General features: G+C 34.7%; 1 long non-coding RNA gene across 1 annotated transcript; it reads right to left on the reverse strand.

Annotated features, from left to right (window-relative positions):
• Nucleotides 1-66,339: 66,339 nt before the first annotated feature.
• LOC123382819 lies at nt 66,340-116,789 on the reverse strand. Its single transcript, XR_006591839.1, has 4 exons — nt 116,490-116,789; nt 114,390-114,516; nt 76,684-76,768; nt 66,340-67,436 (listed from the first exon to the last, which is right to left on the reverse strand). It is a non-coding gene; the product is annotated as an uncharacterized LOC123382819 (long non-coding RNA).
• Nucleotides 116,790-144,179: the final 27,390 nt, after the last annotated feature.

Here is a 144,179-nt window from a genome sequence, read left to right on the forward strand (position 1 = left end):
AGTAAAAGAGATGACAATGGAACAGCTACCCGTTATCCCTGGTCTAGCTACCTATTTCCTCATTATCATGTGAGATAAAAATAGAAATCTTGTATAAGTTATTGCAAATTTTAGTCTCTTTGCTAGAGCACTTGGTCAGATGCCAAGTGTCCCATACATACATTTTCAAAAGGCCATCTTGTAAATTTGCCTTTATTTTATTTCAATACCCATATAGTTGAATGTTTACTATCATTATGTTTACTTTCTTGAGATGTAAATTAAAACTGAATAGGTAGACTCGTAGAAAGTTATTTATTTAAGTGATCCTAAACTCTTTTAATATGGTTGATCATATGTTCATTGTACCCTGCTATATAAAAACATGTTTCTTTGATATTTGATTTCATTTAATGAATCATTAATTTTATTAATTAATGTTGATGCCAGTTATGTCAAACTGTTGATACATATAAAATTACATACTGTCTCCACTTCAACTGACTTTATTACTCTCATTATCATTAATATCAGAAGTCATACTGAATACATAGTTTACTCTAGGCCGTTGTGAATAAACTGGATGGGTTGGGGTGATATAAGTTTTTTTTTTAAAGAAAATATAACATTTTTTTAAGACTGATAAACATAGTGGTTTACTCAGTTGTTCAGTGAGATTGAAAAATTAATGCCATTTTCCACTGGCAAGACTTTCTGTGCACAGTTAGATATATTTTGGCATTTGCAGTAACACAGCCACAGTTAAATTTGCCAATACAGCAATTGCTAAAACCATAATTGTACCATAATGACTGGTGGAATCAAAAGAATATACAAAGAATGATTCATCAGATTAACTCACTTTGTACAATAAACCAAATTGTTGAAAATTTATTTTAGTTATGTTCGTTACAGGGATTACCAAAAAGTATATATAAAATTTAGAGATATCTTTCAAAAAGATGAACCTTTAAAATCAACACATAACAGATTCACTAGTGTATTCTAATTTTTTTTTTTTTTACAAAACAAAGGTCCTCAAAATAGATTAATGTAGTGGTGCCTAGGTGGCTCAGTTGGTTAAGCAATCAACTCTTGATTTCAACTCAGGTTATGATATCACTGTCATGAGATCCAGCCCTGTTTTGGGCTCCATGCAGGGCATAGAGCCTGCTTATGATTCTCTTTCTCCCACTCTCTCTGTCCCCCACTCATGCTCTCTCTCTCTCTCAAAAACCAAAAAATAAATAGGTCAATGTAAAAGAAGGCTGTAAGCTTTTCAATTGCATTGCCATTTACAAAGGTAGAATGTCTCAATAAAAGTAAAGTTACCTATATGGGTTCTAAAGAAAGGGGAGCTCCAGAATCATGATTCATCCATAGTTCTCCAAACTGTCCTGAAGCACACCTGCCCTGATCAGTCTATTTCCTCTTTTATTTTTTTAAAGATTTTATTTTTAAGTAATCTCTACACCCAATGTAGGGCTCAAACTAACAACCCTGAAATCAAGAGTCACATGCTATACCAACTGAGCCAGCCAGGTGACCCTATTTCCTCTTTTAAATGTTTGTTTTCCGTGTTAACATTTCTGAAACATGTTACTCCTAATAAGAAGCATTAACATGGTAGTACCTATTTTTAGTTCTGGTTTTCCAAAATTAGCAATTTTTTATTGCTATAGATTGAAAGTTTGTGTCCTTCAAAATTTATATGTTGAAACCTAATTGCCAATGTGATGGTATTTGGAGGTGTGGCCTTTGGGGTGATTGGGTCATAATGGTGGAGCTCTCATGAATGGGATTAGTGTTTTTATAAAAGAGACCTTAGAGAGCTCCCTCATCCCTTCTACTATGTGAGGACACAGGTAGAACACAGTCATTGATGCACCAGCACATGGACTCTCCTAAGACACTAATGTTCTGGCACCTTGGTCTTGACTTTCCAGCTTCCACATCTGTGAAATATAAATGTTGTTGTTTAAGCCACGACTCTATGGTATTTTTGTTATAACAATCTGAATGGATTGACAATTATAACGTTGGCAAGATTTCTTAAAATCACTTGTGCCTTATTAAAGATCATAAACTTAGCTCATGCCCAGAGTGATAAGTACCTCAAGTCTACCTTGTTTATTTATTTATTTATTTATTTATTTAACATTTATTTATTTCTAAGACAGAGAGAGACAGAGCATGAACAGGGAGGGGCAGAGAGAGAGGGAGACACAGAATCCAAAACAGGCTCCAGGCTCTGAGAGGTCAGCACAGAGCCTGACACGGGGCTCGAACCCACAGACCGTGAGATCATGACCTGAGCCGAAGTCGGATGCTTAACCGACCAAGCCACTCAGGCACCCCTACCTTGTTTATTTTATTAAAAAACATTTTTAAAGTACCAAATACCTGGTATAGTTCTAAGTATTATATAAATATCAATCCATTTAGTTCATAGATTAACCCAATGAAGTCTATTTAAATCACTAGTTTACAGCTCGAATAAACTAAGACACAGAAAAGTAAAATAGTATACTCAAGGTCAATCAACTGGCAAATAATAAAATCAGACTTAAACAGTGGCATTGTTAGTCCCAAACTCTATGCTCTTAAGTGTCATACTTTTAATCTCTTTTTAAAAAAATTGCAATATGATATATGCATTTAAACTTAGCAACTTCATTCATACTCTCAATTTCTTCATAAATAAATAAATAACCTTTAGGGACCATAAATGACTCATGTTGTTAGGTACAGAACAATAATTTTAGCTAATTTTTAAAATGCATTAATTATCCATTCACTTCAATTACTTCATTTGTTGCACTTGTGTTTACTTAAAATAATTGAGTGCTTACACATGATAGTATAAAAACTCTGGAAATTAATTTTCCTTCAGCCATATGTAAATTACTGTATACTTAAAACTATAACCAAATTACTTTCTCAGATGCTAACCATATCCCTTGGGTCCTTAATTCTTAACTTTTTTCTTTCCCACCTACATTTTTTTTAACTCAGTCAACATCAATCATTCATTCCATTATTTGTGTGTTTGCATTCAAAGCACAACTCATATCCATGTGAAGTTAGTAACTGTATTATTTTCCTGTGGCTGCTGAAACAAATTACCACATACAGAGTGGCTTAAAATAATTTAAATTTATTTTCTTACATTTCTGAAGCTCAGAAGTAAGAAATTGTTATTCCTGGGCTGAAATCAATGTGCTAGCAAGACCATACTCTCTGAGGACATTCTTGAGGACAATCCATTCTTTGTCTCTTGCTGCTTCTGGTGGCTGCTTGCAATTTTAGCTCCCACAACCATCACTCCAATTTCTGCCTCTGACTTCACATTGTCTTCCGTGTGTAGTCACCAGTCAGCCTGGCTAGAAATCCTGGAGACTTCTCAAGCCCATTCTGGTAATGCATCCTCTCTGGCCTTGTGCATATAACCCCCTAGTTGAAGAGGTGTGTTTCTTTCTACTCAGGTGTGAGTCTACTATACTGAAGGGTCGCTGGTGTTGTAACAAGCCATGGTCCTGGAGCTTCCCCTAGTGTCTATGTGTGGTAATTCTCTGCAAACACTGGTGCTAGACCAAGCCATAGTGATGTCCTCTTTACTCAGTGGCCACCGAGCCGGTGCCCATTCGTGTCAGCATTTAGATTGAGGCAAATCAGAAACCAATCTTCAGGCAGCCTCCCCCTGAACACAGAACATGAGACATGTGTCCCATTCTTCTTTTTCTATCCTCAGAAAGAAGTCAGGAATTGGGAGTTTTCTCCTGATTGTGTACCAGGGTGTCAGAGGAAGAGGCATGGCACGTCAATGCCACCGATTTTCCTACTAGATTCAGTGCAGATCTTCTTGGCTATCCCTTGCTTGAAAGGTGGGAAACTCTTAATTGCTCTCTGGGTTTCTAACAAGTCAATTGGTCCATGTGTTGTTGTTAAGTCACTGTCTCCATGGGGAAGGAAGGTGTGGGGTTACCTATTCTACCATGCTGTCACTACCCAAGATGTTTTTAAAGTCTATATATGTCAGTCCCTGTGATTCAAGTTGGTGACACAAGGCTGAAATAACATAGTTCTATCCCTCAAATAGCCCAAAAACTAATAAAAATTGAATATAAACTGAAACTATAACACTGATACAAAGAATTGATGAACAGTGGTATTATAGGTAAAAAAAATGGAGGTTTAATAACAAGGGTCTCAGAAAAGAAAACATCCAACCTGTGACCTGTGACCTGAATGCTCAACAGAAATTTTCTAGTTGTGTGAGTGATAAATAATATGGGAAATACCACATGAAAATAACCATAGTTGTACATATATACATATATAGCAATCCATGTGGGCAGGTGGAGTGAAATTAGTTTGGACATAGAAATGTGATTCAGTTTTAAGCAGAGAAATAAAATAATTAGAATTGTCTTTTCAGTCAAGAAGAATAGGTAGTAGGGTAGACCAGATTTAGAAAGGTAAAGAAAGAAGAGGAGGAAAGGTTAAAAACATAAGAGTTGATGGGATTGGGAAATTTATTTTAAATTAGTCATGAGGAATTGGGAGTTTAGATTTAATGCCAACAGTCTATCTCGGACTGTCTGATCAAAAGGGGTATTATCATCAATAGGATAGGCAACGTGGCAGGAAGAGAAGGTTGGCAAAAAGGATAAGGGGTTTAGTTTGGCCACACTGAAATTCACACTCCTAGAAAACTTTTAGTTGAAATTATCCAAGGGACACAAACTATTGCACAATGAATATGCATTATCATAAATGTATCTCAAATAAAACTCTGAACAAATACATACAAGAAAAGAAACTGGCAGAGGGAACAAAAACAAAACAAGTGGCAACAAATAATGTAAACAATGGGAAAACTTGGTTTCTTCCTACAAATCAACAAATAAAAGAAGAGGGTGTTCAGGAAAGTCATAGGCCATGGATAGCTGCTGGAACAAAGATTGTCATGCTTATGACCTTAGGAAGAGAATTTCCAAGGCATAACCCGATGGAACGATGCTCTTACTTATTTTAAAAGGGGATGGGAAATAAGGTAAAAATTAGAAAACATAGTTTCTTCTTAAAGAAGTCTGGCTATGTGATGTAGGCTAACGATTCATCTGCACTGGCCTCCTGATATCTTCACATGGGTTGTCAAAGGTGTCAAATGCAGTCGGCAGATGCTTTGTAAATGCATTCCTGGTAAATGAAGAACTGGAGAAGGACACAGAATAAAACATATATGACTGTCTGCACATCTTCCAGCATAAGTTAACTCATGTTACTATTACTTTGCCTTTGCACCAAAGTTAATGTTTTTCCTGGTCTTTGGCTTCCCTGGCACAGCCTCCCTATTTTTCAACCTATTGGGAAAATACTGAAACCAGAGTATGAGGAGGAAGGTCTACTCCTTAAGTACTCCTTAGGAAGGAATGCAATGGTTCCTGTATATAAGAGAGGGGTCATAGTAAAATTGCTATCGTGCAGTTGTAAACGGGAAAGGCCATGGTCATGTACATAGGCTAAGATAAGGAACCAATGGAAAGAATGAAGGTAAACTCTGAATAAAAAAGAAACTAATAATTTGGTAGAGGTGAAACTGTAAACATAAACATTTCCGGTTTAATTACAGACAACAAGATTCTGAAATGAAAAAAATAATGAAATTAGGAGTGTGGAGGAAATAATTTAAAAGCAAATGGACACATAGAGATATATCCTGAATGATCCTGAGAACAAAAGTGCTGATCCATAATTGGTATTGTTAAAAGGCAGGGTTGCATTTGGGAGGATTGTTTTCTTATGATTAAAGTGTATTTTAGGTGAGTCTTAATTTAGTTGTGGATGCAAAGCTTCAGACCTTCTGAAGGAAATCCTTCCTCATTGAAATGAACAGACTGAGTATAACAGAAAAATTACAAGGAAACAAAAAGAATTAATGACGGGCTTGAATCATATTTTGAGCTAGTCAAACTTTGATATGATTGATATATATCAATAATTTGGTAAAAGATGGGAATGTGCAAGAATTTCTTAATGAATAAAAGTTCATAATAGTATATTTCCAAAAGGATTCCATTTGGGACAAAATGATTGAATATGTTTTCCCAGAGGCATGATATGAATTTTGTCTTCACAAAATCAACATCAAATTCCCAACTAGGGTTGTGTATCATATTCACATAAAATGTGGAAATGAAAAATATTTTAGTTACTTGCTTCAGAAGTTTTCTGTTTCCTACATTTACTTTTTTTTTTAATTCCTATTAAATAACTTGACTGTAAAAAGGAACCACAGAAAGTAGATTGCTCATTTTTATTTGATACACATTGCTTTCTATTATTTTTTAAAAATTTGTTTAATGTTTATTTATTTTTGAGAGAGACAGAGACAGAGCATGAGTGGGAGAGAGGCAAAGAGAGAGGGAGACACAGAATTGGAAGCAGGCTCCAGGCTCTGAGCTGTCAGCACAGAGCCCAACGTGGGGCTCAAACTCATGAACCACAAGATCATGACCTGGGCCGAAGTCAGTCGCTCAACTGACTGAGCCACTCAGGCACCCCCATTGCTTATTATTTTTAAGCCAGGCAAAATGTTGTAACATCAAGTAGATGGACATCTGTTGAAAACTTTAAATTGATTTTTACATAAACCCATAGGATCAAAACATATTTCTTGTTTTTTTGTTTTTTAAAAAAGTCATCTTCTAATAGCCAATACTTCCTGTAAAAGCATGAAATATGGTGTGAAAAGCTACTTTTTAACCCTGTTGAGTTAAAAAAAAATATTTCAAGGGTCATTGTGGAGAAGCATGCTATTTTATTTGCAGATTTTCAACATATACTGAATGTTCAACATTGCTAGAAAGGAGCTAAATAAATTACCTTTTTCAAGCTAATGAAACTGATCTTTCAAACCTGTAGTATTGACATCTGAATTACTATTGGCTGCAGAAACCTGGGGCTGTATTTCAATGGCCAGGAAATTTCAAAGAGGATTCTAATAGGAATAAGAGGAAAACAGAGCTAAGGTAGATTAAATGGCAATTGATACAGGTTGAAATAGTGAAACAATTAAGTGGGGCTAAATTCTAAAACTAATTTTAGATAGATGTTTTGGTTTCTTTAAATAAATTTCAAAATATTATGTTCCTTTAAAGTAAATTGTAGAGGATGTAGAAGTAGTAACTTTTGCTCATTCATATTATAATGTGGAAGCATATTTATAATAAAAAAATAAGTTATAAGATGGGTATACTTTTTAGTTGAATGGGAATAGTCATTACTGGTAAAATAATTTTGCATTCAAAATACTCCTAATAGCATCTACCAGAACTGCAAACATAAAGAGTCCAGAAAATATGGATTCAAAATTCAACATATTATAGTGACAAACACTATTTGATATATTTGCAATAAGCTTGTTTACTTTTTGTTTAAACTTACAAGTCATTTTTTCAAAGAAAATGCCTCACAAAGAAAGATTAAAAACTTGATGAGAAATATATTAGTTCTGGCAACACTATGATAATATTGGCGATAATATCAATTACTTAAATAACAGCAGTTTACCTTTTGCTCATGAAACGATGCCATGTGGATGTCACCGGTTAGTGCACAGAATTTCTACAAGTTACCCACAAGCTTGGTTTGTGGACCAGACTCCTTTTGCTCTGAGAGCATATTAGCTGCCAAGGCCTCAAAATACTTTGGGTCAAGTTTGCAAACATTCTCTAAACTTAGAGAAGGTGAATGCACTTCTTAAATTCCAAAGTCAGAAGTTGGTGTTGAAATTAGAGAATAGTCCACTCTCATCTCTGAGAATACCTAAAGAATTTGGTGGCCCCCAGATCAGCCTCAACTTCAATAATTCACTACAGAAAAAAATATATGACTAATTGAAAGCTTTGATATTCACAGTTACAATTATTACAGGAAAATGGCACAGATTAAATACAGTTAAGGGAAGAGAATGTGAGGAGGAGTCCAAGCATGTTCTATGTGTGTAGCTTCCTCTTGTCTTCTTCCAGTGGAGTCATGGACAATGCTGTTTCCCAGAAAGAAAGTGTGACAATATGCATGAGGTATCTTGTCACCGGGGTAGTCACCCAAGCCTTAGTGTCTAGAATTTTTATTAGGGCTTATCACAGAGACTTGGTTCGCTGCCTACATGACTGATCTTTACCCATTTCCCAACTCCAGAGATCAAGCTCATACAATGTAACCCAGAGAACCCACCCTAAATCACATTGTTAGACTACCTACTATGGCCCAAAGCACCCAGGAATACTAAGGAACCTTTATAAGGCAAAGCATTCTGAGAGTTTAGAGATCATCTCCCCGGAGGCAAGTACAAAGCCTAGACCATTCTTCCAGCAAGGTTAAATTCTTTACTACACTGTAACATCACTTCTACTAATGTGTTTGTTGTTGGTGGTGGTGGTGCTGTGTGTGCTTTTTTCTTTTTCTTTTTCTTTTTTTTTTTTTTGTGATAAATAGTCATGTAATACCATTTAAACTTTAGGGCAATTGGAATTTGGAGTCCTTGTCTGAATAGCCTCTTCCCAAAAATGACTATACACAATAGAAAAGGGAGCACAACTGCTAGACAGCTATTTCTGGACTAAGGTAACTTTCTATAAATTAGTATTTTCTCAGATTTGTAAAGATTTGTGGTGGGTTTGTGGATATATGCTTGAAGATACATAATTTCTTATAATTATTGTTCATGATAATCTTAAAATTAGCATACTCTCATCTTAATAAAGATAAAAATAGGTAATATTTAGTGAGTCCATACTACATGACAGCCAATATTCTAACTACTTTACAAATATTATCATATTTAATTCTTAGAATACTCATAAAAGAACAAAATCAATAGGAAAAAAAAAAATAAATAACCCAGGCACTTGTCCCATAAAAAGTTCATGCTGCTAAGCATAAATCTTTTGGGTTGAAAGATTTTATTTTATTTTTTTAATTTTTTTTTCAACGTTTTTATTTATTTTTGGGACAGAGAGAGACAGAGCATGAACGGGGGAGGGCAGAGAGAGAGGGAGACACAGAATCGGAAGCAGGCTCCAGGCTCTGAGCCATCAGCCCAGAGCCCGACGCGGGGCTCGAACTCACGGACCGCGAGATGGTGACCTGGCTGAAGTCGGACGCTTAACCGACTGTGCCACCCAGGTGCCCCGAAAGATTTTATTTTGACAAAGAACTGATAGATCATTTTAGTGCCCAGGATTATTTGTGTTTTCTCTCATATAGAATCTTACAACAGGAATAATATTTTTGAAATATTAAAGTTGTTTTTAATTTCTGGAAATCATATTGCCCTGCTGCACCTGTTAGGTTATCCTGGGTACTAGTGACTGAGTGTTAAATAAGTCAATTTTCTGACTCATTGAGAAATTGGAGTGCTAGAGTGGACTTTAGGTACTGTTTTTTTTTTTTTATCCAGATTTATTGAGGCATAATTGACACGGAGACCTTGCATGTATTTAAGGAGGTAACATGAAGTTTGATCTATGTATACATTGTGAAATGATTACCACAATTAAGGTAATTAACATATCCATCAGTTCACATAATTATTTTTTTTCTTCATGGTTAGAACACTGAAGATCTACTCTCAGAAAATTTGAAATATCAATACAGTATTATAAACAATAATTACCATGCAGTACATTGTATCTCCAGATTTGATTCATTGTGTATGACTAAGATGTTTTACACTTTGACCGACATCTCTCATTTTACCCCAAGTCCCATTCCCTGGCAACCACCATTCCACTCTGCTTTTATGAGTTCTACTTTTTTAGATTTCACAGGAAGTGAAATGCAATATTCACACTTCCGTGTCAGGCTTATTTACTCAGCATAATGACATCTATGTTGTTGCAAATGGCAGGATCTCTCTCTCTCTCTTTTTTAAGGCTGAATAATAGTCCACTGTATGTATATACCACTTTTTCTTTATTCCTTCATCCATTGATAAACATTTAGGTTGTCTTCATACTTCAGATATTGTGAATAATGCTGCAATGAACATGGGAGTGTAGATACCTTTTCAAGATAATAATTTCATTTCTTTTTGATTATCTGCCCAGAAGTGGGATAGCTAGATCATATGGTAGTTCTAATTTTAGTCTTTGAGGAATTCCCATGCCATTTTCCATAATGGCTATGCCAATTTATTTCTCGCCAAACAGTGTTACCAAGGTTTCCTTTTCCACCAACACTTTTTTTCTACCAACACTTTAACTTTGTCTTCTTGATAGTAACCATTCCAACAGGTTTGAAGTGATATCTCATTATGGTCTTGATGTATGTTTTCTGATAATTAGTGATATTGAGCATATTTTCATATACTTGTTGGTGATTTGTACGTCTTTTGAGAAACATCTATTCATTTCCCATATTTTTTAATTGGGTTGTTTTTGTTTTTGTTTTGTGTTTTTTGTGTTTTTTGATACTTTATTATTTGAGTTCCTTGTATATTTTGGATATTAGCTCTGTAGGTTTGCAAATATTTTTCCATGTTCCATAAGTTGTGTCTTCACTGTGTTCATTTTGCATAAGTTTTTTTAGTTTGACATAGTCCCACTTGCTTGTTTTCACTTTTGCGTCTTCTGCTTTTGCTACCTGATCCAAAAACTCCTTGCCAAGATCAATGTCAAGACTTTTCCCTTTGTTTTCTTCTAGCAGTTTTACAGTTTCAGGTGTGACGTTTGTCTTTTATCCATTTCGAGTTGATTTTTGCACATGATGTGACATAAGAGTTGAATTTAATTCTTCTGGATGTAGATATCCAGCTTTTGCAACATCATTTATTGAAGAAACTGTCTTTCCCCATTGAGTATTCTTAGCACACGTGTCAAAGATCAGTTGAATGTAGATTAGTTTAGTCTCTCCATTCTGGTCCATTAGTTTCTGCGTCTATTTTCATGGCAGTTCCACACTGTTTTGGTGTACAATTGTTCATGGTAGTCTCTAGTGATCCATTGTATTTCTGTGGCATGAGTTGTAATTTCTTTCTTATTTAAAACTTTATTTTATTTGAGTCCTTTCTTCTTTTTTTTCTGGTTAGTCAATTTTGTTCATTCTTTCTAGACTTCTGTTTATTTGTCTTTTAATTTCTTCTCTAATCTTTATTATTTCCTTCTGCCAATTTTGGGCTTCGCTCGTCCTTTCTTTGAGGTGTAAAGTTAGCTTGTTTACTAGACATGCTTCTTTTTTCTTAATATGTGTTTATTATTATAAACTTCCCTCTAAGAATAGCTTTTGCAGCATCTTACAAGTTTCAGTACTCTGTGCTCCCATTTTCATTTGTCTCAAGGCTTTTTTTTAAATTTTCATTTGATTTCCTCTTTGATTCATTGGTTGTTTAGCAATGTGTTATTTAGTTTTCATGTATTGGTGAATTCTCTAATTTTCCTCCTGTTATTCACTTCTGGTTTCTTCCTGTTATGATCAGAAATCATATCATACCTGATATGATTTCACCTTTTTTTTAAAAAAAATTTTAATGTTTTATTTATTTTTGAGACAGAGAGAGACAGAGCGTGAGCAGGGGAGGGGCAGAGAGAGAGGGAGACACAGAATCCGAAGCAGGCTCCAGGCTCTGAGCCGTCAGCACAGAGCCCGACACGGGGCTTGAACTCACAGACCAGGAGGTCATGACCTGAGCCAAAGTCGGACGCTCAACCGACTGAGACACCCAGGCGCCCCAGATTTCAATCTTTTAAAATTTGTTACAACTTGTTTTGTGACCTAACATCTGATCTATTCTGGAGAATATTCTGTGTGCACTTGAGAAGAATGTATAGTCTGTTGCAGTTGGATGGAATCTTCTGCACATGTCCAAGAAGTCCATCTGGGCAAAGTGTTATTCAAGTCTTCTGTTTCTTGATTGATTTTCTGTTCGGATGATCCAGCCATTGTTGAGAATAGAATATTGAAGTTCCTACTATTATTGTATTGCTGTCTACTTTTCCCTTCAGTTCTGTTAATATTTGCTTTATATATTTAAGTGTTTCAATGTTGGGTGCTTATTTATTTATAACTGTTATTGATTCCTCTTGATTAATTGTCTCATTTCTCATTATCTAACAGCCTTCTCTGGTCTCTGTGACATTCTTGCACTTAAAATCTATTTTGTCTGATATTAGTATAACCACCCTGTTTCCTTTGGTTACTATATGGAATACCTTGATTACTGTACTTTCAACCTGAATTGTTTCCTAAAGAGAGAGTGAGTCTCTGGTAAGCATCAGATAGATTTTGTTTGTAATGCATTCAACCACCTTATGTATTCTTGGTTTGTTAATTAACTACTTAATCAATTCTGGGTTTTACTTTCCGTCTTTGCTTAAACAGGCAGTTGGAATAGCACTAAGCATTGGTTATCACCTACCCTATTTTATACTTATTCTATTGATGTTTTAATTCCTCTAAACATTTTGTCATCTGAGGTAGTATACATATCATCTAAACCTCTTGTTAAAATCCTTTTTTTCAGAGAAGAAGGACAATATGATCAATCTTAATCAACCAGGCTTAATGTTCATCATAGAACTGGAATAGGGTCAAGGAGGCCCTAAGCAGTCAGGATCAAAAGTTTATTTACTGAAGCATGGAGTGGCGAGAAGATTCTGGAGAAAGAATTTGGCACCTGGAGATTTGGAATTTTCAGAGGACTTACAGAAGTGACTGCCCATTGACGAATGTGTAAGACAGGTCACTGGCTGCATCACTGGAGTTTTAAAATATCTAAATAACTGAGTAATTGAGGACATTGGGATTCATTATAGATTCCCCCCTCTAAATACCACTCTTCAATTTCACACATGTAAGCCATAATTTCCAATATGACTGTATTTGACAATAGGGTCTTTAAATATGTAAATAAAATTAAATAAGATCATAAAGACGTGGCAATAATCTAATATAATAGTGTTTTTGTAAGAAGACGAAGAGACACCCGTAATACATAGTCACAGAAAAAAGACCATACAAGAACACAGTGACAGGGTGGCCACTTAGAATCTAAGAACAGAGATCTCAAAAAAAAACTAAACCTATTAACACTTTGATTTTGGACTTCCAGCCTCTAGAACCGTAAAAACTAAATTTCAATTTTTTAAGCCATCCAGTTGATAGTACCATTCTGCGGCAATCCTAGCAAACTAATATAGCACCTATCCCTTCACATCTTGACATAGACTTTGGAGGTTACGTTTTTCTCAGAGAAGCTCTAGGTCAATATGGGACTAATCATATTAAATCAGAGAGAACTAAGTAATGTATGAGGCAGAGATAAAACATTCCAACACCCTTCTTGTTCTCCATGGTATGTATCAGTTTGAAATGATACATTTACTTTCAAAAAACCCTTAGGGAAAGAACAGTGTTAGCTGAGGAGCAAATTTTATGTGCCTGCCTGCTTCTCGGAAGCATGAGACTGAAGAACTCAGATAAGTATTTAAAGTTTAGCAGCACCAGCTAGAACGGAGGTGGAAAGCCTCATCAGCAAAGCAAGACAGTTGAGCAATTACCATCAATGTCTTGTCCGAAGATAACAGACCACCAGCTGGCACTCAAATCCTGTGAAGATAATCTATACTATACAAGATGGCAAAGTATTTAGAGCACTGACACAGCCGTGGAATAAATATAAAATACAGTGGAGAATAACCAGGGACTCCACATGGTGTTTTCCACAAGTCAGAATAATCCAATGTAGTCTTATTCCTGCACACTTAGACAAAGACTTAAACTATAATTCAAAACTAATTAATTATTTAAACATGCCAGAAATGCTCCTTGCTTAAATGGACGTTTTACACACACACACACACACACACACACACACACACACACAAATAAGGCAGAATAAATATTTTGTAAAATGTACCTTGATGTCAAGTATTCAGTCTTCTCAGGTTGTACTTTGCATTTGACGGTATCTGAACGAGTTGTGCATCATGAGAGTTTGTAAAGAACACTAAATGATTTTATAAGAATTAATGAAATCATATTATCAAACAGTAATGATATTGGTTTCAGAACAGGGAAGCAGAGTTACAGATGTACAAGCACATTCGCACACGCCTCCCCAAACTCAGTTACTATGCCATGTACTTCTATTAATCACTTTAAATCCTATCTTCCCAGTGACTTGTGTCCAGATGTTCTGTAGGCAGGTACAGGTTTTGCAGATCCTCTGCTTTGCTCCTCGTGCCGGTGTGTCAGGAATGACTTCTGTCTGGCCAGTTTGCTTCACTTATGAAGAATTCTATCCCTACAGCTACACACATTTAATCAAAACTGAAATGTTTTCTGAGGAAATTTGTGTCAACAAACTGTTCACTTTCGTCATGATGATTGTTTATGCAGGATTTGTGAGGATCCCATAAGTTTAGCAACTAGAGAATATTCTCTCCCTCATTCTCCAGTTTGTAAATTTTATCTCTAGTATTCTGTAATTCCATACCTATCTTTCTACATTGGTGTGCTGCACACTTGAGAAAATTTTACAATATTCAGATGCTTGACATCCAAGAATAGGAATTTACTTCTTTTTATGTTGATAATATCTCCCCATCTGATTTTCCTCTTCTTTCTCTGTCTCACTGAGTCTCATACACATATATATATATTTTTTTTCACCAGTTTGCATTCATCAGTTGCTTCAGCTGGTAACTGGGTGGAATTAGTTTGAGGCAGAAATTGGCAGGGATTGATTACTGACAATAAATAACACACTTACATGTATCTAATATAATGATGGTAGACATTGGTGAAACAGAAGAGGTGTGTAGTTTGGGGATAAAGTCACTTTTCAGAAGTTAAAATCGCTGTCTCTATGCTTTTTTTTTTAAGTTCACATTAAAATAACAAGAATTACACATAACAGCTTTTGAGTGGATTGCAGAAGCTGTGTGCCTAATTTGCAAAGTTACAGAATTTCCTAGCATAAAAGCACTTAAAGAAGCTTGTTGTGTTGAGAGGTTGGCACTGTAAAGGCCAAATTAGTGCAGATGGAAGGTAGAAATACTTGCAGCATATGATCTGGGAAGCAGGTAATGGAAATAAATAGTGGCATAATGGAGAAGGTATTATTGAAAAACTCAATTTGATGAAACAATTGCTAAATGTTTAATGGGGTAACTCTTTTAAAATTATCCCTCCCAGATAGCATACTTCAAATTTTACTCCACTTCTCCCATGTTTCCTTATTTTTAGATAGCTATTGATTTATTGTACTTCTTTCAAATTACCAATTAGATTCATTGCTTTGAATTTAGGGATATTTGAACTGAAAAATTTTAAAAAAAAGCATGTTATTTGGTTTTAACTAACTTTTGTTTTTTAATTTTAATTTTTGAGAGAGAGAGAGAGCACAAGTAGGGGAAAGGGTCAGAGGAAGAGAGAATCTCAAGCAGTCTCCATGTGGGGCTCAATCCCATGACCATGAGATTATGACCTGAGCCAAAACCAAGAGTTGGACACTCAACTAACTGGACCACTCAGGCACTCCTTCCTCTTTTTTTGAAGTAGGCTCCACACCTAAATGTGGAGCCCAATGAAGGCTTGAACATATGACCCTGAGATCAAGACCTGAGCTAATACCAAGAGTTGGACACTTAATCGACTGAGCCACCCAGGCACCCCTTAACTAGCATAGTTTTTGAACAAAAGTTTATTCTATATTTCCACACCTAAGAACATCCTATAAAATGGCTACATGAAATACTCAATTAAATGCATTGTATTAATTTCTCCTTTTGTATTATAGTATATAACGTGTTTTAAAAATTCTTGTTGGCAAACTTCCTTCGTATTTCTAATTATTTCCTTAGAACACATTTCTAGAAATGGAAAAACTTGAAAACAAGTCATGAATATATTAATCACATAAGATACATGGAAAAATTGGCTTCAAGAAATACAATAAAAATTTATTTTTCAGACTCAGTGAAATTTACACAAAACTTTTACAATATTAATTATTTTGTAATTGAAAAAATGAATTCAATAAAAGCATAAATGTTAAAGTAAGCATAACTGTATAGAGCTAGAAGCTACTTAATAATTTAATGTGATGACATCATTTAGTTAATGACTCAGTTCAAAACCAGTTCATTGCAATCAGTAGTTATATGTTAGAATACAGGCATATCTGATCTAGATTTTTTCCTTGATATGCATTGCATTTCAAATATCAAGTGATATCTTGTAGATATCTTAGAATTACAAATGAAGCGAGTGATATCCTAGACCACTGCCAAGATAAAACTGTATTTTCACAGCTAAAATTGATTTCTTATTGTATCTATCTTAGCTGACAACTTGAATGAACATCTTTATCAGGATGAAAAAACAATAGAATATTTTTCCCAAAGTGACTAATTGTTGGAATTGGGCTGACCTTGAAAGGCTAATAAACTCTGTTAGATAACTTTTCTGACTATATTTAATAGATATAATTATTTAACAAGATGTTTGAGTATGGGCTGTATGAATGAGAAATTATGTGACTCTTTTTTAAGTGAAAATAATAGGTTACTTGTAAACACTGCAGTAAGATGATGAAAGTCCAAGACTACACTCACAGGACTGCATCAGATGTTTCTGGTTATCTCAGCAAACATTTTTATCAATTTCAACTTGTAATTCTTGCCAATGTGTATATTCAATGTTTATGTATTTCCTAAAAATATTTTGATATTATCCTCAGTTAGAATTAATCTAGTTTTGTTCTCACATTTGCTGCAATCTGTTTTTTGTTTTCCTTGCCAACTTCCTTCCTTTCTGTCTTCTATCACTGCAAGTAGTGATGCCCTTCACACACACACACACACACGTACACACACATGCATGCACACACAAATAAAGGATTGTTTCCTTTTGTACTTTACAAATATTGAATCATCCCATATAGAACTTAATTTCTTCCTCAATACACAATGTCACATGAAAATATTTACCATTTACTGGACAAAAACCTGTCCCATTCACGTTAATGAGGTAATTGAACTTTGCCTAAATCTAATATGTATCATCCTTGAATTATGGTAATGGTGTAATTCATTTTTTGATATACAGCTCCAGAATTAAAATTGTTTGGCTTTTGTGTATGTAAACTCCTAATTTTAATATACATTGAAAGTTTCTGACAACCGGAGATGTTGAGAGCATCTTTAAATGTGTTTTTGCCATGTTTGTTTTGTGAATTTCCTTGTCAAATCTCATTAGTTCACTTTTCTTTTGGCATTATTGTCTTTTCTTAACAACTGATAGTAGTTTCTATATATTGTAGAAAAACTCTTTAATATATGTTTTATAGTTTTCAATCATTTTAATTTATTTATTTCATTTCTATGTAATGCTTAAAAATAGATTCTCTATTCTCCTTTAACTGAATTATCTTGTTTCCTTATACTACCAATCATAGGTTTCTGAGTATGTTTGTAAGTTTAGTGTATAACAAAAGTTTTTTATATAATTCAGTAAGAAAATTATATTTGTTTTATTTTATTATTTTGGGGGGAAGGTGAAGGAGAAGAGAGAGTGGGAGAGAGAGAGTTTTAAGCAGACTTCACACTCAGCGAAGGGCTAAGTCTTATGACCGTAAGATCATGACCTGAGCCCAATCTTTACTGACTGAGCCACCTAGTAGCTCCCCCAAAATTATGCTTGCTTTAAAAAATAATTAGCTGTCCACCTGAAATAAAGTTGAATATTTCCTTACATTATATAAAAATATATCATTTATATTGTTAATATATTTAAACATAAGAAAAAAAGAGTTTTGGAAAAAATATTAAAATATATGCATATTATATATTGTATTTTACACCATAATTTTAAAGGTTTTACATTTAAATCAGAAGAAACACATATTTTATTAATGCTAGCCACAGCTATTAATAACTGTATATATTGTATGTATAGAAGAATAAACCAAATAATGAATTAATACATGAATGAATATAAATTAAATAATAGTTTAAATAAAGCTAAAGATTTTAATGTTTATACAAATTTTTACTCCTTCAGTTACCTACCTTTCCTAAAGTTTTCACCATATTTTTCAAATTTCAAAATATTTTATTTTCTATTTTAAGTTGATCATTCAAATATTCACCAATTCTATATTGCCAATTCTATATTTTGATTTTCTTACTTTTTTATCAATTTATATTTTAAACTTGATGGAACATTTTAAATATAAGCATTGCTTGCATCTTTTATTTTACTTCATTATCTCTTTTTTTTTCCTTGATTGCCATTTTTCTTTTGTCCTTCTGTACCTTGTGATGATATTAATTTTCTCGTGTCCCTCAACTCTTTGAGACACAGTTTGGGGTTGTAATCTCTCACAGAGAAATCCTTTTCTACCCACAGACTAACATCCAGCAATAATGTTAGGAGTATGGAAAGCTATTTCAAGTTCCCTTTTACAGGTATAATAGATCTTTTCTGGCTCTTACTCAAATGCTTGGCCTCAGCTCAACTCCTGTGGCCTAGGCTGCAGTTTGCATGATGGCCATCATAGCCATCAAAGAGTATATCTGATCTTTGTTGCTACCGGATAAAATGTGGTAACTTCTGATAACAATGCTGTGGTACAGCTATTAATTTTTGATATCCAGAAATTTTCTTTCTTGCCTTAGATCTTCCAAAAGTATATTTATTGATTGTATCTTGCATTTCTAAATATGTGGAGAGTGAGGTGGAGCTTCCTGTGTTTGTTCAGCCAACTTGCCCAGAAATTCTTTATTAACAATCTGTAGATAGATATGACATATCACCATATGTATCCAGTGCATAAGCCACAGTTTAGAGTCTTTTAAATATTATTTAGGTACGACCATTAAATTGTTGTTATACTTTATTGCTATTCAAATAATTTATTTATATGAGATACATAACAAAAATATTTTTGGTTATGTTTTAACATTTATTCACCAATTAAAAATTTTCTGGGGCTGCTGGGTGCCTCAGTCAAACATCTGACTCTTGATTTCAGCTCAGGTCATGACCTCGCGGTTCGTGAAATCGAGCTTTATGTCAGGCTCTGTGTTGACAGCTCGAAGCCTGCTTTGTGTTGTCTCTCTCCCTTCCTCTTTGCCCTCCCCCACTCATTCTCTCTTTCTCTTTCTCTCAAAATAAATAACACTAAAAGAAAAAAAGTTTTCTACATAATATTCCTTTAAAAACGTAGGTGATGTAAACAATAAAAGGAAATTAATCTTTTTTTTTTTATTATTATTTTGAGAGAGAGGGTGGGGGGGAGGACAGAAAGGGAGAGAAAGAATCCCAAGCAGGCTCCACCAGCACTGAGCCCTACCCATGGAGCTCAGTCTCAGGAACCATGAGATCATGACCTGAGCTGAAATCAAGAGTGGAGGTTTATGTGGAGGTTCCACAAAAAATTAAAAATAGACCTACCCTATGACCCAGCAATAGCACTGCTAGGAATTTACCCAAGGGATACAGGAATATTGATGCATAGGGGCACTTGTACCCCAATGTTTATAGCAGCACTCTCAACAATAGCCAAATTGTGGAAAAAGCCTAAATGTCCATCAACTGATGAATGGATGAAGAAATTGTGGTTTATATACACAATGGAGTACTACGTAGCAATGAGAAAGAATGAAATATGGCCCTTTGTAGCAACGTGGATGGAACTGGAGAGTGTTATGCTAACTGAAATAAGTCATACGGAGAAAGACAGATACCATATGTTTTCACTCTTATGTGGATCCTAAGAAACTTAACAGAAAACCATTGGGGAGGGGAAGGGAAAAAAAAGAGGTTAGAGTGGAAGAGAGCCAAAGCATACGAGACTCTTAAAAACTGAGAACTGAGGGTTGATGGGGGGGTGGGAGGGAGGGGAGGGTGGATGATGGGTATTGAGGAGGGCACCTTTTGGGATGAGCACTGGGTGTTGTATGGAAACCAATTTGACAATAAATTTCATATATTAAAAAAAAGAGTGGAGGTTTAACTGACTGTGCTGCCCAGGCATCCCAATCTTTTTTTTTTTTTTTTTCATGAGTTCAGGTCTTTGAAAACATATGGATATGGAGTGGGTAATAAGTTGTATCCTACTTTTTTGAAACAGTTAATATAAGCTTCAAAAGTTTTGAGAATTTAAAGGTAAGATAAATTACAGTAATTTAGGTGGAAGCTGCATTCTAAATTTATGTATTCTAAAACTTATTAAACATTTAAGTTAAGATAAATATATGTCACATTGTGACAATGTTTTAAAAGATTTATAACTAGTAAAGCAATGTCATTCTGCTTCTGGTTTTGATATCAGCTAGCTCCTGAGTGTTTTGTAATAACCATTTTGAAGACAAAAGTTTAAGACTCAACTTTGTTTAAGGTTTTCCAATTACAGTGTGTGTGTGTGTGTGTGTGTGTGTGCATGTGTATTCCCCCTGCCACCCCCCGCCCCCGACACACACAAAGGAGTGCTCTTGCCAGAAACAATTGTATTTTCCCAGACTCTGCTGTTATGTCAAATCTGTTTGAGCTCAGATTTAGGGCATTATCCCAGAGGCACTTCAAAGTCTGATGATCCAGAAACAAAAGAGAACATCCAGAATTCTCTAGCTCATAATAAAATGGGTCCTCCGGATCTAAATTAGCCAAGCAATCCATCCATGTCATGTTATTGGAATAAGATGGTCATTAAAATATTTAATCTGGTCTTTTTCTGACCTCTTGTATACTTTTATCTCCCCCGAAATTAAAGCATAAGCTGTACAGATGATTTGTAAATACCACTGTTTGAAATAAAAAGATTTGAGACATGCAAAAGGAGGCTAGCTTTTACAGGAAAATGAAATTCCAGAAATAAGTAAGGAGTTAGTTAGTACTGATCATAATTCGTAGAAATATGTCATAATATTAATTAGAAAAAATAGGAAATGCAACCTTCCTGAATTCAGAGGCAATATTGAAAAAAGTGGACACCATAAGGAGAACACATGGTATTTATGAGCTTCAATGGATGAGTGAAACGAGCTACGAGTCAGAATTCCATTCAAATGGCACAAAGTGTCCAAACGACACTGAACTGTGCAAACACCACTCCTGGTTGTCCATGTTCAAGTTACCTATCTGGTACTAACAAGATATAATTTTTAAAAAGAATAACAGGGGCACCTGAGTGCCTCCATGGGTTAATTCTTGATTCTTGACTTCAGCTCAGGTCGCGATCTTGCAGCTCATGAGTTTGAGCCCCGCATTAGGCTCCGTGCTGACAGCATAGAGCCTGCTTCGGATTCTCTGCCTCCCTCTCTCTGCCCCTTCCTCCCTACCCCTCAAAAATAAATAAATAAACATTAAAACATAAACTAAGAAAGAATATACAAAAGAAGCAAGTAATACGCTTCGCCAATTTGATCAAATAAAACATTCTGAAAAATTATGTAGTCAAATAGGTAAATTATTTAGTCTCTTCATGTGTGATTTTAATTTGTTTCACTATAGAAAAACCTAGAATCATTGCATGGACAGTAATGATAGTAAGTTTTTTAGTCTCTTGGTGAAATATTTCTGTGTAGCTTGTTCTTTTTGCGTGTGTCAACTGCCACTTACTCTCTCCGCTTAATGAGCTTAATAAAACTTAATGAAAGAAACTTCAAACTGAATGAAGCACTTTAAAATGCAAAACAAAGGGCAAGAAAGATTGGACAACAGCTGCAGACCAAAAGAAAAAAAAAATTCTGGGGACCAGGATGTGGACAGGGCATAAATCTATCACAATGAATATTTAGATAAGAGTAAAGTTTACTTGACAAAGTATGTTGTGTTTCTCCCGTTAGTTGGGAAAAGGCTATTTTGTAATATAATCTGAATTATATATACACAGATAAATAGATATACATTTCTGTTGTATTTCATAATTCTGAATACATTAAAAGCTTTACTGCAGGGGCGCCTGGTTGGCTTAATCGGTTAAGCATCCGACTTCGGCTCAGTTCATGATCTCATGGTTCATGAGTTCGAGCCCTGCCTCAGGATCTGTGCTGACAGCTCAGAGCCTGGAGCCTGCTTTGGATCTGTGTCTCCTTTTCTCTCTCTCTCTGCCCCTCATCTCCTTACTCTCTGTCTCTGTCTCAAAAATAAATATTAAATTTTTTAAAAAAACTTTATTGCACAAAACTACACAGAATAAATTACTGATTTGTGATGTGGTAGGACCAAAATGAGGGTTGAGGTCTAAAATGTTTGTGCATGGTGGGTTTTAGGGATTCCAAGATATTTGTAGAAGGTAAGGTAAGCAAAAGGCAACTGACATCGTCACAGAGTTTAAAATTCAATTGCACGGGCTTTTCTGAAGTTCAGATTTTCATGCACTCTCTCTTTGTGAAAGCATCTTTGTTAGACTTAATTTACAAAGAGATTTAATGCCACATTAAAAATAAATAAATAAATATAAGGAAGAGTGACAGTGAAAACTAAGTTAAGGTTAAAAAACACCCTAAAGGGGCGCCTGGGTGGCGCAGTCGGTTAAGCGTCCGACTTCAGCCAGGTCACCATCTCACGGTCCGGGAGTTCGAGCCCCGCGTCAGGCTCTGGGCTGATGGCTCGGAGCCTGGAGCCTGTTTCCGATTCTGTGTCTCCCTCTCTCTCTGCCCCTCCCCCGTTCATGCTCTGTCTCTCTCTGTCCCAAAAATAAATAAACGTTGAAAAAAAAATTAAAAAAAAAACACCCTAAAGTCATTGGACATATTTGAAACATTTAATAAATCAGTTTAAGGTCAATAAAAACCTATGATGTATTCTGAATTACAGATTTTTTGTGAAAGAATACTAATTCTACACTTAACAAATCCGATTAACAAAATGTCTTCTAACTGAACATATTGTTTTAATATAAGAAAAAATTTAATTAATGACATGCTGCTAAATTTTTTAAGGTGAATTACTCAGCGTGGTTCTCAAGATGAGAACTTGAGCCCAAGTTTGTATGGTATGGCCATAGTAAATTACCTCTCAAACCTTAATACCCTAGTTAGAAAAATGAGGACTAACAATTTCATTTCTTCCATCTCCATTGTTCTTTGAGGCAGTCCAAGAAATTTCATGCTTAGAAAAACTGTAAAATCATGTACACTGTTAGTTTCTGTTCTTATTATTTGTCTTCTGTTCTGGATAGTGATAACATATATATTATGCCCTTCAAGATATTGTGGAGTAATTATAAACATGTTATTTGTACTGGCTTTTGGAACATATTACTTCTTTATAAACACAGAGACACTGAAATATTATTGGCCAGTCTTTTTATAAACATGACTGGCTCTTAACTCAAGCTGTCAACAAGTGTTATAAAACTTTGAATATTTCTTTCTATTTTTGACATAATTAGCAGATGAAAAGTCAACCCATATTCATTGAGAATGAGAAACAACTTTAAATAATGTTGGGGTTAATTGGAATATTCAACAAATAGCCTCTCAACTTTCCCTCTGTTTTGGAGAAAGACATGTTTTCTGTCCAAAGGACTCTGGGGTTGGTCATGTGAGCTACTTTGGATGACAGTATGAGGGAGAAATAATGTGAACAAAAGATCAAAGTGCCTTCCAATGATTTGGCCAGTTTTTGGTTTCTAAAACATCCTCCAGGCAATTGCTGTTACTCAGTCCGTGACTCAGACAGAGGCACGTGCTTAACCCAACAAAAAGAGCCTGAAACCAATCCAGCCTAGATCGGCCAAAGTGCAGCAGTTGCCTTGTAAACACAGAACCAAGTAGTAAACACTTGATATTTTAAGATATTAAGTTTAAAATGATTGCTACTCTATATGACTGCAGCAATAAATGATTGATACAAATAACTAGTCCAAATGTTCTAAATTCAAAAATGGATTAAACGTTAGTGTGTGAAGATAAAAGTTCTGTGTTGGGAGATAATCCTCCATGGGTCTAGTATTTTCGCACATCTTATAAGCAGAGGCACCAACAGCTTTTATTACAGACTAGATTTCCAAGGATGTTTATAGAGCAATCAACCTTAGAAGATAAGTTGACTTCTTATCTTACACTGAGAGTAAAATCCTAGACACTTCATGAGAACATAGCCAAGATTTAATATTTGGGGATAAAGGTCTGTTCTACACATTCGATCATAAAAATGTACCTAATTCACAAAAAAGGCATAATTATTATAGTTCTGTGCAATTAATTATCAAAAATAAAAGACCAATATAATACAGCAGATTAAACTTGAGATGTAAGTGGGATTCTATATATAATTACTATATACATATATATATGTATATATGGTAATGTATAAAGAGTTTAAGTCTTAGAAGTTTAAAATGTATAAAGAGTTTAAGTCTTAGAAGTAGTTTGAAATTTTGTTAAATCTGAAAATTTTCTTGTCAAGTATTCATTGTCTAAGGAGAATCCCAAAGTAAACTTGCTTAATCACCGAAAATTACATATTCGTAAATAATACAAGAGTAAGGATTTACTGTAGTTTCAAAGTCAGATACAACAGATTTTCCAATTTGTATATATTGCTGAGATGTGGAAAAGGGAAGGACGGTATTTAAATATAGAATACCAATTTCAATATCACTTCATAAATTATATAGTATATTATTACATGCATATTCCATTACAGACTTCAAATAATTTAGGTACTGAAAGGAAACAAACGAAAATGTTGTGTGCCGGTATATGTTTACTGACACAAGTATGTATGTTGTATAGTTGGTATTCCCTGCTAAAGATTTCCTCTTGTATCTAATTTTCATTCTGTATTTTAAGTTTTTTTTTCCTGTCTGCTTTGTGTTGGAATATAGCTTTTCTTTTTTTTTTTAATGTTTTATTTATATTTGAGAGAGAGAGACAGAGCATGAGTGGGGAAGGGACAGAGAGAGACAGAGACAGAATCTGAAGTAGGCTCCAGGCTCTGAACTGTCAGCACAGAGCCTGATGTGGGGCTTGAACTCATGAACCATGAGATCATGATCTGAGCTGAAGTCAGACGCTTAACTGACTGAGCCACCCAGGCGCCCCGGAATATAGCTTTTCTACATACGGACTGTCATATTTGACAACTAATATGTCTGTTGAAGCAGCTTCTCCATATTTTGTTACACACAATGCAAGTGTTGTTTCTCTGCAAGATAAATGACTATTACAGCTCATGCCGCTGTGTAAAACACATGAATGCTGTGTGCATGCTCAAAGGCCCAAAGTTTGGAGATTAAAAAAAATAATGGTGTTTTTGATGCTTTGCTTATAAAAATAACGAAATCTCTCACTGAATATGGCTATACCGAGATTTATTGATTTGACTATTTTATCATTTCCATGTTTAAATCTCAGAGCCAAACCCCAACCCGTAAGTTACTAATCAGAATTTAAGCACATGTTTTGTTAAAAGACCAGGAATATGAATTCAAAATACTTTAGTACTTAAGATTTAGTAGTATTATTGACCACTTTAATTTTTTTGAAAAAGCTCATGTCAAGAAGAAAGGTTATGACATATAACTTTTTCATGTTTTTTTCTTCCTTCATTCCATGTATTCCTATACTTATTCATATATTTGTAAATTCATTCATCAAAATTATCATTTGTTGGGTTCTAGAAGTTAAAAAAAAACTTCTATGTAGGTAGATACTGAAAAACAGTTTTGATTTAGTTCCATGTAGGTAAATATCTTCTGTGGGCATTGATGCTGATAGTCTTAACATCCCAAACTGTCCCTATTTGAAAATCAGGCAGATGTGGGCAGTGTTCCTCATATCTCACAGCCTGAAAACTCACAGACACTCAGTATTTGTTTTTGTAAAGATTGAATGAATACATCATGGAACAAATAAGAAAATGTATAGGTTAAAAAATTGCTAACTTAAGGGGCGCCTGGGTGGTTCAGTTGGTTAAGTGTCTGACTGGAGCTCAGGTTATGACCTTGCAGTTTGTGGGTTTGAGCCCCACATCGGGCTCTATGCTGACAGCTCAGAGCCTGGAACCTGCTTCGGGGACTGTGTCTCTCTCTCTCCCCCTCCGTTGCATGTGCTCTCTCTCAAAATAAATAAATAAACATTTGAAAAACATAACTAACTTTAGAATATTGCTTTACTGTGAACAGAACACCATCTTATATGTTTTTTACATAAGCATTAAATGCATATTCATTTATGAATACACTAATGACTAAATATGTATTCGTAAATACTTATTAACTACTCATTTTCTATTCTTTATTTGCATATTAATCTGAAGTCAGCAAAGACTAGAATAAATAGACTCCAAAGAAAAGTAAAATTTATCCATGAACAGATAGACCCCCCTTGTGACCTACTTATTCATATTCTTCAGGAGGCCATAAAGATTTGTCTGCTCAATGCTAAAAAAATAGATTATATTCCTCTTATTCTCCTGTATTACTATCCTCCAAAATCAATACATTATTTCAGAATTATATACAAAGTGAAAGGAAGCTCAATAAATGTGTTCATTGGTAAATATAATCATTACAAAATTGAGTAGTCTTTATAATCTCTCAGATTACTCTGATATCCATTAATATCATTAGCTGAACAACAGTGGTGTGTAGGGAGGCCAACCATTAACACTCTTCACTTGCACAAGAGAAAAACTGAACTCAGAGAATTACATTGCTTCCCCATGGTCCTCCATGGTTAGTAAATCATAATCTTGGAAGGGAAGCCTCATTTTATTATTTGAAGATCAGTATTATTCCAATTCATCTGCTGTAGCAATGTTGTTTGTTGTCTGTACTAATATATCCTTAGTTTTTAATTAATTTATTTATTTTTTACTTATTACCCAGTCCAACCCAACTAGGAAGCCAGACTGGAGAATCCAGGCAAATGCAGAGCCCATCCAGGCACTGTGATTAGGCAGGAAACTGAGGCAGCAGTCCTATCCAATTGTTCCCAGCCAGCAGCTCACCCCCTTGTCTCACCCCAAAATAGACCCAAATGGCAAGCCCCATCTGCCCAAGGAATCTACTCACTGATTAATCCAGAACCACAAATAGGTTGAACCTCAAAATGGCAATATCAACGTTCATTATAATTAAATTAAGGACAGAAAAAAGTTTGAAAGTAGCAAAGAAAAAGTGACACATTACGTCCAGTGTAGCCCCATCAGACTATAGGAAGATTTGTCAACAGACTCTTGACAAACCAGGAGAAAAGGGGATGATAGACTAAAAATATTGAAAGAAAAAAAAACTATCTACCAAGATTATTATACTTGGTAAAGCTGCCCTTCAGAAATAAAGGAAAGATGAAGGTTTCTTTAAATAAACAAAAGCTGAAGGAGTTCATCATCTCTAGACCTGTCTTAGAAGAAATGCTAAAGATGAGCTTTCAACAATAGCCAAATTATGGAAAGAGCCTAAATGCCCATCAACTGATGAATGGATAAAGAAGATGCGGTTTATATATACAATGGAATACTACTTGGCAATGAGAAAGAATGAAATCCTGCCATTTACAGCAATGTGGATGGAACTGGAAGGCATTATGATGAGTGAAATAAGTCAGTCAAAGACAGATATCATATGTTTTCACTCATTTGTGGATCTTGAGAAACTTAATGGAAGACCATGAGGGACAGGAAGGGGAAAAAAATAGTCACAAACAGGAAGGGAGGGAGGCAAACCACAAGAGACTCTTAAATACAGAGAACAAACTGAGGGGGGATGGGGGAGAGAGGAAAATGGGTGATGGGCATTGAGGAGGGCACTTGTTGGGATGATCACTGGGTGTTGTATGTAAGCCAGTTTGACAAAGCTGAGTTCATTCTTTGAAGAGAAATGAAAATTTGGCAATCCTTTAGCTAAACTAACCAAGAAAAAAAAAGGAGAAAGAACACAAATAACAGCACAGAAACACAAAGCCTCATAAGAGACTCCTGTGAACAACTATACATCAATAACGTAGACAAATGAAAAGAAATTTTAGAAGAAATGAAAAAAAAAATTGTATAAACATACTGCCTACCAAAACCAAGTCAGAAAGAAATAGAAAATTTGAACAGAACAGATTGAATCAGCAACCAAAAACCTCCCAAGGGAGAAGAGTCCTAGGAAGAGATAGCTTCACTAGTAAATTCTACCAAACATTTAGAGAAGACTTAATGCCAATCCTCAAACTCTTCCAAAGCACTTCATTTTTCCTGTAAGTTTCCATTGTTTTTTATCTTCTGATCTGTATACTATTCTCTCTCTCTTTTACTATCATTGATTTCTGGTAAACATTTGTCTACTGAATGCTAACCAGTAAATGCCAAAAAAGATTAAAATAATGGAAAGTAAAATACATATCATTACAAAAGAAAGTTTTAATTTGATGTGTTGCATATGTTTAAAGGAGAATTCTACAATGAAGTTTTTTATATTATTTGACCAAATTCTATTAATGACACTGCAACCCCATGAGATATAGGTAGTTTGGTAAATACTTATTTCGATCACCAACAATTGCTAATGATAATTTTGGAAATTTCTCAATGAAACTATTGGCTTTCAGTGATGTACTAGTTTCTTATCTAACTTTAGAATAAACATAATTATGTAATAGAATTACATAATAATTGTAATAATGATCTTTTACATTGACCCTTAATGTACAATCACAGGATTGTCTCTGTCTTCAGAGTTTTCTTTGTGCTTTCTGGCTCAGAGTCATTTGTTTCTTTCCACAGTGTCCAATCTTTTCATTTTTTAATTTAAATTTTAGTTAGTTAACATACAGTGCAATTTTGGTTTCAGAAGTAGAATTCAATGATTGATCACTTACATACAATGCCCAGGGCTCATCACAAATATGCTCCTTGATACCCATCAGACATCCAGCCCATACTCTACTCACTTCTCTCCATCAACCCTCAGTTTGTTCTCTATCTTTAAGAGTCACTTATGGTTTGCTTCCCTCTCTTTCCCCTCACTCCCATACGTTCATCTGTTTTGCTTCTTAAATTCCACATAAAAGTGAAATTATGTGGTATTTGCCTTTCTCTGATTGACTAATTTTGCTTAGCATAATACATTCTATCTCTATGCATGTCACTGCAAATGGCAAGCATTCATTCCTTTTGATGGCTGGATACACCAGTGTCCAATCTTAAAGGACATTTGAATCATGAATCTAAAATTCTGCTACTTTTCCAGTTTACTGTACTCCATAACCATGGCATGGTTTTGTACCGTTTTACTTTTGAGATATGAACTGATTCCTTTTTTTCTCCAATGTATTTGGAACAAATACATGTTCTACCAGTTCCACGACAAAACTCTTCTTAGATAGGAGCCTGACATCATTAAACATTTTATTAAATTAACTTGGAGGTTTGAAAAGGTGCAAGAAAGAAATTTTGCAGCCATGCGTACATCCTTCCTAACTAACATGCGATCCTCAAAGTAAGGCCTTTTGGGTTGTTCCACATGGAACAGTTTTTCATTTTAGAGTAAATCTGATACTTGTTGCTTAGGTAATGCTATCATCAAAATGAAAAAATGTCATTTAGTTGTGTGTGTATGTGTATGTATCAGGCTATTGATTTTTTCTGGTGGACAACAGAGTGTTTAAATCATGCAATATGATATTTCTTTAGCTCAGAGCTATTTTCCTGTTGTATGTAAACTTCTTCAATTCCATTTTCCTTTGTCTTCTAAAATCAATATACGTAATGGCTTATTATATCTCCATTTCTGACATATGTTTCTGTCATCTTCTCACTGGTTGTTTTAATCTATTTATTTTTTTTCTAAATTCTGGGTAAGTATATCTTTTACATCACATTTTTTTCTGTATGTTGTTTCTGATATAAACTTCTAATAATACTAATATTTATGCTAAAACTATATTTTTTTAAACTAAGTCTTTACCATTTTTTGTTTTTACTTTTTTCCTAATTCTCAATCATCTTCTCTTTTAATTCAGCAGTATTCTTATTACCTTTTTTCCTCTTATCATATATAATCTATTCTTCTAAAATTTAATAATGTGCCAAGCAGATACTTTTTAATTTGTTTTTTACTTTGTTAATTTGTTTAACTTTTTTATTTTTTCTGTGTTCAATACTAAATCTATTTCAAAATACAACAGCTATGTATTAATAATGTCAAAGGTGTATTTTCCTTTATGTTGTAGGATCATACCATAATACCCATTCTGATTTTATTTTTCACTAGCCCTGTTTATCCATCTGTGAATGAGAGAACTAGTCAGGCCTGATGTTTTCCATAAATAGGTGTATGGATTATCTTATCTTCACTTCCTAAATATGTGTTTGCTTTATGAATCCTCCTTCCTGACAATTTCTGGTAGGCTGATAAGTATACACAGCAAACTCTCAGGTATTTTTCCAGATGTCTATTTAGTATATGAATTGACTCCTCTAAAAAGGAATCTATTTCTAATCCCATTAGAAGTGTTCAGGATTGGATTTCATTTCTGAATAATATGAATGAGTCTGCAGTTTAGTGTTCGGTCTCTTGATTTAAAAAAAGTAAATGAGAACTATAAATCCCAGGGTATACTGTCGCAACAATTTATTCAGTTCCACTCTCTTTTCATTGTGACCTTCCACATAGGAAGTGACTTGTCTTCCTACATAAACTGCAGTTTTATTACCAAGAGTTGATTTTTCAGGAAGTTACTGACTGGCGAGTGAAAGAATGTAATGTTCCTGGCTACCCTAAAAAAAGCAACTGAGTATATACCAATGGGGAAAGACAGGCATAGGAGTTGATGAGGCTGACTGTAAGATATAAAGATATAAAGGAATCGAGGTAAAGGGAATGAGATAATCTACTACATTCTAGTTCATCCTACTTGGTCCAAGTATTTTCCCCAGGATGCCTATAAATAAACTTGTGCCTTCAAACTGAACCAGACAGCCTGAGTTTGCATAAAAACCTTGCCACTTTTCTAATGGAATGATCTTGGATAAATTATATTACCTCTCTTTACTATAATTTACTTATTTGTAAAATCCACTTAATAATTATACCTCTCTCATGAAGGTTATAATGGTATCTATGAAGGTTAAATGAGCTAATACTTGTAAATGTTTAGATTAGTAATAAATTCTGAGTTATTTAATGGTTGTGTAATATATAAATACATATCTATCAGACATATCTCTCAACTTTTTTAGTGAAAGGTGAAGTGTTTAAAACATATTTTTCTAGTGATATTTAAAATCAAGTATCTCCTAAGCGTTTATTGACACATATATTTAATAATACTTTAGTCCTCAATATATAACATTTGTATTAGATCTAGATTTAGATAATTCAGATATTTATCTAAGTGTCTCCCAAGAGAAATTCCTGAAATACAACCCTTTGAGTTTTTGTATTCCTTTTTGAATTATAGCTCATATAAAGCAACTATTGTAGCACTTAGGTAGTGATGTTTTTTTCCCTGCTACTTTCTGCAGGATATTTTTTCTTTTTTTTTTTTTTTTTCAACATTTATTTATTTTTGGGACAGAGAGAGACAGAGCATGAGCAGGGGAGGGGCAGAGAGAGAGGGAGACACAGAATCAGAAACAGGCTCCAGGCTCTGAGCCATCAGCCCAGAGCCTGACGCGGGGCTCGAACTCACGGACCGCGAGATCGTGACCTGGCTGAAGTCGGACGCTTAACCGACTGCGCCACCCAGGCGCCCCTGCAGGATATTTTTTCAAGCGGAAAATTATTTCAAATGAAGCCAACTCAGGATAGGGCTGCCTATAGAGAATTGTAAATAGCATGTATGGCATGTAAAAATGTTGTACTTAGATATTCATATAAATATTTAAAATGAAGAAGTTCTCCGGGGAGGTCATAATCAAACTCAGACATAATCAATCAAAAATCACTTGATATAGTGCAGTCATATTTGGCACTCTATTTTTCAGAAATTAAGGATGCGATATATTCGTCAGGGTTCAAAATTCCTCGTATGTCCAATGCTCTTTATTATGTCATATAAAATTCATGTGTGTGTAACATTTTTTTTCTTAATTAGTTTCGATAATAGTCATTTAAGTAGTATTTAGTGAACCTGATATGGGACAATTAAGCTCTCTGATCAAATTATCCTGGTCTCTCTTAAGGTCTTCTTTTAGGCAAACTTTTCAAATTTTTTTTGTTTTCTTTGTTTCTTAATAAAACTGCTAATGAGAGTTTTCTGCTAATAGTCGTGTAAATCCCGTTGAACACGTATAACTTCAACTATGTTTATTCAGATGAGTCCTGTTCAGTTCATTTAAAAAATCTAAAGATGTTCAATTATTGATGGTGTCTATATACACACATCAATTTAACTGTTTTGATGGAATTTTCTAGTCATTAACCTGTTACTAAATGTGTGATAGACTAAATTGCTCAGTGAATCTATTTTATGGAGAGCAAAATCAGGAGAGAGCTTTCATCTGTTTTGTATAGATGACCAACTTTTTCATAAGTCCTAGTATCATTTTAATTTTCTATTTCATATTTTTCCCCTAAGAATAGATTAAATCTTTTAATAAATAAACTGATTGACTGAATTGTTTTACTAATCAAAGTCACTACTCAATCCAGGAGCTGGTGGCAGAAATAGCTTATAAAATGATTTCCGACACTTGTCAAACACATAATTATCCCTTCTTAAAATTGGGTTTTTTAACATTGTGTGTCAAGATATATCAATTTTAAAAAATGGATTTTAAAAACCAGAAACTGTTTGAAAGAAGAGTTTTAGGAAAAGAAACAAGTTACTGTGGGAAGTGAAGATGGACATTAGGAGGCATCCCAGAATAGAACCAATGATTTGAGCATTGTCTAGAGACGACAGTCAACCTTGTGGGTTCACAAAATTGATCTTGTTAGAACTTTGAATTGATCAGACTCAGAAAAATTGACTTAGAACTAAACTGATTGAATTATAGATAAACCAGAGGACCAATTTAAAAGGAAAAATGTAATTTTCAAGAGATTTGTGTCATTTGGCAAGTACTTTATTTACTGAAAAAAAATTACCAACCAATGTTTGTTAGGTCCCTCCTATATGTCATGCAGTGGGCATGTGATATTTAAAAAAGATACACACGTTCTGTACTTTCAAAGACATTTCACATTAAAAGGGATAATGGCTATTATGCCACAGAATTTTAGGAAAAGCATAGTGTAACTTTGGAAAAATTAAGTTATATACTTTAAGCTTTATGAACTATGAGAGCACAGTACACATGCCTCTACCACATAGAAATGCTTCTAAACCCAGTTGAGTCCTTGAGACAGGATTTTGTCGAGTACTACGTTACAATGCTGTCAATGTGTTTCTCTCTCTCTTTTTTTTTTTTTAACGTTTTACTTATTTTTGAGACAGGGGGAGACAGAGCATGAACAGGGGAGAGTCAGAGAGAGGGAGGCACAGAATCTGAAACAGGTTCCAGGCTCTGAGCTGTCAGCACAGAGCCCGACGTGGGGCTCGAACTCACGGACTGTGAGATCATGACCTGAGCTGAAGTCAGATGCTTAACCGACTGAGCCACCCAGGTGCCCCTCTCTCTCTTTTTTTTTTTTTAAGACATAAAACTCCTTTCAAAGATCTCACAAATATCACCAAAAAAAAAACAAAAAAAACAAAAAAAAACCAAAAAAAACAAAAAAAAACAAAATAAAACAAAAAAACAAAACAAAACAAAACAAAAAAACCCCAACCAAACCCATAGCTATAAAACACTGTTTCTCCAGCACTGCATGCTGACCCCCAATTTCCTCAAGTTTATTTTTAGAGAACCTAGTGGTATTTCCCCGTTTGCTCCTCAAATTGGTCCCCTTGGCTGTATCATGGGATCTATCATTTTTCTCCTTTGTTACTCAGCCCCTTATACATGTACATGGTATGTTTCTATTGCCCCCAGTGCCCCCAAAAATAGCGTTATTGAGTAAACCACAAAGATATTACCGTGAGGTATTATATAATGTTCAAAATGTCAATGTTTACATTGAACACATCAATTCCCAATGTCCCACTAAACTACTGTATGCCATTGACCTGCCCCTGCCGTATCTATGTTGGGCTTGCGATGCCTGAATACAAAGGCTGTTAACAGTTGCAGATACCAATATTATTAATGGCTTGTTTTTAATGTTTCATAGTTTTTAATTCAACATATGTTGAACTACGTGTGTGTGCGCGCGCACGCATCTGTGTATATGTGTACAACTTGTTTTTGTTGCAATTGTTCTACCTATGAGTAAAACACAAACTCTACACGCTGAGGAGCACCATTTGGAGAACACTACTCTGTCCTTTTAATGCCCCAAGCTCTTAACAATTGTGCGCCTTAAATCTCTCTGCCTTGAATCCTTCCCCTGAGGTTACTCTGTTCTACATGTAGTGATAGTGGGCTTGTGCTAGGAGCTCTGGATATTTCTGAAGTTTAGGGTAACCATAAATAATTCTTAAAATTAAAACCCAGCTATATGACAATTAAATTAATTTGGAATATTTTTATACAAATGTATTTCAATGCTTGGAACCATTTATCACTTATAAATTGATTTTTCTGTATTTGATATGATTCGTTATATTGATTCATTATATTGTCATTCATTTCTCTTGTTTCTGAGATTTTGGAAGTCACTTCACTATCTTCTTTGTGCTGCCAGCCACAAATGTTTGCAATTTAGCAATTTTTTACAGTAATTATGTTTAATTTGAAAGCTTATTATCACTTGATATCATATTCTTAAAAGCATATACATTATTGCGTGACTTTATCACATAAATTTATTTTTTTCTTTAAAAACTATTTTACTTTAAAAAACTTTTGCTCTAAAAGGTTTTTTTTTTTAGTTATGTTCTCTTTCTTTTTTTTTTTAGTTTATTTTTTCCAATTTCATTGGGATATAACTAACACATAACATTGCATAAATTTAAGGTTTACAACATGATCTGATATATGTATTTATTGTGGAATGGTCACCACAAGAAGTATAGTTAACATCCATCACATCACATAGTTACAAATTGTTTCATGATAAGAACTTTTAAGATCTACTATCTTATCATCCTTCAAATGTACAATACAGCATTGTTAACTATAGTCGTCATATCGTATGTTTCATCCTCAGAACTTATTTAATCTACAGCTAGAAGCTTTTGCCTTTTGACCACATTCTCCCAATTTTCCCAGCCCACACCTCCCTACCTCTGGCAACCACCAACCTGATCTCTGTTTCTATGAGTTTACTTTTTAAATTCCACATACAGGTGAAATTATATGGTATTTGTCTTTCTCTGTCTCATTTGTTTCACTTACCATAATGCCCTCGATGTCATTTCTTGATGTTACAAGTGCCAGACTTTTCTTATTTTTATGGCTGAATAATGTTATATTATATACGTAATATAATATATAATTACATAAAATATTATATATAATATATAGTGTATATATGTGTATACAATATACATTATAATATATAATACATAGTTGTATAAACACATCTTTTCACATTTGTCTGAACTTAGATTGTTTCCATGTTCACTATTGTACATAGTGCTGCAAGGAACATGGTGTGCAAATATCACTTTGGATGATTTCGCGTCTTTTTGATGTACATACAGAAGTGGAATTGCTGATTGATGGTTCTATTTTTAATTTCTTGAAAAACATCCATACTATTTTCCATAATGACTGTATCAATATACATTCGTACCAACAGTTTACAGGGGTCCCCTTTCTCTATTTCCTTGCCGCCACTTCTTATCTTTTATCCTTCTGATGATAGCCATGCTAATAGATGAGAGGTGATATCTCATTGTGGTTTTGTGGTTTTAACTGGTATTTTCCTGATGTTACTGATGTTGAGTGCCTTTTCATGTACCTGCTGGTCATTTGAATATCTTTGGATAAATGCATGTCTCTTTGGGTACTTTGACAATTTTTAATTGGATTATTTGGTGTTTGTTTTCTTTCTTTCTTCTTTCTTTCTTTCTTTCTTTCTTTCTTTCTTTCTTTCTTTCTTTCTTTCTTTCTTTCTTTCTCTTCTTTCATCTTTCTTTCTTCCTCTATTGAGTTATATGAGTATCTTCTACATTTTGGATATTACCTCCTTATTAGACATGTGGTTTAAAAATATTTTCTCTCATTCCATAGGTTTTCTTCTTGTTTTGTTTATTATTTTGCTGTGCAGAAACTTTTTAGTTTGGTATAATCCAATCAACAGAATGAAAAGCAACACACAGAATGGAAAAGAGAAATATTATATGATCTCTCATGTGGAGTGTAAAACATCAAACCCATAGAAACAGAGTAACATAGAAACATACAAACAGAATTATCATTGCTGGGGGCTGAGAAGTAGGGGAAATAGGAAGACATTGGTCAAAGTGTATAAACGTTTAGTCATAAGATGAATAGTTTCCAGGGATCTAATGTACAACACAGAGACCTAGTTAGCAATACTGTATTTTATATTTGCAAGAGTAGATTTTATATTTGCTGAAAGAGTAGTTCTTCAGTGTTCTTACCGTAACAGCAACGATAAGATGGCAGTTATGCGAGCTGAAGGATGTGTTAACTAACCTTATTATGGTAATCCTTTCACAATATATGCATGTATCAAATCATTACATTGTACACCTTACACTTCTTAACACTTAATATCATTTGTCAATTATATGACAATAAACCTGAAAAAATGTTTAAATCTTTCAAAACATTGACCTTAGATGAAATGTACCTCGACATAATAAAGGCCACATATGACAAGCACACAGCTAACATAGTCAGCAGTGAAAAGCTGAAAGCTTTTTCTCTATGATCAGGAACAAGACAACAACATCCACTCTAGCCACTCTTGTTCACTGGAAGTCCCAGCCAGAACAAATAGACAAGACAAAGAAATAAAAAAGCACCTACTCTGGAAATACAGAAATAAAATTGTCTCTGTTTGCAGATGAAATTAGATTGTATACACAAAACCCTACAGACTCCACCAGAAAACCTGTTAGAACTAATAAATGAGTTAAGTAAAGTTGGAGGATACAGAATCAGTATACAAAACTGGACAAATTAATATTATGAAAAAGGCCATATGACCCAAAGAGGTTGACAGATCCAATGAAGTCCCTATCAAGATACCAATGACACTTCCCAAAAAAGGGGGAAAAAAAAGAAAAATAGAAAAAAATTCTAAAATATTGCTTTGCACATTACTGGACCTCAACAATATTTGTTTACTAAATAACATGTAAGAAAAATAACCAGCATCAACAGAAGAAAAAAATTAATCAAATGATATTAACAGACAATTCGGGGAAAATATCAAAAATAGCAAATACATATGAAAAAATTATCTGCATATCTTTGTGCACGTGCACACACACACACACAGGTGTGTGTTCATGAACACAAAAGAGATCTTGGGAAAATGGCTGTCAGATAAGATAAGGCAATTATTTTAAAGGTTTTATGGTTCAGCTTTCTGTTTTAGACTTGCAATGACCCAAAAGGGATTCTGCCAAGGCTAGATCAGTGGAAGAGAATTTATTGTATTCAGAGTACTCAGAGAGAATTGTCTCAGTCATTTCCAGAAGAGGTTGTGAGTTGACCCGTGACATTGGCATCTTTGTACTAACTTGGATGCCTCATCCCTTTTTCCTTTCTCTTACCTGCAGAGCAACTCTTTTTTTCCTTCCAGTTTGGAAATGCCTGTCTTACCAAAGGATTATACAGACTAATTAGTTTACAAATGAGAAACCAAAAATCAAGTGGTTCTTCTAAAATAACCACTGTCTGTCTTTAGAGAAGAATTAAACTAAGAAAATAAAAAAGGTTAAGCTTGAAATGGTAAGTTACATGAATTCCACTGGTGAAAACCAGAACTTGGAAAACTGTGTTTACATTTCCAGAAAAGAACTGCCTGATGATGATGTCTGGTGGTTGCCTCAATGCTGAAAAGGACTTTTCATCATAAATGCATTTTTCTGACATAACATTTCCAGCCCCTAAAAAGATGATTGCTGAGAATTCCTTGCAGGTATGTTATGGATTACAATAAAGGTACACAGATTGCTGCTCTTGAGTTGACAGAACATGGCTGGAAAAGTAATACTGGAAAATGCTACCCTGCTTTGTGTGTGATGCCTGACATGCTAAATGTATCACACACACCTGTATGGTAGTGATTAATGGCGAATATGCAGTAATCCAAGACCTAAATCTAAGCCTGGGGAGGATAATTTATGGAAGTTGTTTTTTTACCAAAGAATGATCTGCTGAAGAAATTTAATGCCTGATAACGTCGCAAGTATCATGCTAGAGTTCATCTCTAGCCTCTGGCGTAAGACGATGTGGTTATAAAAATATTTATGAAATCTCATTTACACCAACATGGCAATATTAACCATTATTTTTAATGTACAATTTTTCTTCAGATTTTTATTGAAATAATTTAGTGTAAGGTTGAAAAAAACACTTTTGCAGGATAGAAAAGTTTATAGAGTATAAAAAGAACAAGAAAGTATTAATTTTTCAAAATTGTCTATTGCTTTATGGTCAATAAGTGTTTGTCCTACAATTTATGAATAAGATGAATAGTGAACAAGTAAATAAATATCAGCAGAGAAATCATATATATTAAAGGTTGTATTTGTTATATACTGGTTCTGGAACTGAATAATATTCAAGAGCTAAAAAAAGGCAAGAGGTCAGACATGATACACAGCTCTAATAGTCTTCCTTACCATTAAAGACACAAACAAACAAATAAACAAGCAAACAGTGTTTCCTCTGGTTTCTTCACTCTTGGATTCTTTATCCTGCCTCCCCATCTCTAAGTGAGTGGGCATAAGCTTAGACCTCTGGGCTTTGCTTAAAAGAATCCACATTAATTACTGCTCATCAGCATTCATCATGGTGACAGATCCTGTTAGTGGTGCTGTTTATTTTGTTCTCACCTTTTCTGCTTGGCTGTCAAATGGAAGAATTTTATGGTTCTTGAGGGAACAATCCTTCCCTATGACCAGCTGCTTTGAAGGGAAAAAAAATGTCTTCTCTTCAGTGTTGTACTGGCTTTGGTAATTCTTTGTAAATGAAATGGCACAAATGCAGCAATTAATAGTCTCCTTTAATTGAGTTCATTTATAACAGAGTGGAGTTAAACCAACCAAGAAACCACTGAACAAAATCCTGAACTCTAATATCTCAAGTGCTTTTCAAAGATAATAACTAAACTCACATTGTCCTGTGAAGATTATGTTTGTATATTGCTTGACTTAAAGTATAAGAAAACACTATTACTTTATAAATATTATTATAAATATTATTTGTGTTGCTTTTGTTTTCCATTCCAGCAAAGGATGTTAGGGTTGTTTTGGACTAGTCAGTATTTAATGCTACAGTCTTCTTTAATTGTATCCGTGCGTCCCTTGCCAGCTTTTTGGCTAATCAACACCTTTGCTTCTGAAAAGAATGAGTTTATACTAAAAAGTGAAGACTGACCTTCAAATAAGCAGATGCATTAAAAAAAAATACTGGAAGGTTACCAGGAGAGAGTATGACTTATAGTAAGGATGGATGAATTTAGCAATTTTAGAAAAGTGCTCTACTAAAAACAACTGAAAAAAATAGATGGATGAAAATATTTTTTTTTTAATATTTGAAGTATCACTTAGCTAAGAAATAGGTGAAAATTACTGGCCACAATACTGAGAAATAATTTTCAAGAGGTAGACCCAGTAATGGGACCATCTTTTAACAAGAGGAGGGAAGAAGGTGGAATCCCAGAGATGGCTAAGATAAAGAGGGCTCTTGGCAGTCTTAGAGGGCTGAAAAAATAAATGCAAGCTACCTTAAAATCAGCAAGTGCAAATCAGACATAAATTTTCCCTCATAAGGATTTCAGTCCTGCTTAGAATCATTGTCCCTGCCTAGAAAATTTCAAGATTCGAAACTGGATTGAGGTGAGTAATTCAAAATAAAAATCAAGTACTCTATGGAAAAAATCGCATAAATTTACCCTCTAATTAATTCTGTAATTGTTTTAATTTTCAGACTTAATGTCTATCATACAATCAAAGATACTCAAGCACACTAGGATAAAGGACAAGATGATTAACACGCAGTACAAGACATGTTGTACTAGATTAATGTACAAAGATTGTAAAACAAGCATGGTCAGTGTGATCATAGCGTTAAAAGCTAAATTTTAAAACTCCAACAAGGACCTGGAGACTGCAGAAAGTGGAAGTAGATTGTTTACAGATCCGTAGTAAAAATTTTAATCTTAATATCTCAATGAGCAAAATTAGAATTTAGTGGTTTAACAGGAGTGTGGCTATAACTTAATAAAGAATTATTATATTGGAAGCTATATATCCAGAATGAAGCATCAGATACAAAAGGGTTGAAAATATTTAAAAAATATTTAATAAGCTTAATAGATACAGGAAAGATCTAATATACATTGAGTTGGGATCCAAGGAAAGGAGATACATAACATAGCAGAGATAATGTATGAAAAAATAAGAACTAAAATTTTCCCAAACTGATAGAAGATAGCAATCCAAAAATGTAAAGAATTTAACAAGTCCCAACCAACAAAAATAGAATAACCGCCCCCCTAGGTATATGCAGTTTCTATGGAGAAGTTATAACATATTAAAAACAATAAAGAAAATGTTATAAATAGCCACTAAAGAGAGTAGAAGTGGTTATACCTATCCTGCACATTTCTTCCTAGTTTTATTTTAAAGACCCTATAATTTTATTGCTATAGTAAATGTGGTATTATCTCCAATTGCAATTTGATGTAGTTATTTTTAATGCTGTTTATAATAGGCACAGAATGTACATGGCTAACTGGCTCATAATTAGTCTTCAAGGACCATCTCCATCCTTTCTTGTAACCACGAATCCAAGCAGGATTCACGTGACCCACGCTGAGTGAATCATAATGTTTTATTCCTTTGATTGCAGCATGAGATCCTACTGGATAATTTGACATATGTCAAACCAAAAATCTTTAGAATATTTTTAATCACACTTCTGAAAGAAGTAGATCTAAGGATATGAACATGCATGTTACTGCCAAATCTGCGTCTCCCACCATGTGAGAAAAGAAAGAAAATATATAAATAAAAGAGAATAATATGTGAGAGATATAAATTTCTTTTTTTAAATTTTTTTTCAATGTTTTTTATTTATTTTGGGACAGAGAGAGACAGAGCGTGAACGGGGGGGGGGGGGGCAGAGAGAGAGGGAGACACAGAATCCGAAACAGGCTCCAGGCTCTGAGCCATCAGCCCAGAGCCTGATGCGGGACTCGAACTCATGGACCGCAAGATCGTGACCTGGCTGAAGTCGGACGCTTAACCGACTGCACCACCCAGGCGCCCCCAAATTTCTTTTTTTAAGTTTATTTATTTATTTTGAGAGAGAGAGAGAGAGAGAGAGAGAGAGAGAGAGAGAGAGAGGGAATGGGGGAGGGGGCAGAAAAGGAGGAAGGGAGAGAATCCCAAGCAGACTCTGAGTTCATCTCAGAGCCCAGCACAGCTCTTGATCTCACAACCAGGGGATCAGGACCTCAACTGATATCAAGAGTCAGACGCTTAACTTACTGAACCACCCAGGCACCCTGAGAGATATGGATTTCTACAATAATCATCTTTTTGACAACTTCCACCGTTATTCTTCCTGAAATTTAGTTATGTGAGTTCACAAAATATTTATGTATGTATTATCTCATTTTGCTATATATAAATTGTATTTTGCTAATTGTATTTTCTTAATATAAATTGTAGTTTCTATTGCTTAAAGATAGGTGCATTGGAAATATTTGTGCCTTTTTAGAAAATTATCAATTTTGTCACAATAATAAAATAAATTTCAACCCCAAGTCTATGTACCTAGATTCAATGTTCTTCTCAAAAATGCCTGTAGAGTTCAGCATCATTTACTCTGCCAGTTATCAGTGTATCACTTCTTGACCCAAATTTACCTTGTTTTGCCCTGCTTTGCAACGCTTGAAGTAGACCTTGTAACCATTTCTTTTGCAAGCTGGCATAGTGTTTGGCTGTGCCAATAGAAGGCACGCAAAGGACACTAAAAGCTGAGAAAGGGCCTCTTTCTGGTTATATTGTTTACCATTTTCTATCTTTTTGGGAAAAAAATGATCATTTAGAGGTATTTTAAAGTCTTTGCTAACTCAAAAATCTGAATTCTCAATGGGCCTGCCTTTATTATTTATTTTTTGTCTTGATATTGGCCATATTTTCCTGACTTTCCTATATTTAATAATTTTTTTACTGTTAGCTTGACAGTTGCATCATAGTATCATAGAGACTTCTTCAAATGATGCCTTTTCCCCATGGGGGAATGACTGCTTCAGGCCTGTCAGGAATGGAGTCAAGGCAGGTCTGGGCTTCAACTTTGGTTGAGACTTATTCCCCATTTGATTTGTTTCCTTTTGTTGAATATGACCCTCTCGGGTTTTGGTTGAGAACAGGATGGATTTCTGTCTCCAGAGCCCAGAAAGACTGTGAAGTTCAGGTTTGCCCATGAGCAATTTCTAAATTAATTTTTCACCCTGTATTCCTGTGGCTGAAAAATTTGGCAGATGTCTTGCGGGGCTGCCTGGTAACCTGTCTGAGGCAGCTACCTCCTCTGAGTACATTTGTCTCCTGAGCACAGTAAGAGATTTCATGCTGATTTACCAGACCCGTCTGCTCCAGAAATCAGTCAGAATAGTAGGAAATGCGTTGTCCCCTTTGAAGTTCCTTCAGTTTTCATGCTACCATAACAGTCCTGTGTGACCATAACGCACCGCTGGTGTGGCTCTCTCACAGTGTCTGTCCCTCTGCTGGGGGGGCAAATTGGAATCTCAGCTTATGCTCAGAATCAAATACTTCCTAGGGGAAAACAGGCCACTTGGGAAGGACTCGTCTCCACAGGTTTGATGTGGAGTGAAAGATATAATTTTTATAATTTATCTGACTTTCCTTATTCATTTTTGTAGGTGTGAAAATCTTGAAATCTACCACAAACCACCGAAAGTGCAAGTTTTTACTTTTCTTTATTGAAACCTGTGTTCATGTGATAAAATGCACTCAATCTAGATAAACACTTTGAAATATTTTGCCGATTGTATATAATCCTGTGACCATAAGAGCAACGGAGACTCACATTACTCAACATACATCCCTACACTTCACTAAATATGATCCTTTGGTATGTTTTGATTTAGTTTTTTCTCTTGGAGATTATTTTTTTTTCTTATTTAATTTTTTTTTCTTGACTGCTATCAACTCTGATTTCACAGATCTTTTTTTTTTTTTTGGTATATTCTCTCTTTTTTTAAGTTTATTTATTTATTTTGAGAGAGAGAGAAAATCTCAAGCAGGCTCCACACTTCCAGCACAGGCCCGACATGGGACCAGATCCCACGAACCACGAGACCATGTCCTGAGCCAAAATCAAGAGTCAGCTGCTTAACTGACTGAACCATCCAAGCACCCCATACTTCTATTCTAAGTTTTTAAATTTCTGACTTGTGGTATCCTGTTATATCTTTCATTGCTTATTTAATTATAATTAATTAATTTTGAAATATTGTGTTATATATAAGGGAGAACCCTTTGTGGTTGGATTTTTGGGAAGTATTTTTATTACTAATTAATATTGATTATTTCCTGTTTTACAATCATTGTTTCTTTTTATGGATGATGCCTGCCTTTTCCCATTCATTTTAATTTGTGTGTGTGTGTGTGTGTGTGTGTGTGTGTGTGTTTTCTGCACCAACAATTACAAGTATTTCTAAAGAGAGGTCAACCTCTAGGGGCCCTTTCCTGTTGGTAGGTAAATGCAGTTTCTTAAATACATGGCATCTTTTTTTGATAGAGAAGTTTTGGTAAATCTGATTTTGTAATGAGACCCTTACTTTTCGCCCTCCAATTTGTTTTTTTTTTCTAAACACTATTGTGACTGTGAACGCACTTACCAACCATGCCTTTAGGACCCCTGGTAGTCAGTGATCTGATCCACTGGTTCTTGGACCATTTCAAAACCTCTTGCAATGTCAAAACTTTTGCCTCTGCAGGTGATATTATTCATGTATCCATTCTTGGGACTCTGCTATATTTTCCTTATTTTCACTTAATTTTTACTTGTCTCTATGAAACAATAAGAAATCCAGAGTAGGCACTGCTGTTTTCTAATATGATTTACATATTTTGCAATAGGGTTCTGCAGAGAAACATAGACAATAGGATATGTCTCCTAAAGAACTGAGAACCAGGAGAGCTGCTGGTGTAAGTCTTAGAACCGAAGGCCTGAGAACCAGGGACTCCAATGTCAGAGGGCAGGAGTAGAATATCCTAACTCAAGGAGAAAGAGAGAGAGAGAGAGAGAGAGAGAGAGAGAGAGAGAGAGGTTGGCGGGGGAGGAATTCACCCTTTCTCTGCCTTTTTGTTCTATTCAGACCCTCACAGATTGGAAGATCCTCATGTCACTTTGGTGAGGGAAGATCTTCTTTATTCAGTATACTGATTGAAATGTTAACCTTTTCTGGAAACATCTTCACAGATATATTATTTTACAAGTTCTCTGGGCATCCCTTAGCCCAGTTGACACATAAAATTAACCATCACATATAGGTAAACAAAAAAATTTAAGAAGTCTCCTAGTTTTGATTAGGTATGCATTTTGGAGGAGGTGGGAGATTTTTTTTAACCAAATTCCACATTTCCCCCGATTTCCCTAATTTTATCTGGATGTTTGGCAATTTAGATGGTTACCCAAGAAAGCCAATTCTTCCCTCATTTCTACTTTTCCCTTTGTCAGTATCAATATTCACGATGTTCAGGCCATCCTGGATGTTTTCCATCTCCAAAAGATGTAAACTCATTGTAGTCTCAAAACCTTTGGGTATCTTATTTCCTTGCACTGGATTCTGGTGCTTTAGATATTTAAATCCTTCTTATTATCTGAATGTCTGCTCAAATTTTACCCATTCTCAGAATTTTCTGGGCATCCTAGTCAAAGTAGCTCCCACTCCTCAATTAAATGAACATTCTTTCCCTATAACTACCATACCTCCTTTTCTTCATAATACTTATTACTCTTTGAATATGTATTATGTATACAGTTGTTCATATATTTATAGCTGTCTTCTCCAATAGAATGTAACTTAAGATGAACAGATGCTTGTTATTATTGTATTTTCAGCACCTAGAACCATTCCGACACACAGTAGGTATGTAATACATATCTGTTGAACAAATGGTTTTTGTCAGTTTCAGTTTCATATTTTTTTTTGCCTATTTGTAAACAGTAGTACTCTGAGAAAAATCCAATATTTTGCCGGAAAACAGTGTCAACTCTGTACTCCATTTTGATTTATCACATCAGGAGCGTTCTCTGTTCTGGAAGTAGGATTACTGGATCAAATTGAAACTTTGAATTATGATTCAATTTATAGGTTTTGTATAGACATCATCTGAAAGTTATTTAAACTTCTGTCATTATCAATAAAGAAGCATTTTCTGTCATTCTGACCTATGTGTAAGTTCAGAGGGAGACTTCCTCGCTGAAAAGCATTTCTTACGATGTAGGCTTTCTAAGTTTCTCTGCATGATTTCTCTCTATGCACAACTTTCACTCTGCAGGGAATATTATTTACCCAATATTCTTTACTCTACCTCAAAGCTATAAGCGCTTTCAAGAAACTCACTAACAAGATATAAACATAACATTTATCATTTCACAAATGTTTTGCTTTTCTTTGAAATGCTTTTTCCTTAAACTTAAAGCCTACAACAAATCTTAGTCTTTAAAGATCCATAACAAAGGAAAAGGAAACTATAATGAGAAAATTGCACAACGCTCTGGGTACTCTTCCTTTGAGCTCTGTGGGATTCTCAATTTTTCCAAGACATTTGAGCCAAAAGAAGAAGAGGCAATTTTGGCTGCTCCTTCTCTGAGCAATATCCCCAGGGCAGAGTACATTAAATAATGAGAGAGAGAGAAAGAGAAAGGGAAAAAGAAAGAAAAAGAAAAATCTCACCATTGCTTAAGTCTACTCTTGTCACTGTGTATTTTCACTTAATCATTTCTGAGAGCAGCATTTCATGAACATCTTGGTGCCACACTGTAGAGTCACTATACATTACAGATGTTACAGGGTTAGGAAAATTCAGAAATATAGGTTACTAAAGGACAATAACATAGAAAATAATTATTACTCAAGAAATGTAATAAGAAAAAATGAAGATGATATACATTATTCAAAGAACATTGAAATAATTAGCCATTTGTACATGATTCCCCTAACCAAATATTGTCAGAAATATTGGATAAGGCATTTCACATATTAATTCAATATATACCTGTTTCATTGTAATGCTACAGCTAACAGAAAATCTGAGAAGACAAAAACACACACAGTATATCAGCTCCTTGAGAAATTAATTTAATTTCAGTATTTTTCCATATAAAGGAAGGGTATAATTAAACTTACTCACCATTTGTGTTATTCAGATACAAATATAATGGCACTTTTTAAGACAAAATATTGAGTACGACTGGGAAACATGATCACATCTTTCTCCTCAAAACATATCCTTGGATTTTTTTCACAGTTCGCCTTCTGGTTCTCCGAGGTATTTAGTCAGAATTCCTGTGAATCTGATGTCCTTATTGTTACTCGGTGCATTCTGACCTCCTTGAACTTGGTTATGTTATTTCCTTTATCTTGAAGGTTTTCAGTTATCAGCCATTTTTTTTTCTTGACTAACTTAAAAACCTGGCGGTCGCAGGTGATTTAAAAAACTAAAATGATGTTTAGTCTTATGTAAAAGGATGAGAGACCATACAAATTAATCAAACATTGGATTGGATCCTAAATGTCTTTTTATTCTGCCTGTGGCAGTACTGGTGAATTTAGCTGCATAAAATGGGGAACACTGGGCAGAGGATATCCCACATGAGAGATACCAGTTATGACGGAGCCAACATGAATGGAAAGGTAATTAAAAAAAAGAGGGGTACCTGGGTGGTTCAGTAGGTTGAGTGTACCCTCTTGATTTTAGCTCTGGTCATGATCCTATGGTTGTGGGATCAAGCCCCACTTCAGGCTAAACTTGGAGCCTGCTTGAAATTCTCTCTCACTCTCCTTACCCCAACCCCTTGTTCTCTCATGCACTGTCTCTCAAAAAAAAAAAAAAAAAAAAAGAGGGGCACCTGGGTGGTTCAGTTGGTTAAGTGACCAACTCTTGATTTTGGCTTTCAGCTCAGGTTATGATCTCATGGTTCATGAGTTTGAGCCCCACATTAGGCTCTGAGCTGACAACATGGAGATTCTCTCTCCTCTCTGCTTCTCTACCTCTCTCTTTTTCTCTCAAAATACATAAACTTAAAAAAAAGAATAAAATCATGGTCCTCATACATATGTAAAGAGGAGCACACTTTAGTTTTATTTTAGAGGCAAAGCTTCTTTTTCCCTAGAGAGATCACTTGTATGTCTATAGAAAACAATTATTTTGCATTGCTATCAGTCATCTAACAACTTACAAAGTTATAAAAGGGTTCTCACAATATCAGACTCAGATAACCTGGAGAGTGTGCTATAGGCATGCATAAATTTCCATTAAAGCACAAATTTTCTCTTACAAATGTCAGCGTGATGGTATAAAAGATGCCAGTTAACTCTGACAGATTAAAGGTGGAGTGAAACAGATTTCTCAGAGGTTGTACAACACGAAATAGTATTTCTACTCACAAGGATGAGAGAAAGCATCGATAGTTAGGAAAGTTTAGGAATTGTAATGATGATTTTGTGTTTACCTGTCCTTACAGTTTTGAATGATTATATTTCATTTAACTTGGATTTGGATCACCAATTTGAGAAAAATAGAAAGTGTACCAGATTTCCCATGAACAGAGGAAATGAGGGAATGGCAGAGGCAATCACTTATATATTTAAGAATGAAGAGAGTCATACTTTCACATAAACCATTGGAAAATTCTCCTTTTGGCCTATGGTCTAGAGCACATGTACAGAGTTTTGGAATACCCTCTTTTCTTTGGAATCGTTGCCTCTGGTTTTGGCTTTAGTTGTGTTTGCCCAATCTGTTTGGTGGAGTTAGTCCAATTCTGAGGAAAAGTGAGGAGGCTGACTTCACATTTATTGTTTAATTGCCTCCTAGCTCCTCATCACTTTGCTGTGGAAGTCTGGCCTGAAGATGCCAACAGGGAAAGGGAGATCACCATTCTCTCCAAATAACATCATTTTCTAAATGACTATTGACATTATGAAGCTATTGAAGCTAACCTATTAAAAACATAAAAAGGCAATCAAGTTAGCTTACTAACATTTACGGCAATATTCTATTCAAGAGGTTGAGAAGCTGACTCATCAGTATGCTAATGCACACCTCTGACAAGGAATACATGAATACTGAATCCATACATTCACCAAGAGCACAGTGTATAGATTGGGTTCTTCACAGCACATACCTGGTTGGAATTAATACAAATAAATAAATAAAATTGTAGTCAGAGGAAAGGTAGTGATGTCTACTTAGCTGTGCGTATCCACATTTCTAGTGTATTGTATCTGCATTATTCACAGGGCATAATGTTATCTGTATCTTCCCATTGATATAATGTTTTTTGTTTTTGTTGTTTTATTTTTTTTTAGCGAAATAAGGCTATCAATCAAAACCATCTGTATTATAAATGCAGTTACATAATGCAATTTGAAATTTGGTTACTTGTCTAAAGTAACACTGCATAAGATTCATTTTTCTCTCTTGCACATTGCATACAAGTTCTTTAATATACTTACAGAAAAAAAAAAGATTTTAAAATGATTCTCTTGCCTCATAAAGTTTATTCTAATACTGTTTTTGAAAGAATAAAATGCAATTCATTGTTTCCTTTTATCCCATGTGATGGCTCCATTGTTTGCAAGTTAGATATTATACAAAAACAGCAGCTAATGAGGTACCCGAGGACAAAAATATATTTGAATTATTAAGATAATGTCAGTTACAAACACAGAAAAATGTATTAATGTTATACCAGCCAAGTGTTTTTTTTGTTGTTGTTGTTGTTATTAATTTCTACTTCACTATCCTTTAAATTTTTGAAATTTTTTTCATAGGATATCCTTTAAAACTTCCAAAATTTGTTTTTCTAAAACCTCTTCTTTCTTTGGTGAGAAATGCCATTATTATATTCATATGGACATGCCTATGCTGTGCAGGGATCTCCATATATAGAGAGTGACTTTTATGTACTTACGACTCTTCTAAGAATAATAGGTGATGACTGTATTGTTTCCTGTATTCTTTCCTGAGGTATATCCTCTTTTTGAATTACAAGATATTTCATCCGTTAATGAATATACTAAAACAAAACTGTAAACCTAACTATCATGAGTTTGAATCTCTGTTTAAGATTATCCATCAAATAATAAAATATTATGAAAATAATTTTGTCAATTTTTTTCATTAGAAGATTCCCCTATTCTATTAATAAAACAAAAACAAATGATCACCTCATTTTTATTTGGGCACCTCGCTTGAATAGCTTTTAAAGCAATTTTATAAATAATTTAAGGAGGGGCACCTGGTGGCTCAGTAGGTTAAACATCTGACTCTTGGTTTCAGCTCAGGTCATGATCTCATGATTCGAGTCCCAGGTCAGGCTCTTGGATCCATTCAGAGCTCCTAGCTGAGAGCTTGCTTGGGATCCTCCCTCTCTCCCTCTCTCTCTACCTCTCCCCCGCCCCTTGCACTAGCTCTCTCTTGGTATCTCTCTCAAAAATAAATAAATAAAATTTAAAAATAATAAATAATTTAAGGATAATATTTATTTGATATGTTTTCATTTTATGAAGGTTTTCCATTATGTTATATCAAATTTATAGCACTTTTGTGAATGAAATGACAAAGAACCCATTATTTCCATAATACTATCGTGTTATTTATTTTAGCTAAAGACCGAGGGTGGGATTGTAGGGAAAGTATTTTTTATGTTTTTAAATAGGGCTGGGGCACCTGGGTGGCTCAGTTGGCTAGGCATCCGACTTCGGCTCAGGTCATGATCTCCTAGTTTGTGAGTCCGAGCCCCGCGTCAGGCTCTGGGCTGACAGCTCGGAGCCTGGAGCCTACTTCAAATTCTATGTCTCCCTTTCTCTCTGCTCCTCCCCTGCTCATGCTCAGTCTCTCTCTCATTCAAAAATAAATAAAAACATTTAAAAAAAATTAAATAAATAGGGCTTTCTGTGAAAATTTTACTGAAATTCTGTAGACTAAAAAGCCTTGAAAATTAAATTTTTGATCTACTAGATACAAAATTCTAGATAGAGATTTACCCCAAGAGATATATGCAGTTACATTTCAAGGGGGATAAGACAAAGACCACTGAGCTATCCCAGGGGTTCTAAAGCTTAGGGAGAGTAGTTTTATTTTTTCCCCCTGGAAATATAAATTTGTATCCCAAGGATAAGAACCCAGGATCCTTCCCTTTTGAATTCCCAAAAGAATTGTTTACATTAGGAGCAAAAGATCCCTCCCTATCTTTAAGGAAGAGAGGAAAGGATAGTTGGTTCACTTCTATACAATCTCCTCTTTTCATATATTCAAGGGTTCTTGCCGACAGCACAGACTCCATCCAGCGTTTGTGGGTGATCTTTTTTCCTGTTCATCATGTTGTTCTAGAAGAGGAAACTGGGGCTTGGAGAATCAGCATGGTTATTGGCTGTAAATAAATACAAATCTGCTTTGGCCCAGAAACCATGTGTCTGCATTTAGAATAATATTAATGAATACATATCTAAAAATTTAGCACACAGTCTTCCTAAACAGATCATTATTTTCATGCATAATTGTTACAGAATGAATGTGTGTGTGCCCCTCCCAAAAAATTGCATGCTGAAACTCCACCCCCCACCATGTGATGGTATTAGGGGGCGGGGCCTTTGGGAGATAATTAGAATTAGATGAGGACATGGAGAGAGGAGCCCTCATGAAGGGGATTCTTGTCCGTATAAGATTCATGGTAGAGCTTGCTTCTTCTGCTCTGCTCACCATCATGTGAGGATACAATGAGAAAATGGCTATCTGTAAGACAGAAGAGGGCTCTCACCAAAACCTAACTGCACTGGCATCCTGATTTTGTCTATAAGGCAACATGTTTTTGATATTTTGTTATATTACCCCAAACTTTCTAAGAAAATAGTTGTTAAATTCCCAGGAAAAATATTTCCAGCTCTCTAGTCCATGCCTAAACATTTTAACAGTAACTAGTCTGTGAAATCACAATGACAGCTTACATTCAAATGTTGTCAGATCTCAGAAACAATGCCTACAGAAAGGCAGGCTAGACAGTTTATAATGCTTGCTGAAGAAAACCAGAGTTCTGTGGCATTCGTGAATTGCTCAACAATTTTTTATATATAACAGAGTAACTTCCAGAATTTCCGGAAAATAATAGAAACGTTTTAAAATATTCATTGAAACTGACAAAATTATGTCAGTGATTTCCAGTGTTCCAAAACTCAACATGTCCTTCACAGTTCATTATTGCTTCAAGGTCAGGTCCTTCAAGTGCCAACCTCAAGCAGTCTCTTTCAGCTCCACCATTACCTGAGAGTAGGTAGTGTTCAACTCAAGATTTAATCTGATGATTTTACTGAGTTCCTTTTGTGGTAAGGGCAGAAATCATGAATGTTCTTCCCATATGGCCACTTACAAAAAGTCGGAAAGGAAAGGTTAAAATGTGAATTGAGTCAGATAGACTCAGAGACAAATCAACCGACCACCATAGCTTAAGGAGGTGAATTTCCATAGAGAGATTTTACTATCGGTTAGCACTGCATGTTACAAGACAAAATAAACTGAAGGTGTTAGGATTGAAGGTTTGGAGTTTATATAGTACATGTTTGCTTTCTTTCAGGCAGTTTTGAATTTCAACAAGTTTTAAGAAAGAAAATCCAAAGGTTCCCTACAAATTCTTTAAAATCTCTATTTGAAAAGCCAATTTATGAAAGTAACTGTAGAAATGATAATACAAAATTTAAAACACAGATGTAAAGGCACTTTAGATAGAAGTGTCCCTGGATACACGAAGATTATACAAATCCATACTTGTGATTCAGAGGCCACTGCTGTATGATAGATTTGTTTTTCCTCAATGGCTATGATTCTTTAAATCACATGTAAATTTCTATAATCCAAACCATCGCTCTGTAAATTCAATCTAATCCATCTTTTGAAAGCTGAAAGGCCTACAAGTGTAATAACTAACTGAAAGATAACATAGCCTTCTCTGGAAACACTGCCAAAAACAGGGCATACCATTGGATCTATGCTTTCCGTTTCAGGGGCAGCAGCGTCTTCAAAGGAAGAAGCGATTGATTCATACTAAGCAACCTCAGGCTAATTCTCTAATTAGGTGACAATTTAGATGCAGCGCACGCCCTAAGTGCTGTGTAGAGTACGAAGTCCAGACTGGGGAAGATGCCCAACTGTGGTATTGTAAAGACAGCAGATGGCTGGGAAAACAATTTCTAGAATTATTTCAGAGTTCTAACTTTCAAGTCAATTTAGCATTATTATTTAAATTTAATTATTGGAATTTTCATTAGGAAAACCATGCAAATATTTTCCTTTCTCTAAAATAATTTACCAAGTAGATCAGTAGACCTGCAATCAAAGTTTCACCATAGCATAAAATTGAAATAATTTTGCCTCTGTATTCTGCTATATGAATGCAACAACTATGGAACTGGAGCTTTAAAGCATTTAGTCTTGTTTGGACGCATTGCTCAGTAAAGGAACTTTGTGCATAATGTGTGCATTTTATTTATCATTAAAATATACCTGTTATAAAAACCGATGTGCATCAGTTTGCATATAAAACATCAAGATGAAAATAGACACAATGTTTTAAATGTTTATTTATTTTGAAAGAGAGAGTTTGTGAGCAGGAGAGGGGCAGAGAGAGAGGGAGAGAGAGAATCCCAAGCAGGTTCCACTGACATCATCACAGAGTCTGACAGGGGGCTTGATTCCACCAACCCTAAGATGCTGACCTGAGCCCAAATCAAGAGTCTGAAGTAAAGGACTGAATCACCCAAATGCCCCTAGAAACAATGGTTTTGAAGTTGTACTTTCAATCAGTTACAGTGAAAGATAAACTGTATTTTGAAAATAGGTTTCCAGATAAAAGGACCAAAACTTCCCTTAAAATATTGGTACCAGTACAGGATTATCAAATTTGTAATTTGTGAATCTTAACTCATATCTCTGCTTGCTGTTTGCAAAGGTTGTACATTTTAATAAACATGGTAATGCAAGATAGGGCATTTAGCATCACTTTGTTGATATTTGTTTGGTATCTCTCTACTTTACCAGTGTCATGTTCTGCTGAAACTGAAATTCTACCTTGAAAATACCTTTGTTCATTTCCAAACTTGGTTATCCCTGCCTCCTTCATTGCAAGCATTTCTGATTACATTCCATTCATGCAGTAATTTTGTCACACCTCAGGATTTCTTTCTCAGTAATTGTCATTAAAAAAAAATTGTAACAAAAGTCTGCATTATATTTAAAAAAATCATGGAGATTTCAGGAAGTGAGATCTAGTTACTCTCAGGAGGATATGTTGTATGGAAAGTAGATTTTCTCACCCAAAATCAAACTGAAGAACTTATAAGAGCAAGAAGAGAACACAAATTCAAGAAACAAATGAAAACAATAAGCTGTACATTCAGACAATGCAGGAGACAGGGGACTGTGGGAGATGCATAGCTTCAGGCTGAGATCAGAGGGCAGCTAGAAGCAGCCCTGAGAGGTTAGGTTGAAGTAAGTCTTTTAAAAATTGGCTCTTGCTTTTACTCCCCACGTTGTTTTGGAAAAATGATTGCCTGACCTTTTGCTACAGAAATCAGCAACACCAGCTGATAGCGGAGTCTGCAGGATATCAAGGCAGTGCAAAAAGTTTTGGCGGAGTGAAGAGTTGATTTAAAGATGTGTCCACTGTCGAGAGCTTTGCTTCTTGAACTTTCAATTCTCCCTTCCCTTGGTAAGTTGTACCCAGGAAATTGTTTCCGCATATGCTGTTACTCCTTGAAAATTTGAAGATAAAACTAAGAACAAAGGAGTTTGACTGTGGAAGAAAAAGTATTGAGGAAGGAGAGCAAGACAGAGTGACCACACTAGTTCTGAAGTGACTGGAGCCTACCATTCTGAGGCTATCCCCTCCTGCTCTTCACTCATGGATGGAAGCCATGACAAATCTTATCAAAATAGCTTGTTGCACTGAAAGCACAAATCTATAGACTAAAACTGCATAACTAGAGACTATAAATAAAATAGACATTCATACACTAAAACCTTGGATTGAGAGTAACTTGTTCTGTGAGAGTTCCACATGACAAGCAAATATTTTTAATAAATTTTAACTTGATAAACAAGCCATGTCTTGCAATATGAGTAGGACATGATGCCGAATGTCACATGGTCACAACTGAGCCAATGGTTCTTGAAATTCGCTTTGATATATAAGTGCTTTGGATTACAAGGGTGTTTCCAGAATCAACTATGCTCACACACCGAGGTTTTATTGTATCTGAAAAACATATTTCACCAAAGGAAAGTTAGTTAAAGAGAAAGACAAATAATTAAACATAATTAAACATAAGATTATTTTGTAAGGATAGAAAAGAGATTACTAGCAACGTAAAACAAAAATAGGAAATAAAAAAGACCCAAGTGTTCTGGTTTCCAGTTTTGCATGTAAAAGGATCTTAGAAGTTACTCCATCCTAGCAACACGTAAAAAGCTAAACAGACTGAAAAATAAGCAACGCTTCTTGGATCCATAAAGGAGGAGAGGACACAGGGCAAGCCACTGACCCCTCGAATGGAGAGATGGGAGAATATGAGGTACCATGGTTTAATGGAGCAGACTCACTAGAAGAAACTGGGTTGAGGGAACCATCATTGGATAGAAAATCTGAACTGTATTAAGAAATTGCTAGAAACTCAGTATGTATAACCCCAAGAGTTAAAAACTCTGGGGGGGACCCAGTCGTAAGAGGGTTTCACAGTATAGTGAGATTTACCTCCAGGAGCTTGATTTGATTCCCTCGGAAAAATGGAGAAAAATCTTGTCAGTCTCCTAATAGGAGGAAAAGAAAGGCACCATTTTGAAATATGCCAGAGCAATCTAGTTTCCTTAACAAACCCTGCCCTTAGGGGACAGCAGTTAACCAGAGCCTAACTGCTAAGGTATTATTAGAGTTTAAATGAACTGAGGAAGAGAAATATCCAGTTCTAACAGGCTCTAAGCTTTCACATGTTGGAAGAGATAAATGTAACTCCTGCTCCCTCTAGCCACCCTGCCCCCCCCCCCCCCCACAAAGGGGAGGAAAATAAAGAAAACTGAGAAACACTTAGGAAGTTCACACCATCCAGCGGCATAGGCTCACCTCAAGACTAAGACATAATCAGGGGGCGTTTTACCTAGTACATCATGTCCAGATATCAAGAAAAAAGTTACAAGGCACATCAAAAAGCAATTAAAATCTGCCACACGAGGGTATAGAGAGATCTTCTGGAAACCAGGAAGAATGCTCTCACCAGAGCATGTGCCTTCGTTACACATTTGTTGTTGAAGCCCCCCCCCTCCCCCGCCCCAGACTATGGTATTGTGTTCTAGCTGCCTGGACTGACCAAAACAAGCACCTCACCCAACACACAGAAAGGCATTCTTTTCAAGCACGCATAGCATATTCATATTAGGTACTATGGGAAGTCCTAATTTATTTCAAAGGGTAAGTAACATTTTATGGAATGCTTAATGCTTTCTCTTGGTTATTAACAAATAATGCAATGATATTGTGGCCACATGCCAATTAGTTTTCACAGTGGTTTCATAATATATCTTGAACTTTGGATTAGCATATGTATTTGAACTATACAATGAAGGTAGGCTTTTATTCTGACAGAAACCAACTGTGATTTGCTTAATTAGTTTAACAATGAAGACCGGCTGTCTTAATTGGGTTGTGTGAGGGGATCAAAAAATTATTAACAAATATTGCATTGGCAAATGTAAATTAGAATGAAAAGTATTCCAATTTCCATAACCCTTTCTGAGTACATAAGATTAAATAACATGTCTCTAGGTGAAAAAATAACAGATGTAATTAATAGTCAGTTGATAACACTTGCTAAATCATTTTTGGTGGACTTCCCAGAAATTGGGTCATGAATGATTCTGTTGGCATGCTAACAATTTTTTTTTTGCAAGCCAGTTGATTTTCAAATCTTTGCTTTTAACAAATTGAAGAAGACCTCATTTAATTGTTAGCTAATATCTCATAAAGGTAAATTTATTGATTTATCACTATATTAATTTTGCATACAATTAAAAAAATCAAATAACTCAGTGACATCTCTGTAATGAAAGTAATATATCCTCATCTATTTATTTATATGAACAATGATTTTTAACATTTAAACTTAATTTTACTTAAAAAGAAACTTTATAAAATTAATTTAATAAAATTATACTTTTGGTTAAACTTCAGTTTATTTAAATTTTATACTGCATTTGTTATTTTATATTTATATTTTATTTGTAACAAATTTATTATTTTGATAAATTGCATACTACTAATAATTATAAGATACCTGAATGCAGAACTAAATGGTAGTCTTATGTACAATGGACAAAATAATTAAATTTCAATTTACATAATGTTTTGCACAAAACATGATAAATAATATACTGATGGGCACATAATTGGAAATTTGAATCCAATGCAAAAAAAGGGCGATAATAGCTATACAATCATAATGGTTTTTAGATTCCATTGGATAGTTTAGAAGTATTGCAATAATTTTATTGTAATGTTATAGTACAATGATTCTGTACATTATAGTAAAACAATTCTATACCTTTTGTAACAGCTTTTGTCCCAGACTCTCTTTCCAAATCAGTCTGTGTAGCGAATAACCTTGAAGATGCACACAGTATCTCCTTCTAGCACAGAGGTCACACTGGTGTTTGGAACAGTATAATAAAGATAACATCTCCCTCCAGAGCACTCATTGGGCAGTTTCCTAGCCCACTCTTACAACATTGGGGATTTCCTAAGGTCACAGTTTCTCAGCTGTGTGTACAGCATTTACCAGCCCCCTCAACCCCCACATAACCCTCACGGGATTTACAAACTTGAAGCTTGGGCTTTCTTCTCAGCCAAAAATAATGAAGATCCTTTGTCTTTGACTCAGGACACTCATGTCTTTCTTCTGCCAGCATCCATAGAACGTTGCCATGCTAACGTGTCAGCTTGCAAATAGAGTAAAATCTTAGACCCTTTGCAGTTTTTGACAAAATATTGATAAGATTTATAAAGAGCAAAGCTATATCCTTTGCAATTATCTACAATCATAACGAAATGTTTAGGTTAGTGTAGAAACTATGTGTGCTCAAAATGTGAAGACTGTTGCTATTTAATTTATTAATCTTATAATTGATCACAACTTTAGATTTTTAACTTGTAAAAAGGTTAAGGGTTAAGGTTCTTGTCTGGATTTTTCCCTCTATTGCTATACCCCTGGTAATCACCTACCTGCACATAGTCAGTGTTCCAAAACTCTGTGTCGAATGAATGGATAAATGGTGTAATCAGTCTGCCATTATTAAAAAATTTTTAAACACAGTGTTTTAGAGATTTAGAATTCAGATGTGAAAAACATGGAAGAAACAACATTCCGCTTTTGATTTCAAGACGTGTACACATTGTGTAAATTCATGTAAAATTAACCTTTACTGATGCCATTTTTCAAGATACTTGCACAAAAATGGACTTTTTTTTTTTAAGAGACGTTCTTCAGTTTCATTAATGTTCAGATGGACATGATGAAATTGCAGGGGCAGAAAATCAGAGTTTATCTGACTGTGATGTGTGGCCAGCTTAAAAACTTGATGAGGTTTCAGCAATTTTAACTACAGAGGCACAATTTTCACAATGCTATCCACCACATACTTGGGTTTTTTTGTAATGCTATTTCCTGAGAGGAAGAACTCCAAAATGTTAACAGTGCTCTCAGATGTTCACAGAATATTATTCAAATATGTGAAAATCTAGATGTGTTTCTGAACATTTAAAAGAAGAAATGAATAATTAACTTACCAAAGTTAGTCAAAAACATGGGGAACATTCACAGAAGGTGTTCTGAAATACTGACTATTGTTATGAGTTATTTTACACCTGTTGGTGACTTAAAAGTATATACTGTCATTGGATTCCAAACATGAATGTGATTTTAGGGTAATTTATTATTATTATTTTTAATTTTTATTTATTTTTAAGAGAGGGAGAGAGAGAAACAAAGTGCAAGTTGGGAAGGGGCAGAGAGAGACACACACACAGAATCTGAAGCAGGCTCCAGTCTCTGAGCTGTCAGCACAGAGCCCGACGGGGGCTTGAACTGGTGAATTCTGAGAGCATGACAGGAGCCGAAGTCAGATGCTTAACCTACTTAGCCTCCCAGGCACCCTAGGGTGATTTATTATTTTAAATGCTAGATATTTAAACTATTATTTCTAAAGTACTTAACTCTCTTTTTATCCTTAAAATAGAAAATGTCTAAAGAAAGTATATATTTCTCAACTGCTTTTCACAGAAACATGTCCACATGTGTACTATTTTTTTTCAACGTTTTTTTTATTATTTATTATTTTTGGGACAGAGAGAGACAGAGCATGAACGGGGGAGGGGCAGAGAGAGAGGGAGACACAGAATCGGAAACAGGCTCCAGGCTCTGGGCCATCAGCCCAGAGCCTGACGCGGGGCTCGAACTCCCGGACCGCGAGATCGTGACCTGGCTGAAGTCGGACGCCTAACCGACTGCGCCACCCAGGCGCCCCCACGTGTACTATTTTTAAAAATCTCTTCAGAAAATAATTAAAATATTGAAATTGGCAATTTGTAAAATACATTTCCTCTTGTTTTGTAAGAACTTGATAAATAGTTATGTGTTTCTAATTATTGCCAGCAGAATAACTATGACAAAGTACCAATTATTCTAGGAGTAATACCAAGATGAAAACACAAATTGAAATTTACTGTTTAAATGGGAAAAAATTAACTGAGGAATGAATAGAAATTTTTGAGTGTTGAAAATATTACAGTTTCTTTCTTTATATATGCAAAATTGTAACCTTACCTATAGAGGGTTAATTTAATTAATGTTGGATATTTATTCAACATGGTTTTCACAGTAATATACTTGCATCACCATGTGCACAGAATATTTAAAATCTATTTTAAATTTTATAAACTCTCAGGGCAGCATAAAAGAAAAATCTGTTAATTGACCTGTTGGGTATTGAATAGGAGTTAGTATGTCAACTTATGGAGTTTAGCCATATCAGGAGTACATTTGCCATTTCAGTGAAGACACATGATTCTTGACTAATCCATTCCATTTTGAATAAATTTTACCATTTTGGTATGGTGTGTTCTATGTGCGCCTTGCCCTGGGATTATATCATAGGAAATGAAAATTAAGGAGATATTTATTCTAATGTGTGAAACTAGTCTAGCTAAAATTTTTCAAAAAGTCTCATACTTTTTAAATTAAATTTTAGTAACAGAATCATATCCAATAAATAAGATCCACAGCAGATTTGTAAAATGTACTATAGCAAATGAGTTCACTAAATAGCATGATTCATTTACAAAATGTTTACTTGCTTCAAACTGTCTTGCTTATAGAATGTAGGTCAATGCTTGTTGAAAGACAGACACCCTCCCTGCTGCACACACACGATGTGTTTTTGTAGGAACGATATAAAATGTGTGTGTATATATTATTGTATATTTCCCTTTTTATTTTCTTTTTTAAAAATGTTTTATTTATTTTTGAGTGAGTGCAAGCGGGGAAGTGGCAGAGAGAGGGGGCAGAGGATCTGAAGCCGGCTCTGTGCCGACAGCAGCCAGCGCGATATGGAGCTCTAACTCACAAAGGAAAAGATCATGACCTGAGCTGAAGTCAGGATCTCAGCCAACTGAGCCACCCAGATGCCCCTAAATTTCTCTTTTTCAGCGCTACATACCCCAAGAATATCCCAATTCTGTCTTTAATAAACTATTTTCTCTACAATTTCCATTTTTCTACATTTCCATTTTTGCTTGCAAAAATTCTTCCATTTCAACAATTTTGTAATGATGAATTTAGAACTAATGCACAACACAAAAATAAGCATAATGGCAAATCAATTCTAAAAACATTATATTTTTACTCTGTATGAATGATAATTAGGTATTTTTTTAAGGTTTTATTTTGAGAGACAGAGAGTGAGAGGGGGAAGGGCACAGAAAGAGGGAGACAGAGAATCTCAAACAGGCTCCATCCTGTCAGTGCAGAGCCAGATGTGGGGCTTGAACTAACGAACCATGAGGTTATTACCTGAGCCAAAACCATGAATCAGATGCTTAACCATCTAAGCCACCCAAACACGCCAATAATCAAGTATTTTAAATCAGATACACAATTTTTTTAAATTTATTTATTTTGAGAGAGAGCATGCCAGCGAGGGAGGGGCAGAGAGAGAGAGAGAGAGAGAGAGAGAGAGAGAATCCTGTGCAGGTTCCATACTGTCAGTGCAGAGCCTGACATGGGGCTTGAACCCATGAACTGTGAGATCATGTCCTGAACCAAAATCCATAGTTGGACACTTAACCGACTGAGCCACCCAGGTGCCTCTAATCAGATACACAATTCCATATTCACATAACAGATGTGTTAAATTCTTTGAGTTGCAAAAAGAATACCAGTAAGAAAGAACTCCACTCTTCTCTGTTGGAAAACATAATAATTAAATCCCCTTCAGAATAACCTACAAATTCACAGTCTGAGTGGTAAGAAAACCTTAGAAACATTAAGGAGAAAAAAAAAAAAAAGAAAACTAGCCAAATTAAATAGTAACAAAAACAAAGATAAAATTGACTTTATTTTAGTAGCAGTTATAAACTGTATTTCTCTCTTCTTCCTGGGTTCTAGTGATATATTTAGAAAAACACATTTGCAAATGCATGCAGTACTTTTGGATATCTATTTCTTTATTGATATTTAAACACAATTATTCTCAGAACCAATTAAAATATTTTAGAAGTTTTATTTATCAAACAAAATGGGAAAAAAGGTGAATGATAAATGCCTACAATAGCAGCTAAAATTATATATATAAGTCATATCTATGCAAAGAAAGATTGCTCCTTGACAGAGAGTTTTTTATCCTTAATGAGTCCCTGCAGGGGATGCTGTAACATACACTTGATACAGATTCTGAGTCCTTTCTGTGAATAAATGAAATGTTTTATTTTCATGCACTCACCAGCAGAAATACATAAATACAAAATCAGTAGCAAATAATCTAGCCAAAACGAGGTTTGAAAAAGTGTGTAAATATAGAGAGTAGGAAATCAGGTAAAAGTTATTTAAATTTCTTCTTTCTCTTACTTCCTTTTCAGATTCATTAATAAACGTCTTATGCACCTTTGGATTCACTGCCTCTACATTGCTCGGCAGACAGATGGTTGCATATTTCAGTCTCGTACGCACTTAGAAGAAAACGCACTTGCCTTGATACCATAAAATCAGATTTCTCTAATAAGTGCTATCAAAAAGCTCCTTGTGAAAAATAAATGCCATTACTATGTTATTACCTTGTGCAATGAGCTAAAGTATTTCATACATTTCTGTTTTCAGTTATAACAAGAAAGCTGTTTAATATTGGGGGACATTGAGATAAAGAGCCCGAACTTCAGCAGGATGCCACAGAACAGCTTTGGGGAGCACCCATACAATTATAATCTGCATCAATACCTTTAAGTAACCCTGACAAACTAAAAATCTAAGGGGAAAAATGTTTTCATGTGTAAATTTACTAGATTGTTGTTCTTAAACTATTTCTTTAAAATATTCGAGACACAGCCTCTAAAATTTCTTTAAAGTAGCATAAATATTTCTGGTAGACTGGTGGGAGCAGCAAAAAAAATTACCTTAAATGGACATAAATTTCAGGTATATTCATTTGATTCAAAGCAAGGCGTTAGCTTTTTGAGGAATGGATGACTTTAAGAAGGCCGCCTTGGGGCAAAGTACCAACGGTTGTATTCTGATATAAAATTTAACACCTGCAACAGATCATTTTTAAATATGTTCTTCTCTATACTGTAAGATTTTGAAATTTATTATTCATGAAATGAATACTAATAATAGCTATAAAAGACATAGTAAAAATTTTATAAAAATTTGTATGTATAAACAAGTCAATAAAAACAAACATTTTTTTAGTTACATGAATGTAATTTTTTCCTTTTTTAAAATAGAATTTACTTTTTAGAGCTGTTTACAGTCACAGCAAAATTGAGCAGAAAGTTCAGAGAATTCCCATATTCCCCTGGCTCTGCTTCAAGTAGCCACAGCCTCCTTCACTGTCAACATCCCAGACTGGAATGATACATTTGTTAAAAGTGATAAAACTTGCACTGACACATCATCGTCACCCAAAGTCCATACTTTAGGTTAAGGTTTACTCTCTGTGTTATACATTCTATAGGTTAGGACAGTTATTCAGTGACATACATATAGTGTAAGTGCCTGACAACTAGATTTTCTGATTGCAATGTAAGTGCCTAACATTAAGCTTTTGATTGCCAAGGCATTCTTTTCAAAAAACATGTATCTCAGATAAACTATTGCCAGCCACACAACTGGATTAAAGGCCAGGCCGACTCACCCATGATTTTCCTCTTTTGGAAAACCCTCGGTGACCTAACTGACCACTTGAATGACCCTGCTTTTCCCTTCCCATGTTTTAATTCTTCCTCATGTTTTATTTTTTTTCTCTTATGTTAAATTGACCAAAAAGAATGAACCCGATACCCTAGGCACCCTACGCTTGACCCCACTAAAGGCAGAACCCCAGGTTCATTCCATCTTTCTGACCTTTCTCTGTATTCTTTAGGACTTGCCAGTAAAAATTCTTGTTCTTTCAAAGTTCCTGATGATTGTTGCTGAGGTACATCTATACTACATGTGTTGGTCCATCCACAACATTGACTTTGGTTGGGGAAATGTCTAAGGTGGTTCACTGCAAGTAAGGAGTACAGGTCTAGGAGAGTGCTTCATACATTCCTAGCAATACCATCACTGATAAATAGACTCAGACCAACATAAACACATGTGTCCATCATTTTGGATCATGCAGAGCGTTTTCACTACCCTTAAAATCCTCTGTGCTCGGCCTATTTTACATCCTTTTACTATCTCCATAGTTTTGTCTTTTCCAGAATGTCATATAGTTGGAATTATGCAGTATGTAGCCTTTTCAAATTGTTTTTTTTTCCACTTTGTAATATGTATTTAGGTTTCTTCCATATATTTTCATGACTTATAGTTCATTATTTTTTAAGAACTGGACAATGTTCCATTGTTTGATGTACGAGAAGTGCATTACCCATTCAGCTACGGATGTACATCTTGGTTGCTTTGGCAATTGCTTGGGCAATTATGAATATGGTTGCAATAAACATCCATGTGCAGATTTTGTGTTGTTATGTTTTTAACTCCTCTGGGTAAGTACCAAGGAGCATGATAGCTGGATCATACAGTAAAAGTGTGTTTAGTTTTGTAAGAAACTGCTAAACTGTCTTTCAATGTGGCTGCCCCATTGTGCATTCCTATAAGCAGGATAAGACTTCCTGTTCCTCAACATCCTTTCCAGCATTGGGTGTTATGAATGCTCTGGATTTTGGACATTCCAATAAGTGTGCAAGGGCATCTCATTGTTCTAATTTGCATTTCCCTGATGACATGTGATGTGGAGCATCTTTCCATGTGTTTATTTGCCATCTACATATCTTCTTGGTGAGGTGTCTGTTAAGAAGTCTGGCCATTTTTTAATTGAGTTTATTTTCATGTTGTTAACCTTATAAGTTCTTTGTAATTTTAAATAGCGGTTCTTTATCAGTTGTGTTTTGCATTCACGTAATTTTTGGAAAAAAGGAAAATGCACCAGAGGAAAAGCTCCTGGTGAAATTCTTCTGCCAAGTTTAGGCAAAAATTTGCACATAGAGTGACAATAGATGTAATAATTTTGTTTCTGCCTGTTTACAATCACTGTTCTTTCATGGTTTATTGTAAATCTACTATTAAAGGGAAGAATATATAATTATATGGTAGCTGTAGACAAGACTGGCACTCAAAATCAGTTTGATTTATTATGAACCACTATCACTAAATTTTTGAAACTTAATTCTTAGCTGAACTGCTTGAGTAGAGTTTGACCATGTAACTGAGAGTTCTCAGAATTAACTTTTATGTAGAATACATAGATTATTTAAGGGAGTAATAGAATTGAGCAAATTAGGAATTAGAATTGTTATCACATTATTAAAACAATGATAACTGCATGATTATCTTGATTTTATAGAAAAAAAAAACTTCACAGGGAAATGCTGTGTCATTGACATTACTTAAAATTTCCAGTGCATGGAGATAATGAAAGAAATGACTGATTTTAGGCAGTTTTATTAGTTTTTTTAAATTTTTCTACAAAGTCTTATTCTTCTTAGTGCCTACGGCCAATGAATATTGCTTCTCCTGTACTCTTTAGTGTATTTATTCATCAAAAAGTTACACACAAATACTTCAACAACCTTCCTACAGCAGAAATTCATACTAACAATAACCCATTGGAAATGAATAGTTTGGATAGATACCCTAAGTAGTATGTATGTATCTGTGTGTGTGTGTGTGTATGTATATTTTATAAAATTTCAAGATTTTCTTTAGACATCTTGCATTTCCATCTCTTTTCTTTCTTTATCAATTGTCAATCAGGTAGACAGAAAGCAAACAGAGATTTATTTTGCAAGATGTTATCACCTGAAAGTTTGTATCCTCCCAATATCCATATGTTGAACCCCAATTCTCAAAGTGTCAGTATTAGGATGTGGGACCTTTGGGAGGCTATTAGGTCATGAGGGTGGCTCCCTCATGGATGCAATTAACACCTTTATAAAAAAAGATCCACAAGAGCTCTCTCACTCATTCTGCCATGTAGGTACACAGTGACAAAATTACTATTCGTGAACCAGGAAGTAGTTCTTCACCAGGCACCATATCTGTGGATGGCTGAATCTTGGACTTTCCAACCTTGAGAATTATGAGAAATGAGTTTTTCAAGCCACCCAGTCTATGGTACTTCTGTTACAGTTATGACAGTCTGAGTGGACTAAGACAGAGCTTTTTTGTTTTGTGTGTGTCAATGGTGCGGCAAGTGCACAAAAATATAATTTTCTTTATAAAAAACTTTAATCTGGTGAAATGAATCTATGTCTGATTATTTGGAAACTCTGATTCCAGTTTCATCAAGAAAGCAAGCTCATTCAACTTTCCACAGGTTGAAGACTTTTGAGTCCACCTGAGAAGAGCCCACTTAGTCTTTGTTTGTCTTTAGAAAACTGCATACGCAAATAGATTCCTCAATAATTATTTCATATATTTTTTCATTATCCTCTTTAATTTGTCAGCAAATATACTTCAGTGTCAATGTTATTGCTTCGTTTGTGAATTTTTACTTTTCATATCTTTCCTGACACTTTTCTTAAAATTGTTTTTATGCTCCTATGAATAGTTATTGTTATAATTTTTCCAAGTCAACCTAATTATTGTCTGTATCATGAAAAGTTGTTGTGGGAAAACATATTTTTATACTCAGGCAGACATTGGCTGCATTACCTATAAGGGTGTGTTCTAGAGCCTGAAAAAAAAATACCTGGATTTGGTTCCTTCTCATAATGGCTATGTAACCTTAAATAAATTATTCTAATTCACCATGCCTCAGTATACGTATCAAAAAAAAAGGGTGGGGGGAGTAATGCCAAGCTCACATGCTTCTAGTGAGAATTAACCTAATTAGAGTTCTTGAAAGGACCTGGTACATAATAAATGTTCAGTATAATGTCAGCCCTTCTGATGTCCTGTCCACTGTATTTAGACTTCTAGATATATCAATAAGTGAACTAAAAATTGCTAAATGAAATGTTCATCAGTTGTTATCTTATATGCCCTTTAAGCTATTTTTGAAATGTTGAACAGTTTTTTCTTGAACTACTTTTCTTCTTCTTTACTTCTCTACTTTAATGATCTTACTTTAGGCTGGATATATTAAGCATAATCCATTAATGCCACCTCCCCTCAAAGAAAAAAAAAGGTTACAAAGATCTCACTCTGTATAAGATGTTGCACTGTGCTCTGTGGGTGATTCAATCATAAATAAATTATTCTGGTTCTCAAATATGTGTCTATTGGGAGAAGTAAAACATGAACACAAATAACTCAAAGACAGTAAAAAGTGATGAGGGGCTTTAGAGAGCTATAAATTAAGTACTATCAGAGCACTGATGAAGAGAGCAATTCTAGTTACTTAGGGAAACTTCATAGAGGGGGGGTGTCGTTACCTTTTTAGAATATACAGTATTTGAAAAGGTGGAGGTAAGGAAATGACTAAATGTGACATCAATGATTTCTTTGGAGAAAAGCATGAAGAACGGCATGATGGTGGAAGCAATTAGTAGCATGACCCCAGGTTATTAAGCAATTTAGGTTGCTTCATAAATGTAGAGAAGCTTATTATATCAAATGTAGACAAATATCATGCACCTATTGGGCCAAAGGGTTTTGTCTCCCTCTAAAGTATGGTGGAAACTTGTCATTATTTGAGCAGACTTTCAAGAAGTTCCCTAGGGATTACAGTAAGGAAATATACACAATACGGAAAATAGTTAAAATCATTTTTTATGATTATTTAGACAAGAAAAAAAATTGAACTAAGAGCTTACAATAGAAATGAACAGAAGGGGGCCAGATTCCAGAGATAACTGTCTTTGTTATAATATTAATTTCTATGACTATGTTGTCATAGATATGGGTACAATACACGAAATAACACACATCTTTATATAGAAGAGTTGGCTGATATACATTTTGCACGTTAGTAAGTCTTGGTTTACATCAAAAAAAGAAACTCAAAAGAAAATTATAGTAGGATTCATGTATAATATGAAAAAGGTAAAATTGATACCTTACAAGGAATTTTCAGTGTGAAGGTGGATGTGCATAAGAGGAGAACCTTCATATCCAGCAGGAGGATGGAGCTTTCTCAAACCATGGATGGCTAATCAGAACACCTCCTCCAGGTAGAATGAAATCATCCCACCACAGGTGAGCCAAGATTGGTGGAGAAAGTAGATGCAGCAGGTTCACAAGGAAATGTTTTTAAAGATTTTCTTTTGCTGCTCTTGAGACTGGAGATGATGAGGTCTTTTTGCCTTAAGTGTGGTTTCTATAAATTCAAACAAACAAACAAAAAATGTCCTCATTAGTCATTTCTAATGTGCATGTGGGATTGATGCAAAATTTGCTTCAGTTTATTAAACCATAACAGGATGGTCATGAATAAGACAATTTAAAAAACAGTATCCAGATGCCTTTGTCTTTGGATTCTATGACTTGCCTTTGGATACAGAAGTATTGTAGGTTTTGAAAATCTAATACAATATTAAAAAAATATAATAATTTTTAAAATATGCAAATGCCATGGGACTTTGTCCACCAGCTCTTTTATTTCCTTCTGTTAAGCATGTCTCTCTCTTTCTCTTTTAATGTTTATTTATTTTTGAGAGAGAGAGACAGAGCACTAGCAGGGAAGGGGCAGGGAGAGAGGGAGACACAGAATCCAAAGCAGGCTCCAGGATCTGAGCCATCAGCACAGACCCCGATGTGGGGCTCAAACTCACAAACCGTGATTACATGACCTGAGCCAAAGTCGGCTCTACGAAATGAGCCACCCAGGCGTCCCAAGCAAGTCTCTTTTGATTAAAATCATCAAAAAGAGATGATTAACTCCTTACATAAGTGGAAAGCAATATCTTTACCAAACTATAGAGAGGACAGGGAAATGATAGTAAGGACTAGAGAAAGAGAATGGAGGGAGGGAAGAGAAAAAGAAAGACAGAGAAAGAAGAAAGAAATTAATCTTTTCTGTTTCCAAGTCCCTTTTCTGGAAGTTTCTAGTGGATGACTAAACTAAGGCCCAGTGAATGTAAATAACTAGATATCTTCAAGACAAATAGATAATTCACTGAATTATTCATTTTTACCTTTATGTTTTGCATTTCAAAGATAAAATTGAAATGTATTAAGCCCTATATTCTTCCTATCAAACTCCTGATGAAGGCTCTTTTTAGTTCAGGAAAAAGAGTAAAAAGAAAGATAAGATAAACAGAGAAGTTAATTAAATAGAAAAAATTTACTTCTAACACTTGTAACCCAACTTTGTAGAACTGACAGTCTAATGTATTTTGAAAATAATAATATTGAAAGGGCAACATAATTTATAAACCTCTTAAAATTTAGAGTAATATTATGTGAGGACAAACAAAATATCTTGTGCTTTCAAGTTTAATGTATTCTTTCATGTGGGCTAAACAAGGATCAGCCAAGAGATCATTCCAAAATTTGAATTAAGATTGTTCTTAGAAACCTATACTCAAATCACAGTGATCTTTTGGTTAAACTAATTTGTATTTTCTAGGCTGCAATACTGATACTTTTTGAAACACGTTACACATATTTACACACACACACTTTATATTTATACAGCTGTTACTTTATACAAAATATGAATAATAAACAAGGCAAATATATAGATAAGTTTAATTTTAAGAAGCTACAGATAAAAATAAGAATAAAAATCCCCCAACCATGTTGTCTTCATGTTGACGCAGTCAGTCAATTGGGACCTCTTTTCCTGGCATCATCCTACTACTAAGAAGCATATTAATTTTTCCCTCATAAGCATTTAGTATAGTATAAGTGTAGTCCAAGTTTGAAGATTTTTTTCTGCATAGTTGAATTACAAAAACTTTCTCTTTACTTGAAATTTCTGTAAGTGCTTTATTTCTAGATGAATTAGATATCTACAGGAATAATAAATTAAAAATGTGTCTGTCAAAGTGTGTCACAAATTTTATGTTACATTCATGAAATAGATTTTTCCAGAAATCTGGTGGTAGACAACTATTATAGCATTGTAGTCAAGGTCATGAACTTAAGAATTCCAACTGTTTAACTTCAAAGTCTGACTGTGCCCTGACTCTGTGACCTTGGGCCAGAAACTCCATCTCCCTCTGATTTACTCCCTTCAGTCTAAAATGAGGCTAAGCCTGGTGGCAGCCTCATAGGGTAATCTTGAGGATTAAATAAGACTACACAAAAGGCATACGGTGCTGTACAGGGCACATCGTTTGTCCTCAATAAAGCTTAGCTATTGTTATTTTCAGCTTAGGCCAGGAAATTAGGAAATGATTTAGGGAATTTTCTTAATGTTAAATAATAATAGCTAGAATTGCAACTAGTCTCAGGGATGAAATAATCATCCACTTTGTTGTTAGACAACTTTAGAGAGAGAGTAAAAAACATTTGCTTCCTAGTTTAAATTGATGTACCTATTGGGAAAAAATATAATACATTTTTTCAAAGATCAAAATTTTTAAAAGATGTATTTTCAAACTTCAAGATACAAAAAGGTACAAGTAATTTATATAATTAATCTCACATATGGGTAAGCACCGTAAGAAAAGAGAATTGAAATTGCTGATGAGAGGGGTCTTTAAAGATAGGAAAGCCATGACGGTCTTTCAATGGAGGCCAAATTTTGCAGCTTGGACTGAGGAGAAGGAAAGAGACAGGCAGGTGTCTGGACTATGCCCTGAGAGGAAACAAAGCAATATAGCTTTGAAGCATATATACCTTTTCATATACATAGCCGCCCTCCTCAAAAAGAATAATAATAATAATAATAATAACAATAATAATAATAAAAAGATAGGATGTGTTTGAAACACCTGTTGCTAGAAGTTTTTAGTGATTTCAAGTCAGAAGAATAAAATTATCAACATTTGGGTTATTGCTAAAAGACCAAAAATAATTCAGCTTTCTTTTGGGCATCAGAAAAAATAATAATAATAATATGTTGAATAATAATAATAATAATAATAATAATAATAATAATATGTTGAATCCATCAAAAGGCACGACTATCTCATAATGCAAATACATGGAAAGGACAAAACATAATTCATATTTATAAAATATAATATATACACTAAAATTGTATAATATATAAAAATATGTAATATCACACACTAGATAAAATACATGATATACAATATGTTTTATATTTTCTTTTCAAAGTGAACTCTAGCAAAAGTGGGAAATAGCACCCAAACAGGAAGAAGTAGCATGTATATCCATGGTCATAACAGTCTTACGTATTCATCAATATCAATGTCATTGTAATTATTATCTCTTGCCGTGTGAAAATTACCCCCAAATTCAACAGCTTAACAATGACATTTATTATTTCAGTTTCAAAAGAGCCATAATCTAGGTGTGGCTTATGAGGGTAGTTCTGTTCATCCCTAAATTTGTAGTCGCCTCAAGGTTTGTCTCACTGAAGATCTGCTTCTCAGCTAATTCACATGGGTGTTGGCAGGCCTCCATTCCCGAGGGTTGTTAGACTGGAGACCTTCTCAGTTGCTTCTGATTCTTGGTTTTCCCCAAAGTGAGCTTCCTCCAAAGAGAGCAAGAGATAAAGCAATCAGCATGGTAGCCGCAGGGCCTCGTTATAACCTCGTCTCCAAAGGCACACATCACCACTTTCACTTTATTCAAGTTGTTAGGAACAAGCCTGTAAGTTTTGCTACACTCAAGAGGAGGAGAATTAGGGCCCATCTGTTAAAGACAAAGGTAGTAAATAATTTGTGGATATTTTTTTTTTAATCTGTGAGCTTTAAACCCTGTAACAAAAATAAAAAAAAAGGGAAGGGGGTCAAACTGTGATTTCCAGAAATTATGGATTAGCAGAATGTTCTAAATGGGGAAGCTGGCTCTGTTGACATAATGTATTGTGACCTAGGAAATAAAGTTTCATAATTATGCTGTCAATTAGAATGTGCTTTACCTAAATCAGTATAGTTTATCAATAGTACTAACTACTGGGTCAATATGAAAAAAGTGACAGGCCAATTGACCAGGTGATGTCTGGAAAGCAAAGCTAAAAGGAGACAATAAAAAAGAACAAGTTTCCAGAGAATTACACTTTTGTAGAAGCTATGAGCTTGAAAAAAAAACCCATTGGTATAAAAATACATATATTTAATGTTTTTTTCATTTCTGAGAGAGTGAGCAGGGGAGGGACAGAGTGGGCTCTGTGCTAACAGCCGGGAGCCTGATGCCTGGTTTAGAAATTCATGAACTGTGAGATCATGACCTGAGCCAAGTCAGCTGCTTAACTGACTGAGCCACCCAGGGCCCCCTGAGCATTTAAGTCCAGCAAGCTGGTCTGCTGACTAGGATAGGCTTATGTTTGCTAGCAAGTGTCACATCTTCCCCAGGAATCAGTTAGTAACCCATAACTTAAAACATGGGATGAAGTGGGAGTAGTTGGGTTTTGTTTTATTTCACTTTGTTTCATTTTGTTTGTTTTGTTTTGTTTTGTTCTGTTTCCTCGGGACTGATAATGCTAATATCATCCAGAAAATAGAGAAATAAATATGTGTTAATATACTGAATTCTGAGAGCCTATTAGAACATATGGAGATAGTGAAGAAGTTAGATCTTTGATATTATTTTCACACAAATGTGTTATAATGAATACCATATTTTTTATCCTTTATCTGCTACTTAATATGTGTGAACTATTCTTCTAAAAAGCCATGTAGGGGTGCCCCGGTGGCTCAGTCAGTTGAGCGTCCGACTTCAACTCAGGTCATGATCTCACAGTCTGTGAGTTCGAGCCACGCGTCGGGCTCTGTGCTGACAGCTCGGAGCCTGGAGCCTGCTTCTGATTCTGTGTCTCCCTCTCTCTCTGTCCCTCCCCCAATCACACTCTGTTTCTCTCTCCTTCAAAAATAAATAAACATTAAAAAAAATTTTTTAAGCTATGTTAACTTTGTAATTATATATTAAAGCTCCAGATGGCTTTTAATTATTTTTAGTCAGCAATTATTATTTTTTTCAGTTTGTTTTAGTTTTACTGATTTTTATCCATTGTTGCGTAACTAAAGTTTAAATATGCAAAACACTTGTTAACATATTTATAATACTTATAAAGAAATATAGAATGTATAAGTAATAGTAAATATCCCTCTCTATGCTCACAAGACTCTTAAATGTCAAGAATCTAATCAAAAGTTTTATCGCTTCTCGGCCTTTTGGCTAGATCAAGTGAAGAATCTAATCCAAAGTTTTGATAGAGACTGAATATATGCAAAGACTTAAATAAATAACCAATCTCTTCATTAAAAATAATTGATCTCTTCATTAAAAATGAATATGGTGGAGAAGCTAGTAGAAAAGTTGTGAATGAAAACACAAATGAAAATTAACTTTTTTGGTTATACTGTCCAAGTTTATTATTTAGACTCCTTTGAAATCTTTCCATTTGGTTGCAATCTGAATTATTTTAAGACTATACTTTTACACTGAATCAATAATCTAAATAATCATACAATACTTCATATTGTTCTTTAATTTAGTTGGTGTTTCTGGTGATTTATTTATTTATTTACTTATTTTTAATGTTCATTTATTTTTGAGACAGAGAGAGCATGAGCAGGGAGGGGCAGAGAGAGAGGGAGACACAGATTCTAAAGCAGGCTCTGGTCTCTGAGCTGCCAGCCCAGAGCCCAACACGGGGCTCGAACTCAGGCTTCCTCAGGAATATTTGTGCACTTTCTCTTTCCAATTTAAATAACTGATTCATTTTTTTCATGTTCAAACAAGATTTAATAGTGCAGATAAAATTAAATAATAAGTAAACTCATATCTTGAAATTTAATATAATGATCATATTCTGTTCTAAAGACTATTCAATGCTTCAGATTTCTTTCCTCTTAATGAGTTCAATCAGTTGACATGGCCTATGCGTATCTCAACAATCTCGTGCATTTCTAAAGGCTGCGTAATTTGAAAATATCGATGTATTTATTATGATACAAAGAAACTACTGACCATTGATACTAAAAGAAGACTTACTAAGAAAAAAAAGTATCTCCATTACAGTAAAGCAAGCTAGTAAGAGAGAATAAATAAATTTAATTTGGTGATGGATACAAATTACTGATTGCTAAGAAAATGGAAGGTTGCCACTTAAAGTCTATTAAGAGCTCAAAAATCAGTCTATTTGATTTTTAAGCAGGAGTCTGCAACAATATTTAAGCTTTTTATAAGGTGAACTGAAACCACTGCATTTAATGTACTCAGCAAAATGTGTGACCATAGTGTGCATTCAAAAATGCTTGTTTTTCATCAGCATTTTTAAAAAGTACATTGTAAATCATGGTTAATTAAAGACTGTCATTTTATCAAGGCTAACAAGTCAATTAATTATGGACTGGGGTGAAGAGTTGTCCATTGGATAAATGCTACACAGAGTAGAGGTTAAATGATGAGTAAGAGGACACTGAGCTGGAGGAAACGCCAGCCCTGGCGTAGTGACACGATGAGGTTTTAATTTCACTTTTGCCACATTCTAAGAAGCCCATCTTGAAGCACAGGGAGTTAGGGATGCATTAAACATATATGACAGCGAAAATTTGTAAAGGGGTTGAAAGACACAGGTGGAAGCTTGCATTCGCTGAGTTTGTGCTGTTCAGATAAGCTACCAATTCTTTTTCATGGCCTTCATTAAAAATTAGTTTCAATACTCCAGAGGGCCAATTGGGTGCAGGAATTTGGGGCTGCTGTAGTAGCAGCAGCAGTAACGAAAGGTTAGGAAGGTGATGAAGTACACTATCAACTTACGCAATTGACAATGTCTTTCTAGAATGGTGTTTGTCAACTAAAAAACATAATAAGACTTACAGCAACAAAAACCATGTTTCTAGGAAATAACCTACCCCGAATGCAAAAGAATAAAAATCTAAAGTATAATAAATGCAGAGACAAAATGCGTCCCCGTAAAATTGTCTTTTTATCCAAATGATTTATAAAATCACTGCACTGTCAATGCAAATTTCAGCAAGGTCGTTCGTAAAATAAGATTTCGTGAAAGATTAAAGGTGAAATACCTAAGTATGTTTAATTTAAAGAAGGGCTTATTAGGACAGATTTTTAAAAATGCAACTAGACCATAACAATTAACTTTGTGTTATTCTGTCCCCAGAGAAATGGAATAAAATACAGTGCTCAGAAACAGACCCATATTGATATTTTATAGATGAAACCAAATATTAGTAGGGGATAGATGCATTGTTTAGTGGATGTTGTTCATGAACAGGTGCATTAAATGGAGAAAAATAAAGAATAATGGACTCACAATATATATAAAGTGAACCCAGATATACACTAAGTAAAAACCATTAAGATGAAAAAGTTATCCATGACAAGTTTTCTGAAGCCAACCCCCCCCAAATGGGATAAAATACCTTTTTTATTGTATTAAAATTAACAATTTTAATTAACACAGAACTTATATAAATAAGTTAGTAGGTGATACGCTGTGGGAATATATTTGAAATAGTAAAGTAATGGAGTTTAAATAATCCATAAGAAAAAATTTCCCTCACAGAAATAAAATGAAAGACACAAAATCCAATAGGAGAAACAGAAACAAAGTATATAAATAGGCAGCTTATATATGGGACACATGAATGACTGACCAGTAGTCATAACTGAAATTTAAAAATGATATACCATTTTGTACCGATATGACTAGAAAAACAAATTGGATTGTATAAATTCTTTGATGTAGATGGAGGGAAATGAAAACACATATACAGTATTGGAAGTAGTGTAATTGGTAAGGCCACTGTGAAGATAGCTGGAAATGGTGAAATTAATTACGAGTATAACTTGTGACCTACAATACAAATCCTGAATGAGGCCCAGAAATGCTTGTACAGTTCCATGAGGAACATGTACACAAAATGATCTTTGCAGGAACATTATTGTTAGCACTTACCTATGAAGGCAACTTAGATGTCTATCTATAGGAAACAGGCGGCAAAATGTGGAGGAAGCCTGCAGTACAATGTTATAGAACATCTCGAAACAGTAAAATATGTACTCATATACAACTAATTTTTTTTAAGAAAGGCATATTGCCATATACAGCGCCTCACTTGGATATGTCTAGACTCTGGAAGTGTGACTACTCTATGTCCTCTAACAAATGGACCTTGAGAGCTTGTATTGAGCTGCTAGCACAGAATCCCAGCTTACACATTCACTCCTGGCTGAAGACCAGTACTCCTCTGTCTGGGAAGATCGTCCTCTTCTACTGAGCATGTAGCTTTCAGAGACACACATGAAATGGTGAAGGAGGAAGGGGATACCTTCCTAGGCAGCCAGATCAACCGCATCAATCCTGGCAATCAATGGGCTGACAGATGTCGGAGCCAGATCGCTCTCACACTCAAAATTTTGTCTTTAAGTGTTAAGAAAGAATGTTATTCTCATAACACAATGTCATTTTTATATAAATATACAGGTATTTGTATGGCTACAAAAACAAAAACATTTATTAGTTTATTAAGATACATGTATGTGTGTGTATATATAAATATACATACATATATATACATATACACATATATAAACAGACATACATACACATATATATACATACACACACATATATATATATATATATATATGCATATATATACTGAGAGGATTAGAGGAGATGGGTAAGTATTATAAGTAAGGTAATAATAATAATAATAATAATAATAATTTATATGAAGCAAAGACCTTGAAAAACTATTGGTGATGATGTGGATGCATTGAGGAGTATGACAAACTCTCTTAAATATCTCTGAAATCAAAAAAGAAAGAATGAAGGGGAAGAGGCTGGAAGAATAAGAGGGAAGAAGACGGAGAGAAGAAAAGAAAAAGAAAGGAAGACCTTCATATCTCCCTTCTTTAAAGAGGGAGATTTCTATCTGAAGATAGATGGAGGATCTGAATTGCTAGGTATTTTGTCCCAACCAGGATTCAGAAGCCGAAGCTAGTAGTGTGAGCTAGTTATGAGAAATTGGCCACCTGTAAGCAATTTGGTCTCAGGTTTAAGGCAAAAGCTCAGCTAATGTAGGTATGTACATGTTTGGTCTCAGACAAGAATTAAGGGGTGAATTAATACTAAAGGCCAGAGAGAGGGCCCAAGTTAGAATCCCTTGTTTCTCTGGCTGATGCCAGTTATGGAGGAAGTCAACCAGAAGATAAGACCTCTGGTTTGACAAATAAGCTGGGCCCAGGCAGCTCCTCACGTGCTCCCCTGTCCTTAGAATGTGTGTTCTACTTGACTTCATTCCCAGAAGCTGCCCCAAGGATACAGCCTTGAGAGAACGATTTGGTGCTGAGACAGTCTAGACTTTGTATGGTTAAGGCCTCCTATGGAGGTGACTAAACTCACTTAAGGCCTCTATATAAACTTTGAGATTCTGCTGGGTGGGTGCAGAGAACACCTTGTGCCTGCCCAAGACAAGCCTTTGCCTGTAAGTTCACTTGCTTATCAAGCCACTTACCGATTTGGAGTGCTCTGTCTCTTTCTTCAGTCTCTCTTTGCCTTCTGTGTATCGCAGCCAGTTTCAGATTTCACCCATGAAGCTCCTGAGGGTGTAAATTAACACAGGCATTATTCTAGGGCAAGTGATATCAAGCATGGTAAAGGCAGTGATTTTTACTGTTTTATTCACTGCTGTATCTCTCTCTCTCTCAGATAGTGTTTGGCTTAGAATAAGAACTCAATAAATATGTGCTTAATGTTGAATTGCTAAATAAAGGAGTGTAGAGAGGTATTTACAGACTGCAGAATTCAGCAGGTCCTGACACAAGTGAAGTTGAAAAATTTCTAACACTAAATTGTGTCAAAGTAGTCCCATTGCACATAATAGCACATAATAACAGGCCAAGAGGCCATAAATACATGTTTGATATAATAAATATCATTTTGTATCTATAACTTAACAATACAAAACTATTCAAGTGTTCTAAACTAGCAAATATTTATTTTAAAACATTTATACTAACTTCATATAGTATAAATCAATGGCATATATATATATATATATATATATATATATATATATATATATAGGTTTAATATAAATATCATCAGGAAAAACCAATAAGAGATTATGGTAATTGGAAATTAACTCTTTATTGTCATCCAGTTAAGTTTCTTTTACCCTGTAAATTTGTTTTTAGTAAGTCACTTAAAAACATAGGTGAAATAACCATTTAGATTTTAGAAGCAATGTCTTAAGTGAAAGAATAATGATTTAGGTTTTAAATCTAGAAACATGTTTTTTTTCCCATGAAAAGAATTACTTTTAGGAACTCTCTATGACACAATGATTTTTTTCCAAAATAAAATTTTATTTCTTCTTGAATATAGCCAGTATTTCATCATTGCATTGCATTTTTAAATAGAAAATAAACAATAAATAAGTGCAGACCAATTTTCTATTTTTACTTATTGCTTACTTGACTTACATCAAACAATATCAAGGCAGGGATAAACTTTAACAAAAGTAATCACTTGAGCATCCTTTTCAGTTACAGGATAATCATCAACTCTAAATTTACTGCAAAAAGTCTGTTAGATTCATTGCTATTCTATACACAAAAGATAGAAGTGACTGGGATGACTAAATTTTTTTTAGTTTTAATGCTTTTATTTTTCACGAAAGTGGCTCTATGCTACCCATCAAGTAAAGTATAAGAGAACAGAGAAAAATACCTATTTTGTTTGTTTCACTTGCTCCTCTTACTGAAAATGCTATACTAATGGATTTGTTTATTATCTAACATAAAAATAAGTTTACGGTTCTAGAAGAATTAATATTTTAATTATTGGCCTATTCTAAATGGCAGCTGCCCAACACTATTGTAAATAAGCCACCAGTTAAACATGTAAACTAAATGGCAGATCATTTTGGGGGAGGAGTCGGGGAGTCCTTTAGGAAGTTTAAAGTTTGATGGATTTGAATGTTGACTGCCTAATGGCAGTGTAATTTTGAATGAGTTACATAGATCTTTGAGCTACAAATGAGTAGCATCGTTTTGTTTTTCAGTATTGCAGAAAAGATTAAATAATGCAAAGAGAAAGTACTACTATTGTGATTTATACTGTAGTATGTGTTATGCTATAATCATTATGTAACTGCTTACTATGTCCTCATCATTCTCTTTCAAAAACATCTTTCTCACTAATTTCTTAGTCTGTTTTTTGCCCACAATCCTTCCAGTTATCCAGGCTCAATTTTTTAGATTCATCTTTAATTCCTCCCTTGCTCTCTATGAATGAGTTGGCTGATAAATCATTTAAGTCTACATCCATCCATGTTAGCTCTCTTATCTTTTTCATCTCCCAATGCACTGTCACTACTTTGTTTCAAGTCATAGTTCAGTATTGATGTCATTGTTTATTTGTCCTTACCTTGCCCTTTGGCATTTTACTCATGTTTTTACAATCCTCTGTATGCAGCAACTTATTTTAATTTTTCCAAAATGTATATTCCTGATGATCCGATTCTTCTAGTCCTAAAATTTCACTAGCTTGACATTATTTAATAACTTATGTGCAAAATGCTACTTTGACTTTTGAAATCTTATAGGCATTGATACAAGCTATATTCTCAGTATATCCCAGCAATCATGAAATGTATTCTATGCACCCAAATCAAACCCAAATTGGTTTTTAAATCTCATCTTGAATGTCACTCAGGATAATAATAATTTTAATCTGAAGTCTCTAAATTGATAATATTCTCATCATTGTTAACTTTCAAAGAGCTCATACCTGATGGATTATTCTGTTTTGGTTTATAGAGAATCTCATAAGTATCTAATTGGCTAGATTTTAAGCTCCTCGAAGTCAAAGTAGATGTGAAAATAACATATTTTTTAGCGATATTTTTGGAGGTATCAGGCACTCTAAATTTTTATTTAACTCCAATAGGACATTTTTATTTATTTGCCAGTGAGTTTTATTTGCATAGTAACTTTCTCTATTGTTTACTATATTTAAGATTAGCCATAATACTATTTTATGAAAGAAAAGAGAGTACTATTCATGATGACAGATAGCCCAGTCCATAAAATATGATTGTGGCTAGGCTACCATGGGGAATGGGAATAGGAAAATCTTCTGAAATGTACCCTGCCCTTAAATGTTTTTTGCCTAATGAAAAGATGCAGACACAGTAGCAAATCAAAGCTAAAACATCATATATTTAATGTAATAATATGTACAAAGAGAAGTAAAGGCTCACATAAGAAAAAAATAAGTGCTATCTGCATGGTCAGGAAAGTTTCATCAGAAAGGTAGTGTGTGAGCTGAGCATAAAAGGGACAAACACACTGTTGTTATGACTAGACTTATTTGCCAAAGGCACCGAGATCTTCCAACGTCTTCTAGCATCTTTGAGTGAATAGCTCAAAGGTTATGAGGGAAAGTCTAAAGCAGTTGCAAGGTGGTGGGTGATGAGCCTGAGGGTCACCCCATCAAGGATACTGGTAGAAATGTTGCAGAGTCTGGAAGGTGTCCCACAGCCAATGAGGGTGGTGGGGGGGGTGGTCTTTGTTTATACACAAGCTGGAGATGACCAGGCCTTGATTGGGTTCACTTTTAGGAAAAGCCATAGTTAACTCATCAAAGCTTTGCTATATTGGTTAATACATTTATTTTGCAATTTATAAAACCACCTAAAACCTGTAAATATTTCACAGTCATTTTTATACTTTTCAAAGTGGCTCTAGGCTTGTCACCTCATTTATAGACTGACTTAATGTGAGGGCTAGAATCCAGCCTTTTCAATGTTTCATTTACTTCTACAGAGTGGGGAAAGTGTGGGTTTATAGCAAAAACTACAAAATTACATTATTTTTTCAACCCCCAGAACATGGTAAGCACATTCTGTAACGGTAATTAGCTCACTTCAATAACATCAAACTTAGGCTTGCCTTGTTAGTATTTGACATTCATATTTTCCCTCAATTTAATGTGAGTACATTTGATATAGAACACAATGAGAGCTGGCTTTGATTTGATCATTTTCTCAGTTTCATTCGGCTCTTCGCACTTTGCACTGCTATATTTATGGGCTTGCCTATATCTTGTCCCTGCTTGATCCATATCTCAAACCTGGGTTAAAAAAGTCAGAAATGATTTTTTACAGTTCACGGGTCAGACAAATATGTGCTTGATAAGTTTTCACAATGAGTCAAGGAACACACATCTTAGGAAGCTGTCAGATAGTCTCTGAGCAAAAAAAAATATGGTAAAGAATAAAGAAAACTGATACAATGTGCTATTAAAAAAATAAATGTTTTTTTTTTCCCTGCAATGAGGATGTTAGAATATGAAATAATTCAAACATTAGAAAGGAATTGATACTAGTGTCCTCATTTCCCTTTTCTATAACCACAAATTATATATATTTGACATCCTGGGACATACGAATGTCATTAAAATTTTAAGATAAATTTGGGCTTTGTATATATGTTTAAGTAGGCATTAATATAAGTTCATTAAAACACAAGAAATATACCATATAGAAAAAAAGGTAAGGTCTAGGGATCATTTGTTGGTTCTTTACATATTAGACAAGGGGTTAGAGCTTAGCACCACCTTTCCAACCACAGAAGGTATGTAAATGAGTACATTACCACATCTGCCTTGCAAGCATTGGAAAGTGTGGACTTGGGAGGGAAATGAGTACTGAATGCTTATCAGCTGTCTATACAAGAGGAAAATATTCTAGTATCAGGGAGCATAATTGCTGAGAACTTTCTAGAGAACCCATGAAAACAGTTTTGACTTTTGATTTTAAAATACGTAAATTATTGCTGTACTCGTCCCTTTGCTCTGTACATGTTCGCCTGAACCCAGTTACTATCTGAGTTCTAGACACTCTTTAAACCTGTCTGACCTGTCTGTCATATCACTTTAGTGGCTTAATTTGTGAGGTCATGCCTGAATACTTTTTTGGCCAGATCATGGGTCCATATTCCATAATACTTTAATTCGATTTCTCATGCTAATTCAACATTTGAGATACAAAGCACAGCAGGGTTACTCTCCCTAGGTAAGCTTTTACAAAAATAATTGTGAGCTGACTAGTCATGACCTTGGTTTTATCTATGCTCAATTTTTGATCTAAAACTTCAGTGAACATCAATTTTGAAACCATTTCCAAGTACACTGAGAAATAGCATTTGAAGCTTGGGACCATAAATTCTCCTTTAGATATTTCCCTGTTCAGGGTAGATTGAGTAGGATTAAAGGGAGCAGTCATGCACTCAGGGTTAAATAAAAAAGGTATTACACTTGAATGGTAATTTAGGTAGGACGGATGTTTTTTGTATTACAGACACAGGGGTAAAGCATGGCAGGAAACTATTCAGCGGGGAAGATAAAGGGAAATGATGCTTTAAGCCTCCCTGACCCACAAACAGAAAGAAAAGCCATTATTAACTGAAACCAGGAGCAAGTGTAAGGTAGGGGACAAACAACCAGGCTGTGAATTACCCAGGTAAGTTACCTACAGTTTGCTTTCAACAGCTAGAAAAGTTCAATGATGATGAACAGGATAACCAAGGTTTAGTCACATGGTTAATGAAGAATATTAAACTGGGTTTTAAAAATAATATCTAATACAGAAGCAGTTAATCAGGGAAATGTACCCAAACCAATAACTGATACATTTTGCACACATCAGATTCAAAAGCATAAATTGAAAACTACAAAGTCAGAGTATATACTGGCAAAATATTTTAGAAATTAGGTTGGAAGGGGCATCTGGGTGGATCACTAGATTAAGCATCAGACTCTTGATTTCAGCCCAGGTCAAGATCTCACAGTCCATGAGTTCAAGCCCTGCATTGGGCTCTGTGCTGACAGAGCAGATCCTGCTTGGGATTCTGTATCCCTCTCTCTCTGTCCTGCTCCTTCCTCCCTGTGTGCGCGCTCTCTCTCTCGCTCTCAAAATAAATAAAAATAAGTTTAAAAAAAGAAATTAGGTTGGCTTTGTATAGTAAAGATATCTAATGTTATTTGGCTTGAAATTTCTATAAGTGGTTCTATACTATGTAGACATGTATGTTAGCAGATATTTTAACAAACATTTATGGTAATATAATTTATGATATAAAAAAATAAAAGTACCCCAATGCTCATGGAGAATGTAAACTAAACAGTGGTATATTTCATATATTAACATTCAACATAGAAAATAAATCACCTACCAGTGTATACCAGAGAGAGACAGAGGGATACAGAATCCCAAGCAGGCTCTGCACTGTCAGCACAGAGCCCAATGCAGGGCTTGAACTCATGAACCGTGAGATCTTGACCTGGGCTGAAATCAAGAGCCTGATGCTTAATCTAGTGATCCACCCAGACACTCCTTCCAATATCTAACATATTTTTTTAATTTTTTTTTCAACGTTTATTTATTTTTGGGACAGAGAGAGACAGAGCATGAACGGGGGAGGGGCAGAGAGAGAGAGGGAGACACAGAATCGGAAACAGGCTCCAGGCTCTGAGCCATCAGCCCAGAGCCTGACGTGGGGCTCGAACTCACGGACCGCGAGATCGTGACCTGGCTGAAGTCGGATGCTTAACGGACTGCGCCACCCAGGCGCCCCTAACATTTTTAATCTTAGACATGTGAATCTGAGCAGGTAAAGTTTAAAAACAAGCAAAACTTTATAACATAGGGGGTTAGTGATAAAATCATAAATAAATTCAAGAAATGGTAAATACAATATTCCAGATAAGAGCTGCTGGACGGGTGAGGGTAAATTGAGGCAGAGCACTTACTTTTGATTGGGCATAAGAATTATGAATACTTCATAATTTAGGCAGCCTTAAGAACGAGTTAAGAAAGAAATTTTTGTAACATTCTGTTTTCTAATTTACACACCATTAGTTGCATCAAAATTTTATGATTAAAAAAGTCTTTAAGACAACAAATCCAATACAAAGGGGAATTATTCTAATATTAGAAAAATATTGAGAAAAAATTGAATCTATTCCCTTCCACTTAGTATACTAAATGAATGATATCTACTAAAATGGATGATCCTAAATTATCACCAAAAGAAAATGTTTTCAGAAAATTGAAAAGAAAGTTGAATACACAGGTCAAGGTTATAAGCCTAGGTTGGGTAAGATTGCTTCAGAAAATATTGTACATGATTTGTGTACTGATTGTCCCAACCAGGTGCCAGAGCCTGAGGAAGGTAGAGGACTTCATTGCCCTGCCCACCTTGTCCATCTGTATCAGAGTTCTGCATCTGGTGAGAATCCAAGCAACGCAAATGGTGAGGAGTGTCTCTTCCAGTTTTCTTCTGAAAGTCCATTTCTGACAACCACATTTTAAAATATATATAACTATACTTTTCAGTATTTTATAACATTTCAGTATCTGCCTCAGTGTTTTAGGAACCAACGGAGTTGTGATTCTGGTTAAGTAAACTTAGGAGGAAAAAAGTGAAGCCTAGAATCAGCTACAGCTGGAAATCTAAAAAGAAAAATATCCAGAAGGACGTCAAGATAATTTTACTTGGGTATTTCTGAGGGAAAAAATGTGAAGTTGGGATAGTTTGTATTTTTCCTTTACCCTTGACTATTTCAGAAACTGTCAATCAAATACAGGGTTAAATGTGATTAAAAGAAAATACAGGAGCGCCCGGGTGGCTCAGTTGGTTAAGCGTCCGACTTTGGCTCAGGTCATGATCTCACAGTTCAAGAGTCTGAGCCCCACGAAGGTCTCTGGGCTGACAACTCAGAGCCTAGAACCCACTTCAGATTCCGTGTCTCCCTCTCTCTCTGATCCTCCCCTGTTCACACTTTGTCTCTCAAAAATAAATAAACGTCGAAAAAAAAAACAAAAGAAAATACAAAATAGTATGTATGTGACACAAATTTTTTAGGTGGGAAAAATGTTAAATGTTTCTCTCTCAGCTTACTGTATCAGCTTCCTAATGGATTAACTTTAACAACATATATGCTTTCCTTCCAAAAATGTTTCCAAAGCCATGGATTTGTTTGAGTAAGTGTTCCAGAAGATGAGCAAACATTTTTTTTTTAATTTTTTAAACTTTTATTCATTTTTGAGAGAGAGAGACAGGGCACGAGCTGTTAAGGGGCAGAGAGAGGGAGACACAATCTGAAACAGGCTCCAGGCTCTGAGCTCTCAGCACAGAGCCTGATGCAAGGCTCGAACTCACAGACCGTGAGATCACAACCTGAGCCAAAGTTGGATGCTTAACCGACTGAGCCACCCAGGAGCCACGGAGCAAGCATTTCTAAATTTTAACTTGATAAACGAGCAATATCTTACAACATGACACTGAATGTCACATGACAGCAACTGAGCCAATGGTTCTTGAAATTTGCTTTTATATACAAGTGCTTTGGACTACCAGCATGTTTCCAGAACAAATTATACTTCACAAATTATACTCACAAGGTTTTACTACCTTTTCAGCCAGAATTAGCTACGTACAGTTCCTTCGAAAGTGCATCAACTTTGAAGCCTTCCATGTTTTTCCATGTTACTTCTTCTGCCAAGAACCTTACTTCAACTTTTGTCGAGTCAACTACTTCAAACTAATTGTTCCAGATTCAGCTCAAATTTTGCTGCTTTTCGATAATTACTTCTCCTGCACTCCATCCACAGGATGAGTTACACTTGATCTTAGCCAAAAGGCCAGGAAGCAATTCAGGATGAGCTAAATGTACTTGACAAAGGTTTTCCCTCTCTAACTTAACAGCATATGAGTATCTCACCAACTACACATCATTCCTGAAAACAGATGATATTCTTCTCTATTTTCTCAATAACCTTTAATTCCTTAATTCCTTAATGGCTTCCTTTATCCACTTATTTCCAGGCCTATCTTGTGTGGTTTCAGAAAACCAAGCCCAGTACCAAAGGATAACTGTATACTACCATTATGATATTTATAAAATTGTTTCGATAGATCTAAAGACAATTCCAAATAAAGGAATTCAACACACTTTGAAAGATTTTTTTTCAATAAGTGTATTAGCTCTAAGTTAAATTCTTAGAAATTCTCTATTTATATTTCCTTCCCAATTTTAATTAGGTTATTTTTTATTTATTGGCAATTGTTTTTTTAAATGTTAGCTCTTGTTGCTATATTTGAAGCAAAACTTTACATATTTTATTTTTGTCCTTTTACTGTGCTTATTATTTTATAGATGTATCTTATATTTTAGATTTTGTATATTCAAATTTACCTCTCTACATTTAAGTTTTATGCCTCAGGAGACTTTTTACTATATTTTAATTAAACACAGTAATTAATTTTAATTAATTATTAAATCTGAAATTTATTTTGATGAATGGGGCATGTGAGAAATTGAATTATTTACTCTCCCAAATCAGTTTCAACAAGTAGAGTATCAAAAAGAATAGATATGGGGGCACCTGGATGGCTCAGTCAGTTAAGCATCCTACTCTTGACTTCTGTTCAGGTCATGATCTCGCAGTTCGTGAGTTTGAGCCTACACCGGGCTCTGTGATGGCATTACAGAGCCTGCTTAGGATTCTATCTCCCTCTCTCTCTGCCCCTACCCTGCTTGCTCTCTATCTCCCCCTCAGAATAAATAAAAGTAAACTTAAAAAAAAAAAAAGAATAGATAACAGACTAAAGATTTCAGACATAAATACAACCCAATTAAAAATCTTGAGGGGCGCCTGGGTGGCGCAGTGGGTTAAGCGTCCGATTTCAGCCAGGTCACGATCTCGCGGTCCGTGAGTTCGAGCCCCGCGTCAGGCTCTGGGCTGATGTCTCGGAGCCTGGAGCCTGTTTCCGATTCTGTGTCTCCCTCTCTCTCTGCCCCTCCCCCGTTCATGCTCTGTCTCTCTCTGTCCCAAAAATAAATAAAAAACGTTGAAAAAAAAAATCTTGATCTGAGAAAATGTTCTGACCAATAATGATGTAATATGACTGACTATATAAAGATTCCATAAAGGCTATTAGCCATAAAGGCTATTGTTTTTGTAGACAAAAATAAATAAATAAAATTAGTTACATCCTATATTGTATTATTTTTATGTGTTGTATTAAATATCAAAATGTATAATCCAATAAATATAAGATAATGAGTTACTGAAGGTATTTGAAACTGAATGTGATATATTCCAAGCTGTTTTAGGTAAATCATTTTTCCAGGTTTGTAAGACCATTTTGGAACATGTATAGAACATGCAATCCAAAAGATCAATGCAGGTGTACCTGTGTTTGTCAGACCAAACGAAAAACATATGAATAATTTGAATAAATAAAAACCTCCATGTGCTTTTTTTTTTTAATTTTTTTTCAACGTTTATTTATTTTTGGGACAGAGAGAGACAGAGCATGAAAGGGGGAGGGGCAGAGAGAGAGGGAGACACAGAATCGGAAACAGGCTCCAGGCTCTGAGCCATCAGCCCAGAGCCTGACGCGGGGCTCGAACTCCCGGACCACGAGATCGTGACCTGGCTGAAGTCGGACACTCAACCGACTGCGCCACCCAGGCGCCCCCATGTGCTTTAACAGTAGGTAGTTAAACATTATTAAAGATAAGTATTATTGTATATAATAGTATTGCTAAGTTGTAAATATGACAAAACCTGTGTTCTTTGATATAATATCACTAATCTCTGACTCACAAAACATAAATCTGGATGGCATCTTTGAGTCCTCTTCCCTTGTCCTCTCCAGGGTTCCTGGAATCCCAGTATTTTTACAGCCACCCCTTGATTATCATTCCCAAAGCCACTCCCCAAATTTAGATCCTTATTGTTTCTCATAAAAATTCTAATAATAATGTCAGCAGAGGTCTAATGGAGAACCTGAATTTCACCCTGCCTGGCATCCGCTGGGATGTCAAGGAGCGAAGTAAGGATCCTCAACTTCTACCCCAACATGTAGTAATGAGACATTGCCTCTCCCCCTACAGGCATGGTGTTGTAGGAGGCTTGATAAAACAGAAGATTTAAATGAAATACAGGGTCTGATAACACGATATTCAAAATGTCCAGGGTGCAAAAGAAATAACTTGTTATACCAAGAACCAGGAAAATACCACCACTGGAAAAATTCACCAAAGCCAGGATAACACAGAGAAAAGGATGAGAGTTTCTACTTTTGAGATGAAGCAGCAGTAGAGAACAATACTAACAGACCCCCCACCATCTGCTGTGATATTGAAATTCAATATTTCACTCCTCTTACAATATTTGGCTTTTAAGATCAAGCTCTGGTAACAATTATAATTTTGTTTCAATAATATATTCTGGCTCAACACTATGAAAGTAGAGAAGACATAGTCACAAAGGGTTAATTTACCCAGTATTTAGAAGCTTTCTTTTTTTCCAAGATAACTTTTCTTTGATTAATGTTAGAGGATTAAATACACAATGCATATATTTGAATTAAGGAAAGGGGTTGTCCAAAGGTCTAAGCGTACCTTAGTCCTTTAAACTTCTTTGCTTACATCTAGGATCATCAAGGATGATGAATGCTTTGCTGAATCCAATGAAGAATAACATTAACTTGTATGTGTCATTTTGACCTCCTTTTGCATTTTATAAAATGTATTTCATGTATATTACTTAATTTGCTTTATACCTCATCCTCAGGGAAGATAAGAATATATATGATGTACAAACTACAAATATCTGTTTGAGAATTTTATATATCATCATTTGTCATTTTGTTTTGATTGATTATGTATATATATCTTCAGGCTATGAGTACTTGATAAGAGTTTTAATAAATATATGTTCATGAACATAAAGTGATGTGGAGGAATGGTTAATTTTCTTAATATTTTGATTATATTTAACAAATACACAGATGCTGAGATAATAGTTTGCTTGACTCACTTGGATCCTTTCCATAGGTCTTCTCCCTTAAGGTATAAAGGAGAATAGAACTTTCAGGCACACCCTTAATAATTAGTATACATAATGTAGTATAATACATAATTATTCTGTAGAATCTATCAAACATGATAGACCAAATACATGATTCTAACAGAAAATTAGTAGATGTTAGATACAGAAGTTTCACATAAAGATGAATAAGTCAGTGTGAAGCGGGCAAAGAAAATATCATCCTCCTCCTTCAGCAAAGCCACTTTAGATATACACAGTCTTATCCAAGGCCTTATCCAAGGCCTTATCCAATTTAGGCCTTAACCAAACAGTTTTGCTTGTTAAATATTTTAAAAATATAAAACAAGATTTCTTCACTTACCAGGTTAAAAAAAAAGCTATCAACATAGAAATGGTCATTTTTGAAGAACTCTGTACAGGCTATTTAATAGCTTAAAACTTTTAAGTGAAATGCTTTCAAGATTTATTCCAATAAGGTATCTTAACTGGTAAAACTGTAAAGTGTGATTGTTTATTTGATATGAATGACCCCATGAACTCTTTGAAATGAATGGAAGAGTATAGATAATTGCATTTTACACTCACAGCTATAACCCTCAGTGCGTACAATCTACTTAGAATTGCTATAATGTTACATTACAGTCTATTTTATGTCTAATGTTTTCATTCTAGCATTTCCAAATTTCTCTGCTTAACAATTTTAAATTGAACTGTAAGGTAACAACATAATTTAGGTTACTGGAAGTCAATTAACTCTGCATGATACTTGAGAAAAAATTGGCTTATACAATTGTAATTTCAGAAAAATAAAAAGCTTCATTTTTGTTTGTAAAGAGTAGCTCACATCAAGGACTATTATTCCACTGGAATATATTTTTGGCTCCAACCTAGCAGAAAATAAAGCTACTTTTTTCTCTTTTATGTTGTTGACTCCCCAGTATCCCCTCAGTTGAAGAAATTTCCTCTCAATATTGTAACATGTTCAATGCTTTGGGTCGCTCTAGGGAATACAGTTTTAAAAAAGATTAAACCACTGATGACTTTAGCTTTTAACCTCAGTCATAAATACAAGTACTCTACTATATCCTCACAATTTAAATGCAAATAATCTTTAAACAAAACTAATCTTGAGGGCTTTTGTATAGTGAATGATAAATGGAAGGGAAATTTATAAAGTGTGATAGTGAGCAGCTCTGGCTTCTTTTTCACATCAATCATCTCTCCATATGGATCAACAATTAAAATAGTTCAGTGCCTTTGAGGGAGTCTGGGAAAACAAGTTCATCATTTAGCCTCCAGTGGCGTTGCCTTGGGGAGAAGTAAGCTGATCCAAAGGGTAAGTGTTAATTGAAAAACGTGTAAAGGAAACTGAAGATCCTTCCTCTAGGTTTGCTTACCTGGAGAACCAAATCTAAGTTGTGCCTAGAAAGTCTAATAGTCTTATCTAAAATAGCACATGCTTAATACAAAGAGAGTGTATAATTATTAGAGTTGAGCCCTTTTATATTGAAGAAATTAACTTATATTTTCAAAACATTGCTTTCAGCAGAATTTGGGATTATTAAAATTATATCTTACTTATATCTAACAGAAAGAAAACTTACCTTTGGTTATCTTAATTGTTCATGACCTTACTTTTTATATACTATAAATTTAAAAATATGAAATTTCTGTTCAACATCTTTTATTTTAATGATTTTTTGAGACATAGAGAGAAATAGCAAATAAGTAAAATTTTAAAAATAAAAGAAGGGGCACCTGTGTGGCTCAGTTGGTTGAGCATCGGACTTCAGCTCAGGTAAAGATCTCACAGTTCTTGAGTTCGAGCTCGGTGTCGGGCTCTGTGCTGACAGCTCAGAGCCTGGAGCCTGCTTGGGATTCTGTGTCTCCCTCTCTTTTTGCCCCTCCCCTGTTCACACTCTGACTCTCTTTCAAAAATAAATAAACATTAAAAAATATTTTTAAATGCCAAAGTCCGAGGGGACAATGAAAGTTTAAGTAATGATCTGGATCAAAATGCACAAGACATGGAATATAATTTATGATACTCGACTGGATCCCAAACCAGGAAAAATAGTTATAAAGGCCACTATTGGAACAAATGATGGAATCTGAATAGGAACTGTGGACTTGATAATAGTATTGCATCTATATTAAATATTCTGATTTTGAAAATTGTAGTAGAGTATACTCTTTCCTTTAGGAAGCATAATGAAATGTTTAGATCTAAGAAACATAATTTTACAACTTTCAACTGATTCAGAGAAATTGATATATTTATATGCTAAATGTATTTATATTCATGTGCATGTGGGTACTTATGGGTAATAAATAGGCAAATAGAGCTAAATAGAAATACTTGGCCGAACTGCATAAAGATTCCATCGGAGTTCGTTGACATATTGTGGCAAATTTTTATGTTTTCTTTGAGATTATATTTTAAAAAGTTATGAAGGTCTAAAGGAGGATGTTACTACTCAACTGAATTGATACAGATGAGAATTTGATTTTATCATTGAATTGAAGGCATAATTTTATCCCCATGTCCCAAGGAACACTAGAAATGAATACAACTGTTGTATAAATCAGTCTGAATTTAAAATAGACACAAGCAATTAAAACTTTAAAGAACTCTTTTGATATTTGAAATAATATGGAATTGAATCAACAGACTAAACATTTTAAATACTTCATCTGTGATTATTTTTATTAATTTTTAAATGCTATTGCAGCAAAACTTGTAACATGTACAGAGAGAAATTAGTCTTATTAGAACCCCATTCAGCAGGTGGTAATTCTTTTCTAGTGGAATCTACCATTTGGCATCAGTGTTTGATTATAATAGCATGCATAATATCAGCCTAGAGAGCTATGTAAAAAATGCTGGGAGGTCTTTGCCTCGGGACTTGGAGATAAAGAGAAAAAATAATGAGCATAACAGAATGAACAAACTGGAATGAAAACTAGCTGTATTTTAGTATCCACTTAATGAGATTTTATATATATATATATATATATATATATATATATATACACACATATATATATATATATATACATATATATATATATATATATGTATATATATAAAGAATTTCCAGTTGGGTTCAAATATCCATCTCTAGTTTCTCTTTACAAAGAGCTAGAGAAACTCTTTAGCTAATTTTAACACAGAATGAGTTTCCTTTCTGGCATAGTCTTGGAATCTTCTACTTCCAAGTTTTAATTTAATTTTCTATACCATTGTTTTCCTTTCCTTTTCTGTATTTCAGTTGGTAAATTATTCAACAAAAAATTACTAAAACTTTAAACGTTTCACAGAAGGAAAGAAATAAATAATAATATAATTTCTGCTCTGGGAGTTACAATGTAGCGAGAGTGAGGGAGGGTAGAGAGAAAGATGGAGTAATTTGTGTTATGATGTAGTTGTGATTTTTGTCAGGGTTTTAGTACTATTTGCAAAGTATTCATAATCTGTGGGCAGTTGTTTAAAGTTGACTTTAAATATAGTGGGACCACTTTGTTGTTAATGAGAGTTGTTTCTTCCAATATGCTCTTTGAATATTGCTTCTGCTTTTTAACCTGGGAATGACTGACCTGGGTTTACATTTTGTTCTTTCTCTAATTTGAGAACTTTCTGCCTTTTGCCTATAATGCTGTCAATTTGCGGTAATAGGGAGAATTATATTCTGCCTCATTTTTTTTTTTTTTGGAAAAGCATCCCTCATTAGGCAGAAACACAGTATTCAAAGGCTTAAACTGTTAAAGATCTCTATCTGTGTCCCTTTATACCCCCACCCCAGAGAAGTTCAGGTTTTCCCGTTAACCATTTCCTTTCTAACATGATGCAAGCCCTACATTTTCTATATTGCAAATAAGCAGCAGTTACCCACCAGGTACAGGATAAAGGCAATACTATTTTCAAGATCTGCTGTCCATTCCTTACCTTGGCAACCCCTTCTCATCTTTTAATTTCTCCTATGAAATATAAAGTCCCAAACCCACTCCTCACATGTTAGGGAGACAGAAAAAGCTCCAAGAAGGCTTTATTTTCCTGCATCTATTAAATCTCAAATGTTCTTGGCTTAAAATAAATATTATAGAAAGTCTGGGATTCTGAGTGGGTACCCATAATACCCACAAGAGAGCACATGTATTTTTTGATAATTCCTTTTTTTTAAAAAAAATGTTTTATTTATTTTGAGGTGGGGAGGGGCAGACAGAGAGAAGGAGAAAGAGAATCCCAAGGCTGACAGCACGGAGCCTGACGCTGGGCTTGATCTCAAGAACTGTGAAATCATGACGAGCCAAAATGAAATGTCGGACGCTTAACCAGCTGAACCATCCAGGAGCCCCTCTTGACAATTCTTTATTTGTGTATTTTCTCTGCTCCTTGAAATTATAGGAAGTATAGTGATCCTCACACCCCCTATACACCGTATCTCCACTGATCACATCAGAAGGTAGTATGATGCCTGGAACATAGTAAGTTTTCTTTAAATTCGTATTAGTAACTAAGAACTTCATGTAGTCTTTGACTATATCTTTACTAAGTAAAAAATGTGTGAGAATTGGATTAATACAGGCCTGCATTTGAGTTTTGACTTCATAACTTATGAACTAAGAGATCTTAGGAATCTTGATTAGATTCAGAGGATATTAGTTTCCTGATTGTAAAACTGAAATATTGATATTACCTTCCTTAATGTACTACTATCAAAAACACATGAAAAATAATGTGCATAAAATTCCAAGGAGGAATGGAAGAGTGGAAGGCAGACCAGCCATACATAGTTTAGTAACAACTAGGAAAAAAGAAACAAATAGAGAAATGACTGATGTGAAGGCAGCTGAGAGCTACTAAGGACACAGAATTGGAAAGACTAATGTTCCAGAGAAGAAGAATACCAAAGAGGCAGGATCAAAATGGTCCAAGAGCGAACCATAGAATGGAAGACAGTAACAAAGAACAAAGGAAATTACAAGGATAAAGACAACTGAAAACTGAAATTCAGTTGAAAGTTACCTGAACAGTAATTGCACAAAACAATTATGTTATATCTTGTGGAATTATAGTATATATAGTATATACAGATTTAAAATGTATATGAGTGGGTCAGCTGGTTTGAGTGTCTCACTCTCGATTTTGGCTCAGGTCATGATCTCATGGTTCGTGAGATTGAGCCCCGCATTGGGCTCTGCTCTGATGGCACGGAGCCTGCTTAGGATTTTCTGTGTGTGTGTGTGTCTCTCTCTGTCTCTCTGCCCCTCCCAAGCGCTCTATTTCTCTCTCTCTCTCTCTCTCTCGCAAAATAAAATAGCCTTTAAAAATGAATAAAACTACTGACATATTTTGAAAAATAAAACAGTTAAAGTTGATGAGAAGTGGTCTGATTCAAGATTTTTGCTTCTTAAAAAATAGAGAGTCAACATATTTTCCTGAAATATTAGCTGTGGTCATGAAGTAAACGTTCAGAAAGGTACCACACAAAGTAAAGAATGGAGTGTCATTAATGAGATGCAAATGAATGCATAAGGAGCAAGTTTGTGAGCAATATGAGTTTACGTGAATTTTGACCCGTATGTTAAGAGTTTTAAGCGGGAATACTGCGTTATTAGTTTTATGTAGGAATCCGAATTTTCAGAGGCTAATCTGAGATGGAGGTATAAATTTGAAATTTTCACTATGTAGGTGGTTTTTAAAGTCACATGATTGGATGGAGTGTGAAGAATAATTTTATACAAAGATAACAAAAGAGTTCCACAGATTGAATCCCAAACATTCCAATATTAAAAGAGGTGGAATTCACAGAAGCTATAAATGGTAGGAACAAGAATGGAGAAAAAGGAAGAAACTATTGTTTTGAAAAGGAAGTGATAAAGTTTATCAAAGAGCAGGAGGTAAACTACCTGCTCAAGTACTACTTAGGCCAAATACCACGAAGACTGATAATTTGCCCCTGGATTTAGCACTAAGTACTGGAGGTGTTGATAAGGACTGCTTTGGGGGAAGAGTGCAGGTACATGCCCAGGATCTCTTAGACGAAGGCAGATTTGGCCAATATTGAATCTGGCGGAGCTCTTTAGTAGCAGTAGGAAAGAAAGCAGAGTATATGTGGACAGGTGCATAGACATAGAAGTAGGAGTTTCTGAATTTTTTTTTCCAATTACTTCAATTTTCTCATTGAAGAGTAATGTAAAATCATCATCTGAAAATGGAGATGAGATAAAAGGATTTCCTATTCTTAGGCATATACTTTTCTGTTTAATCTTTCTACTGCCTTTTTAAGATTCCTACTTTTCTCATAATCTACAGAAATTCTTTTTCCATTCCCTCTATTGCATATTCTTCAGCAATAATGCCAGGAAGTTTGCATGAGGGAGTTTATTAATTTTAACTTTAGTTTCTGAGGAAACCTACCACTTATTGTTTTATTTTTTTGTCAATGAATCAGGTTTTCAATTAATTGTATATATAACACCACATCCACCTCTATTAAAGACCTTGTCCTGTTCATAACACGGACTAATTACATTATGTTAATACGTGTAGAAATGCCTATACTATAGCCAGATGTAAAGAAACAAAATACCATGTATACAGTTTAAAGTAGTGGAAAAGAGAGAAATAATGTCTACATACACACACATACATACATATATACACACATAGCATACATATATATGGGTGTATATGTGTATATATACTCATATAAAATTTATATACATATGAATATAGACTCAAAACTTTTATTAGGGCAAAAGAAAATTGCCAAATTTAGTAACAGCATCACTGCCACCACCAATGACAAAACATCAATGAAGACAACATTCTGTGCTAACTGTTCTCTGTACCTGGCACAGTGTTAAACATTTTTAAATGGATTATTTCATTTAGTGCTCAGAAGCATTCTCTGAAGCCAATACTATTTTTATTTCCATTTCACAGATGAGAAACCTAAAACTTTGAGTAAGTACTTGTCAAGTTCACACAGCAGGTGAGCAGTGGAACTAGAATCCAAAGGCACACCGTGCATGCTTGCACCCTTACTCACTGCTATGCTGAATATTTAGACTACACAGGATAGTAAGATGGATTTATTGGAATGCCATGAGAATGACATAATCAATTTTCAGTGAAATATTATTTTCAATACACTATATATATATATATATATATATATATATATATATATATATATATATTTTAAAAACTCATTGTAATGGAATGACTTTTGTTCTTGTAAGCAGAGATGAACTGATACTTAAGGTATGTTCTAGCCACTGGGGTGAAGGATTGATGACAATGTCAGTCAATAAAGAACAGGTCCACCAGCAAAACATTTAATAAAGTGTTTGTCCTTGAATGTTATGATGGTATCATGCCTTTGGAAAAAGAAGATTGATGTGAAAACAATATCATTCTTTATACTTCCTAAATAAGAACTTTCTAGGATGAACACCTTTCTCCTAGCCAAAAAAAAAAGTTTCTCACATCGATATATACAGACCTTCAGGGAATGTATGACATTAGAATTCTAATACTCATAGCTCACATTGATTATGTACACAGTATTAGTCTATACTCTCCTAAGCTACTTTACATTTATAACTGTAATTTTAATAATAACACTATAGTTTGGTATTTTAATTATTCTGGTTTGCAGGTAAGTAAACTGAGGCACAGAAAGGTTAAGTAATTACCTATTCTAAAATTACACAGGTAGTAAGTGTCAACTCCAGATTAAAAGAGTTATTTGACCATAATCTTACTTTCAATAGAGTTTAAGTGCATACCAAGCGTATTTGTCTATGTAAAATACTCTTGCAAAGAACTTTGAGAAATAATAAAGCTTGTAGATTGCATAAATTTCAGTCAACCACATGTTACTGACTCCGTAATTTCAACTCTTAGGATGTTTTATACATTCCAGTATTCGAGTTCTGTTTCTTTTCTTGTATCTTGTATCATCATTCTACTTTAGTAATGACTCTTGTTAAAAGAAAAAAAAAGTCTCCTCAATTCCAAAAGAATAATCACTAAAGGGTTTTACAAGAAATTCCCATTAAAATCTGTGTCAATTTATCCATTATTTTTATGTCCTTAGATTACATTTCTGTGTCATTCCATTATTAAAAAGATTACTGACTGCTATATGCTCTTTAAGCAGTATCAATTATACAATCAATTAAACAGTAGAGATTATGGGGAGGAATAATTCTTATAATATAGTCACATTTCTTTACAATTGGAAAGTTAGGTTAACAATATAAGAACACACTGTACTTCATAAATTTTCATTGCATCTTTTTTCTGTCCTTTTATTCATGTGTTTAGACAGTATGCTAAAATGTGCTCGATCCAGTCAGCCATGGAACAAAACTACATTTCTAGCCTTGAATTATTGTGCTCTCAGAGGAGATAGGATACTTTTACTTCGCAAGGTAATCATTTGTTGGGAAACTATGTTCTTAGACTTATCATATTCTATAATAATGGATCATTTTATATTGAGGAATTGATGGACTATTTTTTAGTGATTCATTTGGGACTGCCTGCAAATGACAAATAAAACCAATCAAACATAATTGCAGATGGAATACTACATCTGAATTTTAGATATATGCATGGTGTTGGCATGAGCATACGAAATAGTCTAGGTTCTTTATGTTCAGGTAGCTATAACTGCCTCAATAACTATCTGCTTTTATGACAAACAAAGACATGAAATGAGAAGCTTCATAATTAAAATGCTTAACCATCCAAATGCTTTCAGCATTTTACTCAATGCATTACATTTTCCCTGTAAATTTACTACAAAAAAAAAAGATGGAATAATGGGATTAAATATTTAAATATAAGAACTGAAAAATAATTCAAAGTCTCCACTTTAAAAAAACTATGAAACCACATTAACTTAGCTAGGAATCTGTCAAAAAGTTTTCCATATATCAATGATTAGAAAAGCCACCAGACACACAACATATATATGTTATATATACATATATATATGTAATATATATATGTGTATGACATATATACATAGTCATGTATATATGACTCCTAAAATTGGTGAAAAAATATCACATCAAAATTATCAGAGTTATTTCTATAACATTTTTTTAAATTTTTTTTCAACGTTTTTTATTTATTTTTGGGACAGAGAGAGACAGAGCATGAACGGGGGAGGGGCAGAGAGAGAGGGAGACACAGAATTGGAAACAGGCTCCAGGCTCCGAGCCATCAGCCCAGAGCCTGATGCAGGGCTCTAACTCACGGACCGCGAGATCGTGACCTGGCTGAAGTCGGATGCTTAACCGACTGCGCCACCCAGGCGCCCCTATTTCTATAACATTTTTACAAAGATTCCTTCAGTTAATATATGAACACTGTATTTTTAAAATGCTGGCTACAATGTAGGTATTTATAGACAGAATAGAAACCATCAAAACTAGTACTAATAGCTTATATAGTCACATGCAGGGTATCTTTAAAGGACTAGAAGGTACTAGAGAAGTACAATCTACCTCAAGAAAGCATTTCTTATAAAATATAATTCCTAATGACAATTTAGATTATAAAATACAAATGCATCAAAGAGTGCAAATATATGAAATGAACCAATATCAATATAATTCTGTGAAAATACTAGCAAAATCTCTTTAATAGAGAAAGACCCATAACATAAAACAACAGTAATAACATACATCAAATATTTTGAAAACACAGAAATTGAAAAATATTAGATGTAGCTTTATCTATCATTTATTCTGTCATTTATACATTACAATTACTGTGTTTAAATATGAAATTTTGAAACATTGATGAACTATATAAACATAACCATGGTCATTAATTGTCCATAAAATATCAAATTCATGAGTAAGTGCTTTGATCAAGCACCCAGGTAGTACGTGTTTCAGATGAATAATGGCAAGAAACACAGAGTCTGTCTCCCATTGTTGCAAAAACATTGATGCAATACACTGAACACTATAAATTCCCAATATCCCAACAAGATTTTAGAGGAAAAAAATGATTTAAAAGCATATATGTAAAATTGGGATATACCACATATTTTCACAGAAGATAATTTGAGAATAACTTGAAAATGTGTTTTTGTCAGTGAATATTTCAGTCAGTAAATAAAATCCCCAATATTGTTATTTAAATACTCACAGGTAAAGGCATAAATTGATTTAACTATAGAAGAGATGTGAAAAATGAATGGGGATATTTCCTCACATAGTTTATATAAACTAACTCAAAACAAATGTAAAAGATTATATATTTTTCTCTGAAAGTAATAGCAATTACAAATATGGTTTTAATTTTCCTTATAAAAAAGAAATATATATTAAAATAGTGAATTAATTTTTCTTATAAGCTGGTTAGTGAAATGTGGATTTAATTAGGACGAAAATCAAAACTGTAGAGAAACTATTTTAGAAATTGTAAAGAAATTTATGAGAATTATAAAAGTTAATAAATTTGATGACGGATGTGTTTTAGTATGCTAACTTAAATTGAGAAATATTGAATTCACATTTGTCTTTATGTAGTACTGTTGATGTATTATTATTTTTAGCTTCTGAGTGTAATAGCCAGCCTGCAAGATGGCTCCCAATGATGCCTACCTCATTGTATTCACGCCCTGTAGTCCCTTCCCATATTACATGAGTTTTGGCCTGTGTGACAAGTAGAATATGGCAAAAGAGACGGTATGTTACGTCCTGAGATTATTTTATTATCTTGATTGAGTTTTCTCTTGGAGTAGGTGTGCTCTAGGAGAAGCCATATGCCATATCATGAGCATGTCTGTGGAAAAGTCCACGTGGTGAAAAACTGAGCTCTTCTGAACAACAAACATCCAGCAAAGAACCGAGGCCTCTGCTTACAGCCATGTGAGTGAATGTGGAAGCAGATTTACCAGTCAAGTCTTCAGATGACGGCAGCATCAGCCTACAGCAAAGTGTAACTTCATAAGACCCCGAGTCAGAATTATCTAACTAAAGCTCTGTCAGATTCCTAACCCTAACAAGCAATGCGATAACATAAATGCTTGTTGCTTTGTGCAGCTGAATTTGGGAGTAATTTTTTATACAGCAAGAGATAATACAAGGAGAAAAGTAAATTAGTCACATGAGGAAGAAAAAGGGTAAGAGAAAAAAATGAAATGCATAATTACATAAAAACTTGTTGCATGGGAATGCACATTCACATTCCAACTTTCCTAAGTAACAGTACAATTTAGAGAGAATAGTATAATTTAAAATATAATAATGATAAATAATTATGAATCTATTACCCAAGTCCTGAAACATTTGTGAATGATACATACATACCTGTGTGATCCTCCCATATTCTGCCCACATATGTTGCCTATAACTGCACATACTTTTATATTTACACATAATTTTATCACTTTAAAGAATGATAAATATTTGTATATGTATGTATACATTCATATTAATGTATTGTTTATTTTTGTTTCCTCTGAAACTATATTAAGAAAGTATCATATTCTATGCAGTCTATTTGGATTTGTTCTTTTCACTCATCATTATGTTTCCATGATTCATTCATGTTATCATATCAAATAGTCATTCCCCCTGTGAAATAATATTCCATAGTGTGTGAAGATATCAAACTTTCCTTTATTCATTCACTTTTCCATTTGTGGGCATTGAGTCTGTTCCGAGGTTTTGTTATTACAAATGAAGCCATTATGAGCATTCTCCTATATATCTTCTGGTTCTTTGCAGCAAGATTGCATCATTCATACAAGACTATAATAGGCTAGAATATGTGGGTGCTCAACTTTACAATTAATTCCGAAATATTTACCAGAAATTGTATCAATTAACACTCTCATTACCAAAGATTAAGAGAGCTCAGTAATGGAAAAACCTTTCTAATATTTGGTATTTGGTATTTTCAGGTTTTTGGGGTAATTAAATGAGTATGAAGTGGAATCTCATTGTGGTCTTACTTTGCTCTGACTAATCATCAAGCTCATGAGACAGAGCACCTCTTTTTATGGTGATGTTTTTTTCATTTTGTTTTGTTTTGTTTGTTTTGTTTTTTGCTGGGGAATGTCTACAGTTGTTTGCTCATTTTTCCATAGATTTACATGGTAGGTTGTTTAAAAAATGTTCCTAACAGTCTCTCTTACACTAAAGGTCATTTGCCACTTCTTCCAACAAGAGTTAGAGTCTGTTTCCTCCCCTCAAATTTGTGACTTGCTTTGTTAACCTTAAAAATAATAACTGCCATGTTTGTTTGTTTGTTTGTTTGTTTGTTTGTTTGTTTTCCAGCACAGGATGGGTTTATTCAGGAATAAAAGAGAATTGCAATGTGGAACAAATAAGCTGCAGTGAAACTGTAGGCAAGTCTAGGAGGGAAAGGAGAGGTATGCTTTTTTAAGGAGAAGAGAGGTAAGTTGGGAAGGGTATGATAAATTGAAAGTCCATTAGAATAAACTGAGTTTGAAGTACAGTGGCTTTTCATTGGCTGAATTGTTGCCAGTGGGGATAAGGAAAGTTTCCCTTTCTCTGACTGGAATAGAATAGTTTTCTATGCAAAGTCAAATCCATCTCTTCCTTTTGGGTGTACAATTGACTACAGGTGGTATAATGTGAAAACTCCCCTTGCTGAAACCTCCTCATTTTAGTGAGGTTTCCCATTACTAATTTTCACAGCTTTGGTAAGTAGAATGAGACAGAAGTGATACTGTATTACTTCTAGATCTAGCCTTAAAACACCCTTAGTAATTTCCCTTTCACTCTCATGGAGTCCTGAGCTATCTGTTAAAGAAGACTGACCATGAAGCTGAAGGGAGAAGCCACAGGAAGAGAGGATCTGTAAGATGTGAGGTTGAAACGAGAAAGTCCCAAGCATTCAACCACACAAGTGCAGGTGGCATATATGTAGTCATGGCGTCTGGAATTTTTTTGCTCTTGTCTTTCTGCCAAGTCAACACAGTGTAGCCCGAAGACATGTCATCCCAATGGAGCACTGTCTAAAGAGTAGAACCATGAAAAACACATGGTTCTTGTTTTGATCCACTAAGTTCTGGAGTGGTTTGTTATGCATCAAAAGATTATTAAAACAGATTTTTTATTACATTCTTGATACTTTTAAACTAATGTTTCATAAGTTACGTGTGTTACAAATATTTTTCAAAGTTTATAGCTTGATTGTTACTTTTTCAAGTTTTTTTTAAATTTTTTTTTAACATTTATTTATTTTTGAGACAGAGAGAGAGCATGAACAGGGGAGGGTCAGAGAAAGAGGGAGACACAGAATCTGAAACAGGCTCCAGGCTCTGAGCTGTCAGCACAGAGCCCGACGTGGGGCTCGAACCCACGGACCACGAGATCATGACCTGAGCCGAAGTGGGACGCTTAACCAACTGAGCCACCCAGGCGCCCCTTTCAAGTATTTTTGGATGGACAGAAGTTTTTCAACTAAATGTAGCCACATTTAAATTTTGTTTCTTTAATAATGAACACTTCTGCATACTGTTTAAGAAATCCTCCACTTCCCAATATCAAAAATATATTCATTTATATTTTCTTTCAAATGCTATAAAGATTTGTTATGGTATTTCAAGTTTTAAGCTATCTGGGTTTGAATTATGAAAACATTGTGATGGAGAAATTCAATTTCACTTTCTTTCCATATGGATAACAAATTTTTGCTGCTCATTTTTCCACTTCAGCCCTAAATCAAAGTGGCATATTTGTGTGGATCTATTTCTGGGTTCACTATTCTGTTATATATGTCATTTGCCTATGCTTGTTCACTTTTTACACTGTCTGAATTCTTATAACTTAAAACAAGTCTCAGGATTTCATAAAAGCCTTTCTTCTCCCACATTCTTCTTTTTCAGAAAGGTTTAAGCTATTTATAGTTCACAGTTATTCTATATAATCACTGAATCTGTAGATCAGTTTGAGTCTGTAGAGAAGAAATAACATCTTTATGATATTCATTCATTGTATCTATTGACATGGGGTATGTCTTATTGTTTGAGAGCTTTAATAATTGTTCAGTAGATTTATAATTTACTGCAAAGGTCACAGATGTGCACATCTTTTGTTACAGTAATATCTGAGAATTTAATTTGTCTTGCTATTTAAATTTCTCATTGCTGTTAATAAACATTGATTTTTTTTTTCAGATTTTTCTTATTTTGAGCCACCTTGCTATTACTATCCAATTATCATCAATACTGATAATATGTCTATATATTCTCCCCCTCCCCAAGTAAGTAATCACATTCACTGCAAATGATGATTAATTTTCCTCTTTCTAATCCTTGTGCTTTTATGTTTCTCTTACCATTTGCTATATCACCTCCTACACTGTTGAATGTAGGTAGTGAAAATGTCCCTGATTATAAAGGAATTGCCTCTCACAATACTCATTTAGAGTTACATTAACTGTGAAAATTTTTTCCCATTTCATTAGGTTAAATAATTTGCTCTGTATGCCAAATATTCTAGATATTTTTGTCTATGCATTAAAAATAAAAAGAGCAGGTGCCAACTTTTATTTTATTTTTACTTTTGTGAGATGATCGTAAATACTTTTTCTGTCATTTAATAATCATCTCAACCATCTATTAATTCTTTATTGTAACATTTTTTTCATTTTTGCAGGTTTCCTTTTTCAGTTTTATTTCCAAATCTGTCTTTCTCACATTTTCTCTGTTGAATGTTTAAGAAACTGCATAATCTGGTTCCCTAAGCATTTCATACATAGATACCCTATATTCTGTGATTGACCTTCCAAACACAAGTAATCCTTGGAGTTAAAATCAGTTGTTTATTGTTTCTTTTAGAACTTCTTTCATGGCTGCCAGGATTCTTGAGTGCTTGGCCATCTTTGGACATGATTCTATTGCTTTATGTAATTCTGTATGGGTTCTGGGATTTTGTATTGAAGCTTTTCCCCAGGGAGTGTTTGTTCCTACTGGTGACTTTGTAAGTGGTTATATCAGGTTCAGTTTCTCTACCTTATTGCTGTTGCAAAGTTTAGTAGCCCCAAACCAGTTGCTGTTTCCTGAAGCAAACCCTATCCTCCCTTGCTGTTTATGAATTCTGGAAGGCTCCCTATAGCTTTCTGCACCCTCACTACTTCAGCCTGCATTACCAGCCTATGATATCTTCTTTCCTGGCTGCCCTGTCTCCTGGCTGTCTTGCTCCATGCCCTGGGATGATTCCCACCCAGACACTTTTGTTTGTTTGAAGACATTCCTTATTTTTAAGAACTTTAAATGGATTTTTAAAAGCTGACAAGTGCTAATTAAAGAGAACTGAAGAGAAAGCATTGCTAGTAGAGTTGCCAGTATAGTTTGGAAAGTGCACAATTTTAACAAGTTTTTATTCATCTTATATTTTAAGCATAAAACAAGAAAATGTATCTTTCACTGATGCCATATGGCCATTGATAACTGTGAGGGGATTCAAGCCTTAGTAGTTACTCATGAATGTCAACTGGCAGAAGCTCTACCTTAATAAATGGTATATGATTTGGGGAAGGAGAGAGAAAAAGAAAAAAGTGGCTGGTCACATGACAAAATGTGCATATAGGTATGATACATATCATGTCAGCTCACAATTTTATTGGTAAAATAAAATCAAGTGGAAACGCCTTAAAGTGGGTAGAGATGTTCCATGTTTCTCAAGTGATACCACCACACACTTGGGAGTAATCCTAATGAGTAGAATAATCTGTCCTTCTATGACAAAAAAAAGTCACCCATGCATAATATACTGACCCCTCTTTAAGGGAAATAACCCCGAAAATCCATCACAACTCATTATTCTCCATGTTCAGTCTCTTTAGAAAATCTTACATCCGGTCTAAATCCAGAGATTTATGAACTAAGAAGATAAGTAATAAACTCTCCACAAACCCAGTAAAAGGTGAGAGTTTTGGGAAAGGATAATTATAATAAACACTTTTTGGAAGAAAGAACAGGAACTATACATCAGTTCCTTTTTACAGCAATATTTAAATTTCAGAAGACAAAGACTGGGTGAAGCCTTTACTCTCATATTCCGAGAAAGGAGACTGTTTTTAGATTAGACAGATTCTAATCCCAGAGAATAGCTTCCTAGTTCATTTTGTAAATCAACCTGTCAGCATGAATGGTTCTTTCCTTTAAATTCTCTTTTCAGCAACACCTTTATGGGCTAAGCATCTTTTTCAATCTGCCCTGCATATAGAAGGTAAGAAACTCAAGGAAGGGTTTTAAGTACTGACAGTTATATATATTTTTTAATGTTTATTTATTTTTGTAGAGAGAGAGAGAGAGAGAGAGCAAGCGCATGCAGGCACGCAAGTGGGGGAGGGGCAGAGAGAGAGAAGGAGACTCGGAATGCAAAGCAGGCTCCAGGTTCTGAGCTGTCAGCACAGAGCGCAATGTGGAGCTCTGTTCCACAAACTGTGACATCATGACCTGAGCTGAAGTCAGATGCTTAACTAACTGAGCCACCAGGAGCCCCAGTTAATCCAATATGGTGTTCTTCATGTAATAGTGCAACAGTCTTAGAAACATGCTAGGTTTATCATTTATTTGACTTCAATCAGTTACATGTGCCAAAAATTGCACCCACAATTCACTGGACATGTAACTAAATAAATTGTATATACCTTGAGCATATGCGGTCTCCTGGGAAAGCCACAATTTTCTTTTCCCTTAGACACTTGTTTTACTGAAAAAAATTTTCTGGGTATCACATTAATCCAGTCAGAGCTTTTAAACATGGGTGTGACAGCTATACCTTTTATTGCATCCAGCAGGTCACTTGCTTTGGTAAATAATATTTTATGAAAATGACAGTGACACTCACCTATTTACATATTGTTTGTGGCTACTTTCCTGCAATGATGGCAGAGCTGAGTAGTTGCAACAGAACTCCTTTGGCCCACAAAACCTAAAGCACTCACTATCTAGTCTTTTACAAAACAAACAAACAAACAAAAACACTGTTTCCCAATCCTGATCTAAAGCTCTAAGCTCATTACAGAGAAGTGGCTTACTACATTTTTGCCATTGCATAACATGAATAGCTCTGACAGCTTTCAATTCCATTAACTCCCAAAGTCCACTAACACTTACCTTGCCATTCTCTGATTGATTCCCAGGGCCATGCCACATATTCAAGGCTATTTGCAAAACACTTTTGGTTCCAATTTACCTGTCATCGGGAAGAGGCCAGGTTATGCTATGGAAATGATCAATCTCAAAGTTCCTCATGGCATAAAACAATTAAGTTTATTCTTCATGCTACACCTCTCATGGGTTATCATGGGAACTCTGTTCACGGTCTTTATTCAGTCATAATCTAATGTAGGCCCCATCTCGATGTATGCTCCAGGTTAAGAGGGCAGGCACAGAAGAAAAGTGAATATAGTGAGAAGCAAATTGGTTCTTCAAATGTCTGCCAAGATGTACATTGATGCTTATTCACATTGCACTGGTTAAAGTCAACCCAAGACCATGCCTGAATGAAAATTGTTGAGAATTATGATTCTATTGTGTGACTGAATGATAGTGATCCACATTAGAGAAAAGCTGGGTTTTACCACAGCTGGGTAGTAGAAGGCACTGCAATGATATTATTACCTAGCACTATCTCGGAACAGACCTGTTGATTAAGAAACAAGCATATGGAGACACACACATAATAAAAGGTGACTGTTGACTCTTTGGAGGGTCTACAAAATGCTTTGCTTTGATTAGCAGTTGTTTTATTTTTTAATTTTTTTAATGTTTATTTATTTATATTGAGAGAGTGAGAGAGTATCTAAGCAGGGGCAGGGCAGAAAGAGAGGGAGAGAGAGAATTCCAAGCCTGCTCTTCGCTGTCAGTGCAGAGCCCTGCACAGGGCTCGATCCTACAACCTGTGAGATCAGGACCTGCGCCCAAACCAAGGGTCAGACGCTTCACCAACTGAGCCATCCAGGCGCCACCAATTAGCTGTTATTTTTTTCAAAACAATTTTTTTAATGTTTATTTTTGAGAGAGAGACAGAGTGCAAGCAGGAGAGGGGCAGAAAGAGGGAGACACAGAATCCGAAGCAGGCTCCAGGCTCTGAGCTATCAGCACCCCACGAACTATGAGATCATGACCTGAGCCAAAGTCAGACACTCAACCGACTGAGCCACCCAGGTGCCCCTAGCTGTTATTTTTAATGGGATATAGAAGAAGATAAAATAACTTAAGTAAACTATAAGCTAAAATTCCCTTAAGTTTTAAATTAGAAAAATGATGCTCATATTATATTCTGAATTTAATACGTTATTAACAAAGAATGACAAATTACAGAGACCACCTTTACTGATGACAGCTGCATGAATATAATTTCTCTCCCACTTTAGCCGTAAAAAGTAAGACACTTGAGGGGTTTGGGGAATGCTCCAATTAATCTTAACCTATATAAGATTAAAAAGGATCTCTCTGAATTTGGTAAATTATTATCTTTTTGATTACACTCAATCATATTTCATTTGGGGAGGTCAAAATAGCAACCCATCATCTAAACTGAACCACCCTTAATTAATGATAATCATAGCTTAAATTTCCTCTCCCTAAGAGAAGCTCTCAGGTATAAAAATGGGATGTTTTTTTATATACTGAAATGGCTCACACAAATTTTGTATTTGAAAATGAAAATCATTTATATATTTGGAGAACTAAACTTTTTATATCTGTAATCTATTAATTTGTCTATTTGACTTTTTTCTAATTTATATTCCATATTATCTGTATTTAACACAATGAGTTTGTCATTACAAACTTAAATAAGTGAGGCTATTAGGATTTAGGCAATAAGTACATAATAAATGCTCTATAGACAGGATTATAATTATGTGCCACATTTATAACTGTCCAAAGTCTGAAAAATCAAAAGAGGAAAAAACAAACACATTATGCAGTTTAATAATATAAACTTCACAATGTGTCTATTTCTGTTTTATTTTTCTCTTCATTGTTGGTCATATTTTATTGGCTCTTTGCATGTTATTTAGATATAAACATAGATACAGATGATATAGATACAGATTTATTTATCTATTTATTTATTTTAAGATATAATGGATATCATGAATAAAAGAACCACAGAAATTCCAGAGAAGGGGTTCTCTCTTTCCTCTGTCAGACAGGGATAGGTAAGGTCCATTCACTTCAGTCCGCTCAGGCAATGTGTTGGCTGGAGCTTGTTTACATTTTTGTAAGACTTTCTCTACACCATCTATATCTGGTTTGCATGTGGCTTTCCAATATTTGATTGAGAACATGGCACATCTCCATTTCCATATCACCAAAGAATTGGAAGATCTGTCCTCTAGGGGGTCTTTTACAGTTCCCATGGAAGGTAAACAGGTATATGTCTCAGAAGGTATAAGGTTAATGAGTAATATGAGTTAAAGCATTTTATATAGTATATAAATTTTAATTGTGAAAGATGCTATTGAGAAATGTTAAACAACAGCATCTGTGTTCAATACTTAGGTGTTATTCAAAATTTAACATCTATTTTTGTTCTATTTTGCATCATAACCTCCTGTTACATATATGTGAGATGATTTTTAGGTATTTATAACAGCTCCTTTGCATTTTAAATCAAGGTGTATCTGAATAGCATGTAGGGGAAAGAGTGTAACAAAAAGAGCCAGCTGTCCGCCTTTCAATTAAGAAAACAATGAGCTTCGATATACTGACAAAGAACCAACAATCCAATCACAACAAAGCGGCAAACAAAAGCAAAAACTGTAACAGATGCTGTTTTCAATATTATCAGACACTCTATATAGAAGAAACTCCCTTGAAAATTTAGCAGTGAGAACATGCCAATTTTTGATTAATTCAGATTTTCCTCAGCTCTCAGGAGCTCAACCAGAAAACCTACTTGCCCCTGTGGTGCTTGAAGTAGAAGTGACGATCAAGTAATTCAAAAGAAATAAAACTTTGAGTCCAGATGGCTAGAGAGCAAACTATAAAACTTCCAAGGAAAGTTTAAGTGCGCTCATTAAAAGACCTTTCTTTCCATATGATGAAACAACATTTTATTACCTACCCAGCAAACGGTAACTTTCAATGTAATCTCCAATGCTTTTTGATTTCTGCCTATTAAGTAGGCTCAACATGATTCTATAGTAGCAACTTTGGTGGAAAGGTTCACCAATGTTCCTTCGTTTAAATGCAATGTCTTTCAGCATGTTGCATGTTGTGTGTGTGTATGTGTGTGTGTGTGTGTGTGTGTGTATGAGTGAGAGGCTAATTAAGGATCTAATTAAAGTTAAGGTTACTCAGAAGGAAATGTACATTTTAACTCACAAAGTTTTATGTAATATTATAAATAATTTCCTGAACCTTAAAAAAAAGCAAGGTCTTGAAGTTAAAAAGAAAAACTGCTCTATAGACCACATGTGTGTATGAGAACTGATTATGATACAGAAGTCATATTTCAAATCAGGTAAAAGTGTTCAATAAGTGATGTTAGAAAATGTTTAGAAAAACATTCCATTAAATCCCTACCTCACACTATCCCCGATTCATTCTTGATGTATTAAAGATTATCAATATTTTTATAAGGAATAAAAATAAATATGTAAAGGAAAACACAGGGGAACAAATGTATGCCCTTGAGATAGGGGATGGTTTTTTCCAAGAACACATAAGAAGCTAAATCATGGAGGAAAATAAAATGAATCAAAATATATCAAAATTACAAACTTCCTCTTGGGAAAAAAATGACTACAAAAAAATTTTAAAAAATTATTGGCCCTCAGGAAGAAATATTTGCAACAGTATAATAGCCAAATAATATCCAGAATATAATGATAATAATACTATTGTTTTCAAAAGAAAAATAAGCAAATAATCTAAATAGTCATTTCACAGAAGCCTAAGTAGAAATGAGCATTAAGGATATGAAAAGATGTTTATATTAGTTATTGGAAAATCAAATTAAAACATCAATGAAAAAGCATAATTTTACTCATCTAATTGTCAAAACATAGTTAAAAAATATTGACTATTAGCATATATATATGGGTAAAAGAGGAAATCTTAAATGTAGCTAATGGGTTTATTTATTTAATTTACAGATATTTAATTTTACTTTTTTAAGTTAATTAAAAAATATTTATTTATGTTGAGAGAGAGAGTGTGGGAGAGGGTCAAAGAGAGAGGGACACAGAGAAACTCTGTCCTGACAGTACAGAGCCCCATACGGGGCTCAATCTCACGAACCATGAGATCATGACCTCAGCCAAGATCAAGAGTTGAATGCTTAACCGACTGAGCCACCCAGGATTCCCTTGTATAGGTATTTTAGAGATCTATTTTGTGATGGCTACAAAATTAAGAAGACTGAACATATTATGACTGAGAAATTTTGTTAGTGGGATCTACACTAGAGAAACCTTGCATATTTGCCTGCTATTTGTATAAAGATGCTCATTGCACTATATTTTCTAATAATGACCACCCTGAAATCAACCTAAATGTCCATAAAATGAGGAAGTGTGGCATACACTATGATTCAGTCTATGGTTCAGTTAGAAAATAGAGGTAGTTTCATATAACTGGACATAGATAAATCTTTAATATTTACCAAGTGAAATAACAAATTGTAGAGCATGAGGTTGAACATTATACTATTTGGGGAATAAAAAGGCAAATAGCATTGAAAGAAACTGCATATCTACAGCTATACAGAATATGTAATGTACAGAAAAATACCTGCAAGATATACAACAAAATAAGAACAATAATTGTTTCAAATAACAATTAGTAACATTTGAATTTTTGCAAAGAACATATGCTGTCTTATAACTTGTTCAATTAAAATATTACATTTTGTGTGAAGCTCATTACAGATTTGAGAAAGTTTAGAACACTGTATAGCAATATAAACATTGGCCACGAACCCAATGGTTCACATTTGGTGAATGGTACACATTTGAAATGTTAGTATTTCTAGGAGGCTTAACATGCACCTGGCATTGTGTTGCAGGCTGAAGGAATGCATAACTTAAGTTTTACAACAACTCAGTGAGTTAAGACCTCATTTTACAGATGAAGATATTAATACTTGGTGATTTAAATAAATTGTACAGTGTTATTCATAGGCCAATAATAGGGCAAAGACGTAAATTCAAGTTTGTTTAATTCCTAATTAAACCTGGTGGCTGGCATCTAGCAGGTCTGTGCAAATAGAGAATAAAGCTGGAAATTTAGTTTATTTTCAGTTGATAATAATTTTTGAGACCTGAAAGTAGAGTATTTGAAGATGTTCTAGCCAAAGTTTAAAAAAAAAAAATCACAGGTGAGGAGCACCTGGCGGGCTCAACTGGTTGAAAGTCTGACTCTTGATTTTGGCTCAGGTCATGATCTCAGAGTCTTGGGATTGAGTCCTGCATAGTGCTCCCCTCTGAGTGTGGACCCTGCTTAAGATTCTTTCTCCCTCTCTCTTTCTCTCTTTCTGTCCCTCTCCCCAACTCATGTTTTCACTCTCTCTTTCTAAAAAAATAAAATAAAATTACAGTTAAAAAAATTAAAAATTACTAGGGGCGCCTGGGTGACTCAGTTGAGCATCGGACTTTGGCTCAGGTCATGATCTCACCGTTTGTGAGTTCGAGCCCGTCATCAGGCTCTGTGCTGACAGTTAGGAGCCTGGCACCTGCTTCGGATTCTGTGTCTCCCTCTGAATCTGTCCCTTCCCCACTTGCACTCTGTCTCTCAAAAGTAAATAAACATTAAAAAAATAAATAAAAAATTACTGGTGAGAAATGTATATGTGAATAACAAAAAGAATATTAATTGAAGATACTATAGTCAGGTCTTGAAAAAGTTTATTTACATGCTTTTAATTTTTTATTAAGATTCCTAAGAGTAAATAGGACAAGCAATTATTAATATCATTCAGTATACTACTCAGGAAAAATTCTTTAAGACAATTATTTCATTATACATCTTTTTTTCAGAGTATATATAAAGTAACTGTCCCAACAAATTAAAAAAGGTTATGACAGTAATAAAGACAAATAAATATGTGAAATATCAATGAAAGGAATAAACTAATAAAAATAATATTTAGACATAAATTTCTATGGAAGATAAGTAAATGATTAGGTACATGAAACTTTCATTTCTGTAATTTAAAAACAGTTGAATAACAGTGATTTCACATGGTTCAGGCTATTAGTTGGAAATTGTCCATAAATTGTTTTTAAATTACCCACTTCTCTCTCAAGGGAGGTATTGCTCTGATTGTTCAGTGACTAGTTACTATATTTTGACCATTCTATTCACATTTTTAAATTTTTTTTACCTATAATATATATTAAAAAGAAATTCTCTCAAGAATATTGGCATACAAGTAGGATCAAATTTATTTATTTATTTATTTTTGAGAGAGGGAGAGAGAGAGAAGAGAGAAAGAGAGAGAGAGAGAAAACATGAGTGGGACGGAGGAAGAGTAGAGAGAGGAAGGGAGACAGAAATCCCAAGTGGTATCCTCACTGTCAGTGCAGAACCAGATGTAGGGCTCCAACTCATAAACTGTGAGATCATGACCTGAGCCAAAATCAAGAGTCAGACACTTACCTGACTGAGCCACCCACGTACCCCATAAATTACAATTAATTTTAAAAGCCAATCTAAAGTAAGGAAAAACTAGGGGATCTAAAAATGCACAAAACAGAGACAAAAATTATTTATCAGAGTAATAAAGTAATAGAATTTGGGATAGCAAAATTCAAATTTCTGTTGGCAAGTATTGGATATATTAAACAGTATTACAGGTAGAATTTTTAATGGAAGTTCTATTTTAGTCTGACAAACAGTATTTATATAAAATATCATTTCCTAAGTAACAGTTGATTTATAAAAATTACATATATAATCACTAAATATGTAATATTTGAACATTTATCATATATTAGAAATTCTGCTTAGCACTGCAAAACAGCTGTGAATAAGACAGAATGCATGTTTGCTGTGACTTAAGATCATTTCATCAAAAGAAGAGATCACACAACCCAACTTCACTCTTATATTGCCATGCCAAGCTTACTGAAAAAGGTTTAGTTTAAGTCAGAGTTGGTCAGGTTAACAACTTGTTTCTTCAATGACTCTATAACCACACTGGCTCTATAACCACAGTGACTATTGTTCACTGAGTCACAATGACCAATATCCATCCAATAATATCAACCTGTAAACTCAATGTCAGGATCAAAGCGTTGTTAAACATTTTAAATCTCGACCTTGGAGGATACCATTTATGTAGTCACCATGATTTTCTAGATTTAAATCTGAGCAGTTCCAGATTTATATCTGAGTAAGACTCATTCCCCATATCAATGTACTTTTTCAATAATGCTCAAAAATTATTTTCTGAAGTCAGTGAAAACTATGAAGCAGGCATTTGTGAACTATCATACAACAGCATTCTGTAGTAGGTTAATCAATCTTTAAATACATAATTATGAAATTTATAATTTTCAGAGATGTTTTAAATAGTATATTGTAATGTGACAAAAGTCATATTTTATTAATAAACCCCAATATATTTTTTCTCTGTAAAAATTAAAAAGCCAATAGTACATAAATGAATGTTTAAGAATTAATACCTCAGTGTATTATCTTATTTGGAAATTATATAGACATTCAACAAATATCTATTATTTAGTTTAGCTTATTTATATCTGCTTAAATTACTTATTTTAACCAATTATGTTCAGATTAGATATCAAACAGCTAACCATCATTTTATTTTTGTGTTGTTGACAAATTTGGTAACATAGATACAGCATGAGCTTATTTGACTAGTAAACCAAGGTAGAAAAAGTTGTATGTTTGCATTGTTTTTAATATTAACAACTCTGAAGACATGTCTGCTTTATTAAACCAACAAACTTAAAGTAGCTTTTTTTTTTTTAATTTTTTTGAACGTTTTTTATTTATTTTTGGGACAGAGAGAGACAGAGCATGAACGGGGGAGGGGCAGAGAGAGAGGGAGACACAGAATCAGAAACAAGCTCCAGGCTCCGAGCCATCAGCCCAGAGCCTGATGTGGGGCTCGAACTCACGGACCGCGAGATCGTGACCTGGCTGAAGTCGGACGCTTAACCGACTGCGCCACCCAGGCGCCCCTAAAGTAGCTTTTATATATCAGAGATAATTCTAGATCATGTGAATTTGAAAATCATTTGAATTAGTTTCTGTATTTTCAGAGTTTTAGGAATACCTAATTTATTTAAGTGCTCATTTTTCTTTAAGCCAATTAAATAGAAAAACCCTTTTGAAACTATTACTTACATATAGTATACATATATGCATACATAAATATACATAAATACATATTATGTGTATATATCTGTGTGTGTATATATATGTGCACACAGAAATCTTATAGCTTTCATTTTTAAATTTTAGCCATGTCTCAGGTACAATAATACAAAATTCAAAAGAACAGCCCAATCCGAATTGTGTTTGTGGCAGATGGACTAAGTTACCTGCTCAGTTGGCCAAAGGATATTACAAAAGATTATTTATATACTATAAGCATTCTTTCGGGAAGCTGTTTTTGGAGTTATGTTGGCTTTTAGAAGCTTCTGCATACCAAAGAATGCACTGCATTTTTTTTCTGAGGAGTTTGGGATCCTCTTCTTTCAATCATGCCCCCTAAAATGGATTATATTCTCTAAGTTAAAGGTCCCCCAAAGCGGCGATGACAATTCCAAATTATCCAAAATTTGCTCATTTTCCAAGCAGACATAAGATCCATAGAGGGTACACATATAGGAAGCAGTAGTTTTGTTTGTTTTTTAATGTTTATTTACTCTCCAGAGAGAAAGAGAGAGAGAGCACAAACATGGGAGAGGCAGAGAGAGAGGGAGACACAGAATCAAAAGTAGGCTCCAGGCTCGAGCTGTCAGCACAGAGCACCCTGCAGGGCTTGAATTCACCAACCATAAGATCATGACCTGAACTGAAGTCAGATGCTTAACCAACTGAGCCACCCAGGTGTCCCAGGAAGCAAAAGTTTATGAGAGAGGTGGGGAAAGAGTTTTCAACCTATAGACTTCTGTAGATTTTTGAAGGCCTCTTAACAATGAGGGGCCCTGTTTGTAACACAAGGCATTACATGCACCCCCCACTTTGAACAACATAGGGTAACTTAACAAGAAGCTTCAAACTCAAAACATAGGTATGTACAATCAGGTTGGAGAGTTTAAAACACAATGATAGCAGAGCTTGGCTCCAGGACAGACTCACCTCCAAATTCCAGGGTGGGCGAGAAAGCAGAAAGACCCCAATGGGTCTGTGGGTCCAGCACCGGCTTGCTGATCAGCTGCAGCATCATTGAGGGGTCTTCTTTGCTTCTCACTTCTTATTTCAGAAACTGTCAAACATCCAGAAATAGCACAATTAAAACTACCAAATCAATAAATAGTATTTAGAAAGTATTAGAAAGAGTATTTATAAGAACAGTTCACAAGCTGGAAGCCTTCAAATTCAAAGACTGATAGGAAGCACCGTAGCATGAAGTTAGAGGATGGCTCACAAAGTAAAAAATGAGGAAGGTGTTTACCCTTTCCAACTGTTAGTTATTACAATGAGGGCTTCTAGATGGCAGAGGATTGGCTAAAAGTGGTCATCACATGCCAGTTTTAGGAAGATGACAAGTTTCTTTTGTGGTTGTCAGAAGCATTTACAAGAAATAACCTAAGAAATTTCCTTATGCTCATGAAATAAGATAGAGTTAGTTTTGCTTATGTGGTTTAAATAGTTTTGTCTGCTCAGGGAATTCTCAAATCTGGTCTTCATTTTGTATTTAATTGTAACAAAAGAAAACTCATTTATCTATAAAAGAATATATTATGCAGCAGTTAAAACCATTACATTGAATTTATATGTATTTTATGTGAAAATATGCGTATGAAATCCATGTCAATTTGACTGCAAATGAGAGAGAACACAAAAAAATAGTCTAAAAAAGTCAAAATTTAAAAACAAATAACATAAAAAATAAAAAAGCAGAAATGTACTTCTCTCACCTAAAGGTAGGGAGTACAGAGATGGCAGTGAAGTCTCATAAATCATCAGAGGTCCTTGTAGTTTTAATCTTACTGTTCTGCCATCTTGCGTGTGGTTTTTACCATAATGTCAAAACGGCTGTTTGTGATTGAGCAGGAAAATCTGTCCACATTAAGCCAGCAGGAAGAATAAGGGAAAGAGAAGTATACAAAGGTACTGGTTCTCAAAGTGTGGTCTTTGAACCAGCAGCATCAGCATCACCTAGATATTTATCTGAAATGCAAATTTTCAGGCCTAATCTCAGATTTATTGTGTCTGAAACTAGGGTTGGGACCCAGTATTTTAACAAGGCTTCCAGGTGATTCTGATACAGCTTATTTTCCAATGTTTTAAAGATATTCTGGGAAGTTTTATACAACATTTATGCCACTTTCTAGTCATTCAATTTGATCACAACAAACTGCAAACCAGGATGTATCAAATAAAATCTAATCTAGGTGTCCATAAGAAAAGACAAAGTCTTACAGTTATATTAATATAGAACAAAGGGAGACTGAATAGAAGAGGTAATGAACAGTTTCTGCTATGTCCACAATAGATTTTCAATTTAAAAAATGTTAGACAAGTTACAGAAGAAATATATAATAATTGTATCTAGTATATATATATACAAACTGTTCTTCTCTATGACTTTTATATATATCTTTACGTAATATATCTTTACAACTTTATATATACAATGGTCATATCTTATAATCGTGTAAGATATATCAAAAATATTGATAAATGCTATTACGTTTGTAGTTTTTGTGTATCCATATGGGTAGCTGTACATATCCACATGTCTCTACGCTTAGATTATGGGTTGAGTGGAAGTAGAAAGTGAAGATTTCTGCATTTTTACTTCAGACTTCCTTACATTTCTTTTTCAAAGATCACAGTTTAAACTTTCACAGTTTAAAACAGAAAAAGAAAGGGGCGCCTGGGTGGCTCAGTTGGTTGAGCGTCCAACTTTAGCTCCCGTCATGATCTCACAGTTCGTGCGTTCCAGCCCCACTTCGTGCTCTGTGCTGACCGCTCGGAGCCTGGAGCCTGCTTCGGATTCTGTGTCTCCCTCTCTCTGCCCCTTCCCCGCTCATACTCTGTCTCTCTCTATCTCTCAAAAATGAATAAACGTTAAAACATTAAAAAAAAAAACAGAAAAAGAAAAACTATAGTTTCAAGACATTTAATTGGTAAATTAATAGTTTGAGATGGACAAACTGTAAGTCAATGAAATAAAAATGAACTTGAAAGAAAATATCTGAATAATACATTCATTTTTGCCATTATACTTACAGATGTTATTGAAGAAGATGAATAGCAACTCAGTGTTCTTTTTTTTTTCTTCTTTTTTTCTTTTCTTTTCTCTTTTTTTTTTTTTTTTTTTTGTATATCAAATTAGGATAAGACCAAAAAGGATGGCATGGCTGCCAGAATTCTTATAAGAAATCATATAATGATTCATAAGCCCTATAAAAGAGAAAAATTAAAATCTGTCAATTATATTTCTTGTTAGCAACTATGCAATGTTTTCTGAATTATCTAGGTCAATGATCTTTGAAGTATAATCTGTGGACCAGCAATAACAGCATCACTTAGGAACTTGCTGGAAATTCATATTTTGGGGCACTACCACACATCTATTCAATCAGAAATTCTACGGGTAGAGCCCCACAGTCTGCCTTTTTTAAAAAAAGCACTGCAGGTAATTCTAATGCAAGCTCAAATTTGAGAACCACTGACCTAGATAATTACTTCACCCCTTTGCTTTGTTTCCCTTCTGCAAACATGTCAGTAATTGCTATGGAAATGTATTATAATACAGTCAACATGCAATTATCTCTGATATTCAGGGAGCAGAATGATTTGGACAAGAGAATACCATGGATAATTCCACATCTCTCTTTAGCTGTCAGTTTCAGACTCCGCCCACCCATACATTTTTTGCCAGAGCCCCTAATGAGAACTGTAATTGAGTGACTCATGTTTCAGCTCTTTTTCCCTCCTGCCCACTCTCTGGTGAAGGTGCTAATGAGCAGTGAAATAGCCTGAAGGCAAACAGCAGGAGCAAAAAGGAGGAGAGAGCCCTGTCCCTCTGAATATTTGAGAATACACTATATTATCAAAAACAATTTTTTAAAAACCCTCTTTCTCCTGTCCTAAAACTTCCTAACATGCCAATATTAAATTCATTTTAAACACTTTCCAGTAAAAAAAAAAAAAAATTGAGCCCCTATAGTGGTACCAGTATTTTCTCAAGATTGCTATCTTTCCCTTCAACTATTAGTTGTTTGTCCTTCCTTTAGTCCTGTTTGACTACTTTCAATCTATTCTTTTCTATAACTTCTATCAACAAAGCCTTTCTTTCTTTCTCTATCTCTATAAGCTTTAATCTCCCTGTTCAATTGGCTTTGAATTCTAGTCTATCAAACTACATAAAAACAGATGAGAAAAGAAAGGAGAAGTAGAATAACATTAAATACCAAGCCACTATTATAGGTATAATTCTAAAGGTGTTTCAGGGATTGAAACATCAAATAAACCTCAGTTTGAAGGTATTATTTGCCTTCTCCGTCTGTATTGCTTTCTGAAACGTAATAGCAAGAAAAAAAAAAACTCCTTTTAGAAAATTCCTTTGTGATTTGTACTAAAAAGAAATATAAATAAAAAAATACAATTAATATGGCCATAATGATGTCAAACTCTTCTTTTATATTCTTTGCATTTAATTCAAAAGATAAGCCTTCAAAAAACAACTCTACTATCAAAATCTCATAAATTTTAAAAATGACTTTATGAACTTCCCTCTCTGGACATCTACTAATATTGCAAATTATATGTCTCTTAGTACAGTAGAGAGCCCTGGGTAAGATAAATAGCTGTTGACCTAATGATATTGATGAGATTGTTATAGTTATCAGCAGTGATGCAGGGGCCATCTCCTCTGCCCACATGCATAGTCCTATATTAATCCTAATTCTCTTCCTGGAAGGCTGAGCCATGTGCCATATTTGATGCGATTTAGCTCATTGATCTTTGTTGAAATCAAGGTAAAGCAAAGAAAATTGCAAAGGTCACCATCATTTGATCATTACCTCAGTTTTTTCAATGTTTGCAATATAGAAATGTAAACTGGGACACAGAAACTATGAACAAGGTTTTAGTGTAAATTATAACTGCTTTTATTTAAAAGTACAGTAACTCTTAAAAAATAAAGTACAGTAACTCTTCCTCTTCAAAATTGTTTCTTTGAGATGTCCTTATGTAAATGTTCCTGTGAATGATAAAGATAAATTTGAAATTTAAAAAATAAAATGGTTTTAAAATTATGTTCAATAGTTGTCAGTGTTTTCAAGCCTTATCTGCTGAAATTGAATTCTAATTCTGGTAAAGAGTCAAAAATATTTGGGGAAAATTCTGATGAACAAAATAAGTAATCAAGCCTCAGTAGAAATGAAACATGATAGCACAAGGAGAGAAAGATGTTTTCTCGTGGCTGTGTAAACAGAAGCTGAAGGCAATTCCATATTTTGGTCTCCAGCAGAATTAAAGGAATTAGTTATGAGCCATGTTTTTATTAGTTCCAAGAATCGTCTGATCTACCCATGTCCTATAAGATTATTGATGAAAGTGCATGGCAGATGCTACCTAATGGATTCGTATTGTACCAAATGTATTCAATTTTGCAATATAATCAATCATTAACGAAGCCACCATTATGCCACCATAACTGATGGGAACCAGGAACATAGCCTGCCAAGGATGCTCTGCCTCAGCTTCTGGGAGTAAATGTCCTGAAGTACATTCTTGACCACAGGAAGACAAAAAGAAAACTATTTTGTGGGATTGCATCTTGCCCTGTATACATCCTTGAAGTTTCTATTTTTATTTTATTTGTTGTGCATGAATGTGTAGCACAGTTGTCTAAAACAGCTCAAGACAGTATGTTCAATATCTTTTTTCTCTGAATTTTAAATAAAGACATATGTGTTTTGCACCTGTCATTTGACAGAATGAACAAATCAGTAATGCACTTTTTTAATAAACCAATATTAGTTTTGCTATTAAATATGGCAACCCTTACTCTTTAGAGCCAGCAGCTGTTCTCATATAGTGAAACTGTTGCCAGACTTTATAAAAATAATTCCTACCATTTCTAATTCAGGCTTATCCACATGCTTAGAGAGCTGCAAACATCTGGGAATCCAAAGGTTTCTGCCTATAGTTAAATCTAAATGTTGACTATTTTTTAAAATTTTAAAAATGTTTTATTTATTTTTGAGAGAGAGACAGACACAGTATGAGCCAGGGGAGGGGCAGAGAGAGAGGGAGACAGAAGCCAGGAAGCAGACTGTAGGCTCTGAGCTGTCAGCACAGAGCCTGAAGCGAGGCTTGAACCCATGAACCACGAGACCATGAGCTGAAGTCGGACCCTTAACCGACCGAACCACCCAGGAGCCCCATTGACTTTTTTTTTTTAATACTGTAGATCTTGAAAAGAAAACCCGTTTGAAATGCTGCTATTAAAATGGCCATTACATTAGAAACCAGTTACTGTTACTGAATGCAAGCTACCAAAAAACTCAGCTTAAAACATTTTGTTACGCTCACAAATTTTGTGGATCAGGAATTCTGACAAGACATAGCAATGATTGTTCTATGCACCATGATGTCCGGAAACTCAACTTAGAAAACGAGAAGGTGGTCAGTGACTTAAGAACTGGGTTTGGAATCATTGGTTGGCTCCTTCACTTGCAGAGCAAGCTCCTGGGTTGAATGATTGAACAGTTAAGATTGCCAACAGAAATACCTACACTGGCCCCTGTGAATGACGTGGCTCCCTCACAGCATGGCAGACTCAAGCTGGTCAAAATTCATGCACGGTGTCTCAGGGCTTCGGGTCCAAGTATTTCTGTGAATAAGACAGAAACTGCATTGCTTTTCACGACCAAAATTCAGAAGTCACTCAGTGTCAGTTCATCATACACTAATGGTTGAAATATGTAGAAGTCCACTCAGACCCAAGAGTAGGGGATGTAGACCCTCACCTCTTAAATGTAGGATTAAAAAAAATGGGGAGCCTCTTTAAAAACTGCCACACTATTAAAATAAATAGCTAAATATTACTGAAGTTGAATGTTTTCAATAATGTCTAATTCTCTTTTAAATATGAGAGACATAGTATATAGCAAAAATAAACCAAAAATCAGAAGGGCATCTCTTTCAGCATTATGTTCTATACTTAATTATGCACATATAACACCACTTATTATTACAAACTAGAATGGGTTATTCAGTATTGGTGTCCATAAAGTGTTATTTATACATAAAATTTTGTTGTTGACATGTGTATTTTCTTAAAAATATATACTACTTTTTAAACTGTTATTGATATATAAGTGACATATAATACCTGCATGTATTTAGAATGCATAATTTAATCAAAAGTAAAATATGTATAAGCCCCTGTAATAGCACTAAGTCAGTGCAAATCACCACAAAAGTTTTCTAGTGCCCTTTGTTTCCCAATCACTTCCGTAGCTTCAAGCCAAGTTTACCTGTTTCCTTTTATTAATAGTTTGTATTTTCTGTAAAAAATTTTTATGTCCTATGTATATGTGACCATATAGAATATGCATAGAATGCATTGCCTTTCTTCTGACTTCTTTTCCTAACTATAATTATTTTGAGATTCACCCATGTTGTTGTGTACATCAATAGTTCAATGCTTTTTGTTGCTCAGGAATAATCAATGGTGTGAATATACTACATTTTGTTTATCTACTCATCTGTCGATGATTGAGCTATTTCCAGTTTTTGACTATCGCAAATAAAATTTCTAGGAACCTTTCATGTATAAGCATTTGTATACAAATATACATTCACTTCTGTGGGATAAATGCCTCGGAGTAGATTGTCTGAGTGACTTGGTGTACAGATATCGACATTTTTAGGAAATCACCTGCTTTCAAAACTGGTTATGCTATTTCACATTCCCACTGCTGTGTATGTATGAGAATATATATATTCATTCCATCTGTGTTAAACTTTATCTTTGAATACATAGATATAAAAACATATATATGAACATAAACATGTGATATTAATCAGCATATTTATATTGGGAGTCAGGGATGATCTCACACATTATGAATGTTCAGCAAGTATGAATTTATCATTTTAGATGTGATTACTCTTTGGTTTAAGTTCTTTACAAGAATACATATTACAATTTTCACACAGATGAATTTTTATTGTTTGTGTGGTTATTAATATTTTTGCTATCCAAATCTTGCTTCATTTCAATATGTTTATTAAGGTCTTCATGTTTCCTCTTTACAAAGGAATTTTTTTGCCTTAATACATGATTAACTTTTCACAATTTTTTCCATGAGATAATATAAATTGTAGAATGAAGAAGTTTATCTGCAAAATCCATTTGGGAGAGTTGAGTGTTTTACTGCTTTTTCCTTGTGTTTTAGGACAACTTCCCTGCTTTATAGGATGTATTAAAAAGCTTTGATTATATCAAACAAATATGATGAACGATCTTTTAATAAAATAATAATATATACTCAAAAATTTGGTTTTTGGAAATAACCATGTTTTCTGACAAAATTTGTCCGTATGCATGTATACTGCTGAATTAATGAACAACTCTGATTTTTTTGCCAACTAAATCATTATATATTTCATAATTGGAGCCAGACACATTGCTGAGTAATTCTCAATAAAACTGTAACATACAGTATTTAAATAGTCTTGGAGAATCAAGTTATGGATATTCTGTCTTTCATATAAATTTATTTTCAGTTTTTGATTAGAAGAGTAGCAGAGAAGAAAAATTGATTATGGAATCCTTAGGAATTTAATTATAAGAAAAAGTATATACGTAAACAATAATCTAATAAAAGGTACTTACATTTGGAGAGAATAAATATGATGGATAAGGAAGACATATTAATTCATATGTTCAAAGATACTAAATATGACTAGCAAATACCTAAAATCAAAAATTAAAGAATGTTCTGAAAAATACCTTTACAGAGAATGTTATGAAGCTTAGAAATTTAAGATGATTGACAAACAGTTTGTCTTTATTTTAGAGTAAAATATTTCAATTTGTGATGAAAATGTCAGCTGTATGTCGGTAAACTAAAAGAAATTAATGATACTGTGATGCCAAAAATCCTTAAGATTAATGAAAAATGCTAGTTTTTGGTGAAAGAAATCTAAATAAGATCTAATGGTTTACACTTAATTTCAGAAAAAATAATTATTTTTCTTCATTTCTCTGTGATGCATTACATAATATGCATTAATTCTAAGAAAAATTTATTTTGTTAAATTAAAATACGTTGCTGATCCATTACCTCATAACAACCATATAAAATTGTGTTACTTCTTTCCTCATGAACACTAACTCTTGTCAAAAAATCTTTATTTTCTTTATTCTTTCTTCAAAATAAGCATTCGATAGATGAAATTCAAAGCCTGTAGCTAACTTACTGCCTCACTTTCTGCCAATGTCTTGTGCTCCTACCTTTTGTATTTACCTTAGAGGCATATTAGCTTTTGGGGGGGGGGGGGGAACCTGTCTCATAATTAATTCGCCTACCACTATCTTCTTACATCAAATATTTTGCATAGTATTGTTAGGTGAGCACCATGATATGTATCTTATCCACTTCACTTTATAACCCTCATTCAATTCAAAGCTATTTTTCCTCTTACTTAGTCTGCTATACCTAGAGATGCCTCAGTCCACATAGTACTTTGTGTGAATTAGAAAAGGAATCCCACTTGTGAGGTCACAGCCCTGCCAAAGTCCTCAGCTTGGCAAAAGCCCCCCTTATCCTCTTGGCCAAGTGCCCTTGTGCAGGACAAAACCCAAAGCTTATGACTTTCCATGTCTCCCTTGCTCTGTCACTACTCTCTCTAAAGGACAAACTCTGGGGCACCTGGGTGGCGCAGTCGGTTAAGCGTCCGACTTCAGCCAGGTCACGATCTCGCACTCCGTGAGTTCGAACCCCGCGTCAGGCTCTGGGCTGATGTCTCAGAGCCTGGAGCCTGTTTCTGATTCTGTGTCTCCGTCTCTCTCTGCCCCTACCCCGTTCATGCTCTGTCTCTCTCTGTCCCAAAAATAAATAAACGTTCAAAAAAAAGAAAATTAAAAAAAAAAATAAAATAAATAAAGGACAAACTCCTTATCTTCATTTCAAAGCATCACTTTGTGCCACTTGTCATTTCAACACACTTATAAGTCCTGTGGCCGGATTGCAAAAGAAAAACACAATGAAGCAAAAAAAAAAAACAAAAACAAAAAAACAAAAAAAAAAACAAAAAAAACCCAACCAAACACAAAACTCTTCAAATCAAATTAGACCATAATCTTCCTTTCTGCGTTTGTTTACTATTCTTCTACACTTAACTTACACTGCAGTCTAAGGATGGTGCGAGTCCCTACAGAGACCAAGCGGGAAACTGGTTGGAGTGAAACAGACAATATTGGGGGCTGTTGCTCAGCACAGAGATATTTGTCATGTACAATAGGGAATCAAGGCTTTCCAGATTTTCATTTTCAAGAGAAATCAGAAATCCATTACACTGTGAAATCTACTAGCTCTTCATGTTAGCAATTAATTCAAAGATTGAAAGAAACACTATGTGGGTCAAGACTGGAAGACTGGGCTAGACCTCCAGTCACATAAGACTACCCACTAATAACTACTGGAAGTATCTGCTCTGTGTCTTTTCTCATGTTACCAGGTTCTTTCCCTAGAATGCCTTTTTCCATGATTCCCTGAACTATTCTCCTTAAAGCCTGAATAATTCACCAATATGATGACTTACTCTTACACAGTGTTTACTTTTCCATACTGTGGGTTCAAAATTCTATGCTTAGGTGTCTGGCAAAGCCACAGAAAATTAAAGGGTGCTATGGGATATTTTAACTATTTGAGATAAATACAGTGATACTTGATATCTGTCAGACACAATGCAAAGTACTAGCTTGAGAGAGTTTACAATTTCGTTATGAGATTAAGCCATGATTTTCAATCATTTCATACCAACGCAAAGTTGAGTTTTTGGCAGTTGCTGTGACAAAATAAAATAATTGTGCAAAAATCACTGTGAATGAAAAAAGACGGTAAACATGTACCATGTGATTCTAAGGTTTGTGATATATTCAACAATGTACACATCCAAGTAGTAAGTAATTTTGGTAATTTAAGAATTACTTTTAATTTCAATTCAAGTCTTTACGTCTATGTTCAAACAGATACCACATCATTAGGACATAAATATTTAAATATTTATTTATTTATTTTGAGAGAGAGAGAGAGAGAGAGAGTGTGTGTGTGTGCAAGTGAGAGACAGCACACCCAAGCAAGGGATGGGGATAGAGAGAGAGGGAGAGAGAGAATTCCAATCAGGCTCCGTGCTGCCAGTGCAGTGTCCAATGCTGGGCTCCATCTTTTGAACAGTGAGATCATGACCTGAGCTGAAATCAAGAGTCTGATGAGCCACCCAGGTGCCCCTAGGACATAAATATTTATAAAACTGTTTGGACCTAATTAGTTAATAAATTAGTTAGGAAATTTCTTTTACTCCAATGCTATCATTAAAAAACATTGCTTAGAAACTAAGAGCCATAAATAGCACCTTTTCTATCTTTCAAAAAAATTTTTAAGTATTTATTTATTTATTTATTTATTTGTTTATTTATTTATTTATTTATGAGAGACATAGTGCAAGTGGGAGAGGGACAGAGAAGGAGGAAAATGCAGAATCCGAAGCAGGCTCCAGGCTCTGACCTGTCAGCGCAAAGCCCACACGGGGCATGAACTCACAAACCGTGAGATCATGACCTCAGCCGAAGTCAGAACTTAACCAATTGAGCCACCCAGGTGCCCCTAGCACCTTCTCTTTCTGCACTGACATGGTTTTATTTTTTTTTTTAATTTTTTTTCAACGTTTTTATTTTTATTTTTGGGACAGAGAGAGACAGAGCATGAACGGGGGAGGGGCAGAGAGAGAGGGAGACACAGAATCGGAAACAGGCTCCAGGCTCTGAGCCATCAGCCCAGAGCCCGACCGCGGGGCTCGAACTCACAGACCGCGAGATCGTGACCTGGCTGAAGTCGGACGCTTAACCGAGTGCACCACCCAGGCGCCCCAATGACATGGTTTTAAATGTAGACTCTTTTGGGACTTCTTAAAAATATCTTTAGTATTTATTACCAGTTTTAAATACTTGGTCCCATATGAATTTTAAGATTTTTGAAACTTTTTGAAAAATGTCACTACTATTTTGATAAGGACTGCCTTGAAACTATAAATCACTCTGGGTAGTATGGACATTTTAACAATATCAAGTCTTCTAATCCATGAAATTTTAGTTATGCAAGATGAATAAATTCTAGACGTTTTCTGCATTACGTTGTGCCTACAGTTAACAATACTGTATCGTGAACTTAAAAACATTTGTTAAAACAGGTATAGATATTCTATCATTTAAAAAAATATATATTTATTTGTGTTTGAGAGAGAGCACAAGCAGGGAAGGGGTAGAGAGAGAGGGGGAGAGAAGATCCAAAATACAAAACGAATAAATAAATACCAAACAAATAAATAATAAAAAATAGGAAAAAAACCCTGCATTCGTTAAGAGGGTAGATCTCATATTAAGTGTTCTTACCGCAAAAAAAGGGAGGCATAAGGAAACTTTGGAGGTGGTAAATATTTCTATTACTTTGATTATGGTGATGTTACCATGGGTGTATGCAGGTGTCCCAAATCACAAAATCACAAAATCGTACATTAAAAATGTGTAATTTTTCAGTATATAATTAAACCTCAATAAAGCGGTTAAAAAATAATAATGATAAATTACACACGTGGAACTTCTGGCTTGTTGTGACTCCTAATTTCTTATTCTCCTTGGTGTCCTTATCTTGTTGAATGGGAGGGGCTCCTGGGTAAAGTTGTAAGGCTGCTAAAAATTATATTTTAATTTGTATGTTTGGAAGATTCTCATTACAAAAAAAATGCTCAGTAAATTAGGTTTTGGTAGCATCGGAACACATAGGAGCACTGGGAAGTAACTTCACTATAACTTTTTATCTGAAACCCTAACAACTAATAATAAGAATGTCAGCATTTATTTGTCGCACCTCAGTCATACTTCTAAAATTAATACTAGCACAATACTGCAGCTACTACTACTGTTTATTATCAGGAGATATTTTTTAGAAATGCATCATATACTCATGGATTCCTTATTAACGCAATATCGAATTTAGCTATTTTTTTAATGTTTATTTTTGAGGGAGAGACAGAGAGACGGAGCATGAGCAGGAAGGTGCAGGCCCTGAGCTGTCGGCAGAGAGCCTGATGTGGGGTTTGAACCCACACACAGCGAGATCATGACCTGAGCCAAAGTTGGATGCTTAACCAACTGAGCCACCCAGGGGCCCCCAAAATTAACTCTTTATGTATAGGATAGAGATATGGGGTTGTGAAAATCACAGTAAGGGAGACATGGTTTGTGTTACATATTACTTCATTCATTCATGTACTCATTTATCTGACTTACAATACTGAAAACCTATTACATGTCAGGCAATGTTGTATTCACTAAGGATAATCACCTTAGTGATTATCATTGCCTTGGGGAGGGGTATATTCTAGTTGGAGAGATATAAAATGAACAAACTAGACTATAATATACTGCCAGTGAATGATAGCTGTCACAGAGTCGATGTAATAAGTCATTTATGAACTAAATTACATGGAAATAGCAACTAGCAATTATTAAGCAACTAATAATTATTAAGTAATTAAGTAATTATTAAATAAATATTAAGTAATTATTAAGGTCACCATTTAAGAGCAAAAAGTCTAATTGAGCAGTCCTTGGGGAGAAATAGAACTTCCAACAACATCCTGCATTTATTGATGTGAGTTACTAGGATATTTCATAGCTAGCTTCAATATAATTTCTTTATATTTTGCTTGAATTGCTAACCAGATTCCTTACGTCCTTATGTCAATGGCATCAGTGACCTACCAAAGGCTGGGAATCCCAGATCAAGTCTGATGAAGGTCATCACAATTGCTGTTCAATCACTGCACATGAAGTTGGAATGTTTCCAAAACTATCTTCAGATACTGCCAAGATAGCAGAACTTGTATTGCCAAATGTAACAATTATATTTTGTCTTTTCAACATGTGAGAAAGATAACATGAAATGCCTTCTTTAGTTTGAACAAGTCCCTAATTTTAGGTTGTCTACCCAAGTAGGCAGTTCCTAACACTGAGATTCTGGTAAAGAATATGGGAATGAATAATGAGAATAAACATATAACTATGTTTATATGGGAAACATAACTATCAATATTTCTATAGAAAAATAAGTCTCAAAAATACAGTGCCTTAACAATAAAATGTAACTACAATCAACATTTCTTTAAAAGCAATACTTGTTTAACTTAAATTTTGTTAACTTTACTTATTACACCCAAATTCATTCTGAGAAATCAATCTGTGTCTATCCATTCATATAATAGTCCACTGTTTATGATGCATACAGATTTGTGTCTGGGAAATGGAGGCTCACAGGTAATTGGATCAGTAGGAAGTAATGATGCTGTTATACTATCTGTGTGCAACAGTAAATATCCAGGTAAGATTTTTTTTTTAAATGAGAAACACAACTTTTCTGTCAACATCTGAATTCCAGAATTTCTGCTAGTAACTGAATTCCAGAATGTGCACTGTAATTTAATTGAGTCTAAACTTTTTGTGAGCAGGTTATAAGTATATTCCATTAAGGAAAATATTACTGTGAGACATTATAAAACACATTGTAATACATTTCATTTCTGTATAAAAATAGGTTGTATTATGTCACATTTTGTATTTTCCCCCTATAATTTATGTGTCAAAACTTTCATCCTAGTGCATTCTTTATAAATTTACTGGAATCTGACCATGGCGACATGGATATACTTACCACCATAACGTTATGAGAGACCAGTTCTGTCCTGTGAATTAAAATCTTTCCTACAATTTAAATTAAATTAAATCTTAGTTGCTCATATTTTTAAATAATGCATATTATAGCAAAAACAATATGTTCTTAAAAAAGAAGAGTGAAAATTTATAGTTGTATGACTTTTGTCATACATGGAGGAAATTCATGAAGGGAATTCTTCTTCATGAAGGAAATTTCATGAAGGAAATTTCTTCTTATTTTGTCTAAATGTTTATTTCTTTATTTTTGAGAGAGATCACAAGCAGGGGAGGGGCAGAGAGAGAGAATCCCAAGCAGGCTTCCTACTGTCAGCAGAGAGCCCAACATGGGGCATGAACTCATGAACCGTGAGATCATGACCTGAGCTGAAATCAAGAATCAGACGCTTAACCAACTAAGCCACCCAGGTACCCCAGGAATTTTCTTCTTAATGCTTATTTCTTTCCCCTCCAATAAGAAGAAAAAGAAAAAGAAAAAAGAAAATGAACTCTGTAGTATAGAGTAAATATAATTTGTTAAAGTACACAAAACTATAAAATATTTTCTCTGAGTTAAGCAACCTTTCCTCAAGTCAAAATTTTAATTGAAATAAAAGAATAGAATTTACCCTGGAGACCAGCACTTTTTTCCAATATTATTAATGTAAAAATACTTTGTGTAAAAGATCATTCACATTTTGAGTACAAAGAAACAAGCTTCTCCTAGTCTAGTCAAATGTGAACATTCTTGTTTAAAGGATCTATGTCCAATAGCTTATGAATATTTATAGATCTTAAGCAAAGAAACACATAGCACCTTGAATTTTTGTTAACAAGTCAAAACCTCATGTTCTCCTATCAGGATCTAGACTCTGATATACTTTTGAAAGATTGGGTAAAATAACATGTATTAAATTTCAAGCAAATAAGAAATTTTTCAAGTAAAATATAAGCTGCTTGATTCTATCATTTGGGCTCCCTAGACTTAAAGAACATGCCCTTTAAATTTTTATGCTGGAATTTTTTAAGTTAATTTTTGTCTTTCTTCTAAGACTGACACCTCATGCAAGCTCGTACAAATTTCGTAAGGAATCCAGAGAAATAAGATACATATTATCAACTTCAAAAGAAATGAGAGCATGATTAGGTACCAAATAAGTATAAAGAAATTAAAAGTAAAATACCAAATTGTACTCTCTCAAGTTTTTAATTTGTTAAATGCCTCTGTTCATAACATTGATGACATATTTTATGCATATTAGTGTCTGAGAGTAATTATTTAGAGGATATGATATTTACCATTTTGACAGAACAGCTTTTATAAATTATGAAGAGTTTTCATCAAAGGTAGTATTATCAGTAATTTGTAATTACATTTTAGTAATTTGTAATTCATTCTCTACGTAAATACTAAGAAACTTCCAAATTAAAAAGTATTAAAAATGTTGACTAATAAAATTATTTTGTCTTCTGTGTGCTATCGGGCATTATCGTCATGCATGGTGAAAATTTATTCCTGTCCTTGATTTTTTCAGGTAAAAATCTCACACAATGTTAAGAACTGATCTCTGGCTACTGCTATAAACTGGTTTCAAATTTAAAGACACTTATTTGTAATAAAGAATATAAACTCAGGTATAGGATATTTCAAAAATTGATTATCTAGGTTGCATTTATAGGATGATCTCTATGTTTTGTTATTTTTGTTCTCAGTTTTTTTTTGTTTTTTTTTTTTGTTTTGTTTTTTACCTAATAAAGATCTATGATCACTTTTTTGCCTTCATTTACTTCATTTGAACACTCTGGATGATGTACAAAAACATATAAAAATAAAATAAAATAAAATAAAATAAAATAAAATAAAATAAAATAAAATAAAATTCAATAGAATTGCAAATTTATCTTAATAAGTATTGATTACATTGCAGAATCACCAGAAATAACTTACATAGCAAAATCAGATGGTTGTATGCTTAAATGATCATTCATAAGTAACAAACAAACCAACCAAAAAGCTATTTTGAAATTTATCAGTGTTTAGATCTCTCATTCTAAACTTCTGCTGTTTTTATCACATCTTTAAAATATGAGCCCAGTAGCTTTATGGTTAATTTTTTTTCCTTTAGTTGCATTTTTAAGCATATTAAGCTTTCTTCAATAGTTTTCTGAAAATCTTAAGGATTTTGTGCTGTTTTTATTCTCCTTAATTTGGTGTTACATTTCTCTTAAGGCTAAGTTTTTCAATTAAAAATAACTTTACCCTTAAGTTTATTATCTATTTGGCATAGTATATTTCAATTTTAATTTTACTCATCAGTGTATTTGGAAAGATCCCTCAAACCTTTTTCATCTATGGTTCGCTATTTAAAGCAACTTACTTTCTCTAAAACTATGCTAATATTTTATTAACTTTTCTATTATACGGGTTCAAATAAAAAAAAAACATTCTCAGGATTCTTGCTACATTTACATTTTCATTCTTAAGAGCTATTTAAATTTTTATTGAATTGTATTATTAATCAATATTTTTCTCTATGCTTTTTAACTTAAAAGAACAAATTATCTGTTATCTAATAAATGTTTAGGTCTTAATCCCATTCATTTGAAAAAAAAATATCTTGAAGATTTGGACATTAGTGATGTCATAATAATGCAATCCCTTGTAATCTCTGGTCTAATTAGACCTAAGCAGAGCTTTCTGGTGACCTGTGATGTCGCCTGGCACAAAATGATGAGCAGACCCAATGAAGGGGGGAGAGAAAGAGAGAGAGAGAGAGAGAGAGAGAGAGAGAGAGAGAGAGAGAGAGAGAGAGAGAAATAGATCAAAACATCCAATCATTAACACCAAAGCTTCTGCTATGTGGCATTAGGTTAATAAAATATTTTTAAGGTAAGAATAGTGCATTCTTACTTGTTCCTTGCCACCAAAAATATCTACCAAAAAACTTAAACAAAAAAACTACAATTTAAGAACTCAAATTCAACAAAAAACAATGGCTTTATTAACAGTATTAATAGAATCAGAGAGGAAAAGTATATAGTTTGCGATAGCAAAAAATCTCAAGAAAGATTACAAAATGTTTCCTCATTTCTTTCCCATATCCATATTAGAATAAGTTAGAGTGAGCTATATAAAGACAAAGTTTTTTTTTCTTGTGTTGCTCAACAGCCTATCTTAAGCATCGACAAACATTTATATATTGAGTAATTTTAATGCCTTCTTTCTATTCTTTTCTTCCATAATCTGTTTTAACCTTTTCCTCCCTTCCACACTTCAACAAATATTTCTTGATCATATTATGTATAAAATGACTTGTGAAATAAGAGGTAACAAAACTTAAAATTTCTACAGTCTTCAAAAAATTTATAGTCTAGGAGTAGAGGCAAAATAAAATAATCTATGCTTGAAAAAACAAAAAGAATAACAGATGTTGGGAGGAGACTTTTAACCCTGTTCCTTAGATTTTCATTGGAAAACCCCATCTGGATTGACAACACCAACTTATTTCCACCCTAACATTTGTCCTGTTGACTATGGAATTGACTGACCATATGTATTCTTCTACATGAGCTCCTGACCAGAGCTTCCCTGACAACCTACTTTAGAAATGTAATAAGAGAGAGAAATACAATGTTTCAACTACTGAGATTTAAGATGGTTGGTTACTATAGCATAATCCATCCTATTCTGACTGATGCATCCTGAATTTTTTTTTAATTTCTCTGCTTATAAATGTGACTTCTCTTTAAGTTATTAGCTTTTAAAGTTAACAGAATGAGCAAATATGTTATAGCACTTGTACTTATGTTGGTGAGTGCACCTTTAGCTTTTAATTAAAGTTGAATTAATTATAATCAGGAGTTTCTGGTTCCTGATAATGGAGAAGTACCTTTGTCATATTTATCATTCCAAGGTAGCAATGATGAAATCAAGAAATTATACCTAAGAAGAAAAATCGAAAGTAGTATAGAGGGATTAAAAACAAGCAAAGAATGGAAGATGATACCACCATGTATCAGTTTTAGCCCTGCAATTAAATATATGAAATGTTCAATATAGATTTTTCTACTTTGGGGGGGATTAATGCCATCTTCTTTTTGATGCCTTGGGAAGGCCACCATGCTTAGCACTCCATGAGTTCTGCCCATCAAAGCCTTTTTCCATGGCCATAACACCTGAAGGATTGGAGGTATAATAGGTAAAATATTTTTGATTGGCACCTTTACCTTAAATAAATAAAAAAAAATCAGTAATCTGATATCAGTCTAATTCTCTTGCACCTATTGGGTAAGGAGAAAATTCTTCATTCTATATAATTTACTTATTTATCATGTTCTTTTATATTTATTGTCTGCTATCTCCCCACTAGGCTACAAATACTTTGTATGCTATTGTTGGTTTAATGATTCATCACACATACCTAGAAGAGTACCTGACTCTTATATAGTAGGCACTAAAAAATATATTGAATAAATGGCTATATATACTACTACTTTGATAGATCCAACCACAATAACAATTCAATTTACATTGTGAGAATTTTGCATTTCATAGCTACAAAAGGAGGAGGAAGGTGTACTCATCTGTTTTAGAAGTAATATTGTTAATGTTCATGTTTATTTCATCAGCAATGGAAGCTTTTGGGGTTCTAAATATATATTTTTGCCACTCTTCATTGGTATGAAAAGAAAAATAGCCATCTCCTCAAATGATTTAAATACTATTTCAATGAAAGAAGAGTCTGCAATTTAAAAACATGCTTGACATTACCTTGCCAGAGTGCTGCTAAATATACAAAGATCATGAGAAATATTGTCTTTTTTAAATGGAAGCTCATGCTGCTTATATTTTAAAATTGCATCTTCTATTTTATATTGATCCATCAGGTCAAAAACTATATGTTGATTTTTCTAAGTAGAATTCATTCTTCCTATGCATGACATTCCAACTACAAATGGGAGATTTGTGCTTATCGTTTTGTTTGAAATGTTATCTAGCAAGCAAGAATGGACTTACTAACATCTGTTCAAAGCAGCAAAAAATTTATGGCCTACATTGGCCCAAGATGGCAGTCTGTCTGTTGAAAGAGAAAACTGAATAAATGAGCTGAATAGTAGAATCAACACAGCTGATGGGCAATTTGGTCAGCTACTAGATTGAATCGATGAATTCTCTGAAAGTGATTGATCAATCACCCCAGCTTTTATAGTAGCCCACTTTACTCCCTGATGATTTAGCAGTGTAGGAGACAAAAATGGCCAGTGGCAGTCTTGGCATCTAATTTAATGGAACCATGACTATGTTTCTTGGTGGAAGCTTTTCTCTCTTGGGAATAGAACTCACTGAATCCAGTATTATAGGAACAGGGGGAAATTTTACTTCAGCATATTATTTGGCTTCATAGTGAGAGCGCCACATTCCCCTTCCTTGATTGCTGGAGCTATGCCTACTAATCATGGGAGAAAAAACAGTATATACTCAGTATTAATTTAAGACATACATAGCGCCATCAGAAGTGCATCATAAACCTGAGGAATTTTTTTCCCTCCAAGATGGTCTCTTAACTAACACTACAGCAGTACATCTCACATTTTTTTTCAAATAGCTGCCTCTGATTAATGAAACATGTGTTTGCACCAGTGAGTTTTTGGTTGTGAGTCAATTTCTCCAATTCCTTTATCATAAAACATGCCCCTTTATAGGTAGAGATGCTGTGTGAGATACTGTGGCATTGGATACACCTTTCTGTAAGTTTATAAATGGTGGTGCTGGCAGAAACACTGTGGGCAATAAGGAAATTCTGTACTTCTGTGGACACATATTCCAAATCACTGCTCTTTCCATGGTGAGAGGAGTCCAAAACAATCAATCTGTCAGGATGCTTGGCTGACACTTTGCAAATTATGCCATGTAGATTTTGTCATTGGCCTCTGTCATGCACAGATTGGCACTCAGCAGTGACAATAATCAGATCAGTCTCAGTGCAAAAATATCATATAGTTGAGCCCTTGCATAGCTTCCATCTTTGTCATCATGGCCGCCGTGTATATGCCCACTGAGCAAGCACCAGTACGACTGGGGAAAGGAGTGAATAGTAACATTTTCCATCTGTTTATTGAGGGCCTCATCTATTTTATAACCTACCATGTTCATTTAACTGGGACACTCCATCGTCATAGAGCCAGTCTGAATAAAAGCCTAAAGCACTATAATAGATAATTCTCAAAAGCTCACAAGAAATACTCTGTGATTTGCAAGTGTATGAAACATCCACAGACTGCTTTTGAATGCAACATGCAAGTGGGTTGCTGACAAGAAGCCAACTGAAGCTTCAATGCAGTTCAGGTTTCAGTGAATTCCATGAACACCAGCCCATTGCTGCTGTTAATTTTCTGTAAAATAAGTTTCTCGGCCAGAAAAATAAGTCATTCTGTAAGTTCAAAGATATGGCTTTAACAAAAAACATTGTGGGCAATGAGGTAAGTCCATACCCAGAGTATCTTTTGGGGAAGTGAAAATTTGCCGTCTGGGTCCTTAGTAGAATCCGTCCAATGTAATCAACCTGCCACTAGGTGGCTCACTTTTTCCTTCAGTGAGCATTTCTATGTCTGAAACTATGTTGCAGGTGGGGCACAGAGATAAACTAAAGTTTGAGAACTGTGAATAACTGGAAAAAAAAAAAAATGACCAGAAGGTTTTCTAAGCCCCATGTAAATTTTCCTTTGCAACATGACTTTGGAAGATGGATCTCTCAAATGGACTCTTTTTCCTTCTCTTAAATCTGGACTAAGCTATGACTTGCTTTGATGGAAGGGATGTTAAGAAATTGGGAAATTCTCACTTTCGACTTTTGGAACATGCTACCACATTGTAAAGAAACAATGGCTACCGTGTAGAATGTTGAGTGACATAAAACCTTTGTCCCTGCCAGTCCAACCAATAGCCAACCAACTATGAGACATGTGAGTGAGACCATCTGAGATCTTCCAACACCAGCTGACCAATCAAATCACTGGACATTCATCAATGAAACAAGTAAATATTAGACAAGCCAGCTCAGAGAAGAAGAAATACTGGCCAATATATACAGATATATAAGGTAAATTTAAATGATGGTTGTTTTGATCCACTAAGTTTTGAGGTGGTTTAATTTTATAGTAATTGATAACTAATGAGGGCATTTAGAAGTAACTAGAGCCAGATCAGGACTGGTGAGAGGAAACCCATATTGCTTAACCTATATGTAACTTCCATCACTATCACAAGGGCATTTTTGTTCATAAGCCCATTGGAGAAAGAATAACATCCACAGAACAGCTTAACTAGTCTAGCAGATTATTGAAAACTCCCTCTGATCCCCTTTGATGAACATTCACATGGGACATGATCATTCTCATATTTTCTGACCCTTACAAGAGGTCCATCCACATATATTTTCCAGACTTTATTTTCATCCATTTTATAATGCTGTTCTTTCCAAGCCTTGGCCATCTAGCTATATAATTATTATCTGTGCCAAGTACCTGACCATTCAGAAAAATTTATTAGCCAGTAAGTCAACATACATCTGTACGTTTGGCCATCTCTCTTTCCAGGCAAAGTAAACAACAAAGTGTACTGTTCACAGATATGCAAATTAGCATTTCCCATTACCACTGTCTTTCAGAGCTTGAATGGGGCTATAATGCTATCACTATCTGGTTGTAAGTCCATCTTATTGCACAAAGCCTTCTACATTATAGGCTTTATTAACCATGTTTCTAACTTCTGTACACTTGATGTTTTATTTTTATTTTTTTATTTTTTTAAAATTTGTTTTAATGTTTATTTTTATTTTTTGAGAGAGAGAGAGAGAGAGAGAGAGAGCGAGCACAAGTGGGGGAGGAGCAGAGATAGAGGGAGACACAGAATCCGAAACAGGCTCCAGGCTCTGAGCTGTCTGGGCACAGAGCCCAACGCAGGGCTCAAACTCACAAACCGCAAGATCATGACCGGAGCCGAAGCCGATGCTCAATCGACTGAACCACCCAGGCGCCCCAAACACTTGATGTTTTATTATCTGCCCTGGATGCATATGCTGAACCCACTTTATTCTGGAAAATCTGGTAAGTCACCCAATGAATCACCTGCTTCCTCATCTCACCTCCTGGTGAGAAGTCTTTCTCTCATGGGAATGCTTTTTAATACAAACCATCCAACCCTGAATTCACACCTCCAACCACCTGTCTGTCAGGCTCTGGTACTCTTGTATACTATACATCTACCCTAATTACATCAAGTCCAAGTACCAGACAACAAGAAGCAGTCCCTATACCCCAGAACCTGCTGAAAGTATTGAAACGAGCCAATTCGAAGTCTTCTTACCTTGCCTTACTCGTTCCTTCTTGTGGAAAACAAAATTAAAGCTCTTAAACAGTCCCTCATTCTCCACCCCCAGTCTGGCGACAAACATTTGTATTTATCCATTATGTCCTCTATGTCATGGTGAGACTTGTTTTCTTGGGGCTATACTATACCTCAAATGTTCTATTAATACATAATATTTTAAAATATGGGCCCAGATTATTTTTCTTCAGTTAACTAGCCATATGGACTTCTGTATGTGACTATAGTTTTGAGAGAGTAAGAGTAGATATACAAAGTCTATACCTTAGAGGTTTAATCCACTTGCTTATGCAACTCACTTGTGCTCCTCCTGCTGAAGACTCGTCTCACATGTAATATTTGATGCCTACTAGATGAGTTAGATAACATTCAGTTCATCATGGACAGCTCAGGTCACGTGGTAGGTTAAAAGCTAAAAGTCATGCAATAATCCTTACCAGGGCCTCGTACAAATTTGAAAATGATTCTTGAAAATAAGGGTAATTCTATTCATAATGTGACATGGTATGCTCCAAAATCCTGGAGTTATGACACGTGATTCACCTATAGGGACTGACAAAGTTTCCATACAACATTCCTATGTATAACAGGTATGTAGGTACCTACAGTCTCTTAAATCATATGAAGAATTGGCAGAGCAACTGTCATATAGCCCTGACCTACTGAACTACTTTCTCTTGCATAGGACCCTGATTAAAACTGGCAAGATTTTGGGGCACCTGGGTTAAACGTCTGGCTTCAACTCAGGTCATGATCTCATGGTTCATGAGTTCAAGCCCTGCGTCGGACTCTATGCTGACAGCTCATAGCCTGTAGCCTGCTTCAGATTCTGTGTCTTTCTCTCTCTGACACTGCTTGACTCATGCTCGGTCTCTCTGTTTCTCAAAAATAAATGAACATTAAAGAAAAAAACATTTACAAAAAACTGGCAAGATTTTTACCTATATATTTATTGTGGTAAATAGCCATATCTCAATTTGAGGAAGCATAGGAAAAATGGCTTACGGTGTACATTTTTAGTAGTATAGTTGTGTCTTATCTCAAGAGAACCCAGCCTCCCTCTCCTTCATTCAAAGCATTTGTCTGTGAACTGACTCATATCTGAAAACTTTATGAACAAACTCTTTGAGAGTGATGAAAGTCTGGTGTCTATGGACCATTCCTAGTAGATTTTAATCATGCAGTGAGACTTTAATTATCAAGTGAGGTTTGAGCAGGACACATTTCCATTTCAGTCCCAAAAGTCTCTTTGGGGACAAATAATTCTAGTTATTGTTCTTGTCCTACTACTCATTAGAACAACTATATGCTCTTTGTATCCAGTAGCTAAGTGCAACCAGCTGACCTCTGCTTGTGCAGAACTTCATCAATAGCATTGAATTCAGGGAGCCCTTTGGAAGAGACTTATTTATCTCCATTGTTCTGGCCAAAAGAACTGACATTACCAACCCTTTCAAAGATGGTTGTATCCTTTGCATCAAAATGTTTCTCAAATGCTTAATAATGGTAGGAGTTTCTGGACTTTCCCAGAGACATAGATAGAAAGTAGGAGAAAAGATTGAACAGAATAAATTCATAGTATCATTTCTATTTCTCTAAGCTTCTACATTGCATCCTTGGCATTTTAACAAGAAAAATTTGACATATAAACTTTCCTTAATATAGGTCACTGTTGAGCCCAGATTTCAGGCGATTGAGCAAACTTCTCAGGGGCTTGAAGAATATAGCGGGTTCAGGACCTATGGTCAGTGCACCCATAAAAATAAATCCAGCCTGATCATGCATTAATTTTTATCTACTTTCATCTAATAGTTTTAGTATACAGAATATACTTCTATATATGTATATATATTCTATATATAAATAGATATTCTATATATATATTCTATAATTCTTTTGGTATATGTGATAACTCCTTCTGGTAAGACAGTATTCAGTCTACTGGGGAGTGTCAAGATTTGAAACTACTTATAAATTATGCTTCTAGACTAGAATTAAAGACATTTGGCAGAATATGTCCTGAGAACATTGCAAGGGAACTAACTAACTTACATGAAGTCTTGATAGAGTTTTGAAGCAAACAAATATTATAACCTTCTTAGATATGGCTGCTTCTGTTGGCAAGATAAGCTTGGCTGAATGTGAGGGTTCAGGGTATGCAAGTTCATGAGCATCTGGCAAATTGTGTCCATTTGAGTCTCCCATTTTTTCTTAATCAGTGCTCTAGCATTATCTTTACAGAACTTACAACACTTTGATTTCAATTTGTATGTAACTCAAATTCCAGCTAGATCAGACTTTGAGTTTTTAGAAATCTCCATCCTACAGGTACATATACATATAAATATACATATACATAAATATATATATACATATACATATTTTTCCTTGTCAAGGAAGATTTCTGATTCCTTATCTAGGCCTTAAGCTGGGAATTTGAAGCCTGAAGCTAATAATTTACTTTCTCCAAATTTTTAAGCATGGATAGAAGCAGAAAAGCCATTTCATTTCATAATCTTTGTCTTTATATTTTCCCTGCAATATTCTATTGAAGAAGCTACCTCATCTCCCAAAGCCTTGCTTCCTCTGGGTCTTCAACTCCAGGGAATATGCACTAAAGGTAACACGTAACGTTTTATCAAAGCATTTCATGGGCTATTGGTCTCCCACATACTTCTGAAAGTGATCCTTTTATACATCAGAAAACAAACTTCAAGATCTCATCCTCAAAGTTCTGTTTCTCTGGAAATGCTTCCAATACCAAATTTCTATCAAGTGTGTTTCGTTAGGAACACAGCGCTACTCTATATTCTAATGAATTTAATACAGGAATTAGGGCCTAAAGAAATATGAATATGGTTGGGAACTTAATAGTTTAGGAAGAAAGTCACTGATAACCTCAGATTAGTGAACAGAAAAGGGTGATTTGCAAATTCTCAGAAGTCTCTAGAAACTGTTGACCAGAGGGGCACCTGAGTGATTCAGTCGGTTAAGCACCTGACTTTGGCTCAGGTCATGATCTCGCAGTTTGTGAGTTCCAGCCCCGTGTTGGACTCTGTACTGACAGCTCAGAGCCTGGAGCCTGTGTCTCCCTCTCTCTCTGCCCCTCTCCTGCTCGTACTCTGTCTCTCCCTCTCAAAAATAAACAAACATTAAAAAAAAAAGAAAGAAACTGTTGACCAGAGAAGCCACTGTATATTTTGTAGTTGTCCATTTGTCTGACCATGTAATCTCTGGATAATAATTCTCTCTCTTCCTTCCACCTCCCAAACCTGATGTGTGTTCCACTCTCATATGGAATATTAAAAAGGGAAAGCTGTCCTTGGAATTGCAGTTTCTGGCTTCTCCTCTGAAGTGAAGTTCAGTCCTAAGATGTGGTTGGTAGTGATAGAAAGTTGGCAACTGACTGTACAGATTGAATATCCTCACATTGGTCATCTATCATGGAAGGTTCAGCCACATGTCTCCCACTAAGACATCCTTGTCACCAATCTCCCTAGTTTCTATTCAGCTGAAAAATGCTTAGCCACTGCTAGTGAATCAATGCGGACTCATACTTAAAACTATCTATCATCCCAAAGAATGTAAGCAACTAAAGGTTCTCCATGAAATTCGGCTACTGGAAGACATTTCTTTCTCCATTATCTCTCAGAGACGCTCCTCACTTCTTACTGGGTGACTATTGCACCAGTCGGACATTTCCATCTCGTGCCAGCACACGTGCAGATCCATCACTAAACCAGGCTTATTATTTTGTTGTTGTTGTTATCAATTACCTGATCGTATTGAATTTCCCTAGGTATGTGGGTTGAGGGAAGGTTGGCAAACTAGCAGGAGCAGAGACCGTGAAAGTCTAGGCCAATAGTGGTGAAGTTTGTGCCTGGTGTTGCATGGACTATTTCAATTTTACAACAGATTGCTGCTGTGCATGATTAATTTCATGATACTGTAGATTAGCTAAAACCCACTTTATGATGGGAAATTTAGCTTGCATTGTTACTGGTGTCCCTTGGACATGTTTCCAGTCTTCACTGAAACACAGCAGCAAACCAGAAGCTACTTTTGAAATGGAAAAAAGTTGGTTTGTATTACATGAAAGCTTTAAGGGTTTGAGCTAAATTTCCCTATTTTCAGAAGCTCCATGTTGCATCACAGACATCAGGACCATCGGCTGGCTGGGGGAAAAAGTGGGGATGCCTAGACTTGTCACCATATACTCTTCAGTTTACCTAGAAGATGGGTAAGAATAGCATCCTCAAATATCTTCTCGTTGAATTAAATCAAAAATATCCCATCAAAAATCATATCCTTTCTCTGTTTTAGGTATCAGGAGGTACAACAAACCTTATTTTTCTTAAATGAATTGTGTCTTCATGGAAATCTAGAAACCTCATTGCTGCATGAGGTTCTTACACATACATGGGGTTTACTTTCCATTCTCCAACATTCATATAAGTTAAAAGGGTATCTAGGCTTATTTCTGCATCCTGCTCAGCAGCACCATGTTAATGTTCTGCCAGACAGTAAGAAAATCAATATAATCCTTGACTATAGCAAAGGCCAGGGTTTTGATAGATCAAGATGAAAGACAGTGAAAGTGGCCATCCTGCCACATGAAGGCAAATTGCTCCCACTTTTTTGTTGATAGGAATATAATTAAAATCATGAGCTTAATCAATATCTGCATACCAGTTACATAATCTTTATTTGCTCCAGTAAAGATACTACATCCAGAAATACAGTTGTAACTGGCATTATTACTTGATTAGTTTTGGTATAATTAACATTCTTCAAGGAACATGTGCCTTTTGTACTGGACAAATAGAAAACTTGAATGTGGCTATTGTAAGAAGTTTAGGAATTTGAGGAGATAAGGGGAAAAATATGATCATGAGATTACAGTGTGACACAAAGCTTTATTTGGGGAATGTTTTGACATGAAGCAGTCTGAATACTTCTTGGCTTCGATGCGTGGGGAAGAATGGGAAATAAAAGCCCATGTTTATGTAACGACAGCATACAGCCTCCTTGTGAGGCAAGTCCCTTATATGAGACAATCCAGAGTCTAAAGTTCTGGGCTTACTACCCAGAGAGGAGAAGTCCAGTAAGGGAAGTCCAGGACAGAGGGGAATCAAAGATGGGATTTATATATCTAGGTGGTGTCTGTTAGCAGCTGAGTGGGCATTCTTGTTTTTTGTGTTTTGTGTTTTTGTTTGTCTGTTTGTTTGTTTTTACCATGGTGGACTCTTGGATAGAGAACTCCAAAGGGCAGCAGTGGCTTGGGAACTTTACAGATATGGGTCTCTTATCTAACTTATGACTAACACATGTGGGGGAGTTTTCCAGGATACACAAAGCAGGCAAGCTCTAAATGGCCAAAGATCTGCTTATTTGTGCTATGTTTAAAATAATTGGATATACCAAAATTTGAGTTTGTCACTGGTAGGCTTTTGAGATAACAAATATCAGCCTACACATAGAAGTTAATACCTTAGGGGCCAATATACAGAGGACATCTTAACCTCATTTGTATAACAGCTTTGTTATAATCACTGTCCTTGCAAATTCCAAGTATTCTCTAATGATTCGAATCACTGCATGACACCCCAGGTATATAGTATCGCTTTTAGTTTATTCATTTGGGAGTTGAGGAATCAGAGGGAGGGGTGGTTATTCAGGAATTCTTCCTTAACTGTTTCTTGATTCTCTAAGTAAAGTTAGTAGGACAAGGATTTGGTCAGTTACTAAGATTCTCTACTTCCACTCTTTGTTCTGAGCCAAGTGAAATAATTGTAGGATGCTGTACAGTCTCTGTAAACCCACAGTGAGATGGATTTTACCAGAGGCATCTTTTCTGCCCCATCTTAAGTGGTAGAAAGTGAGGTTTCTGGTCTTCAGAGGTATGTGTGTCTTAAAAGGCAGTAGCTTATAACTCTCAGAAAGGATGAGCAATTCACTTTTCACAATGCACAGGGCCTTAGTAAGTGACAGCAGTTTCCTCTGAGGAAAGCTCTGGGGATGAGTCATGGTGTATAACTATTACAGCACTGTAGGGTCCTTCCTTAAACATTTCTTGCTTCCCTTTAATGTAGGATATCATTGAGTAAACTTACCGAAGTATGCAGGCTGGATAAGAGAGCATGAATGTCCAATTGATGATACAAGTTAATTTTCTTCCCACTAGGCATAAAAAATTTGCACCATAATATAGCAAGCTATTCCATTACTACAAATCCAATAACCATTTAACCATTACCACAAATCCCTGCAGGTCTCAAAACACTCTCGATTACCTTTTCATCCCATAGCTTGATGTGGCTGCCTGTAACTACTTTGTCACCGGCTGTTAGGCACCACTACCTACCATTTACAACTGTAAGATTTCATTATTTCTATTGATATCAGGAAATGCAAATCCGTTACAGCACCCCTTATAACATCATAGCATAATCTCTTAAATATAGAGAACAGTCACTGCAGAGCTATTCAAGGATGCTTCTTCTCACAAATAACTTCTTAATACATGTCCTAAGTCCTCCTTTATGTTATATTCCTAGGGCAGCGTTGCAGGATTCTGAAGGTTTCACATAATATTTTCATTGCAACATATCTACTTCCTTAAAACTTCACACTCCTTCCATTATGGATGTTATGTTATTTCAAACTCATTCACTTTAGGCCGCTGTTGATGGTGGGTTTCTTGCACACTCACCAATGCCAAATCCACCGTGAGTGCATTCCTATCAACACATTTGACCTGTTTGTTTCTACAAAAAGGCTTCTGGGATTCTTGGAATTCTGCTGAATATAGATGAGTTGTGGAGACTTGACATCTTCATAAGGATGATACTGCTAATATATGAACACAAAATAGTTCATATTTTTTAAGCTGTAGTATGTTTAAACTAATAACAGGTAAGTTAGATTTCATTGAAGGGAGAATTCCAAAGACAGATTTTATAATGAAATAATATGTGTTTACTAAAATAAAATATTCTTGTATTAATTTAAGCAATGTGTTGTAGTTTTTAAATACAATTGATATTTTATATTGGCCTTTTGTTCCATGACTTTGCTGAAAGTGTTTAGTTCTAGTATTCTTTTTGTAGGATTCCACTAGATTTTCTATAAAACAACCATTTTATCTATTAAAAAGTTACTTCTTTCTTCCCTATTTTTGTGGTTTCTATTTATTGTTCTTGCTTTACTATATTGATTAAGACACCTCACACAATGTTAAATAGAAACAAAAGCAGACATGGTTGCTCTCCTCCTGAGCAAGAAAGCATTTCATCATGAAATATTAATGCTTGCTCCAGGTTTCTGGAGATGTTCTACCAAATTTAAGACATTATTTTCCATTCCTGACGGGGTGATAATTTTTTTTCATAACAGTGGCTTTAAAAGTTTTTTGAAAATAAATCCTATTACTTTTCTCCTTTTGTCTCTTACTTTATTAGAGAATAATTTTCAAATGCTAGCCTAACTAAATTTCATAGATAAACCACATTTCGTCTATCATGTGCTCCCTATCTCCTCTTGATATCGGTAATTTGTGTCTTCTCATGTTTTGTACTTTTTC

Source organism: Felis catus, chromosome F1 (genome assembly GCF_018350175.1).
Source record: "Felis catus isolate Fca126 chromosome F1, F.catus_Fca126_mat1.0, whole genome shotgun sequence".
Lineage (NCBI taxonomy): Eukaryota > Metazoa > Chordata > Mammalia > Carnivora > Felidae > Felis > Felis catus.